Source organism: Alligator mississippiensis, chromosome 7 (genome assembly GCF_030867095.1).
Source record: "Alligator mississippiensis isolate rAllMis1 chromosome 7, rAllMis1, whole genome shotgun sequence".
Lineage (NCBI taxonomy): Eukaryota > Metazoa > Chordata > Crocodylia > Alligatoridae > Alligator > Alligator mississippiensis.
Window position 1 is genome coordinate 71894378 of NC_081830.1, and position 144179 is coordinate 72038556.

The following is a 144179-nucleotide window of genomic DNA, read 5'->3' on the forward strand; positions in this document are numbered from 1 at the left end:
TTTGTGTGTGTGTCTATGTGTGTGCCAGGGAAAGAGAGAGAGAGGGAAAGAGAGACAAGAGTGAGAACATTTGAACAAGACCCTCTTCCTCCCTTCCCTCTTGCAATATCCAGGCACGCAGCAAACTGCACTGGTTGGTTGGTTGGTTGGTTGGTTGGTTTGCTTGTTGGTGGGGGCTTTTTTTGTTGTTTTTTTTTTTTTTTTAAATAAATGTACAGACTCTGTGCCATGGTGGGCAAGGAGAAAGAAAGCCAAAAAAAAAAAAAAAAAAGCCCCTTTCCCTCCCTCCACCCCTCCAAGGAAAACAAACCAAAACAAAACCAAAAAAAAGGAAAGTAAGTTTTCTGCCACGGGAGGAAAAGAAGAAAAAAAAAAATGAGAGAGAGAGAGAGACACAGAGAATTTACTTAATTAGGATCGATACAAAGATCCCCCATCATAATAATTATAATAATTAAGAATAATAATATACCTTAGACATGGCACAGTCAAAGTCTCAGTTTCAGTATAAAAAAATAATGATTGATTAACATCTGCTGGCAAAAGTCTGCGAAGGCACTTCATCGATTAATGATCTGAGATGGCCCTTCCTCCAAACACAGCCTCTGGTGGGGGAGAGCACACAGCTGTATCCTCTAGTATCATCATGCGGTTGGGCTGGGGGCCAGGGGTGGGGGGCGGGGGGGGGGAGAGGAAAGCTACTCGTTTCAGAACCTATAGGTGGTCTTCTCCAGGACTTCGAGGTAATCCGGCTTGGTTTGGAGTTTGGCCCTTAACTCGAGGTATTCGCTTTTGGGGGTTTGGTGGTCAGGGAAGCCCTTTCCAGCCGAGAAGAGAAGGGTTTCCTTGAGCCTGGCGTCCTGCTGCAGGTCCGGGTATTGCATGCCAGGGGGGTGCACGTGCAGCTCCTTTAGCTTGGGCACCGTGCCGTAGAGGCAGTCCACGAAGCCCACGGCGCAGGGCGGCGGCGGCGGGCGCTCGCGGTCCAGCCCGGCGCCGCCCGGCGGGAACAGCACCAGCCCCCCGTTCTTCTCGGCGGGGAAGCCCGACGGCGCCAGCGCCAGCTCCAGCTCCAGGCCGCCGCCCGCCGCGGGGTGGTGGTGGTGGTGGCCGCCGCCGCCGGGCACGATGGTGTTGAGCTGGGAGCTGGACACGGCCAGGCTCCACTCCTGCTCCTTCTCCAGCAAGGTCCGGTAGTTGGTGTGGTTCTCCTGCGCGGGGTCGGCGAAGGGCTCGCCCCCGCCGCCGCCCGGCTCCCCCGCCGCCTCCTCCTCCTCGCGCGGCTTGTAGATGGGGTTGTTGCACATCTGGGTGACGGGGTGCGGGATGTAGTCGTAGACGTGCCCCACGGGGGGCGCCTTCTCCGGGGACGCGCCCCCGCCGCCGCCGCCGCCGCCGCCTCCCCCCCCGCCGCCTCCCCCGCCGCCGCCCGGCCGGCCCCCCTCGTCGAAGATGCGGTGGCACTGCATGGGCAGGTCCGCCGCCTCCGGCCGCTTGCCGCGGAAGGGCAGTTTCTTGCGGCGGCGGCGCAGCACGAAGGCGAAGAGCCCCGCGGCCACGAAGACGGCGGAGAAGAAGAGCACGAGCAGGCTGAGGATGAGCACGGAGAGCGGCACGGCGCCCCCCGCCGCGGGCAGGTCCCGCGCCGCCGCGCTGCTGGGGCTGGGCCGGGCGCCGGGCGGCGCGGGCGAGGCGGCGGCGGCGGCGGGCAGCATGTCGGGGCACAGCGCGTCCAGCTCCACGGAGCGCAGGTCGCGGTGCGTGAGGTTGTCCGGGCTGGCGCACAGCACGTCGCCCACCACGATCACGGAGCTGATGGTCTCGATCCACTGCTTGAGCGGCACCAGGTCGCACGTGCAGTCCCAGGGGTTGAGCTTGAGGTCGATCTGCACGATGGCGTTGAGGTGCTCCAGCACCCCGGCCACGGGCAGGTAGAGGAAGTGGTTGTTGCGCAGGTTGAGCCTGGCCAGCGAGGTGCCCGCGAAGGCGTCGGTGGGCAGCGTGCGCAGCAGGTTGTCGTTGAGGAAGAGCAGCTTGAGGTTGGGCATGAGGCTGAAGGCGGCGGGCTGGATCTCGCGGATCAGGTTGTACTCGAAGTACAGGTAATGCAAGCTCTGCAGGCCCCGGAACATGCCCGGCGTCAGCCTCTCGATGTCGTTGCCGTTCAGGTAGAGGCTCTTCAGGTTGGGCAGGTTGATGAAGGCCCCGTCCTGCACGTAGGAGATCCGGTTGTTCCCCAGGTGCAAGAGATCCAAGGAGGAGAAATTCCAGAAATCCGAGCGGTAGATCTTCTGGATCAGGTTGCCGCTCAGGTACAGCTTCTTGGCGTTCAGGGGCCTGGGCAGCAGCTCGGAGATGTTGTGAAACCCTCGCTCCTTGCAGTTGACCGTCAGGCCCAAATCGGTGATGTGCAAATTGCAGGAGCACCCGGTGGGGCATATGATGGGGATGGGAGGCCTCGTCTGGTAGGCGGCAATGGGAGGCTGGTTGGGCCCGGGGAACAGGCCTCGGGACGTTGGGGGAGGTTTGGGCGGCCGCGGTTGCTTGGTGGGCTTGGGCTGCTTATTGGAGGTTTTGTACTCGACAGAGGAAGCAGTGAAATGGAAGGAGGACAGCATGGAGGAAGGCTTGGTAGGCCATGCGTTCTCCTTGCTGGATGACAACTGAGGAATCCCCAGGCTGGCCTCCACCTCCGAGTCAGACAGCATGGGGCAGAGTTTGCTCCTTTTGATTTCCCTCAGGTCCTTGCCATGGAAGTGGAAGGGGGTCTCGCAGGTGATGTCTCCCACCAGGGCGGTGTAGGGGATGCGCTCGAGCCAGCTCTTCAGCTGCACTATCTCACAAGTACAGTTCCAAGGGTTCTCCTCCAGCTGGATCTCCATGAGGCTCCTGCCAATATGGTCCAACATCCCTCGGTAGGAAAGGACTTTTAACCTGTTTCCCCGCAAGTCCAAGTGGGTTAAGGACACAGACTTGAACAGGTTGGTAGGAAGCATGGGAATAAGGTTGTCGTTTAAGATCAGGACCCTCAGTTTGCTCAGATTTCGAAATGCCCCGCTTTCAATCCGTTTAATGACATTGTAATCTGCCTGCAGATATTCCAGACTTTCCAAACCCAGGAAAGTGTCATTTCTGAAAATGTCTAATTTGTTCTCGTGGAGGTACAACCTCTTCAGGACTCGGAGCCCATTGAAAGCTCCTGTCTGAATGTCCTGCAGTGCATTGTTCCCAAGGTTAATAGACACAGCATTGTTCAAGTGAAGAAAACTGTTGGTGTACAATTTCCTCATGGAATTCCTCTGCAGATAAAGTTTAAAAGGTCTTGACCACGATTCCGTTATCTGACTAATATTTATAAATCCTTTATTGTCGCAATGTATATGGAAAAGGCTCTCTTTCACTTCACAGTAACATGGATCAAAGCAGGGCTCGTCGATCTCCTCCGAGTCCTCTATCAAGGGAATTGGTGTAGTCCATGCTAGAGCAATTGTGCTTAGAAGAATTATCCACAACATCCTTCCCCTATGGAGAGTCTCTGCCGTGGAAGGTTTCATCGTGTGTGGCTGATTACAAAACTGAAACAGAAATAAAAATGCAGATTTTCAGTATTTAGTCACGCTACTCCGTTTAATAAGCCCAGCTAGACTTTTATTAGGCTCCTGGAAAGTTGCTGGGGAGAGGTTCAAAACAAACTCCAGCATGTTTGATGTTCAAGGATTGTCCTGATTTTAGGCTTCAGAGATATTGAAATGTTTAATCATGAGATGCCATTCCCCCCCCACCCCCCTTCCACATGCCACTGGGTAAATGGCACATCTGATGAAAACAGCATACAGGTACCATATAGCAAACGGACCTATGGGCTGACCGTGTCACATATTTTTTTCGACATATGACCAGTATTGGAAACAACACATCTTTAATACTTGTTTGCAGTCTCACCTTTGCACCCCTCACAACCTGCATCGACTATAGGAGAAAACACTGGTGGGCATATTTCACTAGCATCCCTCTGTAACCATCCATCACACACACACATGCACGCAAACTCCCAAAGTTATTAAATGGCAATGGTCAAATATCCGAGGCATCCACTCCGTGTGCTCTGTGTGGAAGTTTGTGGGAATGTGCAAGCTTTGCTGATGTCTCTGACATAACGGTCTCCTTTAGAAATTCTCTCAATGTCTTTAATCATAGGAAATGGTTAACAACCATGATTTAAAAGACAATCTGGCCCTTCCCCCCCCAACCCCAGCAAGCTGATGGATTAATGCAACTGGTATATTATCAGATAAATACATACCACATATTAGTCATTTTAGCTGATTAAAGCATTTAGAGATGATTAATCTTTCTAAAGCACATGCCCATGCGATCAGCAGATCTAAGGGGAAGTGACAGCTGAAGAGGCACCTCGGATTGAAAGGCTCAGCCTGGTTTGGATGATGGTATTTTGTGCCCCCAGGACCAAGCAGGGGACCCTGCTAAAAAGCTGAAAGTGGAAGAAAAATACCTTGACACTTACCAGCTGAGAAATGATCTATCCTACTGTATAGGTTTCCGAAAGAAGACACCATTCTTCTCCAAGCAGATGAAACAAATACTGTACTAATACCATGCAGCTCCCCAAGACAGTTTCCCCCTGCCTCTCTCCAGATATTTCAGGGGGATGGGGATTAATAACTGCTAATGATGGTAATAACAGTGATGGTGATGCAGCCCTCTTCCAGCCACTGAAACAGCTATTACAATTGCTCCGAGGGATTCGTTGCTTTTAGTCCTAGTCTATCAATAGAAAAGGACGATTTTTCTCCTTCCCCCATGCACAATCGGAGAATTTTCTCCCCACCCCCCCTACCCCATGCCCAAACTTAAAAGCAGAAAGACGCATTTAGGGAGAGGAATGGGGAAGGGAAAGCAATCCTCAGGATCAACTTGCACATGAAGCCCCTCCGCTGTAGGAAAAGGGGAGACGGTGGGAAAGAAAAAAAAAATCCCCTCTCTGCAATTCCAACCGTGATCTAATTGGGAAGGAGGGAGAAAGAAAGCGGACAGCTACATTGCAGTATCCGTCTCCCCGTCTCCTTTTGCAAAATATTAGCCACTTACATTCTTTCCCTGCTGCAATACATCCCTATAGAAATAAATAGATACATATCTCCGGTGGTTAGGGGGGGAGGGAGGTCTTTGAGGCGAGGCAGCAAGAAAAGGAGCTGGAAAGCTTGCACTTACCGGTTTGCAGGAGAGATTTTTAGCACATCTTTTAAAAAAGGGGGGGAAAAGCTTGAGTTTAAGGATTGCTGATTTCTCTCTGTCTCTCTCTTCTCTCTCTCTCTTTCGCTGTCTCTCTCTCTCCCTCCCTCTCTACTCCTGCTGAGGCTGAGGCAAAAGGGGGAGAAAAAAAAAAGCAAGCAAGCCTGAGACGTGCTGGGAATGCAATGAGCTCCTCAATGAGCTTCTTTAGGATGCAGAGCTGCTGCTTGGCACACTCAATGGAGGAGGAGGAATAGGGGGGCTGCTGCAGGCTCCCAGCTCCGGTGCTGCTGCTGCTGCTTTCTCTGGGCACCAGCAGCAGGCGAGGGAGGGAGGCTCAATCACGGCGGAGAATCTCGGGCTTCTCTCCCTTTCTCTCCGTGTGTGTGTGTGCGTGTGTGCGTGTGTGTTATTGTTGCCCTGGCTCAGGCTTTTCCACGTCATGAAAATGAGCTTCGAGAAGGGCAACAAATGAAGGGGGCGCGCTTGGCACCAGGTCTCGCATTCGGGAAGCCCTGACTCCACAGATTCCCCCCCCCTTTTTTTTTCTTAAAGAGGGAGGGGAGGGGATGCGGGGGGGGGGGGGGGAGTGGGAGCCGATGAGATCGGGGAAGCCAAGAAGAATGAGAAAGGAAGGAGCAGCCGCCAGAAACGAGCCACAGTTGCCCCCCCCTCCCCCCGCCCCTGCCCACACTCCCCCCTCCCGCCTCTTCTCCCCCCTAAACTCTCAAGGAAAAAGCTGCCCTGATTGCCAACTGCGAGCTGCAGCCAGGCTCCGGCGCTGCGGCTCCAGCCCCGAGCGGGCGCGCGGCTGCCGGCTCGCTCCTAGGGGCGCCGGCAAGTGCAGGCAGCAGGACCGGGGCAGTGGGGCTGGGGGGGCTGCTCCCCGCCTCCACGTCCACCCCGGGATCCGGCCGCTCCCCGCTGCCTTCCAGCTTCCCAGGGCGCCCGAGTCACTCGGGGGCCGAGGGCACCTTGGGCATCGGTCTGCGGGCACGGGGCAGCGCGGGCCGGCGCCGCAGCAGCCTGGGAGGCAGGTGACATCTGTCCGCCAGCGCCCAGGTAACTCGGCAGCGACGCGGCGGGAGCCGGGACACCCCGGGGAGCCCCCGCAGCCCGGCCACATCCCCGCGCTCGGCTCCGACGGGGCGGGCGAGGGCCGCGGGGCGCCCGGGAGCGCGGGGCTCGGACCCCCGCAACCCGCACCGCCTGCCCCGCTCCCACGGGTGGCGGATCCTCCCCGGGAAGCTCCCGTCCCCTCGCCCGCAGCCCCTCTCCCTTCCCCAGCCCTCGGGGGACCGGTTTGACTCGGACCAAGAGTGAGTGCCGGGCGGAGGCGGGGGACACAAACGAGGCACATCCCGGCTCCGCGGCGCGGAGGGGCCGTGCCCGCCCCCAGCGCACGCACCCGGGCATCGCCTGCCCGCGCCCCGGCCCCGCTGCCCGCAGCCCCGCGGCAGCATGGAAGCAACCTCTGCTTTGGGGGCTGGGGTCTCCCAGCAGCACAACGAGGTCCCGGCAGAAATTATACATAAAATATATATATGGGTCACCGCTGCGCCTCTTTCTTCTTGCCACGGGTCCCTGCTTCGCAGCCCCCCCCCCCCCCCCCGAGGGTGGAGTTTTGGGGGTGACGGGGCAGCAAAGCGAGGGCGGTGAATACCTATCCCGCAAGAGCTGCGCGCAAGGGCCTGGGCCGGCCGGGCGACAGGCGACCTCCTCTGGCTCCATCAGGCCCCCGCGTCCCCGGCCGGCAACTTCCCGGGGCGCCGCCCCAGCGCGCGGCGCGGCACGGCACGGCGCGGCGCGGCTCGGCTGGGCTCGGAGGTCCCCTGCCTCCGCGCGGTGCGGGTGGGGGGCAGAGCAATGGTCCTTGAATGCAAATCGCCTCCACCCCCCCCCGCCCGCCCCCGGCGCCTGTCCAAGCCGAGGGGCCAAGGACGCCCTCCCTGCGGGCCCGACAGGCGAGCGCTGCCCGGAGCCCGGGCTGGGAAGGAGGAGGTGGGGAGGGGGGTGAAGGAAGATGCAGCTGCTTAGCCCAGAGCGGGCCGAAGATATTTGGGGGGGGGGGGGGCACGCTTTGCTTTGTGCCAAACTCCCGCGCTCGGCTCGCAGTCACATCGCGCGGTGGCCGGCGACCAGCGCAGGCGGCAGGTAAGGATGCGGGGCTGGGGGACAGGCAGAGGCAGCTCTCCTTCCCCGCCCCGGGGGTGCGAGGGGCGCTGCTGTCTCCCCGCGGCTCTCTCTCGCCAGCCTGCGCCAGCGAGAGGCCATGAAAAGGAGCCTTGTCTGCCAGGGCTGCCCCCGCTCCGACTTACCTCCCACACTCACACACTCACGCCCACCCGGCGAGAGCGACCTCGGTGCTGAACCTGCCAGCCGGGATCGCCCTGAGCCGCCCCCGCAAGGATGTCAGTGCCCCCGTCCTCCCCCCGGAGCCGGGCAGAGGGGAAGCGGCTCGAGCCGAGCTTTTCTGACACGGCTCCCTCCCTCCCAGCCAGGGGCCGGGGGCCGGGGGCTCTGATGTGGCTGCTTGCTCCGGCGACATGGCATCAGCTCAACAAGATCCATGTTCAAAATGACTGGCAGGGGCCCTGGAGAAGGATATGGCAGGCTGATGCTGATGCAGCCTAGATTGGGACGCGGCTATTACTGTTATTATAATTCATTATTATAATCACTGTCATTAGTATTGCTTTTATGATGATCGCCCTCATCATTATTAGTATTATTTTCCTTATTCCTCAAATACACATTTTTTCTTTTCCCCTCCAGCTTTGCCAGCGTATGTGTGTGTGCGTGCACGTGCAAGTGTGTGCTGTGTGCACGTGAAAGAGAGGAGCGATGGACAACTTTTGTGACAAATTAGACAAGGCTACTTGAACAATTATTGCACCTTTCTGGAAGTATTATTACAGCATTGCCTTGCCACTGGAGGCGACTATTCCCCCCGCTGCAGTCATTCTAATGCAGTCATTTAATGCTTCATTCAGTCTGCAGTGTAAACCAACTGGCTTCTTTTCTTTATAGAAGTGCCAAGGGTTGGGGGGAAAGAGGGATGCATGTAGCAAGTGCTTTCCACCTGACTAGAAAGAAATATTCCCAGGTTTAATAGTCTCTTGTATCTCGAGCAAGCTGTGGCAAGAGAGAATGTCATAAATAGTGCAAGGACAAGGGGAACTCAGAGCTGTTGTAATTATTATAGATGGGAGCTGCTTTCTGGCTTTCTCTGTTCGTTCGTAAAACCAACGTGTAGCTGAGGCTTTGCAAGCTTGTTGTTGCTCTGTGTTCAGAAGTGGTTCAGCTACAAGCATAAGGATATGCTGAGTGGCAAGAGTCTATTTCTGTCTAGCCACCTCCACAGAGCCATGCTTCTAGGATGCTTTCCATGTAGGCACAGTCTGCACAGAGAGAAGACAAAGAGTGGGAGCAGCTTTGAGATAAAATTCATCAGTCCAGGTGAACATGTGGTCTCCCAAGTGTGGGTGAGAGAGGGGGTGAAACAGAGATGTGAGTGGGCTGTGAAGCTGATTAATTTGTGAAGCAAATCCCACATGTACAAGTGTTTGGGAAAGATGCCAGATGGATAGCCCTGGAGAACAGGAGTTCTCTGTTTATCTACAGAACAGGTACCACAGAGACAGGACATGTTTCCCTAAGCCATCCGGTGTGTTTCCAAATCTGCTTGGAGGCACTGCCTCTGGGAGCAAGAGAGTGCTTTACATGTCCATTTGGTTTTCTGCTTGTTTTGTTGCGAATGCTAGCAAGAATGTCAATTTGTGACAACTGCCATAGTGATTTTGTGCTCAGGATAGCTCTTCATTAGGAGCTAAGATCTCTTTCTCTCACCAAGTTCAATAGGAGCAGAAGCAGATCCAGAACGGAGACCATCAGCGCTTGCAAAAACTACCAGGCAGTCATCAAATGATAATGTCACTAGTCACTGCTAATCTAGGCTAAATACAAACCAATGGCTAGACGAAAAAAGCTTACAATTTTGTTAGTGGTATAGGGAAATGTTTTTGGGTTTTTTTTTCCTAACTGGATGACCATTTGATTGTTTTAAGATAAAGGTATTTAAAACTGAAATGATCCTGTCTCATTAAAAATGGCTTAAGAGATGCCATTGGGCAATTTGTTGCTGATTACTCAAGTTGCAAACATTCTAGTTTACTTGAAAATGCTGAAAATGAAGAAACACAATTGAGCACTTTCTCCACATGACATGTTAGTCCAACTGTTGATGGCATGAACCTCCTTTTTTAGTATTATTTAGTTCCTTTGTCAAAATGTACCCAATCTGATTTATCTACTCTACTATGTAGAATCTCAGTGACATTGTTCCATTCCTATTTTACCACCCAAGATCTTCACTGGCACTAGATCAACCAATTTAAAGTGGATATAAATTGTGCTACTGGTTTTGGAGCATGTGTGATCAGATGCAAAGGACTGTATCCTATTTCCACTGACGAATTTTTAAAATTCCCTATTGACTTCATTAGAGAGTAGAAATGGACACTAACTCCCGCTGACAGTAATAGGGGGTCTTTGTATTGACCTCAATAGAAGCAGAATAAGGCCCTAAATTAAGATCTTTTTAGTCTGCATGAGTGTTTGCTCAGCTGAAGCTAAATATTCTAGGCAGCACAGATATTTTAGCTGACATTCTGTTTATAGATGACACAGATTATTTGAAATGTATACACATTTGAGAATACCTATGACATGGATGACATATAAAAACTATAAACAGGGATTTTTAAAGGAGTTAAGAGAATTAGGCATCTATCTGAACTAATTTTTTCTAAGACTTGGAAACTTATTTCCCTTAGGCCATTTGAAATTCCCAGCCAATATTTTAACACTATATATTGATACTGCAAGATTGGCAAATAATTACATATTTGCCCTTAGATTGCTGGTCCATACTTTCTGTGATAGATCTATTATAACTGATATAGTAGCATGGCAGATAGCACATATTTGATTAAAATGCTATAAAGGTATCATATTGCATATTGCATATGGCAAATGCAAAATAGTAAACTAATTTATATTCAGCATAAGGACACTTATCATGTGAGCTGCACAACCCCCCCCCTCCCAAACCTTCCCATGCATTAGTGACCCTGAGACAAATTAAATCAGTTTACAAGCATGGGAATTATTTGTTGCTCATCATTTAAAGATAGGTAAAAATATTAAAAGGGAACTATGTTAGAGAAGAAAAAAAAACGTTAGGCTTCAAACAGAACAGCAAACAACTTCAAACTATAAGTGCAAATTGCTCCTTAAGGCAATATACATTTTTAAAGAGAGGGTTACACAAAATTGGGGGGCCCATGTAATGGACACAGTCACTTGATTTATGCCTAATATCCAAAATGCAGACACTTCAAGTTCCGTTTTTGTCTAAAGATAGCGTAATCTTAATAATTTCCTCTAGAGTTGTAGGTACACATATTTTTCTGCCTCAGGCTTATAACCAACCATTTTTTAAGTGCCCATGCATTAATGGTGGCCAGTATCAGAAAACCTCACATACCATTTGTTTCTCATTGGCCTTTATTAGTGTGATACACTGCCATGGATACACATGCATGGCTTACTGTGAAAACAGTGAGAATTTCATATGTGTCTCAAAGGTAGATTAATTCCCTGATGGTAGTAGCTTCCCATCAGAACTGTAGAAATTATGAACTATCTGTTTTAATGCAGAAATGTAGCTTCTTCAGATGTTTCCATGTTTCGACTAGACATTTCTACAGCTCGTCAACCACATTGAACCTGATGCCAATGTAATGTGTCTTTTGTAGCAAAGCCAAAGAGAGGCATTTTTTAATCCCTTGCAGCACAAATATAGATTTTGATGTTGTACATAAAGCTGAAGACTGACCCTGTGAAGGAAGAATGTAGACTTGGAAATATCTTCCACAGTCAGAACAATTAAGCAATGATCCAAGTGGGAGGCTGGAAAGCTTTTAGAATAAGACTTATTGTCGTGTCCAGGTCCTAAGAGTTCTGGCAACATAAAATCTGCATTCTCTGATTACAAGGGATCCCCAAGGTATTTATGTTATGTTGCATTATCTTCCCATAATACGGTCTGTACATATACATTTCTCTTTGCAACTACAAGGGTTTGTTTTGTTTTCCACCAGTGGATCTATAATTTGCACATAGTTCTTTTACTTCATCTGCATACATGAAAATAGAGATTATTCAGAGTGTGCTCTAAAAACAACAGCAGTACAGATTTTCCAGTCATCAGTGTATTGCATTAGAGTTACCAGAATTAGAAACATCATCATGAACAGGTTATGCCAGGGCAATTCACCAACACTGTGACACGGAACTAATCTTTTACACTATATATTGATAGAAGCTCTTCTTGGCCTATTGGATACTGTGTAAACAAGAACATTTGTTGCTCTTGTGGAAAGAAAATCTCAAAGTCCAACTTGTTTTTAAACGATGTTCTGATCCTACTCCCAGTCAAGTCAGTGGCAAAATTTCCATTAATTTCAATGGAAAAAATCATATAAAAGTCGTTTCGAAACTGGTCAAATTTTCAAATGTTCATTAGAGGAAATAGTTTGAAACAGCCAAAATAGCCTTTGTATTTCATAGAGCAGAAGCCTAGTCTAGTTTGCCAGTCAAGTGAATGGCATTCACCATATAGATTATATATTTATAAGTGAATGACATTCACATTATATATTTAAGTGACTAGCATTCATCATATAGATTATATATTTATGAGTTGACCATGAGGGCTCTGAGCCATTTGTTAAAATTATGCAAGTCAATAAATAATCAACCTTTTCAGCTTTGAAGCATCCATTGCTAAACTTGATGCACCCTCATAAAATGATAGCTCTTTGTTTTCACTAGTTTATTGACTATGGGAAGACAATAGAGTGTTTTATTTTTGTTGCAAATAACTCAGACCACAGCAGAGCAGAATCTTTTTAACACTCTGATTTCTATTTGAAACGTCGGTGTGGCACCCCTTAGGCCATGCACCTTAGGCCACAACACCCTTGAAAGATCTTAAGGCATCCTAGGTTGCCTTGGCATCCAGGTTGAGAATCTCTGCCCTATAGTTTCTCCTCCTTTTTCCATGTATTCAATGTGAAACCCTTGTCTCAATGATGTCAGTGCGAGCCTTTTCTTTGTTTTCATGCAGGCCAGTTTCACACATAGTGCCCTCCTCCCCTTTCTTTTTCTTCTCTTTCTCTTTTTCTCCTTTCTTCCTTTATCTTTTATTGACTTAGTTACTCTTTGCAATTACTACTGTGGAAATGCTACTGCATAGGGATAGACTTTATCTTTCAATCCAAAGGCAGCGTGATGTCTAGTCATTTTAATCTCTTACAGAAGGTAGTTCAAAAGTCATGGGCTAAATGACAAGAATGATTTATCCTCTGTTTCTTTAAGTCTCACCTGCCTCTCTGGTTCCTGATGACACAGTTGTTACAGTAGGTCTTGATAATGAAGAGAGAGACAGTGTCTGATTTGCAATGGAGGCACCTATGAAGCCATCAAACAAACCAACTGATTTGTACCAATCTTATATTACTGCGATTCTAGTCAATGGACTTATGTTAGCATGGAACTGGTGCCAGAGTGTGGAAAATCAAGCCTTAGGACCTTGAGTTTGATTTAATAGTTGACCATACACAACAATGTTTAGATTTCTAGCAGGTAATGGATAACATTTTAAAACTCAGTACATTCATTTCCTACTTTCTTGTCTCAAAACTGGCAATAAAATTTTATGCAAGTTGGAGGATTCTGGAGAAAAGCTGTTTTTCACTTTTTTCCCCAAGTACTCACATTAATTGCTTACTAGTTTATTTGGACTTTTGCCCTTTTGTATAAAATAACTGGAAATTATTTTAGAAGCACTGGTGTTGGCAACCATTTTTTTGATCACAGATCCATGAACTTCTCAAAAAGGACCTGTTCACTAAAATAAACCCCTAAGAAAAGAAGGCTGAGGGAAAGCTAAAGTAAATCAAAATGAGATAACTTTTAACTGAAGTACTGCAAATCCACACTTTTATACCTTTACCAGAGACAACCCAAAATGCATTCTTTCGAGATTTTTTTTACCTTTTTTAAGCCTCACTAAGTCTTGGATATAGAATATGAGCTATGTAACTGAACTATCAATAAGCAAACTGATCAATCATACTGCATCTTCCTCTAATCTCTGATAGCTTTTTCTTTCAACCTGTTCTTTTTAATCCCCAAATCATCATTGACTTAAAAGTGTTATTTAGTGTTAAGGACTGGAGGGTCAGGCCCTGTTTGTCATTCTAAAAAATGGTATTAAGGAATGAAATATACATTTACTATAATCTATCCTTGCAAAAACAAAATTGCCATTGAAGTTTTTGGTAGTTTTATATGAAAAATAGGTAGAGAATTATGTAGATACAATGGCATTAAAAATAATGGACCTTAAAAGAAAACATGAGTTCGCCTTCCCTCCATCTGCCTAGAACAGTTTGCATAGCTATCATAACATACCGATAAGTTATTGTCTACCCCTAGCTTTAAAAATTCAGGGCTTAAAAATCATGAGGTGGGCTTAACATCATTGTATTTAAAATAAACTAATTTTGGAATTTTTAATCTTCTTTTGGGTTTAAAGATTCCAAGAGCTGCGACTTTAAGAAAAGTCCCAAATATCACATTACACTTGCAATACAATTTTAAGAGCTGGTAACCCTGAAGATAGAAAAATATTCCATACTAGTAATATAGGGGGAAAAGTGGCATTTTAAAAGTTGCGAAATGCTGAGTTTGTCACAAGTACCTTTATTGCATCCAATATTAGGTATTCTAAAAGAACAGTGAAGCTTCCTGTCATCTGTTAATTTAACTGAGCTTAACATCCAATGAATAAATTGTAAATAGTTTCTCAGCTTGTGGGGTATACAGTGCCCAAGCATCAAATAACAAGCTACGCCTTCTACTATGAAAGGTTTATAGCTGAGCAACTGCAGGAACACTGCTGAGGAACAGCTGAAATAAAATATTTAATAATCATAAATGAAATGACCAGATATTGTTTGAGAATCCAAGAGCATAAATATGTGTCATGCCTATCTTCTGAACTCTCAGCAAAAATCACAATCTATTATATTTAGAAAGAACTCTAGAGCTGATTCCTGTAGCCCTTGTTCTGTGAATAGTTTCATAGATGAAAATGAGACAACTCACTGATTACCTTTCCACAGAATATAAGGGTGGCTCAGTCTGACCCTACATAATAGTCAGTGCATCACCAGAAGTTCACTTTTATGTTTGTGGGGGCTATCACTAGCACTGGATTGTGCCAAAAGCATATTATACCAGGCATGTTAAGGTAAATTAGTGATATTTAAACAGTGTTAAGAGGGAAGAGCCCCTAAATTCCGTCAATCTCCCCTTTCCAGTCCAGTAACAGGCCTAAATGTGCAAAATGATGGAGAAACCTATCATCAGAAAGACAATCCTGGCACTCAAAATGTTTTAATCTATGTAAATATGTATGTGAATGCATGTATACTTATCCTCTTTCATGCTTGAAATTATGGTACTGTGCAAAATAATGTGACTCTGAGACTTGTATTACATAATTTTTTCAGCCCCCCCACCTCCAGCCTGAGCTTTTTAGTTTCAATAGCTGCTTTTTGTCATTAATTTCTAAACCCATTGTAAGAGAGGATTTAACAATAGCAAAAGGCCATGTGACTATGTATCCATCAGGATATCTTTCAAAGTTACATCCATTCTTCCTTTTTGGCATTCTTTCAGTGCTCCTCTGTCTAGAGTTGTCTCTGCTCGGGTACAGTTGCTCCAGCCCGTGACAGCTGCTTAGGTGAGTCAGCTGGTTTCAATCTTTTGTTATCATTTTTCATCACTATAATCCTTTTTATTAGTAATTAACCATTATGATTAAAATGGCATCCAGAAGTCCTTAGTTGAAATGGGGTCCCAAATGTGCTAGGCATTGTGCAAACACATTGTAAGAGATGCCCCCCCCCCCCACCTTGAAGACTTTATTATAATAAATAGACAAGATATGAAGGGTGGGAAGGGAAATGGATGCACTGTGAGTTGCACAGACTTGCCCAACATGCTCATTGTTAGGCCTGGGGATAGAACACACATCTTGTGTGCCCCTTCCACTACACTATTCAGGAACTTCGTTTTCACTTTCCCAATAGAAACTTTTTGTTAATTAGTTTAAAAAGATGATAGTTTTAAAGACATCCAGTTGTGCACGTCACAGGTAAGGAACTGTGCAACCTCTCCCACCCCAGTTTTACATCAGAAGCTTGCCATTCTATGTCCTTAGACCAACATGGCTACAACCAACAACCCAACATTAGGACCTTGGCATCAGTAGCATTACTCCTGCTTTCCAGTGGGGCAAGGTCCCTGTCCTGACATAAATTACATCAGCAGCAGGGATCTGGGTTTTCTGATCATGACAAAAAAACACAGTACAACCCGGATTTTCTCATTTTAAGGAGAAAATCCCAGGAAACAGCGGGTTTCCTCTTGCAAGCTGGCAGCGCTCCTGCAAGGGGCTGGGGGGAGAGAGGAGGGCAGTGAGGCGGGGGGTGCCGTCTGCATGTGTGCATGTACACATGCACATGGCCACCAGGCAGCCTGAAAAGCAGCTTCTGCAGGTGAGTCTGGTGGGGGGGTTTGAGGCCCCCAGAGGGAGGGAGTTGGGCAGGGCTGGGGATGCTGCCTAGCTAGGGCAGTGTGTGGAGCCCACAGCCAGAATGCAAGGCTGCAGGGCCTGGGTAGGGAATGGGATGAGGCTTTGGGTGGCTTGTCTGGGGGGAGGCTGGCTCCTTGTCAGTGCATGCACTCCTGTGGGGGGTGGAGAGGTATAGGGGCACATGCCCCCCCAGATTTGTTCATGGGGCAGGTGTGGGCCAGGCTCAGGCTCAGGCTCCTTGCCTTCTTGCCTGCTCCCTATAGAGGTATAGCCCAGTGGGCAGGACCTGGCATGGCAGGGCAGAGCAGGGCCAGGTGGGTAAGCTTGATGCTGCTGCAGCAAACCCCACACTGCAATGGCAAAGCATCCCTTGCCCACGCAGCAGCTGCAAGGGACACAACTCTGTGCTGCCACTCCCACTGCTTCCGGGCAGGCAGGGAGCACCTCACCATGGTGGGGCAGGGCTCACAGCCTCTTCATGCCGCTCTTCCCTGCCATGCTGGGTTCTGCTGCAGAGGGGGGAAGGCAGCAGGGCGGGGAGCCAGAGCCTGCAGCGGGCAGCCTGCATCTATTCTCCCTCAGTGGGCTCTGCTCAGGCTGTGTCAGCCCTGTGGGACGGAGAGCCGGGCACTGTGCTCTCCTCTGCTGCAGTAGCTACTGCCTCCCACATGAGGCAGCCAGGGCTTGGGCACTGCTGTGGGGGTTAAAGGGCTGCAGACCAGAGTAGTCCTGGCAGCTGGGGGCCCCCTCCAGCAGGGCTGGGGGGGTGGGGAGTGAGAGGCACTACCAGAACTGGGGTCCTGTGGGTCAGGAATGAGGGACAATAGCATGGGCAGGGCACCAGCATATCAGGGCTGCTCAGAACCACAAAACAGTGGAGGTGGGCAGGGACAGCCACAGCTGGACCCACATCCTGATGAGCAAAGGGAGCAGGGTGAGCTCTGATTTTCCATGATAAAAAACCTCCAAAATTAAATGCCAACATGTACAGGTATTTAGAATGTATTTTATTATAGTGATTGGTGGCCTTCCAAATTGCTTTAAAATTGAAATACAGCAATAAAACATTGTGTTCAACTGATACCTATCCTTTTATTGGTGTTTCATTTTAACTGCGGAAAAACGTGGATTTAGGGGTCTTTTAATCAGAGAATTTGGGGGGAGGGGGTTATGAGAGAATTTTTAGTTTTCAAACAAACCAGGATCCCTGATCATTAGTGATATCTATTTTAAAAAATACTTTAACATGTACTTGAAAAACTCACATAAAACATATTTTACATTCCAGTTAGGCAAACTGGAAAGCAGGAGAGCTGCAGAAAGTTTATGGCAACATGTTTCTGGCTTGATTTTTGCCTGTCTTATATGGGGGCAAAGGAGGTTTCAAACACTAGAAGGCCAAAATGGGAATGTGTGATACCCAGTCTGTACAATCTTAAAAAAACTATACAAGATGCAAGCCAGCAGAGAACAAGGTTCACTGGATTCACTTAAAAAGGAAGTAAAAATGATGAAGTACTTTTGCTTCTGGTTCTTCCATTACATGTTAAAAAGTTTTGTTTTAATTTACCCTCATTCTAAATATCATTTAATAACATTCAAAATGGATGTTAGCTTAGATTTATACAAAACAATGCAACTGTATTTTTATAGCAATAATTAATGTTTTATCTCATGCAGTTTCATGAATTATCCATATAAAGCACATTTAACAGAAAGCTGCTTAGAGAGATTTCAGGGGACACTAATCCACAGGACTTCCATTGAAATACTAAACACAATGTCATGTGACAACCTTATCATGGCAAACCTAATTGAAACAGATTTGCAATAATATAGTCCCAAACTACAGAGATCTCAAACATACCAGATAGGTTTGGGGTTATGGATTTGTTATTTAGATTTGTTGGAAGATCCTCTTTATTACTCGGCAAGTTGTTAAGTTATATAGTGGCATACATTACCCATTAAAATATGCATGTAAACACACAATTTAAGCATAAACATTGTGATAATCTTAGTATTTCCCCTACTGTCCCTGTCATCGAGCTGCAGCCGCTGGGGCCCAGGTTGGCCCCTCCATGCAGCTGCCTTACTGTCTGCTATTGCAAAAATAATTAACAACATTAATACTATCAAATAGTCGTTTTCTTCAATCCTAGCTTTATGGGTGACTGTTTATCTTGTAGGTCCCTAAGCAGAAATCTGTGAGGAAAGAACTCAGATATGCGAAGGCATCGTAAGGCTGCTCTGCATAGGTTGATTGTAATGTGAAGTGTGTACTTGGGTTTTTCACTCTCTAAAAACACTGCTGAATATCACACTGCATCATAATAACCATGCTGGGTGGGTTTTGTTTGCAGATGCCTGCAGGCTCCCCCAGATGGCGCTCGGTATAGCCTTTTCTCCCACTGCTAAGGTTTGTTCCTTTACCAGCTAAAGGTTGGAGCTAAAAGAGGAATTTGGGTTTGGGAGCTCCGAAGGCTGATCCTAGAGCTGAGGCATCACCAGTAGCAGCAGCAGCTTTTCAGAATTAGTCACACGCTTTTCCCAGCCTTGGGAGGAGGAGAAAGCAACAGCTGGAGTGTGAGCTAAGCTCAGAGTATTAGCAGGCAATTGCTCTGTTTCTTAAATGCAAGCTCAATCTTTAGAAAATCCTGAAGGGAATCAAGTAGGTATTCGCAAAACCAAATTCTATTTTTTTCCTGTATCACACTGAATGCTTGTGTATGCACTTCATGCAGGTGTGCTATTTTGCAGTAATAATACTATACTTTTCTACGAAGTTTCAGGGTGGCTGGATCATTAATACATGTTTTATTTTCTACCAAAATTAAAAAAAAAAAAGAAAAACCTTTGTATCTAGCTTCAGGTTTTCAGTGTCTGTTAGTGGGTGTGAAACTGAGACAATGCCAAGTCATAATTATCGCTGTACATATAAATATGCAGAGGCAAATGTAATATAAATGGATCATGCACTGATAGATGAATAAAGAATTTTCACTTCATTATTGCCATAGATGACTTATGTCTCCACTTCACCTGTCCTTTCTGAATTATTTGGCCCCTTGCTCATGTATTTGAACAGATTTTATTTCTTTGATAGGCTATTACCTATACACATATTTCTTTTGCAGCTTGTGTAGCATGTGGATTGAGATAGATAAAAACAGATTATAAACGCCCCTCTATAGTTCTGTAGGAGTGGAGGGAACTCTGGATCTGTACTTGCAGGGGCTGGAGCTGGGCTGCTTCTAGTCCCAAGTACCCAGCCCTCAGAAATGGCTTCACAGAAACCTCAGATCTCTAGATCCAGGATGATGGAAGTGGAAGTTGGTAGGAAAGAAGAGCAGTGAGCACTCCAGCAGTGGGTTAGGGATGACATATATCAACCTGCCACTGCAACTACAGGCTGTGTAGTCCATATTAATTTTTCCATGGATTTCCTCGATGGTACTTAACATACCTGAGCTGGCAGGAGCTGGAAGTGCTGTTTAGATAGACACATAACACTCAGGAATATGAATAAGGACTTCAAAATGTTGGCCCTATGCACTGCATGAAGAAGATAAAGAATAGTCACAGCTTAAAGTAGGCCAACTGCAGTTGGAAATGAGAAAACACAAGAACATCGTCTCTACCGACTGACACCTTGTGCAGTCAGTTACAGCTGTGTGCTGTGGGTGTAAAATGCTAGCATTTTGATTTTGCGCCATTTTACATCAACTTGGCACAGACATCAATTAGTCCACGCCATGCAGGAGAGTGGGGAAATAGGCCTTCAGTGTTGCCATCTGTCCTGTTTTGGTGGAACTGTCCTGATTTCCATTTGTTTGCATACTCCCATTAACCTCACTTCATTACACCCCAACACTACTGTGGTTTTGTACAACTATCAAGGTGTCATACTGCAGTAAGTTTGTGGTGCAGAAGATATTGTTTAAAGGAACAGTTCCTTATAAAGGGGAAGGAATTAGATGCGTGTTTTCCAACCCTTTCCTCATTGAATTCCTCATACAGTATTTAAAGGATTATCAAGGAGACAAGGAGATTCCTCTTCTTTCTGTGTAACATTGGCCAATAACTGAGGTAAAGATTATTTCAGCATGGAGCCTTCAAAAATCCATCCTTGTTGTTATTTTATTTAGTGAGTTATAGCCAAAGAAACCTTACATTTCTTAGCTGGTTTTAAAAATGCAAAATCAAACTACATGTATTTGGAAGTAAATAATGAGTAACTTTTTTTGAATCAAAGAAATTTCTCTCATTGCACCAGTGTAAATGAGGGAAGAATTTGGCTTTAATAGAAGAGATAAAAATAAAACCAGCACTAGGCAAAGCCAATTATGTTCCCCATTGCCTAGGGATGGGCAACCTAATTTACAATTGACATTGATTTGATGGACTGAATCATCTTTTTTCTGACCTAGCTTTTGAAGTAATTTTTATTGTAAACCAATCATTACAATGTAGGACTTTCAGTACCATCAGTGTCACCATGACAAATTTTTACATCAGCATTAGCCTTGCTGCTAGGGTTTTTCTTCCCATTCTTCATTACTTGACATGCTCTAGGAGGTAACTGGACATATTGTACCTAGTTTCTATCCTCAGTACGAGCCTTGGGCATGGAGCTAATGGATTGTGTGAGGGATGCTGTGCCAAACATTACAGTATTGACAATGGGGGAGATGTTACTAGGAAAAAAAAAACTATAGCAGAGGAACTGGTAACATTACATTTACTTCGTGTTTTTGTCTACATATGAAGAAAATTAATCAGGGGGCTAGGAAAACATTTTTTCTCCTCCTTTTACCTCCTTTCTAACTCTGCTCATCAACGTGGTTTTATAGTTGGATGGATTAAATGGACTTTTCCCTACATGCTTGGAACTACATAACCTATAGTTTAGGGCAGGGCAAGCTGTGCTGTGTAAAGACATGTATTGGGCCCCACCTATGCTCCACCCCTGTTCAGGAGGATAAGTAATTGGGTGCTTGGCTACCCCAGTTGCTTACATTATGGTTGTGCCTCTGCTCTGTGACGGGGCAGACTGGAATACTGAAACAGAGGCCTGCCCCTTCCTTACTCATCTACAGGAGGGAGCAGGTGCCATGTGCCCCTTAGCCTTGCATACAGATATCTAAGGTCTAGGACAGGTGGTCATTATACTGAGTCTTAAAGTGGCATATTGTTCCTTTCAATTCCCCTACCTAGACAGTCTAGGATTCTCTCTCATCTTTTATAAACAGAGCATGAAATCCCATTTATTTTCACCCAGTATTTTAAAGATTCCATACCTAAAAGTTCAGTTCCCATTATTTCTAAGCTCTTGGTGCTTGCTAATCACAGGAAGAATCCTGTGTTCATTTGATAACATTTGAAACAAAAATAATAAACGCTTGGAGGGATTAAAGGTGTGCAAAAAAGCAACCTGTCCTTCAACATGATGGCTAGGGACATACATTTGAAAAGACCAAACCTGAATTGATTCAATCTTTGCAGGTTAGTCTAACCTGCAGAAATTGAACATATTTTCAAGTGAATAGACATACACTTTTGATTCCAGAAATGTAGGCATATGCCTGCAATGGCTCAGGCCCAAAGCCCGGGGGTGCTAGAGGAGCCCTCCCTTCCTTTCCACAGGGAAGCTGAGCTGATGGCGGGGTATGGCCAGGCCCTGGCAGATCTGAGCATGACTGAGGAGGGGTTTAAACCCCCACCTTGGCCTGCAGGTTCAGAGGTAGGGGAAGAGGGAGTGTGGCTAGCTCCTGTGGCGGAGGAGGAGCGGGACTGCAAGCCCATAGTAGTGGCTCCCTGACAGCCAGGAGCAATGCAGGCACACAGGTCCACTTCCCAGCCCTGGAAGGGGACTCTTCCCCCTCCTCTTTTCTCCCTCTCCCCTGCCACCGTGGGGCAGGAGAGGGGGCTCTGTGTGGCACTGCTCGGCCTGTGCCAGCCTGGGCACGGGGAGCGGCTGCCACTGAGCCGCAGCTGCTGGAAAGGGCCTTGCTCCTGCAGCCTGTACCAACCCCGCTCAGCCCTGGCTGACGCAGCTGTATGGTAGGGCCAGCCTGGGCCCCAGCAGCTGTAGCTTGGTGATAGGGAGCTGAGTTCTGTCAATGAGAGCAGCCTGGGTGGTTGCTAGTCAGACAGCGGGCTACCCAGGCCGGCTTGGAGGTGCCAGTGGGCCTGAAGCCCAGCATCTGCCTGCCGTGGGGGCTCGCTGTGGACACATGAGGCACCGTGGCACCTCCAAGTCAGCCCAGGTAGCCTGTGCATGGCCAGCCACCCCCCATGTGTACCAGTCCAGGCTGCTCTTACTGACAGGGCACAGCTTCCCAACAGCTGCAGCTCAATGACAAGGAAGCTGAGCCCTGTCAGCTTTCCTATGTCAGTGCATATATACCCTACAAAAAACTATGTTGAAGGACTATTTTAAAGATTGTAACGTGAAGTTCTAGGAACTATCTTAAATATGGTTGCCAATTCAACCTTAATTCTGCCTGTTATATTTTCTGCTTTTCATAAAGATATTATTTCATAGTTTCATAGTTGGTACGGTCAGAAGGGACCTGAGCAGATCATCAAGTCTGACCCCCTGCCATGGCAGGAAAGAGTACTGGGGTCAAATGACCCTGGCAAAGTGTTCATCCAGCCTCCTCTTAAAGACCCCCAGGGTAGGAGCCAGCACCACTTCTCTTGGAAGTTGGTTCCAGGTCCTAGCTGCCCTGACAGTGAAGTAGCACCTCCTGCTGTCCAGCCTGAATCTACCCTCTGCCAGCTTGTGACCGTTATTTCTAGTCACTCCGGGTAGCGCTCAGGGGAACAGGGACTCCCCCAATGCCTGCTGGTCCCCCCTGACTAGTTTGTAAATGGCCACTAGATCCCCCCTCAGCCTTCTCTTGTGGAGGCTGAAGAGGTTCAGGTCCCATAGCCTCTCCTCATAAGGCCTGCCCTGCTGACCCCTGATCATGCGGGTGGCCCTCCTCTGGACCCTCTCCATGTTGTCCACATCCCTTCTGAAGTGTGGCACCCAGAACTGGATGCAGTACTCCAACTGCGGCCTGACCAGTGTTGGATAGAGGGGGAGGATCACCTCCTTGGACCTGTTCGAGATGCATCTGTGGATGCATGACAAGGTACGGTTGGCCTTCCTGACCGCTTCCCCACACTGTTGGCCCATGTTCATTTTGGCATCAATAATGACTCCAAGATCCTTTTCTGCCTCTGTACTGATGAGAAGGGAGTTCCCCAGCCTGTAGGTTTGCTGCTGGTTCCTCCTCCCCAGGTACAGTACCTTGCACTTGTCAGTGTTGAAACCCATCCTGTTCTCATCTGCCCACCCCTGTAACCTGTCTAGGTGCAATTGCAGCCTATTCCTCCCTTCTAGCGTGCCCACTTCTCTCCACATCTTAGTGTCGTCTGTGAATTTGAACGGGGTGCTTTTTACCCCCTTGTCCAAGTCGCTAATGAAGATGTTGAACAGTTCAGGCCCGAGGACTGAGCCCTGGGGGACCCCACTGCCCACATCCCTCCAGGTCGAAGAAGACCCATCCACCACCGCTCTCTGGGTGCGGCCCTCCAGCCAGTTAGTGACCCATTTGACTGTGTAGGTGTTGACACCACAGTCTCCTAAATTTTTAAATGAAAATGGGGTGAGAGACAGTGTCAAAGGCCTTCCTAAAATCCAGAAAGACTACATCCACTGCTACACCTGTGTCTATGTATTTTGTGACCTGGTCATAGAAGGCTACCAGGTTGGTCTGACAGGACCTGCCTCTAATGAACATATGTTGGTTGCCCCTCAGCATAATCTCCCCTGCTGGCCCCTCACGGACATGCACCAGGATAATTCTCTCAAAAAGCTTACCTAGGATTGAGGTAAGACTGGCCTATATTTTCCTGGGTCCTCCTTCCTCCCCTTTTGAAAATGGGAATGACATTGGCCCTTTTCCAGCCCTCTGGCACTACACCAGAGCACCACGAGTGCTTGTAAAGCCTTGCCAGGGGTCCCACAATGACTTCTGCTAATTCCCTCAGCACTCTGGGGTCAAGATCATCAGGACCAGCTGATTTAGATACTTCCAGTCCCTTCAGAAGTTCCCTGACTAGGTTGTCATTGACCCTAGGCCTGGGTGCGCCTCCCCTGGGTCCTATGGTGGTCCTGATGGGGGGGTGTGACCCGGTCCCTGCTCAGAAAAATGGAGGCAAATAAATTGTTAAATAGGTTAGCTTTGCTGTCTGGTACATCGACCAGATTTCCTAGCATGTCTTGCAGAGGCCCCACGTTACCCAGTACCTTCTTTTTACCCTCTATGTATTTAAAAAAGGACTTCTTGTCCTTGATCCGGGTAGCTAGTCCCAGTTCCATCTCCACCTTGGCCTTCCCGACCGCCCTGAGCAACCGAGGTATAGTCCTCCCTGGTGGTGGCCCCTCCCTTCCATTGGGTGTATTCCTCCTTTTTAGCTAGGAGACATTCCCGTATGCTTTTGTTGAGCCATGGGGGCTTTTGCGCTCTCTTTCTTCCTTTGATTCATGTTGGGATTACCTCCCTTTGGGCTTGGAGGTTCGTCTCCTTAAGGAACGACCATTCTTCTTGGACACCCGACTCGTCTCCCCCCCAGGACCTCAGTGCCTCTCTGACTATTCTCCTTACCTCATTGAAATCTGCCCTCCTGAAGTCCAGGGCTGCTGCCTTGCTGCAGGCCTTTGCCACTTTGCACTGGAGAGTGAATTCCAGCAGGCAATGATCACTGTTGCCTAGGTGGCCAAGCACCCACAGACCCTTCACCAGGTCATCGCCTGTGGCCAGGACCAGATCCAACAAGGCGTCTCCTCTGGTGAGGCTGTGCACCTTCTGGGTTAGATGGAAGTCCTGTATCATGGCTAGGAACCTATGTGAGCGATCAGACTTGGCTGACTGCTCTTCCCAGCAGATGTCTGGAAAGTTCAGGTCACCCATGATGACCATGTCATGATTTGCATGATCATACTTGTGTTTTTGTCCTCCAGGATACAATGAGGAAGAAAAATGAATGTTCATTGCAATATGCACTAGATAGCTATACATATCCAAAGTTTTGTTGATTGTTTTTATAAGCCTGGGTGGTAAACCCGGTGTAAATCACCCCTTACTCTCATTGTTTCCTTGGGTAACTGATGATCCAATTTTAGTGTCTGCTTTAGGAAAATCCCAAATAGACCAAATGAAACTGAATTATGGGCAGAGAGCTTTCACTAGGGCCTTGGTGGCCTGAACTAAATGAGGTAAGTGGGGTGGGTGTCTATATAGAGTTTGCACCCATTTCTGTGCCATCTTGAAATGCACTTAGAGAAGAGGGTAGGCTAGAGCCCCACAAACATGGGATGAACAACCAGAAATTTCCTCACTGAGGGTTCAAGAAGGAAGCGGGTGCTAGTCCCGATGCTGGAGTTTCGAAGCAACTGACATTAACTCTGTGAGCTGCCTTTTGCATGTGGATATATGCATGTTAGGAATGGCTTAAATGGTGAAGTTCACCCTAATGTTCAGAAATTAGAGCTGTGAGGGGAATGGATGGCAGAAAACAGGCAAATTAGCTGTTCAGAACTGTAACACTTAGGACAGCTCTTAGACACATCTGAGATCAGCATTTTGCCCTACAAGGACCCTCGAATGACTACAACTCCAATGACAAATAGTTCTGGTGTGCTTGTTTCAAGAACAAACCTGCCAAAGGAACAGATTGCCTCGGGGTCTTACCCTTCTTGTTTATAAGAACAAGTTCATATTCCAAAAGAAATAATTCCCTTTCCAAAGCAGCAGAGCATGCTGCTCAGGCAGGAAGATGTTCAGCCGGAAAGTGTTACATTAACTTTGGAGTTGTTTGCATAGGATGGCTTCCTCCCAGAGGGGAAATTCGTGTCAATGGCCTATGTCTTTCTAGGGGTGGGAGACAAAGAGCTGGCTACATAATGTGGGGGCTGAGGGGGATCTGGGAAAGGGTTGGCTGGGTTGTGGTCACAAACCCGGCACGTACAGATGGGTACTTTCGACCGCTGGAGTAGAAGTAGGCACAAACACGTACTGGTTCAAACAAAGATGGCTTTACTTACACTGTTGAGATGTACAGCGTAGGAAGAAAGTTAACTTCAAACTTCAGTTACAGTTTAACCGAGGAGCTCTGATAAGATGAGATATCTTTCTAAACACGAGCATGCAGGACACGGGGGTACGTTGGGGTCGGTCAGTGATGGGGAGTTGTCAGCGGTTGATCAGTCCACCACGTTCACTCCGAGATGGGCACGGAGTTCTCCAACTTGGGCGGAAACTGCTCCAACCTTTTATACGGCTAGCGAGCCAATTGCTAGTTGCCACATAGGAATAATTTAGAACCGGCCAATAGTAATGTGTGAATTTGCATATGAGTGGCGGGAACCTTTCCACGCCGAGGTTCTCCACCGTGCCGAGAAATTCCCTCGTACAAAATCTCATCAGGCCTTGTGCTAGAAAGTTCCACTGTGCCGAGGCACTCAACCACTAAGCTCTGCTCTGACACATAACAAAAAGAGGACTCAGCACTAATGTGTTTCAGCCCGTGCTCAGGTTAGATATACTGCTGTCCAGTTTATGCACATTATGGGCCTAGTCTTTCTCCCACCGGCTTCAAGAGAGTTTGAAGCTGACGTCAATGGGACCAGAAGCTAGTACATTGTGTTCATACAGTTGATGAACTTCATATTTAGATTCCAGGAGCAGTTAAAGATACCTATAAATCCCACTAAAACCCTTAAGACATACACTGAGTGAGTTTTAGCTCTGCTGGACTGGCTTAGATGTGTGTACAGTGGATATGTCAGCAGTGTCTGCATTTATCAGCCTGAAGCCTAAGCATATTATTTCATAACAGCCAAAGGGGCACAGTCAAACACCCTGGAGGAGATTGTGCTCTTTAGCTCTGCGATTTTCAGGTAGCACTAAGTATGCAGGAAGCATTTGCTGATCTCCTGTTGGAGATATAGTTCCTCAGTGAACACGCTGCAGACTCCTATATGACTCCTTCCTTGCAGCACAGGTAGAAGGGGCTGGAAAGGCATGTTAAAGAGTAAAGAGAGGAGTGGGTAGAGCACTACCTATTTGGTTAGGACAGTGAATTACAGAGCTATACTCTTTGCTGTCTCCAGCTTATCCTCTGCTACTCCCTTCCATCCTGCTCTGAGCAATTATGGTGGGCAGGATAGCCATGATTTTCAGACCCTGTCATGGCTCAGCTGGTTTCTTAGTCTGTTTTCCTTGGGGCTCCACAGCCTAGCAAGAATGCAGATGGTGGAGCAGTGACAGATTATTTTCTCTTTCCTCCCTAGTGAAGCAGCCCAGCCAGCAGGGGAGCCAATGAGTAGCTGCAATGAGTCAAGGCCAGCAGTTGATCATATCACTGGTGCACCTAGGGCTATAGGGAGAGTTGAGCGAGGCAGCTGGGAAGACGGTTACCATAGCAACAGGGCTGATTCAGACACTTCCATTTCAAGACCCCAGGTGTTGACACAGAGAACACGTTTCCATTGATAACCAAGTGCAAGATGATGCCCCAATTTAGAGACACAAAGCCCCAGATTGGACAACTCTGATATATGTTGCATGAATAATATTGTATAAACACCTCTATTTCACACAGCATGGCATACATGTGGAATCATTTCATTGAATGACTTTCTGCTGCGTAAGTGGACATCATGAAATCCCGGCCATCTCCGTGGTGTTATTTTTTTCCATAGCAACTAACATACTGCAGTAAAAAAGCAAACCTCAGATGATTGAGCAGCAGGATGAATGCCAAAGAATGGAAGAAAAAATACAGTTTCACACGGCACATGTGCGGCAGAAACAACTTCTATGGAGGCACATGTTCAGAACCATTCTGTGGTTAGTAAAAGCTCATGGCTGTGCCACTCATCAACAGAATGATAATCCTAATTTCACAACAATAAAATATTATAGGCATATATTCTACAATACATAGATTATCCTTTCCTTTCCATATCCTTCTTCCTCATGCAATTACCTCTTCTTTTTCTTTCTCAAGAAAGAAGGAACTTGTTCTGACATGGTAGTAATTTCTATTTAACTTTGATTAGAGAAATTTATTCTTAAAATGGTCAGAAAAATTGTGATGGGATCATTTTCTGCAACCAAATGCAATTCTATGGAAAGTGAACCATAGTGTCAGTTCATATCAATGTCACTGAAATTGCATTTGGATTAAAACATAGGAAAAGAGTCCTGGCACTAATGAACAGAAAATTTTGACATTTATTTCATGTTTCGTTTCATGTTTTCATTTTGAAATTACCTTTCTTTTTTAATATATTAGAATGTGTAATAAAAATAAATCCAAACGAGCTGTTTTGATCCATTCAACATGAGTTTCCCTGAATTTTCCTTCACATAGAAATTTAGAACTTTGTTTCAATTTCATTAGAACTGAGAATAGAGCCAAATTTAGAAATCTTTTGCAAAACAGAATTCCTGTTTTTGTACACCTCTCTCGTTCATGTTGGTTTTGACCCATATTTTCAAAGTCACAATATAGGTTTCTACAATCATATTTAGGCACTTGGAGGAAAATAAACAGGCATTTTAGTTAAGTCATGAATATTTGCCAATGTCTTTAATAGACTTTTACCTCAGTTCACTCAGGTCATGTCATCAATAGCCACACCATAGATTTAGTACTCTATATTTAGGCACTCATTTTTGAAGTTTTTATTTTTTAAACTTAATCCTATTTCATTATAAAAAGAAAGAAACATGTTCAACAAAGCTTAGCTGATGGCACAGTTTTCTTAATACTTTTACCAGGTCTTGAAATATAGAAAACAATTTAATAGAACTATAGATTTTAAAGCTAGAAAGGATCATTTAGTCTGACCTTCTGCAAGACAGAAGTCATGGAACACCACCCATTGATTTCTTCATCAAGTCTATAACTTGTTTCAGCTGGAGCGTTTGTTTTTTTTTTTAGGAAGACATTCAATCTGGGGAAATTTCTGCTCTGTGGTCTTACCCAATGCATCACTGGAAAAAAATACCAGTTACTGCATATTAATTTTACTTCCTAGTAGTGCTGTTGTGGTAGGCAGCAAGTTATTTCCTCAATGTAAATTACCCACTCTAGTTAACTACTTTGGTGAAACATACACTAATATGTTGGTTTTTAAGTATAAATACTGGTAACTAATTTCATGAGACTATTGCTTGATAGTAAATCTAGTGGAATTTGATCTCATTTTGATTGATGTATAAATTGGTTAGTAATTATTTTTACATGACTAGCTTTCCATAAGACCTGTCTTCTAGCTAAATTTTAATAGGCCTATATACCTTAACATTGTTTTTTAAAGAGGGGAAAAAAACCTTTATATAACTCATTTTGGGAATTATAAAAGCAGTAATTTTCTTGAAATTGGTCCTTGATAGAGCTAATAGCTCTTGGCTTCACCTCAAGATGGTTAACTGTGGTTAATGAAAAAATAATTTTTATCTAAGTAATACAGGATGAAAAATCATTATAAATCATACCCTTGGTTATTCATGTCAATAATATGAACAAATGAGTTTGAAAGTTCATACATGTATAAATACACAGTATTATAAGTAGAGACAGAGTGTGTTTTACAAGTTGTTACTAAGTATTCTGTCAGTTTGTCTTAACAACTGCGTCCTAAAATTTTCAAAATGTTGCTTCAACCTTTTCTAAACTATTGTATGTAGAAATGGAGCATGGTGAATAATTTAGGGCATAATTTATGAAGATTTAGTAAAATGAAGCTTTTGACCTAAACATGGAATACTCACCTTCAGTAATATTATCTACACCAAACAGGAAGGTACTAAGACAAAATTGTGATGCTAAAAAAATAGCAGAAGCATTAGACTGGATCACAAGATATGATTATATGATGCATCACAAAATTATGCAGTAGAATTTTTAACTTGTATACGCTATTGATAAAAAGCACCCACTGGAACTTGTGAAATTGGTCTAGTTTAATTTTACTGAAAACAACGCTAAAAAAAGATTATAAGAGTGATCAATAATTGACTTAGTCTTAAAGCTTGTTATAAAATAATTGCAAGAGGGATTTTTTTTTTGTTGCATGGGAGGTAGGGAATGAAGCATTCGCCACCTTTAAAATATATTTATGCCATGAGCTGATCAATGAAATGATATGCCCTAATTTTTCCCCTTCAAAAAAGAAAGAATAATTGAATAATTACAGAACCTTATTACAGATCTCTAGAACATTAGGATAATTTGGTTGATTTAAAGGAATATATAATAGTCATCACAGTTGCCACAAGCATCTTCTCACCATGGTTAAGCATTTTTGGCATTCGTCCTTTGCCTTCTAGTTTCTCCCACACACCATTGCGATGCCTTCTAAACAGTAGCTTAGCTTAAAGATGAAGCTTTGTCAATACTAGTGCAATCAATATTGCTTTATTACCACAGAAAAGGGTAGAATTTATACAAATGTTCTCCTATCCGTACTGAAGCCCCTCGATGTGAATAATATACATCTACATTTCTACAGGTCTAAGATGGTTTAGTTGAATGGTGGGAAGGGCAAACCTACACAGTATGTCTGCTAAGCAAAGCATACAAGATGATGCCTAAAAGCTTAGTGAAACAATAGTTATGAATTGTGTCTTTTCTCCATCTCCAGGGGTGCTGAAGTGAAGTTTAGCAGTGTTCAAGGTCAGTATTGTTCAAGGTCAATCTGAAATTCTGAGTTTCCAATTGGCTGTGGGTCTCCACTATCTATACGAATGAGAAGCCATGCACATTTTTCCCTTTGCACATACAGGATTTTCACTTATTTTTTCCTCCTCTGAATATTTTCTTACAGAAGGGAACAATTGAGATGTTTATTTCTAGCTCTTCTCCCTTATATTTGGAAGATGGAAACAACCATCCAAAAATTTGATTCATTACTCTCCTGTTTAGTAACAGTCAGTTATCCAATCTACAACCAAAGGTACCAGGTAATTTAGGCACAATAATAATGCATATTCAAAATACTGACTTTCTACAACTACATATATTATGAGTATTTAGAGGTCCCATGCTAGATTTGTATTGTACAAGCACACAGCGAGAGGCACTGGTCTCCAAGGCTTGTGGTTTAAAAAAAAACAAGACAAACAAAGGATGAAGGGGACAAAAAGCTGAAGTAACTTGTCCAGGTCATCAAACTGCATAGAAAACAGAACTCCTTTCCATAATGCCCTGCCCATTAGCTCACACTACCTTCTATGGGATCATTGGCATGATTGATTTGTATGACGACTCCTTTTACTAAAGACAAGGAGTAATTTTCTTGACAGCTCCTTTTGCTCTCTGCTTAATGTACCCACTTTCCTTTTTCAAATATTCTTTCAACCAAACTCTTCTTTTAGGGTCAGAGAATGTGTCCTCTATTTTTTTTTCTCCTCCTTATTTCCTTTGTTCCCCTTTCCATAAGACAAGAACGTGTTCTTTTAGGGGTATGCATCACCTTCACTTTTGCTACCTGACTCACCATTTGATTCCATCTTTCTTATATATCTTGTTGCAGGGATTGCAGTATCTGAGCCTGAATATCCAGTACAGCAGTAGATAAATCTATCTCTACATACAGCACAGGGCAAATGAGTTACTTCTTGACATATCTGCAATTTGGATTTATAAAACATGACTGGATTTTGTCATTCTCTGCCTTTTAGTATAAGAAGAGTTGCAGAAAAGGGCTGAGGAGGATTTAAATATATATATATTTTTAATGTATTTCCAAAACAACAGTTCTCAGTTTGGCTGCAGAAATCAACAGTTTAGTCTTCTTGAGGAAACAAATGGAAAAAAAAGATGGGAGGGTGGGGGCACTGGATCAGATCACAGAAAGGAATAACTACAAATTATCCTTCATTGGATGCACTTATGACTAGAAGAGAAAATAATATAGTTCTTAAATCTGGTTTCTGTTATAATAGTATGAATCAGAAATTACTTTATTGTCAACGAAGTAACACCAAAGTGAAACTGGCCTGTGTTAGACTCAAGCCTAGATGTCAGCCTCTTTTTTGACTCCTTTGTATTTTGTGAAAGTCCTTTAGCTAGACTGCATTAATGCTTAAGATGAAAGCAGTTGCCTTCAGTGCAACTACACAAATAGTTTAAGTTAGCATTATGCTTGCTTTATTAGACTGGGATCCAAATTCTCAGCTATTACTTATTCTCTACCCTAAATCCCTCACACAGGAGGGGAAAACATCTCTTTATGATTTTGTCTTAAATTGTGGAATTAGTACATTAAATATAAAATAATTGTATGTACTATGTAAATGAACAACATAATACAAGATATATCTGCGTAGGGTGGAAAGGTGATGCTGTATAGAAAACATCTGAGCTTCAGATGTGTCTTCAGAAGGACACTTAAAACATCTCCTGAGTTCTCAGTTTTGGTAGGTAGCAACATATATTTTATACCCTGTAATATTTTTTTTGGAATTGTAAGGAAATATCTTGTAGCCACCTGTTCTACAACTGAAAACAAGAGTCAGAAAAACTCAGGCAGTGAACAAACTTTATCGGTCATATGCAGAGCTTTTAAAAATGCAGGACTCCCTGGGCATTAGGGCTGTGTGAAACACCATTGTTTTGTTTCGATGTCCATTTTGCCATTTTGGAGTGACAGTGTTTTGCTTCATCATTTTGTTTAATTTTGAAGCACTGTTCCATTTCATCGAAACTGCTTCACTGTTTCAATGCATTTCAACATTTTACCCATAGGCTATAATGGGGGATCATGAAAATGCCTAATCCTTTGTCATTTTGTGCCTGATTCTGATGAAAATTGCAGGGTTGGTATCCCCTTCTAAGGGCATGAAGCCTGCCAAGTTTCAAGGAGATAGGTATACAGGTTTCTGGGAAACTCTTCCTCAAACTATTCAAAGCAAAACTGATGACACTTGCCGGCAGCCTCCGGTCACCTGGAGTGCAGATCCGGGGGCCTGCATTAAGTTGGGGCTGTGCCAGATTCCTCCTGGGGTTGCAGGTCCCCAGATCTGTGCCGGATGAAGGGAGGCAGCCTCTGCCGCCTGGGATTGGCACTGAGCACAGCCCGTGCCCAGCGCCGGGGAAGACTGATGTTGCAGCTGGCCTCAGGCAGCAGCGGCAGCCTCCTGTCATCCAGTGCACAGATCTGGGGACCCGCACCCCCAGGAGGAGTCTGGCAGCACTGAGAGGGCAGGGTGAGATCTGTGGAGCTGGTGGAGCCGGAGTGCAGACCTGGCTCTCCCCACCTCCCGCTGCCTGGCTGAGCTCCGAGTGACTCCGCCAGCCCTATGGAGCTCAGCCCAGTGGCGGGAGGTGGGGAGAGCTAGGGCTGCACTTTGCCTCCTGCCATTGGGCTGAGCTCCATAGGGCTGCGGAGCTGCTTGGAACACAGCCCTGGCTCTCCCCTGCCTCCCACCACTGGGCTGCTTTGAAACTTGAAACATTTTGAAACTTTCAAAATGTTTCAAGTGCCTTCATTGCATTTCAAAGCTATTTTAAAACTTCGTTTCATTTTGATTTCACTGTTTTGAGCTTGACTTTCAAACAGCTTCGAAACGAAACACTTGGCGAAATTTCTTACAGCCCTAATGGGCATGTCTACACATGCATTAATGTGCCTTTGCTACTGCCCATTAAGTTTAGTACCACTAACATGATGTCCTACATAAATGTGCAGTAGCTCACACTACTGCACAGTAGCAAGGGCGCATAGCTTTTTTGTGACTCTTAATGTGCAGTAGATTAATTCTTTGCGTTAGCATGGTTTTTGCTGTGATGCACTAATGCACAGTAGAATTAGTCTTCTGTGCATTAAGTGCCTCGAGTAGATGTGCTCCATAGCTAACTTAGAAGCATTTAAACAGAACTTCAAAGTCTGTGTATAACACCATTGTGTATTGCATCCCAATCAAATTACAGCTGAATATTTTAATGAGTTATTGTAACTACACCACTGTTATTAGTGAAGTGCCCAGAATATACAGGACAACATTTAGAGCACTGAAGCAGCTGCTTTTTTCTGAATTTTTATCTACACTGTCAAATCATGCTGTTCTTGATTCTCTGCTAGGAACTTAACAGCTGTGAACTGGGCAGAAGGTATGTTTATGTTATTTTGATTTTGTCACATTTTTCTGAGATGGCCAGTTTTCTATATTTCCCAAGTTATCAATCATATGCTTCAGGGCTTAAGAGAGGCCCAGAATTCACTAAATATGTGGGAATTGAGGTTATTCAACATAATTTAGGAAGTTCTCAATTTTTTCTGATTTTAAGGCTTTGATTTTCCAATGAAAAACCAACCTTTTTCAAGGAAGGTAAATACTGTTCAGTATAATGTCATTTAGTTAAAAAGCATTTTTTTTTTTTTGCGGGGGAGAGCGGGGAGAAGGAAATTAGATCAGCTCTAGTTTCTATGTATCCTCAAAATATAATTAATTTAGATACATATACCCTCCATGATACAAATCCTGAGTTATAAATGTACACCCCGGGTTATAAATGTACTATATTCACCCCTAATATATACACTACCACTTATTGCATTAATTAAGTTACTTATTCACATGAGTAGTTTTCAAATCTTATTGAATTTGATACCTTGTTAGAGACTTTTTTGCAGTGCAGAATATTGTACCAGCAACATAATACAAAAAACGCTTCTAGCATGTGAAATGTGCAATTATAATAAGCAAATATTTAACTCATACTGTCCTCTTGGGATCCCAATCACAATAAGAGACTTAGAAGAATTAATTGTTTCATCAGTGGGAAGCAGATGAGAAAGGTCCATAGTCAAGGTGGACTGTTAGTTATCTCTAGCACACACTGGGACTGGCAGCAAGACTTATTTTCTGGAAAAGGTTTATGCTCGTGCCATAAATGCAGGTTGAAATTTATTTTGTGATCAAACTACTGAACACACAATTCATTTGTGTGTCCAGTCATAACAAAATTAAATGTCAAAATGTCAACTACTGGGAGTTTCAAAAGAGAAAATTAAAACAGAAAACACACACACATATGCACACACCGTCACCTCTCTCCCTCCCACCCTACACGTGTATTTTTTGTGGGATTGTACGAAGCTGCACCTTTTTAAGGCATTTTTTCACAGAGTCTGTACCTAAAGGCCCTGCTACACATTCAAATTAAAGCTGGATAGAAACCAACTATAAAGATGTTACACATTTTCAAGCACTAACTTTATAGCTGGTGGGCTCCATTCAGGGGTTACTGGTGCCTCCTGAGTCTGGGGGGGGAGGGGGGGCACAATTTGTGGGTGGGCCTGAGGGCAGGCCAAAAGCCCCATATCCTCTCCTATATTTCTGTGCCGTGGCTTAGTGCCTCCCCAACAAACCGATGGCCCACGTGGCAAAAATACTGCCCTGTTCTGAGCGGTGCTGAGTTGGGGGCCAATCTCAGGGGGTCACGTGCCCCCCCATGTCCCTCCCTTCCAGTTACCTGTGGGTCTTTTTATAACTGGATAGTCATTTTTCCTGTGTGGTAATTACTTTGGGCTGGTCTAAACGTATTGTGTGATTATCCAGTTAACTATGTGATAATGACTTTACACTTGTGGATGGTCTTATTTTGCACATGTAGCTGTCTACATTTATTGTGAGATTAACCAGTTAATTGCATAATATATACAATGTGTAGCAGGGGCCTTAAGGATATCCCTTTGATACACAGAGGAACCTCTCCACTCATCAAGGTACAGGAGTTATAAATGGACCTGGTTGTTGAATAGCAAGGGGAGAAAGTCTCTTTGTGACTTCTCCCTTGATGTTTCTGGAAGGATTTTGGACAATTTAGCCCTAAGGAAACACCTAGTACAAAATTTAAATGAAAATCCCATTTCTGTTTCTTCAGAGCCTTCTACCTTTCACACAGAGCTGGAATAGCTCTTTGCTTTCTTACTGACTGGTGCTGCGACATGTCATTATTCATGAGTATTTTCAGCAGGAGACAGATGTATGAACTCTCATTTTCTATGGAAGATTTCTTATGGAGCCAGCATTAACAAGCAATGATTAGATAAGATGACACCACAGGAAATTCAAGATGGAAAAGGGCCAGAACCAGTATACTGCAGAGCTTAAAAGTCTGTCAATCTCCTTTTAAGAAGCCCTCATTTAAGACAGTTTTTTTCTATTCAGAAAAATTCTTTTAAAGGCACCAACTCTTTAATGAGGCTTAATAATCTTTGATTTGAAAATAACTAGAAGCAGAAGCCAAAAACATGCTTAATAATATTGCAGCCACATTCTGTCAGCCATTTGTATTTGCAGCAGGAGACAAATGCATGGATTCTTCTATTTAAAAAACTATCAATGGTTTTTTTTCTTAGAGCCAGCATTGCAAGGATAAGAGTAGTTCAAAACCACAGGAAATTGAGAATGGACCAGTGCTGGTTAACAGAGGAGTTGACACTTTGCCAGCCTCAGCTTAAAAAGTATTATCTTTTAAGGAAATCAGGTACCTGTCACAATCATCATCTTAGGAGATCCATTATAGAATTATCCCAGTATTCACTTAGCAGCATGAAAGTCTCATGATTCGGAGTACCGCATATAAAAAATGTATAAATTTTTAGTTTGATGTTGGACTTTCACAAAAGAAAAAGAACTGATAATAGGATAAAGTTAACACAAAACAAAGCATAAAGACTTGGCTCTCTTATCCTTAATTAGTCCTGATTCTCTGTCCACCATGAAGGAAGCAGCGGAAAGATAGAGAAGAAATATTTTGAAAAAAAAAGAAGGCTTTATCTAATACCTTCCTTTCTTTTGCTATGTGCAGAATTAGCACTGTGCAGAAGCCTTGCTTTCAGAATTTCATACTGAAACCTACAGGAGGTTTTCCTGGGCCTGGTCCTGTTCAATATGTTTATTAATAATCTGGATGCTGGTATAGAAAGCTTCTTGAAAAAGTTTGCAGGCAAAATAAAATTGGAAAGGGCTGTGAAGCTATTGGAGGCTGTGAGCACATTTCAGAAGGTTCAAATTGGAAATTTGGGCTAAAGCTAATAGGGTGAAGCTCAGTGCAGACAAATGCAAGGCGCTACACGTCAGACGGAATAACAATAACAAAATACAAAATGGGGGACACCTGGATGGATGTCAGGTTCATGGAAAAGGACTTGAGAGTTTTGGTAGACTACAGATTCAGGGTGAGTCTGTAGTATGATGCAGCTGCAAAAAAGTCAAATGTGGTTTTGAGATGCTTCAATAGAAGCATTAGATGCAAGACATGGGAGGTGATAGTGCCTCTATACTTGGCACTGGCTAGACCTCATCTGGAGTACTGTGTGCAATTCTGAACTCCACATTTTAAAAAGGATGTGCAGAAGTTAGAAGGTGTCCAGAGGTGGGTAACAATGATGATCAAGGCCTTGGCAGGCAAGTCATATGAGGAGAGGCTGAAGGAGCTAGTCACGTTCAATTTGCGGCAAAAGCACTTAAGAGGGCACACAATAGGTGTCTTCAAATACTTGAAGGGCTGCCATAAAGAAGAGAGAAAGCACCTTTTCTCTCTTGCTGCAGAAAAGAGGACACAAACCAATGATTTGAAGTTGCAGCAAAGTAAATTTAGATTGAGTATCCAGAAAACATTCTTCTTCACTATGGACGCATCTACACAAGACGCTTTACTTTGTAGTAGAGCTACTTATTGCACAGTAGGCATCTGCCTCTACACATGCAGATGCTTAATACACAGTAATTGTCTCTAATTGTGAGTAAATTTGCCACCTGCAAATGCTAGTAGCAAATTTACTTTAGATTAGTAACTGTGTAATAGTGCACATGTAGCCCACCCTATTTGTGGGGCCAGATACAATACAAATGTATTCCTGGTCAGAGGCAGCAGGTGGGTGGGAGATTGTTTCTTTGCCCTTGGGAGCTGCCTGCTGCCAGGGCAGGTTCCACCACTGTTGCCTGGGCAGAGACAATGTCCTCCTGCCCCAGGAGCATGATTGCAGGGCTGGGGCTGCAAGATCCATGTCTCCCAGTCCAGGTTCCATGGGGTACGGGGCCAGGGCTAGGAGGTCATCTCCCATCCTGAGCCCCACCATCATTGGGTCAGTAGTGGGAGTTACTCATCTCCCAGCCTAAGCCCTGTGGTCACAGGACCCAGGCTGGGAGATCCTTATCTCCCAGAACCAGCTCCAGGGGTCACTGGGCTGGCAGTGGGAGATCCTTCTTATCCATCTCCCAGTGCTGAAAGATCCTTCTAGACCAAGGATTTCCCACCACCAGCCCAGTGACCATGGAGCTGGTGCTGGGAGATAAGGATCTCCGAGCCCCAGCCTTGTGATCACAGTGTGGGGGCTGGGAACTCCCTGCTGCTGGTGCAGGGGGACAATGACCCTGCCCAGGCTCCAATGGCAGAACCCAACCTGACAGCAGGCAACTCCCAGGGGCAGGGAGCAATCTTCCAGCCCCTGCTGTCTTCTGTCTCCCAGGCTAGTACCCAGGGGGAGCTGAGAAACCCCCTTGGCTGCTGCAGGGGCCAGTTGCAGGGCTGCAGGGAGTGGGAGCAGTCTGCTGCTAGGACAAGGACGGGCAATTATTTTGGCAGGAGGGCTGCTTACCAAGTTCTGGCAAGCCATTGAGGGCTGTGTGGGTAGCCCCACCCCTTGACAGGTGCCCCACCCCTGGTCACCATTTTGGGACCTGAAGTCCTGCCTCCTAACCCCTGACTTTTGGCATCAGAAGTCTTTTCCCTTGTCCACTGGAATTATTCCTTTCAGCAAGGGGGGTTGCCATCTCTGAACCAGAAAAATACCAAATTATATTCTAAAAATCAAACATGTATTACAACATTCATGAATTTCATTAAAAAAAATTCTGTCCTGATTTTCTTGTGTTTGTGTAGTGTACAAATGGTGATAGTATAATAGCTTAAAATGAAGTCTTACTCTTGTATATTGTGAGAGGGTTTGGGTGGGAGGGTAGGTTTGTGGGTATATGAGTGTGGGGAAGGGTGTGGCTGGAGAGGGTTGTGGCTTATGTAGAGAGGGAGGTTTGCTCACAGCCTTCCCCCCACTGACTCCTGCAGCAGGCAGAGCCCTCACCAGCACTCCTGCAAGTCCGGGCTCTGAACTCCTGCTGCTCCTGGACCTGGAGCATGGGCCCTGTGCTCCCACTTGCTGCCACTTGCCCCCCATCTGCCACTGCTGCCCTTCTTATTCCACTTCTGCATCTTCCCCCAGCCTCCCTCTTTGCACCCCCCAGACTAGCCATTCCAACACCATGTCCCAGCTGCTTCTGCAGTCCTGGCACTGCAGTTTGGAGCTATGTGGTGCCAGAGAGGCTGGCCAGCAGGTGGATGGGCAGGCATGAGGGAGTGGGGAAAGGGCTGCATCAGGTGGGGTGAAGGAGGCAGCGAGTGGGTGCATGGAGTGACAACTGGGCAGGAGTGAGTGGCCCACATTGGTGTACCAGGGCCAGCACCATTGGGACCCAGAGCGGAGCAGTAGGAGCATGAAGTTTGGGCTGCCGGTCCCTGTCACCCCACTTATTTTCTGCTATATTTGTCAGGGTGTTTTTGAACTTCCCCAGAGGCATTGGGTGTTGCCTACTGCTAAGGTTGGGAACTTCAACTGGGGTGTGCCAATTCTTCTGCTAGGAGCCAAGCTGGAAGTCCCTGGCTAGAAGGTCTTGCCCCTTTGCCCAGAGTCAGACTGATTACCATATTTGGGGTCAGGAAGGAATTTTACCTGGTGGTCAGATTGGTATGGACTGTGGGGCTTTTTCTTTTCTCCATAGTGGGGGGCATGGCCTTCTACCTAAGACCTCCTGACTTTATATTGACAACTTTTTATAGAAGTAGAACATGATTCCCTTGCTTTACCTGTTTCAAGTTAGGGTGTTAGGTCTATGCTGGGTCTGGGTTGATGGTCATCTTATGTAGAGTTCAGATGATGGTTTGTATGGGATGGCTTAGATAGGGATGATCCTGCCTCAGGCAGGAGGTTGGACTAGAGGACCTCTGGAGGTCCATTCCAGCTCTCCTTCTCTATGACTCTATGGCACTTTCACCAAACTTTGGGTTTTAGTTGCTAATTAACCACAGAATGAATTGCAGACAATATTTAGTTACAAAGCTCGTAATACATTCAGGAATAATTTCAAGTTCATGCAAGTTAATGAAATGAGCATAAATGAAAAAATATAGCAATGTAGGAAATAAAGTGTCCTCTTCTTAGTTAAAGTGTCCTCTCCCTAGTTAAAATGAACAATTGATCAAAACAAATGCTGAAAATTCAATCAATGTTGACTACAAAGAGAGATCAAAATGAACTGGAGGAGGCTCAGTCTGTATGCCTGACACCCTTTGATTTGTAATAGGCATGATTTTTTAAGCATGGAAAGGTGAATGTCTTTCTGAAACACTGTGCAGAAGCCTTGCTATCAGGCTCTCATACTGAAAGTAAAAAAAAACCAGGATTAAATGACAGAAAGGACAGTAAAGCCCCCTGAGGTCAACTGTATACATACCAAGTAACAGCCGCATGATTTCTCAGAGCTATTTACCAAAGCATCCAACTGAAGTGTGTGGTCGCTCTAATAACTACTACATCATGCAATATTCTCTCTGTTCCAAAGAGTAGTTCTTTCTGTGGAAGTACAGATATCAATATTTCATATAAACTTTCTACAAATGCTATTTAATTTGTTGTACGGGGCAAAAGATATCCCAGATGAATAAGGAAATCATTTTCCTAGTGAAGCTCATTTAACAGATCAATAAAACCTGGGAATATGGAAAATGAGAGCAAGGACAGCTGTCGTGTATGCACCAATCTTGTTCAAACCTATATTTTATTTTTACAAAGGGACTACAAAAATGGCTGCTATAAACATTTTATCTGAGAAGACTTTGAATGAATACTAGTTTTAAATCCATGGAGGCTAAAAGAAAAATAAAACTTTAAATAACTGTATAATGCATTTGGAAAAGTATTGGCAAATATACGACTTGCTAACTCAACAGATTTGTCCCCTTGAGCATGTATTGAGAGTTAAGTCTCATAACTTGACTTAAGCTTTTACTAGTTTGAACTCACGTTAGCACCACAGAGAGATTTAAGTAAGTAAGATTTAATTTAAGTAAGTGTTGGAACAGGCCCTAGAAGAGACAGTGCATACCTCATCAATAGAATTGCCAATCAGATTCTTCCAGAATCCACTGCTAGTGATGCTTGAGACAGAAAGAATATGGTTTGGCTTTCAGATCTCAGGCTGAGTTTGCAGGGCAGATAGATAAAAATACCTCCACCATACGTGAGCATTCCTTCCCCCAAATGTATTTGTAACCTGAGCACATTTTACCTGCATGAAACTAAATGAAAGTAAACTTGGAACCCCACAATGTCTTGTTTGCTGAGTCGCTTCTGAGGGTGATATTAACCATTACCCTTAGACCCTACTAAGAACACTTAAAATGCAAGTGTCCACAAGTTAAAACTCATTAATTAGTGCTAAGTGCCTTCTGAGCATCTCAAGCAACTTTAGGCAAGGGTTAACTCTGAAGCATATTACTTGGATCTTGTTAGGGTAATTTCTGTCTTCTCCATGGAGATAAAATGAGCAACTTGCAGTCCTCCAGCATCCCAGGATGCACCACTTTGAGCCCCTTCTACTGCTCCCTCCCCCCTAAGCAGAGACAGAGCCCAAGTATCCTGGCTCCTAGCCATACCCCTACTCACCAACCCTATAGTGGCAAGTCAGAGCTGTGCAGGCAAAACATGGCACTAACTCTTAATAGACAACTGCTTACAGAACGCTCTACCTGTAGCACCACTTAACATTTCACAGATTTAGTATGGTAAGTATGTAAGTATGACATGCAGTTTCATTCTCAGGTGGAAACCATTATTAAGAAACACAGTTTCAAAGAGGTCCTATAACCATGTTGCAGAGTGCATGCATTGGTATGCACATGGCACCTCGCATTTAACTATGAAAAGAAGCGTTTCTCACCTACATCAGTCCCTCTTTATTTGTACTAACAATAATCCAGTCATTATGCTCATTGACAATATGGGGATTCTAGGAGGGGTTCTTTTGACTCTTGGCCTTATGACGTCGGAGTTTGAGAGAGAGAAAAATAACTCAGCAGAACTGACGGGTCAAAGTGTGCTTAGAGCTGATTTATACCAAGAGCTGAACATAAAAATCAAACTGTAGCTGACTGGGGCAGACCTTCAGGAGTCTTTGTGGGCCCCTAAGGATGTGACTTAAATGCACAAAAGCAAGGTCATTTTCTGTTAATGAGGCATCTCTGTCTCCATCTATAAATCACCCTAATGTGCCTGCATATTGCGGTTTATATTATAAAATAACCAGTATGCTGAGAAACTAATAGAGAAGAATAATGCTGCAGTAAGCACTATAGGTTAAGCTGTAATTAAATACAATGCCCTCCCTGGCCAATGCCACTTTAAGGGCCCAATCTCCCAAGTGCTGAGTATCTTCTGGCAGATATTGATTTCCTTGAGGTCCCATGGGTATTGAGCATCTTCTAAGAGTTGCTCAACTTCTTAAATAATCAGGTCTTGTAAAAGAAACTAGATTTTTGTTATCATGCTAAATAGAAGCAGATTTTTTTCTGGACACTATCTGCCTGATGTTCAGTGAAAAGCAAGGGAGAAGCTATGCAATATCTCCATGGCTGGATGGTCTGCTTGGTTAAGTGAGTAGCTGATTCTGCTGGCCTTGAAATAGGGGACATGACAGGATATGGAAGAGCATGGAAGAAAAGAAAGGACTAGGTAAAAGATATTGGCTAGAAATATCTACACACCTCAGTGTGCCTTGGAGGTTTTGGGACTTTGCCTTGGATGCTTTGCCTTGGAGCTGTTCTGCTTTGTCCATAGGCTAACCTGTAGTGACCATAGGAGTAGTGGTATACAAGTAATTTAACTGATTTGGCTGCCTTGGCTGGTAGAAGTAGATAATATAACCTATAATATATATTTATCCTGAATATAGACCACTAGTAGAGAACCAATATCTGACTCTAGATATCATTGAGACACTGCAATACACTATTTAAAAATACTCATATTGACAGAATGTGCTGTACCATGTTTTGGTATCTAGTAGGCAGATGCATGTTCTCCAGGCATATTCCAGGTGTAAACTTCTAAACAGAATGGGCAACTCAAAGTAATCAAAATAAAATTACTTAACTGATGTGCTTTATTTAAAATTGATTTTTTCTGGAAAAAGGCTGAAGAGAGGTTGTTAGGTAGCTATACCCCCACAGGATTAGAAGTATGAGTATAATATATACAAGGCCCCAAGGGTAAGATTATTTTAGGATAATACACCCTTTAGGATTTTAAATTGTATCCAAAGCAATCAAACCTGTTACCATAGCATTTATTTTAATGCACAGATAAATTTGTAGCTCTTGTTTATACGGCTCATCCTCTGGAGGCACTAATATGATTCCCTTTAAAACTCCAGTTAATGAGAAAATAATGGAGAATTGTAGATATAAGCAAATTTTTTTCACTGTCACTGTCATCATCTTTTATACAGCCAGAGGGCTCTCTGAAAGTATAAGTTGGATTTATTTTATGTACCACAAAACCTTTAACAATCTTTCTTTACACTGAGCTTTCTCTGATGCCAGCCTAAAGCCAAAAAACTTACCGTCTAAACACATTTCTAAATCAGTACATCATCCATAAATCTTAACTTATCCCTAATAGGAAATTTAAAATGGTAACTCTTAAAACTTCACCTTGGCAACATACATTCTCATTTTATTGGCTTTCTTGGGCTGAAGTCTCTGATGAGATACTGTATGTGGCCAGGGAATAGGGATTGCATATCAGTTGCTGAGTGTAGTGAACTGTGTAATGAAGCCATGTTTGTTTACTTTCCTTTGTATATAGCACTGCAGTGAATCTCCAGGCATTTTCAGCTGTTTGATGATTTCTTTTTAGCTCATCACTTATCCTAATCCTTTTGGAACAATCTGTGAACTTCTGTCAGTCTCATGGAATTCCACGAGGCTCTTACTAATGTAATGGTGAGCTGTTGACATAAGCAACTCTGATAGAAGTTGGCATTAAGCAACAGTGATGCAGTGCACCTGGGAAATGATATATACGTACCATTATATGCATATAAAACATTATAGGGATTGGATATTGCATTACTAACTCCACTAGCATTGGACTTCTCTGTCTGTACCATGAATGGATGGGACATATAAAACAGGAGACGAGTGTTCAGTGCATTCCTACTGGATTGCAATAGGCACTGAAATAACTCCTATCCTTGGGGCACACAGCTATTTAGTCTTGCCTGGGGAATATCACAGAGCTGTATCCTTTGAGTGTCTCCCTTTTGGAGTGATCTCACTGACAGGGGAGTACACAAACTGCTCTGTCTCTTTCTGGGGATAGCATCCACTCTTCCTAGAAGCCTTGTATCTACAGAAGGTGGGGAGTAAAGGGCAGAGCAATTGCCTTGCCTAGACTTTTCCCTTCACCATTCCCTCTAAGACAGCATGCACTTCCACGCATTAATGATTGATTAATTACTTTCAGAACAGTAAGAGTACTTCTGCCCATCTCTTACATGGTCATAGAAAGGTTTTCCTTTTCTGGTTCACTGTGTAGTTATTTGAAGGCCAAATAGAAACTACTTCCTGTGTTAGGAGGTAGGTCCATAGCGGGTGCCTGTACACAAGCGAAGAAGCTTCTCCATCACTCTGTAATTACAGCACATTGGAGCAGACTCAATCAAGTCTGTTGGAGTGTGGTAATTACTACATTCCAGCCAGCCTGTGCTTCTTATGTATCACCATCCCTATGCTTCAAAATGGCCACAGGGGCACTTTATCTAAAGCTTGTTGAATGAGCTTTAGATAAAGCACTCCCGTGGCCATTTTGAAGTGTGAGGGTGCTGATACACAAGATGCCCTGGGCCTCTCAGGATCCCCTGGGAATCCAGTCTGAAGGGGAAAGAAGTCCAAGAGAGCTAGTTGTATTTTAAAGAAACCTTATGGAGGGCACAAGAACAAACCATCCCAATGTGTAGAAAAAATAGCAAATGTGGCAAGCGACCAGCTTGGCTTAGCAGAGAACTCTTTGGTGAGCTGAAACACAGAAAGGAAGCTTACAAGGAGTGAACAAACAACTTGGGAGAAGTATAAGAATATTGTATAGGCATGCAGGGATGACCTCAGACAGGTCAAAGTGCAATTGGAGTTGCAGCTAGCAAGGAATATGAAGGGTAACAAGAAGGGTTTCTACTAGGGCTGTGTGAAGCGTCAGTCGGTGATTAATTCAGATGAGATTCAGGCCGTTTCAGCGGCTGAATCTCCGAATCTGCATTCAAACCAGAAGACCCATTAATCTCTCTGAATTGAATCAGATTCATAGAGATTCGGAGAGATTCGATGATTTGGCCATAGAAACAGCTTTATATGTTTTTTCTATGTACCTTGAGGTACCAGGTGCAGCTCATGAATGCTGAGATGGTGGAGTGGATGGAGCATCCCACGGGAACACAGTGGGGTCCCCTGTATGCTCAGCAGTGGACCTGGAAGTGGACCAGAAGTACTTCTGATCCACTTCTGGGTCAGCCACGGAGCATGTGGAGGACCCCACCCCCCGGCTTCACGATTGGTGCCTCCTGGGTCTGGGGGGCACCCAGGTCTCCCCCCATGGCCAATCACCGAGCTGGGGGAGGGGCACAAGGAGGGTACTTCCAGTCCACTTCTGGGTCTACTGCTGAGCATATGGGGGAACTCCCTCATGCTCCCATGGGATGTTCCATCCACCCCACCATCTCAGTGTTCATGAGCTGCACCTGGTACCTTGAGGTACGTAGAAAAAACATATAAAGCTGTGTCTATGACTGAATCGCTGATTCTTCAAATCAGAATCAAATCTTCAGATTCAGATGTGACCGACTCAAATCAGGACAGTGATCTGAATCAGCTAATCAAATCACTGTCCACCAAATCAGGCTGAATCTGAATCCGAATCAAATACAGTCCACTTTGCAGACCCCTAGTTTCGACAAGTCTGTTAGCAACAAGAGGGAGGTAAAGGAAAGAATGGGAGAGGCAACCTAGTGACAGATGATGAGGAAAAAGCTGAAGTACTCAATGCCTTTTTTATCTCAGTCTTCACAGGCAAGGTCAGCTCCCAGATTACTGCACTGGGCAGCACAGTTTGGAGAGAAAGTGACTGATGGAAGAATAGGTTAGGGACTATTTAGAAAAGCTGGATGTGTACAGGTCTATGAGGCCAGATGCAATGCATCCAAGGGTGCTGGGGGAGTTGCCTGATGTGATTGCAGAGCTGCTGGCCATTATCTTTGAAAACTTGTGGCAATCAAGGGAGGTCCCAAATGATTGGATAAGGACAAATATAGCGCCCATCTTTAAGAAAGGGAAGAACCACAGAGCAGTCGGTCTCATTTCAGTCCCCAGAAAAATCATGGACCAGGTCCTCAAAGAATCCATTTCTAAGTTTTTGGAAAAGAAGTGATTGATCACAAACAGTCAGAATAGATTTACAAAGGGCAAGTCATGCCAGACCAAAGTGATTGCCTTCTATGACAATATTGTTCTGTGGATGTGGGGAAAGCAGTAGGCGTAATGACTTTAGCAAGGTTTTTGATACAGTCTCCCACAGCATTCTTGCAAGCAAGCTAAGGTGGCATGGGTTGGATGAAGGGACTGTAAGGTATATAGAAAGCTGGCTGGAGTATTGGGTTCAATGGGTAGTAATCAATGGCTCAATGTTTTGGCGGAAGCCAGTATCAAGTGGAGTGCCCCGAGGTCAGTCCTGGGGCCAGTTTTGTTCAATATCTTCATTAATGATCTGGAAGCTGGGATCCTTCAGCAAGTGTGCGGATCACACCAAGCTGGGGGATGTAGTAGATATATGGGAGGATAGGGCTAGGATTCAGAGTGACCTAGACAAATTGGAGAATTGGGCCAAAAGAAATCTCATGAAGTCCAGTGAAGACAAGTGCAAAGTCCTGCACTTAGGATGGAACAATCCCATGCACTGCTATAGCCTGGGATCTGACTGGCTAAGCAGCAGCTCTGCAGAAAAGGACCTAGGGGTTACAGTAGACAATAAGGTAGCTATGAGCCAGTAATGTGCCCTTGTTGTCAAGAAGGCTAACAGCATACTGGGCTGCATTAGTAGAAGCACTGCCAGCAGATCGAGGGAAGTAATTATTCGTCTCTATTCTGCACTGGTGAGGCCACATCTGGAGTACTATAGAAAGGATGTGGACAAGTTGGAGAGAGTCCAGAAGACAGCAATGAAAATGGTTTGGGGGCTGGGGCCCATGACTTCTGAGGAGAGGCTGAGGGAACTGAGTTTTATTTAGTCTGCAGAAGAGAAGGCTGAAGGGTGATACGATAGCAGCCTGTAACTACCTGAATGGTGGTTCTAAAGAGGATGGAGCTAGACTGTTTTCAGTGGTGACAGATGCCAAAACAAGGAGTAACGGTCTAAGTTGCAGCAAGGGAGGTTTAAGTTGGATATTAGGAAAAACTTTCTTACTAGGAGGGTGGAACAGGTTACCTAGAGAGGTAGTAGAATTTTTGGAGGTTTTGGAAGCCTTTGGAGGTTTTTAAGGCCCGGCTTGACAAAGCCTTGGCTGGGATGATCTAGTTGGGGATGGTCCGGCTTGAGCAGGGGGTTGGACTAGATGACCTTCTGAGGCCGCGTCCAACCATAATTTTCTATGATTCTATATTAGATTTCCTCTGTTCAGCCCCTGGAGCATGTATATAGATGCCCAGTAATATTAATGTAAATTGTTGGAATGGTTGGACTAATCCTAGCAGTAAAAATGTTGCCACTGACTTCACCTAGGGCAGCATCAAAGACAAAACATGATTTTTTTTAGGGTACTTTCTTCTCAAATAGTTGAGTTCCACTATATTTTAAGAAAGTGGCATAGATTACAATTTGCATATTACAAACAACTTCAGCAGGTTGCTACTGGAAAAAAAGAAAGCCATTCAAGAAGCTAACCAAAATGTTGATCTTCTCTGTTAAAAGTTCATTCTCAAAGAAACAAAGAAACAGTGTTATATTCCTTCTGGACTCATTCCTACTTAGAGACACGCAGAATAGAGTGGTGCTGAAAAACCCTGTCTTTCATTTTCAGCTTATGGTAAGACTGTGACCATTTCTCCCAGATGAAGACTTTGCCACTACATTTCACATTTGTATCTCTTCCAAAATCTATCATTTCTTCTCACTCAAACTGAGTATATGTAAGAGCTACTAGTTTAGGTTCTAGTCAATATAACACTTACCACCTCTCAGTTGTTCAGCTTGCTTTCAGATAGTTTTGTCTCAGTCTTGACCCTTCTGCTTATGGGCTTCCAGTCCTCTCTCACACTGCTCCTTTTGTCTTGTGCTTCACTCCTCCTTTCGTCTCATTTGCAGACTTCCTATTCTCCTTTTCCTCATGTCTCATTTCCCCCTGTTTCCTCCATTGTTCATCTCATGGAGGGTTCCTCTGAATTTTGCTGGGTCCATACTGAAGTTCACTGTTCTACTCAAGTTGGAGTGTAAACTCCTAGGGCCACTGGCCTATTTGATGTGCCAGGGGTCATGTCATGGGCCCATCACAAAAAAAACCCGGTAAGCCTTCCTTAATAGGGGAGACCACTGGGGACACATCAACTGATTTTTTGGAATAACTAAAAAGAAAACAGGAATGGGAGTGAAGTCATAAGTTAATATAACAAGGGATCTGGAAGGAGACACCAAGCAGAGCACACTGGCCAATGCCCACTACCCCCTGAATAAGACAAGAGGTGCCAAGCAGTGAAACTCTTCCCAGAGACATGAGCAGAGGAGTGACAGGAAGACAGCCCAACATTTGCCTGGGTTTCCCCCTGCAAGAGCCTCCTTCCCAGTCATATAGATGGCCGGCTTGGCCAGATCCAGGAGGAGCTTTACCAAGAGGCCCCAGGGCTTGGTAGAGCCACGGACAAGAAGTGCATAATAAAAAGGTGTGGGGAGAAGTGCATCCAGAAGATCAGCAGGAGGTTCTGGAGGAGGCAGAAGAGGGGCTGCAACCTAGTGCCCTTGAGGCAAGCATGCGCCAGGGTCTCCCTCTGTTGGCAAAAGGAGCAGGTTTTGGGGGTGCCTGTAAAGTGCTCCAGACACACCTGTGGTGATGGCTGTGTGGAAGAGTTACCATTTGAGGTCCCTGGTGGCTTGTGGGATCAAGGTGGAATACAGACTTGTCTACCCCCTCTCATAGGGTGGCCCGCCACTTGATGTCGGGGTGGGATTAAAGGATGGGAGAATGTATGGTACAGAGCATGTGTGTGTAGACCTGGCAGCATTGGGCTGTTTGGAGGTGGACCAAAGTGGTCCTAGAGCCACAGGATTTGCCTTTTTTGTGGTTGTAAAGTATAAAGTTCACTCGAGACACTCTATAAATAAATGACAGTGAGGATAACGAACAGGTGTAGCACTCAAGGTTTTCTAGAGAGCATAGTTAGCTGTCAGTTCCAATCACTTGAGACACTCAGTCTTAACCCACGTTTAAGTATTTATTCTGCTTTGTTATTATAATTGTCCTTTGTACTTAATAGACACAGGAGAACATGGCTGCAGCTATCTGGTAGTCTATCAGAATGTTAATGTTCTTATTCAGATAGTTAATCTATGGGTAAGGATGTGTGTGATGGCAGTCTTCCTATTCCTTGCATGGTTTATGGACCAGGCAAACCTTGTTCCCTTAGTACTTCCAGGCAAGAGCCAGAGTTATCTCTCCCCACCTTCGTGCATCAACCAGCATAAGTGGGTAGTTACAGGGCCTGGAGTTGAAAGGATGTACAAGTAGGCACTTTGCTTCTGCCTCCCGGAGCTCCAGGGTCACGTGCTAGAGTGCTACGAATGCCTTAGTACTTCCCTTGGACTAGTGCAGTTCCTCATTAGTCCCAGTACAGGGCTGCGAATGGCAGGACCTCTGACTACCATTAAGCTCTTGTTCCCATTGATATATCTCCCATAGACTTCAATAGGCACAGTGCTGCAGCAAGAAACCATTTATGAAACAAGTCAAGAAAGAGTACATCAGAGACAATATTTCGTTTTTAAAGTCACTGAGACATGTAAGTGGAATTGTCTCTAATGCCAAGAGAAACAAGACTGCAAGTCTGCAATCATGAGTGTTTAAAACATAAATATGATGTGACTGAGCTAACCAAGATTTAGATAATCTAGGAAACAGGCAGCACATATTAAAGGGCCAGTGGAGAGGATTTAATAAAAGGTTGAATTTAATGACTTATCTAATTCCCAATGAACCTAGCAGTGTGAGCTTCCCTGGTCACCTAACAACCACCAGATTGCTGTGCTGCTGCTAACCCATACAGCACTAAACCTCCTGTTTTGCAGCAGTATTTTCATTCATTCCGTATGTTTGACACAGTTGGAATCAGACATAGTACATACCTCTGGGATCTGTTTGGGAAACCCATTCAACTTTTTCTTCAGACAGTTTTATTTTGAATTACTTTATATTTCAAATGGCTTTTGGATAAGATTTATATTTGAAGGAATCTCAAGGGATTATGCAGTTTTAACCATAATGCTGGACTCCTAGAAAAGAGCAGCTCTTGAGTAACTTGCATATAAAGAGAATCCAAATTTAGTCATGATTTTTTACCTAATATGCATATCCACTTGGTCTAATATGTACATACATTGGGTTAGATTCTCTTCCGCTAATTAGATGCATCAGTAGATTTAAGATACCTAAGTGTGAGTCTGTTGCACTCAGCTTGAGTCCCTGAAAAACTGTTAATACGAATGGTAGGTTTCTTCTCTTTTCTTTTGTCTTATTTGTCCAAAGAATATGGCAGAGGCATAGTGATCTCTTTCAGCACCTATGCATGGGGGAAAGGGGTTATGATAGCCAAAGAAGAGTGGAGGAGGGGATGTAGTAAGTAGGTAAGTAGTCTTACCTAATGGGGCTCTGCTGATGTCTCGACTGGGAATAATTCACCCTTAATATTCAACTGCATTTTCCCTTGAATCCCATTCATCTTAGTTATGTCTATGTCTATGTCCTTCCCCAAAGCATTCTTTACTTCCTTGGTGCATCCTCTCAAATACTTATAAATAATTAAGAACTATTATCTCCTCACTATAATCTAGGCAAACTAGATATTTGACATGTTTCTTGACTCTTTTGTTTGTATATCATAAATGATGTGATTCAAGCATCTGAATCAATGTACTGAGCTTCCTATTATCTGTCTATATCTGATTCTGTCTTATGCATGGTATGCAGAATTTGGATGCAAATATGGTCTCACCATTATAAAACAAAAATTGCTATTGTTGCATAATTGTGTTTTTTGACTTTTCCTTCAAATCTTTCTTCGGTTAAGGTTTACATGGGGATCATAGGCCCTATATTTTGCTTAAATGTTAGTATCTAACAACTGAGCTGAAGTTCACTAAAGTAAATGGTGTCTTTCAGTTGACCAATGGCTTCTAGGCTGTGCTCTTAAGCTCAAAATCTGCATTTGACTATATATAGACAGGCTCCTGCACTGACATGGATCTATGAAGATTTCTATACAGGTTCCTTTGAACTAAGTCAGTTGACAAAATTGAGGCTTTAATAAATAAGATCAAGGAAATGAAACTTAAACACATGCCTAAGACCTTGCTAAATTGCAGGCTGTAACAGAAGACCCTAGCCCTGTTACTGAGATGAGGGAGCCAGGTAAGGAAAGGCAGCAGGGTCCCTTTAAGCCCCGAACCTTTGTAGCCCAAAGAAGCCGAGAATCACCTGCTGTAAGGAGAGATGCTGCCTGCATGGCCAGGGCAGAAGAGATCCCTGCTGCCAGTGGAAGCTCCTAGATGGACAGGAGGAGGTATAGGAACCCCAGAGGAGAGATGCCAGATCTTGGGCTGTGGGGCACACATTTGCAAAGCTCAGCTAATGGTTGGCCAGCTGCAGAATCAAGCAGAGGAAAGAGAGAAAGAGATTGACTATGCCTGTGTCCAAAAAACCCAGTCAGCTGACCAAGTGCGCATGGCTGACTGAGATAGCAACTCTCCCCAGGCCAGAGGGAGGGTGTTAGCCACCGTGGTAGTGGGGGGCAGAACTGTACAGGTGACCTGACCACCCAGGAGAGCTGCTGCCTAAGAGGAGGCACTTCCATCAACCAAGAATGAAAGAGTGAGCGCTTAGAAAGTACTGAGGTTCTTCTTTTTTTTCCTTTCTCTCTTTCTCTTTTTTAATTTTTTTTTTTGTGTGTGCCTCGGAGGGTCCTGGGAAGGGGATACAAAGAATTGAGCATGGTTATGTTCAGTCCAGAGGAGCATGAGGGAGAGACAGGAGGCTAAGCTTAGGCTGGTGTGAAGCAGCTAGTATTTGTTTTGAATTTGGCCGATTTGGGGGGCATTAATTTGATTCAGCAATTCAAATCACTGACCTGAATCGATTCAGCTGAATCTGATTCAGAGATTTGGCCATTGCTGAATCTCCAAATCAAACAGGCCACACACTCCGTCCACTCTCCCAGCCCCATCAATGGCTGCCCACCCAGCCCCAGCATCCCAGTACTTTTTTTTTTAAGCCCTGCACTCACCAGCTGCTGCTAGGTGTAGAGGGGGAAGGGGGCAATCCCTGCTGCCCCCCACTGCCCCACGCTGCATGGGGAGCTCTGCCATGGGCCCACATACCCCACCCGCTCTCCCAGCCGCAGCATCCTGGCTCTTTAAAAAAAAAACAAACAAACCCCACACTCCCTGGCTACTGCCAGGCTTGGGGGCAATCCCTGCTGCCCCCCACTGCCCTGTGATGTGTGGGGGTGCTCTTCCACAAGCCCCCAGAAGCCATGATGGCCACTGCAGCAGTCAGTGAGTGCAGGGAATTTTTATTTTTATTTTTTTAACAGCCAGGATGCTGGGGCTGGGTGGGGCAACCATTGATGGGTGTGGGAAAGTGGGAGGGGATCGGGGTGCTCAGTAGGGCTGGAGGAGCAGGCAGGGGGTGGGTCCAGCTGGAGGTCCCTTCCCTCTTCCTTCAGCATGCCCCGCCCCCCCCCCCGCCGCAGCCCCCAACTTATCGGCACGGAGTCCAGGTCCAGCTCCCTGTGGTGGTGAGCGGGGACTGCCCCAGAGATCTCGGCATCTCTCTGAAGTTCTCCAAAGGTCTCCAAATCTTTCTTGAATCAATTCAGAGAGCTTTGAATCAATTCAGACCTTTTTATTGGTCTCCTGATTCGATTCAGATTTGGAGATTTGGCCGCCAAATTGGGCCGAATATTCTCTGAATCAAATCAGCACCCGAAGCTTTGTACAGGCCTACTAAGTATGCCCAAGAACTGTTTGTGATAACACCAGAAAGGTCTGGTAGAGTGACGCATTCTGAGGACCATAGATTGGGTATGAGAGCCCAGTACGTGCTGGGTTTCAGGGGTTTTTTTTTTTCATTTTTCTGCTCATGACAGTAGTAACACTTGGTGAACTGGGGCAGATGTGAGGGGAAGCAAGGAGGCTACAGAGTGGAGTGCCCAGTGCATTCTGATCTTTTCCTGTTTTTTTTTCTTTTTGGACTTATTTTGAAGGTTTTGGGGTGAGAGATCTGGGAGGGGACCAGAGCCCAGACTGGCTAAAGCTCAGACAAAATGGAGAACTAAGATGGACAGGAGTGTGGCAGGGTTGGGCATTCACCCACTGACAGGAAAGTGGAGTGGGTGGGGGCAGGAGAAAAACAGAGGGAGCATCACCCCACACTGCCCAGTCAAACTTGGGGCCAGGGACAGGATAGGGAGACAAGACGCTTACGGCTTAGGCTTAGGTTTCCTAAAGGCAGCCTGTCAAGGAAGCAGCTCAAACAACACTAAGACATGGCAGACAAGAGAGACAGAGAAAGGGGCTAGGCTAGGGGATCAGAGTAGGTAGTTACCATCCCATCACAAAGGGGACACCCTGGAGGACCACCCCATTACACAGACATGTATATGCCATTCTGTGGTTCAACATTAGAATATGGAAACCATTCTGTAAATTTCTTTTGATAGGAAAAGCTCATGTGACTGTCAGACTGATCACAAAGAAAGAAGTTGATATTTAATTTGCAAGTTCATAGAAAAACTAAGTCAGACTGTCTTAATCTTTTCTAATCATAGACATTTTATTTGAAATGAAAAAGTGTCTGCTTTACATTTACTATAAAGGCAAGAAAACAAACAGTAATCACAGGAATATATATATATAAGGCCTATGTATAAGTTATATTGTGTCTTTTGGGTGGATGACAGAGAACATTTGATGTTGGAGAGTAATGAGAGTGAAGAGAAGGAGTGAGGTGTTTTGGGTTTTTTTTTTTTAATAAGATCTTCAATGTCTTGTACTCTCTCATAGTGCCTTGCATAACCCCATTTATGGTGGCAAGACATGGGCTGGGAAGCATTGTACAAAATAAATCGAATCTTGCATTTGTTTGAAGAATTTTCTCCAAGAGAGAAAGTTTTTTCATCTTTAATCTTGGTGAGACACTTTTCATGGAGCAAAACAATATGGAATAGACATATATCAGTGATAGAATAGACATATGTTGAAATCTGGCCCCTTGAAAATCAATAGGAGATTTGTCATCAATTTGGATGGGGCCAGGTTGTCACCCCTGTGTGATTGTTTACATGGCTATACTTGTATAATAATCTGTTCAGTGACAATGCAATACGTTTCATTTACAATAAGATCCTGAATGAATCACCTTGTTCTGCCCACTAATACCTTTCCATTACAACTACCTTCCAAATCTGGGAACAGGTCTCAGAGATTTTCCATTTCTTTAAATTACCTCCCACATATTTGAATCTCTTTTCTCACAAACTATGGGACTTCCCTTTCAAATTATAATGATTTGTCTTATAATAGGAAATAAGTAGGACCAGCCACAGAGGTAAAGTCAAATAGCTCTTGATATGTATGCTTTATGCCACATAAAAGAAGACAATAATAGCATTTATCCCATGGCTTAACAGTGGTCATTTTTTCCTTCTAAATGTCATGAAATACAGAGACCTAACTTCATGACTTGATTCTCTATAGGGAAGTTATTTTAGATTACCTGTAGAGGTTTCTAAAATATGTTTGATTTTTTTCTTTTCTCCAAGGCCCACAGAGTCGGATTTATGGTTCAAAGACACATTACAACAAAAGAGATCCAAGGCACATGGGATTTGGATAGCAAGGCAGCTCTGCACTGGGCAGACATGACATAGGAAGCAGTGTTCATGCAGTGGTGAAACCAGTCACCTCAGAAGTTGTGGTGATGTGATCAGCTGTCACTGTTGTGGCAACAATTTTTCCATCCCCTCACAAAGGTGGTACCTGGGGCTGTTGCCCCAATCAATGACAATCATAACCCCCCTCAGTTATGCCACTGAAGGAGATCAAAAAATAGACAAATACCATTTAAAAAAAATATTGTTGACATTGTAATACATACAGCATACACCAAACTCCTTCACTGTATGAAATAGAGGCATCACTTGTTCCTGTTTACGATCACATCAATAACTCATTTATGGCTTCCCAGCTCATGAGTAATGCAGCGGTCGTGCTGGTAACATTACATCACACTGCAACATATTTTAAAAGCACACGTGCACACATGCATGTGCACACATGCAAACACACAAACACATAGTACTTCCAAAATGACAGCACAGAGAGCAACATTTTTGAACGGAGGGCTAGCAAATAATGAGGAAGTGTGCAGCTGGATACAGAAAGATTTGAGTTATATAAATACACGGGCAAATGCATGTTGATTGCTGCTCCATGCTGATAAATGTAGCCTATTGAAATCTTGGAGAAGAGAAAATGTCTGCTAAATGGAATGGTGCTGCAGAATACTAACCAGGAAAGAGATTTCAACATTATTGTAAGGAAATCCCCAAAGCCTTTACTGTGCTGCTTCAATATGCAGCTGTAGCGTGCACAGGACAAACAGAATGCTGTGTAGAGAAATAAATATAATTCAAAGGAGATGGTTGCAAAGGCTAATAGATTTTTTAGACCCAATTACCTATGGTATAACTTTGCCAATATAATTGGTATTATCTCAGTGATGACTTCGATGCATAGCACACAGCATTACCGTTACAGCTGGGTAAATGGTATTCATCTAATACAAAATAAGGTGAATTTGATGTGGGGGGTTGTTTTGCTAATGTTTTGGAAATACCTTTATGTTTGTAAATATATTTGCGCTGCAAAAATATTCAGAGAAAGTCTGAATGGGCATTTGATAATCTATAAATTAACAGCAAAGCATCTTTGGCTGATATTAGAGAGTAGGTTTTCAAATACAGAAAATAGTCATCCAAATCACATTACTTTGTTTCTCTTCTATGACTCGATGAATAAACTTTTGAAAATACCAATGCTGAGTAACCTACTTCCAGTAGAAATAACAAATTTTAAACAAACATTGCTTTGCAGTAATCCAAACGTTTGCCAGCAACAAACATGATTATAACTTTGTAGTCTAAATTTTTCTTAAGTTAATATTATAACTTAATGTTTTCCTTACAAAGGAACTTTTTAGCTCTAAATGTAAATATATCTCCTCACAGCATATTAAAAATATTAACAAAATCATTAATATTCCCCTTTGAAATGTTTTCTAAGTGCTTGGCATTTTAAAAAATTATGTTAAAGAGGGAGACTGATATTCAGCATCTCTTTAATGAGGACCCTTATACAGTAATGACAATGGCTTTGGGAGACCGGGGTTCACTTTCCTGCTTTGACCTGTGTCACTCTTCCTATATGACTCTAGACAAGCAATGTTATACAGGATGTTTAACACAAACAGGGGAAGTACTTTTTTACCAGGCATAGTTAATTTGTGGAACTCACTGACACAACATATTGCAGAGGTAGATAGTATAATCAAATTCAAAGAGATTAGACAAATTCATGAAGGGTAGGGCCATTCAGAGCTATTAAACAAAACAGTCAGAGATGTATCCTCTGACATCCCTAAACAAATCATGGCAGATGAAAAAAGGGTATGATATGGGATGGGCTATACTAAACATTGACATGTTCATAAACTTTCCCTCTAATGCATCTATTCCTTGCTACTATTACAGACAAATACTAAATTAGATGCCCTGAGTTGGTATGGCACATCTTATGTTATGTTCTCTCTGCCCCTCAATTTTCTGTCTAGAAAGTAGGGGCAGCAACATTTCAGGGTTGCTCTGAGGATTAATACATTAGGAACTGTTAAGTCCTCAGATATCAGAATAATGGTGGTCCTATAAGTAGGTAAGATATATGTCTGTTTAGTTGCAAAGCTCTGTGTAGATAAAAATCTGAATATGAACCTGGACCCAAATTTTGCAGCTGGTTCACTCTGTACCACAGTTCCCTATGTTCCAACCTTGCCTGCAGCAAAAGCAGACCCTGATTTTAACAAGTTTGCTATTTATAATGAAATGCATAAATATTTAAAAATCACAAATAGCGTATGTTTTTCTGTGATATTTCTAACCTTATTATTTTTTTTTCAGCAATTTTAAATGACAGCATCATGAAAATAGAAGGAAGGACCAGACCAGAAAGCTCTTACCATCAACAGTAGTTTGCATAGGCCTGTGGGACTCAGGGAACTTCTGCGTTTATAAAAGCAGTTGCAGCACCTAAACAAGGTTATGGAATGGAGCGTCAAAAAGTCACATGAAGAAAGAGGATATAAATATCGTAAGTGATAACAGGTTTCTTAATCAAAGTTAAGATAAAGAAGTGGATTTTGCTTGTGTTTTAACTGCACTCAGTGTTAGGGTGTGCGTGTAACACCACGCTCCCATGGTTCTATACTGATTGAATTTGTGATTTGTCTTCTTTGTTTACCAGGAGACCATACGCTTCCTGAAGTTACACATGCATCATATTAAATCTGTGGAGTGTTAAGTGGTGTTAAAGTTAGAAAGTGCTGTGAGTTGTTACATTTAAAGGTTAATACCATTTCTTGCCTACACAGCTCTGACTTGCCACTAGGGCTAGGGCCAGAAATCACACACAAACTAGTATAAGTGATCAGAAACCAGCTCAAATCTGTAACACAACAGAAGTTCAGTGCACATAAACTGTTTTCAAAATGGCCAAAACCAGTTTAAGATGAACCTGGATGGCTGTAGTATCAGACTTAACTGATTTTAGTTAAATTGGTTTAATGAAATTCTGTCCCAGATCCCCTCCAGATTCAAGTTAACTCATGTTTTCTCAGCATCCCAGGATGCTTTACACCTACCCTGCAGCCCCCTCGCAGGGTGGTGGGCTAGCCTTGGCCCAAGATGTCTGCCCCAGCTAGGCAGGGAAACATGCTTTAGCACCCCCTGGCTTTTGACCTGGGCCACTGCAGGCATGTGCCTGCATTTCTGGAATCAAAAATGAATGTCTGTTCACTTGCTTATTGGTTCAATCTGTACAGTTTAGATTAACATACAAAGATTGAATCAATTCAGCCTCATGTATTTTGACTGTCTGTACTTAGCCTAGAGGGGCAGCAAGTAGGGACATGGCTATAAGCCAAGATACCTGGGCTCTATCCCTGCGGTGGCAGAGGGGGTGAAAAGTCTGGAAGCTTTGCGTGTCGGGATGCTAGAGACCTATAAAGTCCTCATTTTATCTCCATGAGGCAGACTGAAGTTACCCTAACACAACCTAAGTAGCATGGTCAAAGTTAACCCTTGTCTGAAGTGGTCTAATTTTGAGACTCTCAGAGGGGACTTAACATGAATGAATGAGCTTTGACATGTGGACACTCGTCTTTCCAGTGCCTTTAGCATGGTTCAAGTATCAAGTGGAACTACGGCCTAAGAAACATAAAGACATGTAATAACTTTATAATACATTGCAAGTATGTTACTTAACTATGTTATTACTGACAGATTTGTTTTTAAGGATAAATAAACATTAAGGTTACATCTTTGGGTTTTTGAGGGTTTTATCTTATGCTTCTGAGAAATTGTGAAGAAAAAGAACTATTCTTCTAAGGAAAAAAGCTGAAGTGTGTTGGAGCACTGGAGAGAAATGAAGACATTTATGAACTTATCCATTTAAACACCATTATTCCCTGTGATAACAAGTAGCAGAGATGCTAATACACTGTCAAATATTTTCCAAGGTTCACAGTTCAGGGACACATTGCTTTTGCAAGTTGTCTGAAAGATTAATTTGGTATGTTTGAGGAAATGAGGATGGGAATTTTTTTTTTTCCCCTGCAACTGTTACCATATGGGCAACCCCTACTAACATTGGCTTCAGCGTTTTTCAATGAATATTCTCACATGTGTAAGAATTACACAAGCGGGACAAGGGAGGTGTACTTGGGGGCAAAGGAAACAAGAGAGATAGAGGGATGGAAACTGTTGCATAATATTTCTCACATATCATTTTATTACCATTGTAAGTGCAAAATAGACTACATGCAAACCCAGCACTATCTGACAGAGGCATAACAAAAGGAGTTGGTGTCCTGGGCAAACCCTGCAGGAGAGCAAAGGGCTGTGGTTCCAAGGGAGGGTGCACACTGGTCCTGAGAGCAACGGGCGGGTCCCAGTGCTGAGAGCAGGGAGGGGTCGGTCTTACCCTTGCTGAGAACTGCTAAATAGTCCCGGGGGTTTTCTGCTGCATGCTATGCCCATTCTGGCTGCTGCTCTAAAAGCAGCAGCAGCCAGGGACTGTTTTGAAGTTCCCTGACAAAGGTCAGTTGTGGGGCTGCTCTTGCTGCCAGGGCACAGACTTTGCAGAGGTGCGGTTGATTCTCCTGACTACACTCACTTCCAAAGTTATGCTACAGCTGTCTAAGGCTGCTGGATAATAGAAGCGCAGTGTAGGGCACTTTAGCCATGAACAGCTTAGAGAAACACTCTCTTGAGAGGACATTGAGAGATCCTGTAAAGCAGGCAAGTTCAGATGTGCATTTAAAAGGTATACTTTGGTGTGTTGGAGCAGATATTCTCTTAACAATAGATCTCTCTTCACAAGAGATTTCTTTACAAGGGAAAACTTGGAACATTGTCGCTTTGTCCCTGTAAATCTTTCTGCTGTAGCTTATAGCACTCATCATGATACCAAAGCAGCCACCACAGCTCTGGATGCTCTCCTGCTAAGGCTTTCTAGGGCCATAGTACTGCTGCAGATACCATCTTTTATACATAACCCCTGCTCATTTTCAAGCTGGTATGCAACACACTAGAAGGAATAATTGAGGTTTGTGTTCTCTTCCCTAATTAGTCCTTTGGGGTTAGATCTAGTAGTCTGAGCACAAGCCTAATATCTCTCAGATACAGAGTTCTAAAACTCTAGGAGTGCATGCCTCTGTAACCACATGTGACTCATTTCCCTCTCTGCCTCAGTTTCCTCAGCTGTAAAACATAGATAATACTTCCATGCTTCACTGTGGATTAAACCATTAAAGCTTGCACAGTGCTTTGAAGATTGCAAAGCTCTCTATAAATGCTAATCTTTATTATTATCTGATTCTTTTTGTCTTTCCAGCTACTACTGCACCTTAAAGCTGTATCATTCCATTCTGAAAGGAAAACCAGCAGGCCAAACTCATAAAAATCAGAGATGGTTTGTGAAATTGAGTTATAAAGATCCCGAGAGCCATAAATATTAAAGGTATTGAATAAAAAATCCCCAGCACTTTAATCAAGGCACAATTGAAATATATATGTTTTTAATCTGACATTATTTTTAATCTCTTTTTAAATCCTAGTCCTTAATGAGGGATAATACTGGATTGAAGAGGACCAACGAGATTTATTGATACAAACTCAGAGAGATCACTGTAAATCAGGACAGTGGAGAAGTATGCCACTGCTGGCTTATGTTCCTTTCCTGCAAAAAGACAGGGATGAATGAATGAGTATCTGAATGAATGACTGAACAGATGAATGAATGAAAGAATGAATGCATAATCAAATAAATACATTAAAATACGTTGCCAACTTGTGGGGCGCACCCTTCAGGGCCTTGCTATTAAAAAGAGTCAACAATGTCCCCATTTTTAATATAAATTAAAATCCTCTTTGCCCAATCCCTCTGGGTGTTTAATTTCAGTTGAAGGTCAAAAAGGAGTTTTGCATTTGGAAAGACTGCAGGATCTGGCCTACTGTGCTATCAAATGTACAATACTTTATAACTTAATAATAAAGACACTGTCCCTCCTCCTCCTCACTCCAGATGATCTGAATGCCTCTTTTCTGAACCAGAACATTTTGTTCATTAAAAGTTGTATTATTTTCAGGGCAGCTTCCGACAGGCTGGTGAAACAGCAAATACAAGTGGCCCTAAACTGGAGTATGTGTGTGGTAGGATGGTGCCCCATTAGGGACAGCTTTTATTGCTAGTGTGATGTTTATTGTACAGGCCTCAGTACGGCATGGTGTGCTTTTCCAGCTGCTGTGAGCTAACTGAAAGCTTGGTGGTAAAAATAGTTTATGCCTCTTGGGAAATCAGGATGTCTTCGTCTTCCCATTTATCGCTAGCCTGAGGCACACGGAAGGTTCCCTTTCTTTCAATCTAACAGGATCCCATGTCTGTACCTGATACATATGCTAGCTTTGGGCATATTTCCTGGGCTGTTTCCCTGGCTCCTCTCCTTCCTTCATAGGTCTGACCCTAGCATGACAGAACAGTTTGCAGCAAATAGGGCAGAGAATTTGAACAGTGAAGTCCTACTGAAAAACTTTGCAGAGGCCTCAGATGTATTCAATCCAGACTTTGTTTCCTTTTACATACTATAAATGCATTACCCCTAGGAGTAACTAGGAATAATGTGTACAAACAAGTGGATAGTAGATTTAGGTTAGACATTAGGAAGAAATTTTTCACAGTAAGGGTAGCCAGAATCTGGAACAGGCTGCCAAGAGAGGTGGTGCTATCATCTAACTTGGAGGTCTTCAAGAGGAGGCTAGATAGGCACCTGGCTGGAGTTGTCTGACCGCAGTCCTCTTTCCTGCCTGGGGTAAGGGGTCAAACACGATGATACTTTGTGTCAACGAGGAGACAGTGGTGTTGATGCCTACACAGTCAGATGGGTCACTAACTGGCTGGAGGGCCACACCCAGAGGGTGGTGGTGGATGGGTCTTATTTGACCTGGAGGGATGTGGGCAGTGGGGTTCCCCAGGGCTCAGTCCTCGGCCCCGCACTATTCAACATCTTCATCAGTGACTTGAGCGAGGGGGTAGAAAGCACCCTGTTCAAGTTTGCAGATGACACTAAGATGTGGGGTGAAGTGAGTAGTAGGAATGAACAGGCTGCAAGTGGATCTAGACAGGTTACAGGGGTGGGCCGAAGAGAACAGGATGGGGTTGAACCCTGACAAGTGCAGGGTACTGCACCTGGGGAGGAAGAACCAGTGGCACACCTACAGGCTGGGGAACTCCCTTCTTGCCAGTGTTGAGACAGAAAAGGATCTTGGAGTCATCATTGATGCCACAAGGAACATGGGCCGACAGTGTGGGAACGCGGTCAGGAAGGCCAACCATACCTTGTCATGAATCCAGAGATGCATCTCAGGCAGGTCCAAGGAGGTGATCCTCCCCCTCTATGCGATACTGGTCAGGCCGCAGTTGGAGTACTGCATCCAGTTCTGGGTGCCGTACTTCAGGAGGGATGTGGCCAATATGGAAAGGGTCCAAAGGAGGGCCACCTGCATGATCAGGGGTCAGCAGGGCAGGCCCTACGAGGAGAGGCTGAGGGACCTGAACCTGTTCAGCCTCCAAAAGAGAAGGCTGAGAGGGGATCTAGTGGCAGTCTACAAACTAGTCAAGGGGGACCAGCAGATATTGGGGGAGTCCCTGTTTCCTGGAGCAATCCCAGGACTTACAAGAAACAATGGACACAAGCTAGTGGAGGGTAGTTTCAGGCTAGACATTAGGAAATGCTATTTCACTGTCAGGGCAGCTAGGACCTGGAACCGACTTCCAAAAGAAGTGGTGCTGGCTCCTACTCTGGGGGTCTTTAAAAGGAGGCTGGACGAACATCTGGCTGGGGTCATTTGACCCCAGTATTCTTTCCTGCCATGGCAGGGGGTTGGACTAGATGATCTCCTCGGGTCCCTTCCGACCCTACCAACTATGAAACTATGAAACATGTACTAAACTGCTTGAACATGCATTTGCTTGCATTTTAACTTCACTTAGTCATTGTTAAGTTGCCTACAGGTGCAGGCAGAAGTGACATTTTTTGTGAGACTTGGGCCCTAAAAGCACTCTGCAGCCATGTCATAACACATGTGCACAGCTACAGAGCACTTTTAAAATATCAGATCATGCAAAAAATGTAACCTTTGTTAAATCAGGTAGTAAATGAAAGCACGCTAAATTAGCATGTCTTTGGGAACTTGTATACAGTTCCCTATGAAGGTTATGTGTCACGCCTCTGGTCTGCCACAGGGAGGAGGTAGAGGGTCTCCTCCCTGTGCATCCAGATGGCAGGTGGGGTAGGGAGAGCAGCTGGGTAGCATTTGGGGGTGGAGATGTCCCATATGGGACCCCCTCAGTAGGAAAAGGTCCTCAGTGCCCCATGCTCCCAGTGGGGAGGGGACACAATCCCTCAAGCTGCCCTCACACTGCCCTCCCAACCCCCCCACACTGAGGAATGAGTCCCGGCTGGCTCTTTTCAGCCAGCTGGCAGGCAGGGAAGGGGTAGCAGCTTGGCAGTGATTGGGCTGGCTGGCTTCCACAACAGGCTACAGTGCCCCCTGCCGCCTGGCCTCAGCTAGTACATGGAGGAACCTAGCCCCCACCATCAAACACTGAACATCTGTTAGTTGCAATGAAGCTGTGACTTTAAGTGCTTATAAATGCAAAAAGTTACAGCATAATTGAGGTGCCCTTCTGTAACTTCTGTAAGCACCTTATTTGAGACTACCCTGAGACACAGTAGCAGAGATGAGAACTGAAACTAGGAGTTCTGACTTTCCACATCATAGCATGGGACTAATTCTCCTGTTACTGTTATAAAAGAGGAAGAATTCCACCGAAGAAGATGAAAAAAGAATTAGACCCTATGGGCCAAACTTTCTCTTAGCTTAAATGAGTGCAGTGGAATTTGGTTCTATACCTCTCGATTTTTATGTATATTTTCAAAATAATTTTGCAAGGCTGCTCTACATACATATATGTGCTATCTGAAAATATATTATTTTGATTTGACCATTGTCCTACACTGATAAATCAATACATCTGCATGGATCCTATTGAAGGATTGGGCAGCTGTTGCAAAATACACATTTTTACATTAAAATTAGAAGACAACATAACACAATTGTGATATCCACAGTTGAGGAAGGACCAAGGTATACTGGGATTTCAAATCTTATTTTCAGACACTGTAGTTCAAGGGGTTTAGGAAGTTTAGAAACACACCAAATGCCCTTTTGCTTGATACTACCTATGGAAATGCCTTTCTGCTTTTTCAACATTTTTTTTCATTTTCAAAGAGAACAAGGTGCACTGAACTCAGGTTTTTCTGAAAACCATCTCCTGAGGAACTGCCTGATCCTGATCAAAGGCTACCAACACACCCATTTGATTCTCCTGGAGTCAACCCCCTACCCTGCGCTGCTACCTTGCAGCATAGGGAACACCTGAATGTGAAGTGTGTGATGCCACAGACGGGTATGCAGCACCATATATCGCATGGCTGCTCTCATCTGGACGCAGCCAGAGATTTCAAGTCAGCATCCATAGTGGCAAAACCATTCTGACCTGCTGTGATCTTTCAGAGTTCTTTGCAAACTATTATTTTCTATTATTTTTCTGCAGGGTAAATTTCCCATTCCTTTGAGTGAAGGCAGTAGCACTAGCAAGTTGTTTTAAACATGTCTTTAAACAACCTGTTTGGGACCAGCTGACTAAGCTCAGCTCTTCTCAAGCAGTGGGAAATCACACATGAGTTGTATTGTCTGTTGTGATTAAAACAGGGTTAGTTTTTTTTAATTAATAAAATACAGTTCTTTTTCCATTTTGTTTGAAAAACATATTTCCAGTCATACAATTTTTATGAACTGTATGAAATAAATTAGTTTTTGAAACGGGGTGAGTTGGAGAAAAGGTACAGAGACTCTCAACTTTGAGTCCAAAAACTTGAGAGTAACTGGATTAGTACTATAGTTTCTTAATATATCAATTCCTATCTCCTTTTAGGAATACATATTTTGCTGCCTAGTTTTTACTGATATAATTCAGGTTCAATTTTAGAGGTATTTTTCTCTATTTTTAATCACGCCAGCGGGTAACTGTATTACTTACTGTCACGCCTTTTCATTAGACTGTGCTAGCTTTTTTCATGCGTTTCCACCTGCATTTCTGATGAGTTATGTTTTGTTCTGTTAATGCACAAACAGTTCCCTCTAGGAAAAGAATACAAAGGAGAGAGGGTTTGTGAAATAAAAATGGAAAAAAATAAAGTGTGTTGTGGAACATGCTGGAGATCAACGTTTAGGAAACCACAGTGTACTCTGTTGGTTTTCATGCTACACATCTTACATAACTGTTTCCAGCAAACTGTTAAAAGCAGGTGTTTATTCCGAAAGTTCAGCAATGTTTTCCTGTCATGTTGCATTAAGTCTCCAATGACGCATCATGTTATGTTATACCACATCATGTTAGTACATATGGTGAAGAAGCCAAAACAGAATAACTTGATGTGACAGACAACATTTAGTAAAAATATTCACTTATTTGGCTCAGATATGTGCTATCAGTTTGAATCAGGCATATTGTCCATATAAAGCTGACAGGTGGAGGTGAATGGTTAAGTGTCTATGGTTCAATGAGCAACTGTACCCAATGAAAATTTGGAAATTTCTTGGATGTGTCTGATATTCATTCTACTGTTGATCATTGCATATCGTTGATTCTATTTCTTTTCTACCAGCTTAACCCTTCTTGAACTTTTCCCGCTCTTTGGTATTTGAAGTGATCTGATCATGTATTCTCGAATACATTTTACTAGGTTGACATTACCCACATTCCTAAAAGGGTTGGAGACTATGTTTTATCTCTTCTCTAGAATATATATATTACAAAGCACTGACTAATCTACCAACTTCATATGCAAGTTTTAAGGATGCAGTAGAAGTGTGGTTTAATTGTAAGTCTGCCAGATTCTAAGGTTTTGTTTAAACTCTTTATTTTGATAGAATTGCCATAGGTGGTTTTTTATATGAGTGAAGTTATTGTGAGCTACACAAAAAGAGCGCTTGGGAGCTGTGTGTTTATATATTCAGAAGCACTATTTTAGGCAACAACAAGTTTAGCCTTCGAGGCACTTGTATTTTAAAGAGTAAAAAAGTGTTTTTTGCTGAACTAAAAGATATATTGAAACTGTTTTATTGCTACTGAGGTTTTTTGGAGGTATTTTATAATACTTAGAAAAAAAAGACTAGGAGTGAATTGAGGGCTCATGGAAATGAGGGGGTAAGAGAGCTTGCTTTGGTCAAATGTAGTGTAGGTAAGTATTGTGCAGGTCTTGTCAAAACAGTCAAAACATCCGAGTTCTATTCTGGAAGATGTTTGCTAGCTCAAGACTAGGTATCTCAAACATAAACGGACAACTGTACCGAATTATGCAATAGCTTTCGAATGAGAACATCATGCTCATTAACATATGGACTCCAGCAATGTTTTTAACTCGGGTCTGCAAGCTAGTGGACTAATCCACTGAAGAGCCTAATTACTGATTTTAGTGATAACGCTAGGTGCAAGGAAAAATTAAACATTTCAGATTTAGATACAAAAAAAATGAGTCATTTTATGTCCGTCAAAAAACAAACTCACAAAACCCCCCATAAGAACACCAACATATTTTTTTTCCAGCGAATGCAAAGACCAGCTTCATAGAGTAGTATGCATTTGTTCAAATCAGTCTATCTACCAATGAGGATAGAATGGTTCTTGCCCTCCAAGAGCTGAAATCCTGCCTCAAGTCAGGCCATGGGATTAGAATATATTTATATTTTCACAGGATCAGAATCAGAGTGCTCTGTGGCAAAGATTCAGCCTGTGGAGGGCACAGAGAGAGAAAAAAGAGTCCAACAGCAAGAAATGCTGGCTATTCAACTACAAAATAGTTGTACAGAATTGAAGACCATCCTGTCGAGGAGCTGAGAGAATGAAAGCAGGTATGCCAAGCTGCATGGTACAATAGAATATTTATATGTAATTTCCTTCTGTGCTTATACTGTTTTTCTTATTTGGGTTTTAATGATCAATAGATAAATGCAACTATAAAAGGACAGAATTAAATCAAATCATACTGAAAATGGCCAGGATTAAAAACATGTTTTAATTCTACTTTTTTTTAGGATTAATTATATTTTTATTGTAGTAGTTCTAAGCAGACCCAGTCACGGGCCATGACCCCAGTATGGTAAGTTCTATACAAATGTAGAACAGACAGATAGTCCCCTCCCACAAAAGAGCTTTAAGTCTAACTAGCAATGATTTTTGGTTGCTAACCTGATATACCTTAAAAGGGCCAGATTTTCAAACAAAGAACACTCAGTACTTTCTGAAAATAATGGTTCTCTCTCAAGGTGGACATCCAAAAAAAAGTAACACATAATCTCTAATACCTTTTGAAAATGTTGGCCTATCACCATAGCAGTGCTGTCAGAGACAGTATATACTTTCTGAAACTGGAGAGGATATCAGTGACTATGCAGTCAGTCTATACTGTTGTTCCTGAGTGACACTTAATAGTGGGCGGTGGGCTGGGAGCCTCATTCTGAAAGGTGCTGAGAATCCTCTACTCAGACATTAAGTCCTTAATTTACTACTGCTGCCTTTGACATTTAGGTGTGCACCTCAACTATATGTTAAAGTTAGGGTTGAAGAGAAATACAAAGGCAGAGGACTTTAGAGACATCACAGAAGTTACTTAAAGCTGTTTTGGTGATTTGAAATGTTTGACTAAACATCTACATCTTGGGATGTTTATTTGTGCCTGATATGAATGGACCTGAGGCTCTTTGGCAAATAAATCAACCTGGAAATCTTACAAGCAGGTTTTTTCCTGAGATATGTGGTACTCCTGATTTCAATCAGGTCAGAAATACTGAGAAGAAAAATATTTCATATGATAATACACATTTCTTCTCCTGATCCTAGCTGCAAGTGAGAAATGCATAAGCAGTATAAAAAAAACTGAAGCAAAGGAAGAGGAATTCATTGAAATTTTCTGAATCTCCAAAATAGTTTCAAGTTAAAAATTATAGATTCATAGGTTTATAGATGGTTAGGGGCTGGAAGGGACTTCACAAGATCATCAAGTCCAGCCCATCCTGCACTAGGCAGAAAAGACAACTGGGGTCAGGTGACCCCAGCAAGGTGACTGTCCAGTCTCCTCTTGAAGATTTCCAGGGAGGTGATTGCACCACCTCTGGAGGGAGCCTGTTGCACAGTCTGGACACCCTGACTGTGAAGAAGTTTTCCTAGAGGTGAGCCTGAAGCGGTCTTTCAGGAGTTTGTGGCCATTACTCCCGGTTTTCCCCAAGGGTGTCCTGGTGAACAGTTGTGCCGAGTGGTAAGCTGCTACCAAGTCCCCTCTTAGCCTTTTCTTTTTTAGGCTGAAGAGGCCCAAGTCCCTCAGCCTCTTCTCGTATGGTCTGCCTTACAAGTCTCTGACGATAAGTTTTGAATGATGATTTGACTTAATTCCTATTGCACATTCATACAGAAGCTACACTTTGAATACTTTATTAAGAAGACCTTAATTGGATGCTGACAGGTTCTTAGACATACAGTCCCACTGTCCCAAATTCAGTCAGACTCAGAAAGAGCATTTACTTTACACTAAAAGAGGATGTTTTTCCTGGTTCCTATGCTTCGGTTTCTAATTGAGATAACAGTGAAAGTGGTGGACATATTACAGAAATAATTGAAAGATGTTGTTTATTTTCATAGGCTTAATTTCATAGGGATAAACAGCCTTTATTCTCTATTGAGTGATTAAGGTGGGTAATAGAAAAGTGTTCAAGGAAAAGAAGAGAGAGGGGAGAGATTGGGTAGAAGCAGAGACAGAACTAGCAATTTTGGTGCCTTGGAAAGAGATGCTACTGAACGCTACAAAGGAAGGTAGGGTTTGGGGGTGGGAGGGACCAAGTACCAGAGCAGAGGATGCGGAGCACTGGGGGATGCTGTTGGCATCTCTCGAACCAGTGTCCAGTTCCATGCCTGCCCTATTATGCTGCTGGGAAAGATGGGAGATGAAAAGGAAATATACATCTCTTTTCTTTCTTCCTGCCTTACTCTTCCCCTCATTAAGCCTCCCTACCTACAGGGATATGTTTTTTTGCTTTCTAAATCAGTGAGGCATATAGCTGTTAGGTCTTGATGTGCCATTTGCAGTGTTTGCCCAGATGCATACAATAAAATAAGTAATAAATAGTAATGATAGCACTAATCATTAAATGGTGAGGTATATAAACACACTATAAACTGAAGGATTACTTTGGCTTCATAATATGCCGCATGTTTTCCTTTTAATCCTCTCCCCTCTCCTTTACTAAGCATCATTAGTAACTGACAAAGAACAGGCTGCCTGCTCCAGCAGGGATGTCCTCATTTCTCCTTGGATCAGGTCAGCACTGAAAAACCATTCTTTTCCAGGCAATGATGCTAATGTGATGCCCTAGCAGGGTGATATTCCCAACCGTCTGACGGAAACCAGGTATCATCACAACTGTCACGTTCTCCTTTTTCTTCCTTTCCGGGCTTCATACCCTGTTGTAGTAGCCCCTGGCTTTGAAAGCAAAGGGCTGAAGATGCGTATCAGTTTTGTGCATGCTAACATGACGAGATGCCTACATTTATGTTAACAACATTGCGATGTACATGTGCACGTACATGGCCATGAAAACACACTTCACTCCACAACCCCATGAGACAGAATCTGTAAGAAGCAAATGAGTAGGAAAACGTTATAAACAGCAATAGGACAATGCAGGTCAAAAGAAGCCTAACATATATAACTATAATCGATTTATATTTGGTTTGAGGATTTTATTCATTCCAGTCACATTGATTTGGCAAACAAAGCTGGTAGCAAGTTTGCATAGATCTGTAAATGCCAAGCAAAATTACAACCGGCGCTTCCAAAAATTGTTTTGCATGAAACTGCTCAGAATTGCCATCTCTTCAGTCTGATATTGCTCACTGTTCCTGCTAGACCATCAGAGTCTACTTTACATAGAAGAGTCTTTTGTAAATGTGCTGGTGGATAGACACTCTGTATCATTACCAGAGCAAGAGATCTGTTCAAGATAAGGGGGTTCTAGAGCCCATTAGGGATTAGCACATCAGTATATTATGGAGATTTTGCACGGTGAGATTCTCTTGCAACCTGGCCCTGATGAGGATGGCCCAGAGGTGTGCCTAATGCTTCTCACCACAGAGGAACAGGGCTAACATGGGGGGGAGGCACATTCATTCTCTGAAGAGCTTCCAGGCATAATTATAGAGAGGCCCAGAATAGTTCAAGGTGTCTCAACTCCCTTTTCAAAAGCTACTGTCAACAAATAGTCTCAGTTTCATGACTCATAAGTGACTAAGGCACTTTAGAAAATCACGTATGTGCTTTTGAAAATGTTACCCTACAAATTTAAGCGATCAGAAAATATTAGGGTGGACAATAGCAACAAGAAAAGGGGATAACGGGAGGAATACACCACATAAAGTAGGATTATTTGGGTGATATAGCTTACACTCACTTAATAAGAAATTCTTCAATTGTTTAGAGGGTCATGGCCTTCTTGCTTTGTGGAGGTTATGAGCTTTCCCCTGCACAAACACGGACTCTTTCCCAAGCACACTCTGGTTATCTCCTATACACAGATATAACACTAGATTCTCAGGTCATTTTCTTGCATCCTCACTTCCCTCTTATTGTTCTGCCCAGAACTAGTCTCAAGTCTGGTTTGTAACTGAGCACTTAATGAAGTATCAAAATGTATATTCCCTCCCCTCATTATCCTCAATTACATCACTCACTACAATTGCTTGTGTGAAAATATTTTTGCTTCTCTGTTTCCAGTTATAGTGCACCTCACTGCTCACTGTATAAACTTAGCCCCCTTCCCCCAGCCTCCCTGTATGAATATTTTGCCAAATGATCCAGAGTGAAAAGATGATCTTCTCTTCTTAGTCACTTGATTGAAAATAACCAAAAATAATTAAATAATTAATAGTGAGTGTAGCTGAGCACTTGCTTAGTGTTTTATTTTAAAAATTTCTGTAGCTTTTTCCTATTTTAAGAACAAAGCAGGCATAATTGGACATGTTGTTCTCAAGCAGCAAACACCTCTGTGAAGAGAATTGAAGGAAACACATTTCTTTGATTAGAATATTTTTCTCATTAACTGAATGTTCCAAATAAAGCAAAAATATTTGATGCATGCAGCCTCTGGCTACATCAGGTTAACACTGGCATGCTCTCACACTTTACTTCATGTTTACCAATCAAGCAGAAACACATTTGCGGGTAAAAAAGGGCACGTCTTTAATCATGAAACGACAGTTTTTTGACAGCAAACAGTTAGGGTATCCCTGAATTAAACCAAACGTGGATCTCACTTGTGAAAGTTTAATACTCAAGGTTCTGAAGAGGATAAATGTATCATGATGCTGACTAGAGAGAGAGAGAAAGAGTGTGGGCATTGACAAAGGGTCAAATTATAATGAGTTGGAAGGGGTGAGAACTTAGTGTGGAGCAGATGACACACGGTCACTGTCCATCTGCCCATTCTTGCCCCTTGGTAAGTGAAAGTTAAACTGGAGCAATTTAGCTGGTTTGTTCAGGGGTAAACTGCTTTAGGTTAAGATAGTTACCATGCATCAGCCGCTTTGAGATAAGTTTTTAGCTTCTAATTACTTGTTGCATCTGATTGTTTGTTCATAGTTTGTTTCTGAAAGTAATCCTGAGTTCTAAGTTACAGTATAATGTCTCATTCTGTCAAGCTTGAGATCATAATATTATGTCTGTCTTTAACACCTGTATGTTGAACCAAAGTCAAGTAACTTTGTGAAGAGGACCATGAAATAAAAGTTAGTTTATAGGTGGTCAGTGACTTTTTTAGCTCGGGGCCAAAGTCAATTTGCTAGCCACAGTGCTATAAAGAGGCCCCTAATTCCTTTTGGTCACTGAAAATGACTTTGTCTTTCTGAACAAGGCCATTATGCCTTTACTAAATTACAGTTCAGAAATTGTATCTGTATGTTTCTAATGTGGACTTTGATTCCTCTCCTCCCAAAAACACTACTGAGTGACCTTTGTGTCTACAGTGGTGATATCTTATACTAGTGGATGAAGGGAACCTGTACATACACTGTTTGGAATTAAAAAGTTGATAACATTTGTTCACAACCCTTTTGATATATTCTTGAGACCTGCTTTTGGGTCAGGGCCCACGGCTTGAGAAACAGTGGGCTAAACGCAAGGCTCTTCTAGCTTGTGTCTGGGTTGAGGGAGGCAGAGAGAAAGGGAACAATCATTGACTTTGATATGGCTTCCTCCTCTCTGCTGTGTTGAGCAGATCTTAGCCACCTTAGAAAATTGGGCTCCTTCTTTTGGATGCCAGTGTGGTCAATAGTATTACTTCTGCAGGGCCAGGATTTCACCCTCAGTCTCTTGCAGGAATCACTTGTATGGAAAGATGCATGCATTGCCTGTAGCGATACCACATATTTCATGGGCTGACACACAAACATGTCTGAACTCAAGGCATCATAACCTCAATTAAAAAAACTGTTTTTAAATCTTTTTATTCAACCTACAGGCCAATGGGGGAGTGGGAGTCATAAGAAAGAAACTAGTTCCCTTGTTAAAAATTAATTCCCTACACTAAAAATATAATCCAGTGATGCCTAAAGTGTAGAAGAATGCTGAAAGCAATGCGTAATTTGCATTTTGTTCGTTTTTCGGTGTTTTTTCCATGCCCTTGCTTTCTGTATGCTTGTTAAACAAATGCACTGATAGAATCCTCACCTTGTAAAATTGGTTTAGGTTCTTTTCACAAAACAGCTGAAAGGGAACTAATCACAGCCATGGATGCTGCTTGTACAGCTTCAATCACACAAAACTGTTGTTAGCATGGATTTAACTGTATTGTGGGCAGAGCCTTATGTATCATCATCTTACACATTATTTTCAAACTTACAACTGAAGAGCTTTTTTCTTTCAGCTCCATTTCAAAGATTAGATGCTCCTTTATGAAACAGGGACATGGAAAGACCTATGTTCAGTTGTCACTCTCTTTTTCTCTCACATGCTGGCAGCAGAGGCCAGTAGAGTGATGTGGATGCTGTGCTCCAGTGCAGTGAAAGGGGAACCAGAGCATCACATCACTTTGCAACTTCTGCAGGTTGTTAGGAGACCAAACAGCAAATTAGCAGACCCAGGGAGTTCTGTAATTTTTGACCTCAGGACAGCTGTGTTTTGTTAACAGTTTGCATACATCACTGAATTCATTGGCTGAATGCTGTACTGTGTTTTGGATAAACCCGTGTGTTACCAGGGGCCTGAAAGCCTTAGTCATGTAAGTAATATTATATGCCTAAATAGAATAATCCCACCAATTCATATGAATAAAGATTACTCATGTGAGTAAAAATTGCAAGTGTTAATGGATTCTATTTTCCTTTCAGTACTTGTATTTAAATCTCAGTTGTGCTAATGGGAGCTATAAGTATATATCAAGGGGAGAATGAATTCTCTTGTTGAAATGCAAGGAGTCCTAATTTTATGATTTGTTACTGTATCTAGCTTGTGCTATAATGGTGAATTTATACACTTGAATCACTTCTTTTACTGTTTATGAATTTTCCAGGAAGAGATCATAAATTTTACAAATTTGTTCCTTGTTCAAAATCTAACAATGACTATTTTATATGGACAAATTTCAGTCGGGGAATTGTTTGTGAACTTTTTGTTATGACTTCTTTTAGTAACCAGAAATTGAAGAACTGCTATAGTAAGTCCACATACCGTAGAAGTTCATTAACCTGAATTGGCCCCATAACTTCAGGTTTATGATATAGTAAATTCACTGAGTAGAAATGCAACAATGTAAAACTGAAGCAGTGTAGTTATGGATCTGGTTGGGAAGTATCCCACTGTATATACAAGAAACGATAGATGTACTAATTGTGTTCACTGAATTTTTAAGTCCCCATACTAGTAGTCATTTGATTAATCAGACATGAAGTTCAATGGGTTTAATGGAAATATTTGCAAAGTCCATGTCTAACATTTCTAGAACAAGAAAATTGGTGGGGCTGTCTCTCAAAAATAATGGATGCTTTGACAGGTAACCACCAACTTGAAAATGCATTAAATCTTTGTATTATGGTCATAAGTGTGTTCCTGAGGTTCAAAAGTTCTTCCTGTTAAAGAGATGGACAGGGAGGGAGACATTAAGTTTCTGTGAATAAAATCTAATATTTGATACAATGGCAGCCATGGCTTAATGCTACTAATAGCATCATGATCAAAAGCAAGGGATATACTACATGAAGGGAAGTGCCATTGTTTCACAACTGGGCACACAACACTTCAGAGATAGAAATGGCCCTCTGGGACACCTTACATAACCTTATCTGCATAGCCGTATCATAATTGTTTGACTAGGTTTCAGAAAGAGTCACTTGACACACAGGCCAAACACATGATAAACTATAATTGTGGCCTCTGACATGACTGCCTGCTAGTCCAGGATGTTGTATCAGTCCTTTATTCACACAATAATTGTACAATAACAAATATTTAGTTGCTTATTTTGAGTGACTTCTTAGCATGGAAAGAACCAGGGTCATTATCTGGCATGCTTGATCTCTACAGAGACCAGGTTGAGGGACAAACACAGTGGCTGCATGACACTTCCATTGCACATACAAAATCTGTGATGTTCTAACGCCTACATACACTGTTGGAATCAACAGTTAGCTTACATATGCTTGAAAAAAGTGAAAAAAAAGGGCTAGTGAATGCTCTTGCAGTATAATTCCAATTAGAATTATTTATGAATAATTTTCCTTATTATTTGTTGAGCAGTAGCATGCAGTACACTCTGCCTTGTGCCACACTGGCTCCAGGAAACAATATGAAACATGAAAATGAAAAAAAAAAAAGGATGACTTATTTACAACCTTGACTTCCTTTGGAATTAAGCCCTGCATTTCTCTGGTATTCTGTAACATTTAACTGGTAATTATGCTTATTTAATTGATTTTTGTTTATCTAACACTTCAATAAGATCAAAACAAAAAAGCCAACGGAATGCAAAGTGCATGCTGCGATTTCAAATTGTAAATGTCATTTTTAAGCTTTTATTACCAAAATGTAGTATTTTGTACCATTTCATTAAAAATGTATCTGGCTATGCTCCAATACTATTTAACTATAAACAGGAAGAGCCTTGGAGGACAAGTAATCATGCTTAAATGACATAAAGATCATTAAAATAATGTTCCAAAAGCCTTGCAAAATTAGACATTGCAAGAGAGTGTTCTTTTTTTGCCAGATGGAGAAATGTGCTGAAATGGTAGCTGTGTGTGGGAAGGGAGACTGTTTGTACAATCTTTTCATCATACTAGAGTCATATAGTGTGCATAAGCGTAATGTGGGCTTGTCAAAATGGTACCTCACACCTTATTTTTATCAAATGTGTTTGCCTTCATGATATCTCCCACTCTGCAGTGTCCTAGTGAAGCTTATGCAGAATCTGAGCTTGGGAATTCCCTGCAATATTTCCTTAGACTTGTCAACTAGATTTATTCATAGATGAGAACAAATGAGCGTTTCAGCATAAGTTATCGTGGTAATTTGTGAAACTGTTAATGAGATATTTTCAGAGCTCATAAAAAGGAAGAACTGTGTCATTAAATTACTGCACAATAATTTTATTTTGATACAGGGAGAGAGCCAATATTTTATCAAAAATGACACCCTGATGCATCAGTGAACTGAAGATGTGTGGTTAAATATTTAAATGAAAGAATATCTAACAGCTCTCTTAGAACTTAGTGCTTACTCATGCAAATGTAGAAAAGAAAAAAAAAAAGTGTTAATTGCAAGGAAGCGTGAAATGACCACAAAGAGAATCTGCATGTCTCAAGGTAATATACTTGCTTGTTTGAAGAACTTTGCAAAGTTGGCTTCTATAGCATTTGTAGACACATGTGAATGGGAAGTGTGATAACCATGATGAGAGACAAAAAAGCAATAATAATTTAAGAAACTTAATTTTTAGCTTAGAATAAATATTTGCTGGGGAGAAGTTCTCAAGGGCAGAGAACACAGCATGGGAGGGATTTTTAAATGCTCACAGCATTTGCCTAACTGCTTTTATTGATTCCAATGCAAGTGTTGACACTGGTTCTGCGAGACCAAGGCAAAGTCAACAGCAAGTTCCTCTGCTGGCCGGTTTCTTTAAATGTCACAATTTCCACGTTTTGTTACAGTACTGCTCAGCCTTCTGGTCCATATCAGTGATGTGGACTGAATTTTACTTTACATTCACCTGGGCTGAATTTAACTTCACACATCTGGATTGGGGCCTGTGTAGCTTCGCTACCTCTTCTTCCCCCCCCCCCCCCCTTGGATCAGGCACCCCCACATGCTGGGATTGGGCCCCAGAGCCCTGTGCTGGCACAGTTCAGTCCAGCATCCTGGAATCAGGCCCCTGGGCCCCAAACTGCCTCTGCTCAAGGAGAAATCGGATAAAATAAACTAGACATATGGAGAACTTGAGGCTATGGAGAGTACTAATGCCATCAGTAGGGTTAGCCTATGCTATATTTCCAAGCCATACAACTGACCAAAGACTATCTGTTGTCTTTTCATTATCCAGGGCCTTTCCCTCAAGTAGCATTCACTAGGAGATATTCTATTATGAACAAAGACAAGCCACTTAATTCCATTAAGCCTTTATGTACTGCATAAGAAGACAGCGACTGAGATTCCATTACAACATAACCATTTTGTGTTTTATGTGATATTTAATACATAATCATAATGACTCCATGGCATCAGAAAGATATGTATATTGTATATGACATTTAATTCTAGTGTTTAACTTGATTTGCATAACTAGTAACTTATATGAATTCTTACATATTCTTAATAGATCCACACTAAAGTGGGATTAGAAACTAGGGCTGTGGGAGTTAGTACTGTCAGAATATAGCTTTTTGTGTCTAATTTAGCAGTCCAGATTCTGTTAATATCATTAATGACCAAGAACCTGAGACCTGATGGCTGTTCTATAGCTTATCTGACATGAACTGCTGATTTTAATCCAGTTTCTTGCAGTCTGATATAGTCGTCATGTAAACTAATGGTTCCCTCAGTTTTCACCCTTATTATCAATCAGTCTTAGAATTGTGAGTTGGCCTGGAATGGCACTCTTTTGAATCCTAAAATGTGTCTCTCCTCAGAGTTTAACATGCATAGTCATTTTCCTTAGGGTAGGAAGGTGGGATGATAAAGCTGGTTCTTAGTGTTATTTCGCTGTGACTTAGAAAACCATTTTTCTGATGTTTCATAAACTTCTTATCTGATCTTGGGTAAATCACCTAGTCATTCTGTGCCTCAGATCTTGGTCTGTAAAAGTGGGACAATGGTATTTCTGTATTTATGCAGGTGTTCAGAGGCCTCAGATAGTAAGTTAATGGAAGTCCTGGGAACACCTAAGGTAGACAGACAGGTAGACTGATCCATTCTGTAGACAAAAAGAGAATAATCTTCACTGCCAATTTTGTCCTATCCATCCAGAACAGTATACTAATTTAAAAGCCAATAAAGAAAACAAACAACAAAGGTAGTTGGTTCTGTTTAGCTGGTCTGAAATCTTTGATTTGAATATTCTTGTTCATGATTTATAATCTCTTAATAATAAACATTGAGAAACCAGGATGCATTTGTCCTGTAGCACAAGATACAAGGACTTTATGATTATACTTCTTTTGATACAATATAACACTGTGAACATTACAGAAGCCATTAAAAAAAAAAAACTATTAAAGAACAGTAGACCAAACAGCCATTGCAAGGAGTGCGTGTGTGTGTTTGGGCGTGTGCACACATACCTGCCTAAATTTCAGTTTCTTGTATTTAGTATAAATTATTCTTGGGGAGAAGCAGAAACTAGAATTAGTACAGGCTCTGTCTCAACAACAGACATATTGTAATCATGTTTCACCATGGTGAAGTACTAGGAAAAGAGAAAGTTAGGAACTCAGCATTGATCTACCAGCAGAGGTTGCTCTTATGTTAATGATTAACCTAGGAGCTTATAACCAGTTAAAAATATGAAGGAAATTAAACAAGATGATTCTAATGATTAAATTATCTAAATGCTGGAATTTCATAAAATAAATTTTATTGTGTCAGGTATGTGGTAATTTCTGAGAGCTACATTCTGCCATACTTCATCTGGTGTGGCAGAACAGTTTTATCTTCAGGCATCTCTATTGATTTCAGTTAGACACCTTGAGTAGAAATATGTTGTTCATTGCAAATAAGTATATAAGAATTTGGCATTAGTTACCAAAAATGATGTTTTTTTCCCCCAGTTATTAATTTCCTTGAATGCAAGGTGACATCCCTGAAATGAAAGCAGTTTATTGCTTGCTAGGAGCAAACCTGTGCTAATTTAAGAAAATCAGAATTAAAGCTTTTGAAGCATAGCCAGGCATGTTTATAAGGCCATTATTGTTCCAAACAGTAGCTTTCCTAAATATTCTCCTTCTAGTTTGCCACCATCCTAAAATGTTCAACTGACTAATATTAGGTCATGTGATTTTAGGCCTCCAACTTCCACCTTAAAAATCTAAGCAAACCACAAACAACTGCAATGTATTTAGTCTGAAAACTTCTTAGAGGGCTCATTACTCATAACCAATAGTAAGTAAAGGAGTGAAATGACCTGGACAATGGAACATTTAAATCTTTGCACAAGATGCTCTGCTGGTGCTAGAGTGATTTCACAAATAACAGCTGTGGAGTTTGTTAACATATGAATCCCCTTGAGATAATTTGGAGAAACCAAATGTGCTAAACTAAACACCTCATTAAAGCAGTACTTAGAAAAAAAGCACAACTAATTTCAAATTCCACTTAAAAAAATTAAGATGTAGTAAGAGATATTCTGTCATATAGAATGCATTTTTCTGTATTGTTGGAAACCACCTTTTTAAAAATCTGTAACATTATGGCTTTTATGCTAAAATGCACTTGAGACTGAAGTGCTTTTGAAGTGCATTCTTTTACAAAAACCAATTAAATGAAGGTAATAATGTTCTTCACCCTAAACTCATGACTAACCTAAATGCACCAGCCCCAAGACTGTCATCAGGTATACAGGTCACAGCTTCTATTGAATTTTGTGGTTTGATGAACCAAAACAGAAGCTCATGGAAGTCAATGGAAAATTTTCTCTTCTTTCAATGGGCTTTGGACCAGGCCCAATGGGGGCTGTGTTGACATGTTTGGGGGACAGTTTAGGCCCACAGTGGGAAAGCTGTAATGTAGAAGCACTGAATAAAGGATAAGGAAGTGGGAAAGATCTCTATACTAATTCCACAGAAAGACACCTTCCTTCTGGTTTAAGTTAACCCATGTTATTGGGTAACTGGGTGACATGTTATGGCTATTTTATATAGAAGATGAGTCTAGATGTACATACAGATGTTGAGGAAGGTTATGGGGAGGTTAGATCACATTAAAAGTGGCCACCTGATCTAACTTTGTTCGCCCAGGTGTAGACCCCCCTCCCCCCCCCCCCAAGTTAGGTCAATCTAAGTGCTAACTGTACAGAAATTCAAGAAGGTTAGAACAATCTACATATAGTCAACTCAACCTAAGTTAATGTGCCTCAGAGGTACTCTAATTTAGATCCGGTCCAATGACACCAATCTAATTAAACTTCTGTATAATTAGCATGCAGCCCTGGAGCTGGGAAAGCTGACCCCAGCCTTGGGGCTGCACTTTTTCTCCCCCTGCCCTGGCACCAAGCTATTTTTAGCCCTACTTGCTCCACCCTCAAATGGGCAACCTCTCCCTGCAGACCAGTGACCCCCACATTGAGCCTGCCAATCCCCCTTGCATCCTGCAAGCCACTCCAAGTGATGATTTTATCAGTGCTGAGAGCCAAGGAAGTATGTTCGGATGAAGGGGAAGTAAGATGGGGTGGAGGGTGGGCCAGGTAGGATTGTGGGGAGTTGTTCATCTGGGGGTGGGGGAGTCAGGGGATTAAAAATAGCCCTGGGGGGGACAAAGTCCTCACTATTCCTAAAGCCACCCTGTTGACCCAGCTAGCCTTCCCTAATCCCACCAAACCTTCCCAGACCCCACCAACCCCCTACAAATCTCCCTAGCCCCCCCTACACCCCACTTGCCCCCTGATCCTGCCCAACACTCTTGGACCCTACCAGCCCTGCCGTCAGACCCCACTAGCCCCTGATCTCCCCAAGTCCCTCTGTAGACCCTGCTTGCCCCGCAAGGCTCCCTGATGGCCCTAAGGCCCCTGTTAGCCCTCCATCCTGCTGACTTACATGAGATCAGATAGCCATTTTAAATTCAACCTAACCTCCCTCTAACCTCCCTGAATGTCTGTGCATACTTTATATAATCTAATGGTCCATCTTTTGACTACATTTTTATTCTGCTTTACACCTCCTTTTTCATTATGTTTGACTGTTGTCTAGCCTATGCATAAAATTTGTGGCTTTTATGTTTTGGATTTTTCATTATTTGGTGTTTTCTTTTGGTGTTTTGGGGGAGATTAGTCTCAGGAAACAAAATCTGGTGTGTAGATGATGCCTTAAACATATTGCTATTAAAGTCTTGAGAGTTTGGGGGTTAAGGTTTTAGACTTGCATGCCAACAGAAAGCTTGTGAGGCAATGCAGCAGGGTTCTCCCATCATACTTTGTCTACTGTCCATGTTCACATGTGTACAAAAAGCTTTGCCAAGCCATTTGATACTGGGCAATAAGTAGTCAACTGAATATGTTTTATTAAATTTTGCTGTAGAAATGCCTGGGAACTCAGAAATAAAATTGCTATTGTTATCTCAAGCCAGCACCTCAGGCAATATATAAGTGGCAAACAGATTATGAAGCACTTTGTTTTTACAACAGAGGTAGTTGTGCTTCACTTCTGGCTATCAAGAATATGCATCACGGAATTCATTGGCTTATCCGTTTCTGCAAAATCAGGGCTTTTCCAGGGCATCATAGCTTTCTATGCTGTATCGTTCATGTTCTGATGGTTATTACAGAAATCACACTGACAGCAAAAAGTCTTGATCTAAAGCTGGCCACCAAAAATAACTTCTGGCTATCCCATTATTTTTTCTTACCCCTCATTGCTGCTCGTGTTGTTGGCACTGGATTTATGACCCAGATACCTTGTTCCAGGCAGATCTGAACCCTCAGACCAACCACGACTTCTCCATTTGATAATAAGTGAATTTTATTGATACACAGTGACAGCAGATAAGAATAATGCAAATAATTCTTTATCTACCAGTCCCAGAGTTCGCAGAGTTAAGGTTTGTCTGGTCAGTACACAAGCTTCACTATGAGAGTCTCTCTTGAATGTCAGATGTCAGCAGCCTGGAGGTTGGAGGCTGATGCCCACCTACCCAGTGCCCTCTGTCAATGGTGGCCTCGGGTTCCCCCCTGAAGAACCCTTTGCTACTCGGAAATCCCTCCTTTTGTAGCCTCTCTCTTTTCTGATGACTCCTCATCTTTGGGCATCACTGATTGGTCTGTCTGTGGTCGTCATACTGTCTATGTTCTGTCCTGTCAGCATTTTCCTTTGTTTCACAAACCCATCACATGCACCCATCCTAATTTGGGTTTTACTGGTCTTCTTCTAAATGTGGTCGGTTCTCCAAAACTGGAAATCCCAAGGGCTCTGCAATTGAGCACTGTGACTGGGTGCTCCCTTATCTCACATTATAGAATAGTGTGGTGAATGTCTTCAGTTTTCCAGTCTGTGTGTCTGCTTCAAGGCAGATACAGTGGGCCTTGAAGAAACTGTCACAAACAGGCTTTTAGAAATCAATTAACCCTTGCCATTCTCCTGGACCATTGTTCTAATGCAATATTTATTTTACCTATAAGCCAATTCCCAAAAGCAAACCTCTAAATACTTTTTTCTAGCCATCAGTGTCATTCCACTAGTATACTTTTCCCATGTCTTTTCACCAGTAACAAATGACTGTTCTGCCCATAGAACTCTAGTTTCTTGAAATAGTATTGGTTGCTTTTAATATATGTAATATGGATAGGTGAAAGTATATAGCACATTACCTTAACTATAATGGGGATGCTTTTTGTTTTTAGAGCAGATTCCCTAGATGCATCAGGGAAATCAACTAGGTAAAAAAGGGTTCTATGGCACAGAATTTCACTTTATGTTGTTCACTCCACACAGGAACTGCTAGACCACGACATCATCATTAATATGGCTATCCAATGGTCTATACTAGTATGATAATAGTTGTAGTTTTTCAAATGAGTTTTTCAAATCCCATGATAATTTTTTGCAAGAAATTGCTTTGAGTTTTTTACTTCCTTCTTTATAAATGTGTGAAACAACAACGTCAACTCTTACAGCAGTGATATCACAGTATAGTGTCATGGCTGATTTTGGATTAATGTGCATCCATATGCTGAACTATTCTTTTGTTTGTTTGTTTGTTTCCTCAAAAGTCTTATTTGCTTTTTCTCTCTAAATGCATTTGTATTTTTCTGTAACAAGACATATATTCGACTGATTAAGTTTGGAATGAATGTTCCCTATTAGCTTCCCATACTCAGACTTGATTTAAGCTCCAAAACTTTCTGTGGAAGTACTACATTCTCAAAAACTTGCCTTTTTAATGGGCAAGTTCTTTGTGGACATATACAATGTTTTAAGATACCAGTTTTGAAAAGAGTACACTTATTCTGGGTTAACTTTGAAATCATATCTTTGTGATTTCTTTAGAACCACCTCAAGGTTTTATAAATACTTCTCAGAACTCATGATAGAGGTGATATCTTTTATTAGACCAACTAGATATTTGTAAAAAAAAAAAAAATCTCTATAAGAAAAGATTGTAAAAGTTCTCTTAAGTAGAAATGAAAGTTTATAATTCATAGGAGAGTTGAAGGTGTGGTAAAACCTCCCATTTGGAACAGTTCATTTTACATACAGATTAGGCTCAGAGAAAAGTTGGAATAGTCTGTTTACTTCCAAGTTCTTTGGTGGTAAGCAGGATGTAGGGATATTTCCTGCTGGTTATGATGTTTCATATTTCATAGAAAAGTAAAAAGATGGAATGCTCTTCTGGGCAGGGATTTCTTATGCAGTAAGGTATTTCTGGGTTGTGTGATAATGCAAATTACCTTGAACAAAGGCAGGAGCAAAGTCTCAGGTGGTACAACTTGCTTTCTCCTTGTAAAATTATGAAGATTTATTTTTTTAAAAATCTACTAAAATTCGATATCCCATGGAAGATTGCAAATAAAGACTTTTTTTGCAAACATCTTTGAGGTGCTCCAACCTGCTATCATCATCTTCACTCCTTGCTGAGATCCCATTTTCCATGTCTAGCATGATTAAGACAGATTTTTTTCAAATATTAGCACATTTTAATTGTGGCTTCAAAAAATAGAGCTGTCTCAACAGTTCCTCCTGGCGGTTCCTTCTTAATGTCTCACAGCCTCTCTCATAGTCCTGGGTGTTTTACTTTAAAGATAAATTGATGTATGAAAGATCTTGCAAAAAATTACCAAAACAACAAGTAGCAGTGGCAGACTTGCCAAAAATTCAGAGGGGCTTTCTCCTTCTAATTGGATTCTGAAATGAACATTTTACTGTTTTTTTAAGAACATATGCACACAACTATGGTAGGCATACATGAATTTTTAGAAGCTCATCTTATGAGGGACTTGTGCAAACATACATTTTAAAGCACATACATTGTTTTTTTCCAAACAATTGTTAGGAAAATAGCCCTTTGCTTAACAGTTTCTTCCACAGTACCTGCATAAACACACATTTGAAGCTTCTGAAAATATGTTGCAACATTTTCCTCTTTTTCATTCTATTTTCATTACATGGTCCATACTTGGATATGTAGATGTTTTAACTTTGTTCTGTTTCTTTTCTCCTATACTTCTTTGTTGATCGTTTTCTTAGTTGCCTTTGTGATATGAAGGGAGGGAAGTTTAAAAAAAACAATAATTTTCTTCTTGAAGAAGCAGCTACAGAAAAGTATTCAGAACAATAACTTCCAATATTTCTTCAAAGAAATAAAGAGGAAACCCCCCCCAAAAAAGTAATAAACAAAATGAACCTCCTTGTTACTAGAAGCTTACGTTATATCCGAGACTGAAAATAAGGTCCTGGATAACAGGCTTTTGAAAGCCCTGTATTCTACTAACAGAGAACAGACAACCCATAACATTTAAAGTGATATCCTAGGCTTCCTAAGCAGTACTACACAGATGTCTTTCTCTACTGTCCTAATGTTGCATGTAGAAAATGATCTCAAAGGAAGACAGTTATAGAGGCCTACTTCTGTTGCATTGATTATATGCTAGGGCTGCATAAACATGTGCAAATTATCTTGGAGAATTCTCTCAAGTTCATTCTCCTGGTTGAAAAAAAAAAATTTAGCCAGAGATGCCTGAATGCTGACAATTGAATGCTAAGCCCCTGAAGGGCAAAGAGCTGGCAGTGCTGACACTGCACCCTGTGCACCTATCTCAGACTGGCAGCAGGCCTCATTGGTTGACCCGGATTGTTCAGTCAGCCTGTGTCTCCTTGCAGCACAATGTGGAAGTGTGGTGGGGTGGTGTTCTGTTCCCTGCTTGGCTAGAGTCCAATGAATAACACACAGGGGAGAGGGGAAGGGAACCGAAACAAAGTACCCTGGGATACTAGAGGACTGTGTCCTGCCTTCCTTCAGAAGAGACCATGTGCAGGGGTGCAGCTGGAAGTGCAGCTCCCAGCTGTAACATATAACAATTTCTGCAAAGTAGTGTGAGTTACAACATAACCCCAGACCAGACAGAAGTTCACTGCTGGTTCTAGGGAGGAGGAGAATCTAGCTGCAGACTGGGAGCCTGTAACTAGGTTCCCACGGCAACAGCCACAGCTGTCTGCCAATGCTCGCTGTTTTCAGAATGGGGAGGGAGGGGGAAGGCATCAGAGGGAGCTTGTTCTTGGGGCTCCCCAAACAGTGCTGAAAAGTGGGGTGCATGAATTGGAGCCCCACCCCCCTCCACCCTCCAGTGGGGGATGAAAAAACCCCAGATTTAACTCTCTCCAATCCCTTTCCCTCCTCCCATTCTGAAAACAGCAACAGGCTGGGAGCTTCACAGATACAAGTTACAGAAGATGCTACATTTTGAAATGTCTTCATCTGATCCCTCATGCAATGAGCAATCCGATTTTCACCCTATCTGCCATTTTTGAAGCTGTCTGCAGCCATGTACTTGTGTTTGGTCACAGCTATAAATTGCTTTCTGTGGCCAGATCAGGCAAAAATTGCCACTTCTGTCTGTGTCTCAGATGTCTGCTCTCTTAGGAGAAACTTTCCTGGGAATGATTTAACCCTGGCTGTACCAGGTTTGTTTGTTTTTTCTCCTGGAGTGGCCATTTTTACTCTGGAAGTAATGTCTGTACATTTGTGGTTTCTCCTGGGAGAACATTGACTATTCCAGGAGAAACTGAATGTCTGTACACAGCCTAGGATAACTACATTAGCTTCAGTGGAATTACTCCTTATTTACACTGGAAAAAGTGAAAGAAGCACTGAACCCAGTGGATGCATACATTTGGATACCCATCTAAATAGAAGTATGCTAACACCAAATGTGTCAGGGTTTCAACAGGCTTTTGCAGTTGTAGAGCCCTGGCAGGGTACCTATGAGTTCTGTGCTTTAGGTAAAAAAAAAACTAGGTCAAGTGTTCAGAACATAATTTTGAAAATGAGATAATGTGTGCATTTCCTTTTGCTTTTGAAGTGTAACTTCTTTAAGGATCCAATTTATTCCCAAATATATCAGACTTTCTGACTGCAAAGTCTGTGCTGTACTACAGAAGTGGCACAAATTGATTTTGTGTTACTTCCATTGTCTTATAGTAGAGTAAGGAAGTATGAACACTATTTTCTAACCAGATTGTTGCCTTACTTTCTCATGTTTGTTTCTGCCTGTGCTTCAAAATGGTTGCATAAGACAGTCACATGACTTGCAGGTATAAATCCAGCTCTCAGGTCCACCATGTCTGACTGAAAATTTAAATTCAATTTTAAGAGCTTATAACATTTTCTAAACTTAAAATATGTTTCTGAATTAGACATCAGGACAAGGAGCATGTCAGACAAAAATTCTTAAATGAAGATTTATATATAGACACAGGCTTAAGCTTACCAATGACTAAGATACATTTGTGGAAACCCTGGAAATCCAAAGGGATCAATGAAATATAGCTTTTACCATCTTCAGAGCTCCACAAAGCTATTTTGTATATTTACTTTAAGGGGCCAGAATTTCATCTTCTAAGATCTGGTAAATTTTCTTGAGCAAAGATAATAAAGATCCTCTACTAATATTAGAACCAAGGTCAGTACAGAATAGAAGTTAAAATTATAAATAAGCAATAATACAATTAATGGCTATTGTTCTGTACCATGTCAAACAAATAAGAAATCATTGTAGCCTTTTACTTCCTAGAATAAATTTAATTTAAAAATAGATATACAATCCCTAATTTTCACACTGTTTTTAAACATTTAGCAGGCAATTTAATGGCTTTTACTAGCATAGATCTCTTTCCTGTGAAGTAAACAAGTAAAATGTTTTTAAGTAGGAGAAAGAGGAAATTAGCCATGTTCATCTGAAGTCAGGCAGAAGGCAACTCAGGGTAAAGACAAAGTAGGGGAAACATAAACAAGTTAATTCCATATTATAGGCTGAAAATGTATATACATAGTAGAACAATAAATAAGGAAAGGATTAATAGTTTGCAAGTTGTTAAATGATGAAGTAAATTAATGGATCAACTGCAAGGTTCCACTGGTCTTTTCTATTTAAGATTTACACCACTGATCAACCAATTTTCAAATCCTTAGTGTAGTAAAGTATTTGCCTTTAAGGCAGTAATAATTCAAGGTTGCTATCAAAACAAATGTTTTTTCCATTAGGAAAAATAATTATACCATATATTCTAATGCTGTCTTTGGATTTAAATCTTTTCACTGAAGAAAAACTGTCAGTCAAACATAATTTGATAGAGAACTCTGATCAAAACCAAGTCCTGAAGTGAGGATGAAGATAAAATAAGAAGTGACTTCTCTACTTCTGACACTAACTCAAGGCCATTCAAAAATTATCATCTAAATGAAAGGTGATGTGTCATTGCGTAGCTCTGGATCATTTTGAGAAAGCCAGTTGACTTGTTTATTTACATGTTTTGGTCCAACGTGTTAGTAGTTGTGCACAAATGTAGATTCTCCCCAAATGTATTCATCAGAACTTAAACCAAAATCTATGAGGTTATAAGATTATAATTACAAACATAATACATCTTTGCAGCCTGGCAATTTAAAGAATTGTCCAGTAATGAATGAGACACGTTATGCAATACAGCCTTTTTCATTTGCAGAACAAACCTTGAGCATTTATAGCTTGTGATGTGTTTTAAAAATTCCCTTTAATGGAAGAAAATGGAACCAGGTAAACAGCTTTGTTTATAAAAGGGTTGACAGTCTGAAGGAACAGTGGATGGCATGGAAAGACACAGTACGCTTCACTTAACAGAAAATAGGACACAATTAGCATAAAGTCTTATGCTTTAGAATCATATCATTGATCCACACAGCAGGAGGCTAGGAGCCCAAATCCTTTTTCTGTCTGTAACTGGCAGTATGACCTTAGGCAAATATTTTAAACAACTTTGACTCATTTTGTGTGTCTCTTTGCTCATGGGGACGGGGGAGGGAGGGAGGTGCAGGATGCAACTCCAGGGCCATTGCCTTGAAGTTCCATGATTTTTGCTCCAGTTATAATCACTGAACCCTCAAAGCCACATGTTCAGAGGTCCCACTGTCTCCAGTGCCCCTGTAGCCACCCTAAGATATACAATGATTAATATGCATGTGCGCATACTATACATGAAGCCTAAGACCTGTTTCTTTGGCCTGGCCATCTGGACTCACTCTGCTGCTCTTATAAAAAGCCTCATGGGATTTTTGACAAGCATAAATAGTCAGAAGTCACCTCTAGCAGCTTCAGCTGACCCTGAATACTTTGCTTGGATACCTGCTGTATTTTTGGAACAAAATAACTGGATTGTACTCCAGTACAATCAGGCAGAACTTCAGGTGTGTGGAAGGGTTGATGTAAAAGTCGTAAGAGAAACAGAACCACTAATTAGTCATTTATATGTTTTCATGATACTTAATTAGGTAATGGGTCGTTACCTTTTGAATTCTGACAGAGTAAGAGACTGTGATAAATGCAGTCACACAAAGTACTTATTTATTGCTGACCCACTGAATGCAGGGGGGTAATAAAGCATGCATTCCCAAATGTCAGTGTAATCATAAATGCTTTTATAACACCAAAACCCACAAATTTCTGGTAGGACCACAGTGTTTTATTCACAAAGCAAAGACAGCAAATATCAACTGCTCTTTGTTCTCACCCATACCTCTCAACTCATTTTCCTATCGTGTCCCAGGTGACACTTTGATTATTAGTTCTCTGGGGCAGGGACTGTCTTCTTAGGGTATGTCTACTTATCAAAACCAGGCAGACATACTAATGCTACTGCTAGCTAGCACAACTAACAATGTTAGTGAGGATGTGATGGCCCGGGTTTCAGCTGGACTAACAACCTTGGTACAAACCTTCTGGAAACTCTAGATGCACACTGGAGTTGCTGGGCTGTGTAAAATCCCCTGATGCTGTGTCTTTATTACTCTTATTCCTTATGATAGCTAAATTATAATATTAGCATGCATATTTTCTATCCCTGGTACATGCACAAATTCATTTTGCTCCATACACATGCACTTAGCTACTCATTTATCCAGTGCATAAATGAGGTCCTAGAACTCTTACTGTGGGTCCTAGGCCCTATCATAATGGGCATAATAACAGTTATAAAGGATTTTCTCCCTGAAGTTATTGCATCTTTTTCAACAAACTAAGAGCAAAACTCTAAAAATCCTGTTCAGCTACAAAATATCTGGATGTATGTAAAGTAGATAAATTGGAAAATGATCTTCTATTAAGTTGAGGAGTGCACTAAAATTCAGCTTCTAATAGGTATTTTGATCAAGTGATAGAAAAGAAATAGTCAGGAGTCATCCCTAGATCTAATAGTGCCTTGAACTTTGTGTCATGCCTTGATTATGATGCCTGTGGCTTGGCTGGCGTGGCCTCTTCTGCCAGGCTGTCATAACTAATCCTGATGGAGATTCAGCAAAAGGAGAAAATATGGCACAGGAAGGAAGTTGCTGTGATTTGTTGTCCCGTGATTCCTTTGAGTAGCATATAATTGGAGACCCACTCAATTTGTGACTGCAGATTTTGCGGAAACCATGAAATTGGACATTGTCTGGGAAATCTGCAAAATTAAAAAACTTAATATACTACAAATAAAATGCTGGCTCCCCAGTGGGAGCCAGTGGTCCTCATGGCCATTGCAGCACAGCCTCACAGTCCATGCGGGATGTGGGGGAGCTGCCAGTGAGAAGGGGAGCAGCCAAGATGGTGACCACCCCCCCACCTCTTGCTGCTGATTCGCTCAGAGGCCCATCTATTTCATGGCCCCACCCCATAGCCAATCAGCAGCAAGGGATGGGGCTGCATGATAGACAGCTCTCTTGGCCAATCAGCAGCAAGGGGTGGGGCCACACAATTGGCAGTCCTCTTGACGAATCAGTGGTAAGAGACAGGGCCACTGGGGCCTCTCAGCCAGAAGTATTGGGGGTATGGGGTACAGCAATACACCCACAGTGCCGATCCCCACAATCGGCCTCCAAAATCAGCCTCCTGGCTACTCGATTTCGTTAGGTTCCTATACATAATGTTTCTTCACTCTTTCTTCCTGACCATTTTACCATCTCCTAATATTGCTCATGTAGTCTTACTTGTTCCTTCAACTATCTACAAGCCTAATTTTAGAGATGCTGAGTTATCTAAACTGAAAGTCAGCTACCCTGAAAATTAAGCCCAAGCACAGAAACATTTTAAAGAAAGTCTTTAATGTTCTTATGAAATATTTGTCTATTCCTCCAGCTTTTAATTCAAACATGAACGTAAGCAATTGGGGGCGGGGGGGGGGGGGGGGGAGTTTAACACAGGGAAAAGTAGGTCTTTTTTGAACATTTTTTTTGTCCAAACAAGTGATATGAATAACAAACTTCAGGTTTGATGAGTTGGTAGATAATGAAATTCCCATGCACCTGTTTAATCAAAAACAGATGTTCTATTTGCAGTGCTTCTTTCATAATTTGTGATAATGATGATAGCAATTTATTAGCCAAACGTAAAGGAAAAGGAATATCTAATTAGTACACTGATTTTTTTTTTTTAAGTTAAGGCAGCTACCTATTTGTTTTGTGGGTGTGTGTGTATACAACCCCCCCCCACCCTCCACACACACACCCACCCACACATGAATCCTCTTCAATAAGTAATCAAAATAAAAATGCTTGTACCATTAATTCCCCTGTCCATTATTCAACAGCTAATTCATGTTTAACCAAATATTACTGATAAGCCTATAAATTAAACAAAGAGAAAGGAAGCTTTTCTGTGGCCTTTCTTAGTGAGTCTAGTCAACTTTGCTGATTAGCTTACCCTGGACAGCGAATGTCTATTTGCAAGGCAATTCTGAAGAAGTGTTGAGCAGTGTCCTTCCCTCCATCCTTATTAAACTATGTTGTGGCCATGTAGCCCCTTAAGGCACTGTGCTTTATTAGAGGGAGTGCCAATCCACACCTTGAGGGAGCTCCCTGCTCACTACTGTGTCAAATAGACAAATTTCCCCTTGAAGCTGCATGGCATGTTTCAGAGGTGGCAACTTGTGCTTCCTATTAGAAGCAACCAGCTCCATTGGCAAAAGGGTAGTGAGAAGCAATGATTTCATTGCCCTACAGTGATTTCAATGCCCTACTTCTTTTCAACCCTACTTTCCTTGGGGAACTATTTTACTTTCCCAACTGTGTGCAAAGGGAGTAATTTCTGTGTTCTACAAACCACAAGGTTTGCGGTTATACTTTAACTGCTGCATCAGGGAAAGAAAAGGAACCCAGTTCATTTGCAGATTGGTGACAATCTAGGTCTAGTGTCACTGCTACCAGGAGTCTGAGATGACTTTCTGAAGGTGTCTGTTCAAAACTAAAATGGTAGGAAGTTGAATGGCTTTACAAGGACAACAACAATTCTGGCGGAGTACTTTTCATCTGTATGTTTCTACAGATATAAAGGAGAGTATCATTAGCTCTATTACATAAATGGGAACATTCAGGCACAAGCAGCAGTATGAGGTGGCTTCCATTTCAGACCTCACAAATGAGGATGACAACTCCACCAATGCTGCCTTAGCAAAAATGGTACGCAAAGTACTGTTAGCAGTTGATCTGGGTAAACACATATTTGGGATGAGTCTGCTTTGCTTTCCTTGGAGGACAACACCAAAGCATATACAATTTTCTCTTGCTCTCATCATATTCTAAAATATTTTATGATGAATGAAGAAGTAAGGCATTGTATATCTGACACGTTATCAGACTGTGAGGAACAAATCCTGCCAGAATCTCTGCCTACATGTGCAGAGATCTACACATGCGGATTTAATTATGAGATTGGGTAAAGTGTAGATATTCAATCTTTTGATTACACTCAGGAGTGGTGCAGTCTGTGGCTTTACTTTCATGAGCACCAACCATTTTCTTTCTGAGAAACCTATTAAAAACTAGAGATGATTCCCAATGTCCTACCTAATGATGCCCATTTTGAGAATGAGCAGTACTCTTGACTTATCAGCAGGGATCCTGGTTTTCTCTAATAAAAAAAATTGCAAAATCTCTGATAAAAGCCCCCAAATCTGTTATTGAAATTAAAGACCACCCACAGCCCTTCTGGTACCCCTCATTCCCCCCCCCCCGCCAAGCCTCCTCAGCCCTTCTGATACCCCTTGCACCCCACCCACAGCCCCTGCCCCCCAGCTCTGCCAGAGGGGCCTCCAGCTGCCACGGCGAGGGGGCCAGAGACCTGGGTCCACAAAGAAAGGCAGTTGCTGCTGCAGCAGAGCAGAACATGGAGCTGCCTCTCCCCCTCCTCCCTTCCCCCCTGCTGCCTGCTTGCTGAGGGCTCAGGCAGGGTAGGGCCAGCTCCCCACCACAGCACACACTCCTGGGGAGCAGGGGAGACCCATGCCCCCCAGATCCGTGCATGTGGCAGAGGTAGATATGTGCTGAGGGCTTGGGCTCATGCCCTGCTGCCCTCCCCCAGCTCCTTTGCAGCCCACGGGTGCAACCCAGCACTGTGGGGTACAGTGCAGCTGTGCAGGAAAGCTGCTTGCCACTGCAAGCTCCACGCATCCCTGGCAATCCAGCTCCCAAACAGGGGGCTGCAGTGAAGGCCACAACCCTGCGCTGCCACCCCTGCTGCCCCGTGTGCGCAGGGAACACATTGTCAGAGCAGCGCAAAGCTTGCAGCTACAAGCAGCTTTCCTGCGAGGCTGTGATGTGTTCTGCCCTGCAGCACCAGGTCACACCTGCTGGGCTGTGGATGCCCTGGGGGAGGGCAGCAGGGTGGGACCATGAGCCCGCAGCGTGCACCTGCCTCCACCGCTGCCCTGTGCACAGATCTGGGTGGCACAGCTCCCCCCTGCCTCCCTGGGAGCGGTGGGTAGCTGCCTCTCCTGCCCCCAGACAAGCCACCTGTGGCCCTGCTCCGCTTCCTGCCGGGGCCCTGCAGCTGTGCATTGTGGCTCTGAGACCCAAGCCCCACAAACTGCCTGGCAGGGCAGCAGCTCCAGCCCCAGCTCTGCCCAACTTCCTCCCGATAGAGGGGCCTCAATCCTTCCTTCCCACTTACCTACAGGAGCTGCTCTCCAGGCTGCCTGGGGCCATGTGCATATATATGCACATGGCATCTACTACCCCACTACCCTCCTCCCACTCCCTCCCTGCAGGCTGCAACTCTGCCAGCCTGCAGACAGCTCACTGCAAAATGGCAAAATTTGTGCATTTCTCTGCTAAAAAGAGAAATCTGCATTTTACTTCAGTCGGGGGCAGGGGAGAGGTGGAGGAAATCCACATTTTACTGTTTTCCATGGGAAATGGAAAGACCAAATCCCTGCTTATCAGGACTGGATGGGATTCCCTTCTCAGCAAGGGTGCTTAATGATAGATGGCACTTCTCCCATCAGAATACAGCACACTGCTCCTACAGCTGTCCCAGCCTAGGGACATTCATGCAGAGAAGGCCTGCTGGCCCTAAACCAGGTTTTGGCACCCAGTGAATCATAAAAATGTTAAATGCAAATGCTGTTCCTCTGATTTGCCATCTAGTGGCCAAAATCTCTTCTATACCAAAAGTGTGAGGAGGTGAGTCAAGCTATCCATATGTGTATGAACATTGCTGAAGGACACATGTTATCTCTTTTAAAATGCTTTAATAAGCTTACTAACCCATATAGAAGAAAACAAAAAAAATCTAAGAATAAGATAAGGAGAAGGCATGAAAATGTTTGCATACTTAACTTTCAAGCAAGGTTTACAAAAATCAAAAAAACAGTCTTGCCATTTGCCAACCACATGTTTTACCTTAGTGTCTTTGAGAAAATCTTCATTTAGAAGAATGAATTGTTGCAGAATTAGAAACACACATTCTGTAAACTATCTCAAGTACAATTATAATATATGGGCTTTATAATTGATTATTATTATTAGGGGTAATCTTTGCAATAAAATAAGTATATTTTACTATAAATAGTAAAACATTCCAAAGCAACCTCTGACGGAGTGAAAAATATCTACATTTATTCTGAATAACGAGGTTTAGCTGAAGAATAATGAGGCTTTTGTTTGTTAATCTTAGGTTCTTCCTTTACTGTGAGCAAATTATATATGTGCTTAAAAAGCTTTTAATGAAGGAATAGATTTTAAAGTGCAGTGACAATCTTTGACTGAAGATGTTAATTTATGGAGCTTTAGAACATTTTCCTTTCCTTTTTTTTTTGTGTGTGCAGTACTGGGTTGAAATCAATGCTCTCTCTTTTACAGAAGCTGTTTTAAAGCTTCCCCCCCACCCCCCCCAAAATAAAAAAAAAAAGCATCAATGCCTCTTGGTGTACATGCACACTTTTTTCTTGATATATCCACAAATAAAATTTGATAAATCCAAAACTAAAATTTGTATTAGTTATCTGCCCCCTGCTACACACAGCCTAATACCTTGTCATGTCTCATAACTATATGCACACTGGACAACTGATGTCCTCTTAAAGACATCCCTTGGTCGCTGTATGTTTATGCTGATACCTGTATTGTAGTTATATTCATATAATTCTTAGTAGATACATGTGCCTCACGTCTGGAAATCATTTCTGTCTGTTTACCAGGGCACAGTTTGAACTTCGCTGAGCTCCTGAATTGATCTCCATCTGAAATGATACTTGGTGGATATTTTCCATTTAGTTAGTCTGCTGGGTCTACAGAGAGTCAAATTAAGAACTATGTGGTGAGGCAAACCAGCAAAGTGTTCATGCTGAGGATATCCTTAAGTGTTCTGCATTCCTCAGAGAAGCAGGATATGGCAAGAGCTGCCTTTGTTTAAAAAAAGAATCCTAGTTAAATCCCAGACTTAATAATTCTCTCTCTAAAATAAAATATCTTAGCTTCTGTCCCCTGAGTTCTCACTCTAGAGTAAAGAAAATAATCATTTTGTTTATAAATCACCTTCCCTCATAGACACATTGAAATAATGACTAAACAGTTGATATGGAACAAAATAGTCATCATAACAAGACATGGGAGCAATAATATATTAAGAAGCCAAAACCTGATCCTCAAGAAGAAGTTTGCTTCCTTATATAAGCGGTTGATTCCAGTACAGGTAAAAACACTACACTGAGAAAAGAGTGGACTTGGAATAAGAAACCTTTTTTTTTCTGACTCTTTTAAGAGAAAAGCAAGCAAAAATTCAGGAGGTGGAGTGTTATCAGAGATGCTTCCATTTATTTGTCATGTAAAATTATAGCTTTTTATAGACAACTCCCTATGAACAATTAGGCTCTAGAAAACCACCTATCTAAAACCATCCTTTACAAAAACTGGGTAGGTCCTAGTCTAATTTTTAATTAGTCCATATCCCTTGTGTATTCATCAATTTATTTTTTTTTCTTCTGTGTTATACCAGCCATTATTGCCAAAAGCTCTCAGGATGGGACCAGCAACTTCCTATTTTCTTCATTTTGAGCTCCCAAGGAAAATCATCTGTGCCCAATGGGGAAATGTTCCTAGCAAGGATCCCACCTAACTGGCACACCAACTTTCAAATACCTTCTTTACCCCCAGAAACCTGCTTTTATTCTCTATGCCTCCTCATCAAAAAGCTGGTTTCCAATTTATAACATATGTTGTAAATTCAAACCACCTGAGCCACCCACAGTAAATCCCTCTTGCAAACTTAACCCAATAATCACAAATCATCCTGTTCTCCTGTTGCTTAAAAACTTTCAAGCATTTTTTTTTTCATTAAATGGGTAGTGCTTAACTAACTCCAATGAAACAATTAAGCTTCATTAAATGTTGCATCCTGAAACACAGGGGACAAAGTAATGAAAGTCCTTCTATTCAGGGTTAAAGCCTTAATGGGAACATGATACTGTTTGTAGTTAGTAGTTGTGTTAGGTGTTCTGATTATTGCAATACTCTGCTGAATGATGGGAAAACCAGCAGTGAAGGCAGAAGTAAATGAAAAAGAGTTTTGTTGTCTCTCCCACTGCAAAGCAGAAAACACAGAAATATAAAATACACACTAATGATGAACATCTGACCTCAGATGGCATAAATTAAAATAATCAGAAGACTGCTCCTCATGAATCTGTAGAAGCATCTAAAAATCCAGAGAATTCTTAGGACAGCATTTAAAGGGAACACAGTCAACCTAACAAAATCATACATTTAAACAATAGTGAAAATATCCACCTTTAGTACTAGAATTTCTTGAATTTATTGAAAAGGTGAAGTGACACATAAAACCTGATTAGCAGTTATTTCGGTTTTTAATTGCCTTTAATTTTTTTTCTCAGCTTGGATGATGTGACATAGCTTCTTTTGGAGTAGTTTACATTTGTTTCTGTCAGAATGGACTCGGCCCCCCTGCCATTGCAATTAAACTGAACATGGCATAACGTGGTTAGGAACAGTGTTTGCTTTATTTTGGGCTTCCTGTAGTATGCCCTCTTTAACATTATGAAATTAGGCAGCAACTGAAGTGAATTCTGCTATAAATACCCAGGCTACCTTACTGGAGTCTCTCAGCATTTTTGAAAAACCGTGGTAGAACAAGAGCAGCATATACTGTGGACATACTCCCTCCCCCCCACCTCCAAATTCAAAAGTGGGCTGTAACTTTTAAACTATAGTATTTGTTTGCTGTAGTAACCCAAAGAATAATGATCTGCTAATGTACAGCATTTTAGGTACAAGTATGTTTATTTTATTGCTATGGTTTTGGATGTAACAGAGTGATTGTGGAAGTTCCCTACTTCCATAGGCAAAATCTTTGTCACATCAAATGTTAAACACCAGAAATGTCACATCCCATCTAGAAAAGTATTGGGAATCCAAATTAAGGCACATACACAGGAAGCATCTCAAATAGAAAATTCAAAACATTGAAACACCCTAAATGAATGAACACTTGAAAACCTTCTTGGCCATTGACTGCATCCCAGGAGACTGGAATGGAGAGAAGTACTAAAATAACAAGTTCCTAACACTGAGAGGCCAACTAGCAGCAAGGAAGACTTATGGACTGGATTCTATTCTACCTATTAGGCATATAACCATGTTCAGGTACCCAAGTGCAATTCTATTTCACTCTGCATGAGTCCCTGAAAAGTTGTTCATAAGAGAGATACGTGACCGTTTTTTTCCTCTGCTTTCTTTTGATTCAGTTTTAAGGGTAAGATGATGCTTGTTGCAAAAATAGATGCATTAATCGGTTTTCAGGGAGTCAACTAGGGTGGAATTAGAATCATGGACTTAGAAATCAAGTTTCTAAGTCATAGTTTCATAGTTTCATAGTAGCTAGGGTCAGGAGGGACCTGAACAGATCATCTAGCCTGACCCCCTGCCACAGGCAGGAATGAATGCTGGGTTCACAAGACCCCAGACAGGTGATCATCCAACCTCCTCTTGAATTTGCCCAAGGTAGGGGCGAGGACCACTTCCCTGGGAAGTTGGTTCCAGATTTTGGTCACCCTAACTGTAAAATATTGCCTTCTGATCTCTAACCTAAACCTATTCTCCATCAGCGTATTACCATTGTTCCTTGTCACCCCAGGTGGTGCTGGGGAGAAAAGAGCTCTGCCTATTTGCTGTTGATCTCCCCTGATGAGTTTGTAGGCAGCCACCAGGTCCCCCCTCAGCCTTCTCTTGCTGAGGCTGAACAGGTTCAGGTCCTTCAGTCTCTCCTCGTAGGGCCTGTCCTGCTGCCCTCTCACCAAGTGGGTGGCCCTCCTCTGAACCCTCTCCAAGCTGGCCACATCCCTTTTGAAGTGCGATGCCCAGTACTGGACGCAGTACTCCAACTGCGGCCTGACCAAAGTCACATAGAGGGGGAGGATCACCTCTCTGGACCGGCTTGAGATGCATCTTTGGATGCATGACAAGGTATGGCTGGCCTTGCTGGCTGCGGTCTGGCATTGGCAGCTCATGTTCATCTTGGAGTCAATAATGACTCCAAGATCCCTTTCCACCTCTGTGCTTTCAAGAGGGGAACTCCCCAGCCTGTATGTATGCTGTGGATTCCTTTTCCCAAGTCCATGTACCTAATAGGACCAGTGTGTCTGTAACATCAGACAGTCCTTTCAATTGGGTGTTAAGATTATATGCAAAGCAGCCCCTGGGGTATGCTGGAGTAAGACAGAGATGATTATCCAAAAAGCAGCCTGAAATGTGTTGCTTAGCTGTTGACATTTACCTAGAGCCCATCTGTAAATTGTGCATTTGTAAAAGGAAAGATTTAGGAGGGACATTGTGAACTAGAGTAAACTTGTTCATAAGAATGTACCATTAAAATAAAGGCAACTACTCAATTAACTAAGCCATGATTGTCAGCAGCCCATCTTTCTCCTCAAGAAAAAAATAATCATTTACTCTAACATTGTAGTGAGGTGCTAATAATATATGGTTTATTATAAGCTTGATTAGCTTGTAGCAGAGCTAGTCTACATAACTTTTACAATGGATGCTTCATAGGTTTTCAGTAGGATTTACAGTTTTTGTTGGCTTTAAGATGAGCAGCTCTATGATTCTTTCCCAGTGAACTGTTAAGCCCTTTACTGTGGACAATCCTGATAGCAAGATGGGATTGCTACAGGGTAATCCTAAACTCATTGAAGTCAATGGAAAGATTCCTACTAACTTCAGTCATCTTCCAATTAGACATTTAAAACACATCTAGTGCCTACATGTGTAGCAGAAAATATTCTTATCCAAGCATCTTCTTTGTACTTGAACATAATTTTCTCTGGTAGTAATTTTTCTTTGACCCTTTGCACATTTCTAAAACCTGGAACCATGGATTGAAAATGAAAGTTTGCTCTTTGTTTGTCCAATCAAATAGATCCCCGAAATTTTACAGAAAATATTGTGACCTAGCCATGCTAGATCAGTACTGTTTGTCTACATTTTTATATTGATATTGTCTCTTCCATTTTGCTGGGCTGTCAGTCATTTCCTAGATATGCTTTCTATATATATGACAGGTAGTGGGGTTGTCTGATTTCAGCCATTTCCTATGTACTTTTTTAGGTCCTGGGGCCAAGGTATACCAGCTAGAGGCAGGACCTATGGGCAGTGCTGCTGCTCAAAAAGTGCCTTGCAGTTATGGGTCTCATCATTTCCATAAATTCTTAAAATTGGAGGGGCTTTACCACTAATTAAGAAATATTCCCTTAATCCATCTGACCTATTTTGTTTTGTTTTTTAGTTGCTGGGGAAGTTGGTGGCTGAATAGCCTCATGCTCACCTCCATCAAATTCATTTATTTAAGGAATTTAACTCACTGAATGGAAACCTTGCAAATGAAAGCATCATATGGTCTTCCTATGGCTACAGTGATCCCACCTCATTGTTTTGTGATGTCCAACTTGAATTATGAGCTCCATGCTGGTGATCATTGGCTCCTATTTTCTAGGGTTCCCAGAGTGCAGCAGCATCAGTAAGGAATAATCCATGACAAATTATTTTGTCTAAATATACTTCAAAATTGATATCCTTTATCTGTCTATGTGTGGTCTGACAACATAAAAAGTCATAACTTTTGCCGGGCCAGAGGACATCAATAAAACTCCTGTTGTCTTTCTAATCTATCCAATGACTTCTTTCTCTCATTCAGCTAGAAAAATTATTAACTTATGTATTTATGGAATCATTTGGATTTGCAACATAACAAAAAAGACTCCCATTCATAAACCCTGGGCACTGTGCCCTGACAAACACGCACACATAATACAAATGCTCCAAATATCTAAAGTGATATCCAATCATATTCCATTCATTCATAGCAAGCTACTCAGTGTGGGAAACATGGTACAAATGCTGGTCTTTTTGGAAACTGCACTTATTACTGACCAGATTTGTCTTTGCCTTAGTGTCTCTTACTCTCTCTGTCTGATTTATTTTTTAGGTGCAGCAGATGCTTACAGGTTGTATCTACATGAGCAAATAAGACATGACATGATGCCAAACCATTACAATATACTGCTGTTCGCGTTATTAAATATTCATGAGTAAAACACAGCCATCTTCTTTCTAACTATGGTACAAACTTTTTCTTCATTACAACTGACAGCAAATTGGCATTTTGCTGTCAGCACTAGAAAGAAAAATGAAAAAAAAAAATAAAGCAAACAGTGACTCTATGAAAATGGGTAATATTTTGAAATGATTTGTTTTCATACTACAAATTCTTTTCAGTGGGTGCATCTACATGACATGCTGACTGTGCAGTAGCCAAATAATCCTGTGCAATAGTATGCCACAGCATTAACAGTGCTAATACACTGCTGTGAAGTATTGTTAGGCTTATAGTTGCATCACTTAAAAGGTGTTCGTCGGTACTACTGCACAGTAACTCTGGCTACTCTGTATTTATTTAGTACTTGATTATACAAGTACTAAATAAATGCTCAGTAACCACTGTGCAGTAGTGTCTTGTGTAGATGTACCCTTTTTATTTTAACAACTGAATGCATTAAATCCTTTGTTCCTTCCTCTTAGGACTCAGTTAAACAAAAAGTCTTCGTCAACCACAGGACTATTGCTTAACAATTCTTTCAGGCATTCTGATTTACCTTTCTGCAGAAGGGAATTCTCTCATTTTACCAGGTATACTCAGGGAACATAATTTAGGCATTTTATTATAAGGATGTATTCTTCCATACCCATCATAAGTAACTGAGATAAGATACATCTATAGAAGATCTCTGGATATTTTAGCTGGAATCAGCTGAGAAAAACTGGTAAATATTAATATCAGTACCTATTTAACACTATTTACTCCTCAGCCATTTTCTCCTTGTTAGTCAAAGAAGGGTTAATATCCCCCCCTCTTCCCCCTCCCCCCCCCCCCCGTCCCCAATAACTAGGAATCTGACTATTTCCAGACCAATTGTAAGGGGAATAGGTGCACGTATAGGTATGTACTGTTTTCTTAAGTGATTTCAAGACTACCAACAAAATCCAGCATATAACTCTTTCATAACCAAGGTCATTTTCCTTGTAAAGACCTACCGAGACTAGTCAGGGATAACTGTAACTAAAGACTTTAAATCATTAACTTTAAATAACCAGTCTAGCTGTTTAGAGCATTAACTAGACTAGTCATTCTCTCTTTCACCATGAAATTGTCAAGTTACTCTAATCTACAGCTTTAATAACATCCATAAACATCATGGCACAGACTGGGCATGTCTCTGCATGCATATTAATACAATGCAATAAACTCTGGTGCTCATCACACTGGAGTGCATTGCTCCCTGGCGCACTGTTTACATGTGCACTAGGGACCACAATACATTGAGCTGGGTCAGAGCAGCCCCGGCTCACAGGGGGTATGGGGGGTCAGCCTGCCAACCCAGGGCAGCTCTCCACAACATGCTGTAGAGGGGCTGGCGGGGACAGAGGGTCCTTCAGTGTGAGGCTAGCCAGCAGGCAGCCCGCACACTTAAGCACCTTTGTGCCCCAGCCAGCTGGATCAGCATCTACATGTGTGTGTTGCTGTGGAGTAAAAAAACCTACAACAGGATAGTAATTGTATTTACAGCAGGATGGTACTTGTAGATGTGCAGTGTTTACTACGCAGCTAATGAATCTACTCTGCAGTACACATTTCATGTAGATGTGCCTACTGAGGTGGTAATGGCAAAATACCCCATGAGCACTACACTGCAAAATCATCCCAGCATTACAAACATTTTTAGACATTATATTTATATACTTCACCAGACAAACATGCTTTCTTAGAATGCATTTCCAGTATCAGACAATGTTAATTGCTTTGTGGAGCGTATGGGGACTATTCTACCTGAAAATGTTTGGGTCTTTGATGAAAACACATATAATGCAGACCGCAGCTGGAAAAACAAACGTTTTCCTCATTTACTTACTGGATTGCAAAATTAAACCCAAGAAAAGGAAAAATCCTGCATGTATTTAAAAGAAATGAACATCTGTGAACAAAAGCCCATTTTTTAAATCCTATCTTTTGTTTGGTTGCCTTCTAAAACCAGAAAGCTTTCCTATTGAATAAAATGGGATGGTATCTCTTGAAGCCAGGATCCATTTTTTTTAGAGAACTATATATTTTCCCTATCCAGCTCCCAGCTTGCTTAAAAGGAGCTTTGGCAACTCTGTCCAGATGTTAAAATAAAAAAATAAAATTGTGGTGACTGGTACTAGTATGGTGCTTTTCAAATCCCGAAGAGCAGAAACAAGAAAATGTCTGTATAGAATAGTGATCACCTTACACAGGAGAACCTCTTCTTGTGGGCCTCACTTTAAAAGACAAGTAAACAAAATTATATGATCACAATTGTGTGTCTATTTTTTGGAGGCATATTGTATTGTGTACAAATTAGTTTTGCACAAGGTGGCCAGGTACATTCTTAACTATCTTGTCTATATCCAATGAGGCAGATTACAATGCTTCACAAATGTGATGTATAGCCACATACCCAAGATTTAAATTCTAGCCCTTATTTATCTTTCTGAGACACAGAGAAATCTTTGCTACTGTTTGCAATGAAGAGTTAATATGGCTATGGAAAACAGAACAGAATTCTGTATCGTCTCATGCATCATTATCAAAGCTTTCAGCATTTCTGTGGTACTACCTTCACCCCATGAGGCAAGAGATGTTGTGTGCAAGAGCATAAGATAGTGAAACTTTCAGGTTCTTTTCCTTCCTCCATATATACTGGGCTCTTTCATCAATTATTTCCTGAGAGCAATTTTTGAAGTACCTGTACACAGTCATACTAGCGCACTTTCTAGGAGAGTCTCTGCTCATTGTAACAAGGAGGGCGATAGAAAGTTTCTAATTCCAACATCCAACATCCTTTAATTAAGATATAGGTAGCTAGACCTGAGGCAATTCCTGCTAAATTCTTCCCATTAAGAAACAGGAATTAAGAGGAAGTATACTGTGACAAAGACGGCTGACTTTCTGCACTATTATAACAGAATGGTAGGATCCCATGGGTGAAGGGACTTATGTATTCACAGATTTCAGGAGATTTATGTTCCATCTTTTGGTAAACAGTTAGAGATCCCACTGGATTCAACATAAATTATACCCAAGCCAGAGCTTAGTGAAAATAAGAAAGGTCTTCAGGTTTTGGTCTCTGATCACAGAATTTTTATTGATGAGGCCAAAAGAAAATTACTTGACCCTTCTCCTATTAAGGAAGTGGGAAAGCTCCCATTGATTCAACCGGGAACAGGATCTATATCTGGCCTTGCTGTTGTTTTACAGTCACTTTTTATTTTCTGGAAAGGCCATCTATTTAATCAATTTTTCAGACAAAGTCAAGTAAAGTGAAGACTACTTTACTTTAATATGGGATTATCTAGCAAAAGTTGAGGCCAAGATTATCAGTGCTCAATTTGAAGAGAAAAAAAAAAACCCCAACTACAATTGTTTCACAAATGTTAACAACCTATGAAGTTCATTATAAACAAAAAAGAAGTAATATGCATACAACATAAACAAAGGTTCAAAATAACAATTTAGGAATTTTCTTACATGTTAGAATGAATGCTTTCAGCCTAAGGAAAACAAGGACATATGGTTAGAGAAAAGACTCCAAAGAAAAACATGTTTAGTTTAACAGAAGTTACATCTGGTCTCTCTTAGTGTGTGTGTATGTGTGTTAATCTGTTTAATGTACATATTTTATTCATGTTGACTCACATTGGGAATTATACATATGTGTTCTAGGTCTAATCTTCAAATACTGTAATTCTGATCAAAAGAAAAGAAAAGTACAAATCTCACATTAGCTAATGGCATGCAAGGTTAGCAACACACCCAACCTGACTCTGCAACCTGAGTGACCAGGTACTCATGTGTAGCTGAGTCAACTGGATGAGGCTTACAGCCTGAGCCCAGAGTGAAGCACCCACTTATGTCTCTCCAGCCACGTGAACCACCCTAATGATTCTGCTACCATGCCCCAACCCTATGGCTCCCTATGTGGAATCTTGTTAAATACTTGTCACAAAATGCCCACGCATGCCCAGTTATTATTATTGTGAATACAGATGTGACACCATGAGTAAGAAAGGGGCTGATATTTATTTCCTGTCTCTAGTAACATGACAGTAGCCAAAATACCATTTCATTCTTGTCCTGTGACTGCTGTAAGAAGTCAATATAGTTTGACATTGATGCCTTGCAGTACAGTGTAGAATACCTCCCAGGGAACAGACCATACTCGGTAGGGTCAGGCTCTTCAGAGAAAGGGCAACCTATGAGAAAGTACAAGAATATACTGAATTTACTAAAACACTGGCATCTTTAGTTGCATGGGATTTTTAGTTTCATATTTTATTCTGTTAAATGTAACGAAAAGGTCTGACATCTTTCTCAGATGTGTCAAAGAACATTTATTCACATACAGAGACTAGATTACTTTGGGTCATCTGTATAATCTTTTACAACATGTGTATACATTAGTAAAGTAACTGCATTTTTAGAATAAACTAGAATGGACACGTCTACATGTGTCCCCATGGCACCTTTGTTACTGTGCCTTCATTTAGTACTTCCTTTTGGATGTACTAAATGATGATGTGGTAACAGCCCATACTGCACCACGCACACCACATATGGTTACTTTTAGCTGCTATGTCACCATAGCACTGCATTATTAGTAGGGAGTGCATTGCTATCGTGACATAGCTGCGGGGTCAAGGTTTGTGACTGCTGATGCTAGAGGGTTGCTACGGCGACATAGCATCACATGTAGACATGCCCAATCCAAGAACAAAATGACGTCACCCATTTCTTTCATGATTGCTCCAACTCCTGATCTTGGCAAACAATGAAAGGTGATACAGTAAAACTGCAAATTAATTAACAATAAGGTCTTTACTGATGTATTTTGGTAATGAAGGGCTGTGACCAAAGTGGACAAAACAGGTCTAATAATCACACTCTATCACTATGGGCTCATTCAGTTAATTATGAAAGACTGATGTGGGTAGATATATAGACACTGTGCATTTTAAGGATCCCCTTTCAAAAGACACATTCTTTTTTTTTAATTAATAATGACAAAGTGGGCACCATTTCCCAAGAAAGTGCAAAATTACTTGAAAATAATATAGTTTCCATATTCGATTTACAATGTTACTTTCCTCCTCCAAGGTTTTCAGTGCAATTATATGTTCATTACTCTGGAAGAGTCAGAAAACAAGCAAGCTGCAGCTTCTAATGATGCTTTCATAGCAGCAAGAAGAACTATGAAAAAAAGCATTTAACACATTTCATCTCTTCCTCTATTCAGGCTCTCTTTCATTTCCAGAGGCTGTTGTGATGAGAATTTGGATGCTATCCAGTTTGGATTTATATAAGAAGCAGTAAAGGAGATAATGGCAGAAGTATATACTTTCTCTACATATGAATTCAGATCATCCCTAATGCTTGGTCATTTTTTGACGGACACGAGACAAAGCAAAAGTAGACATTCTCAGTCATATTTTATGACATTCAATGAAGCCCTGCTGAGTCTCCTTATATCCAGCTTAGCTGTTTCAGATTTTCCTTTTATTATTATTTGGCCATTTTCCCTGCTCTGCTATCTGGCTACAAAATCCTGACTCAGAGTATCTAAAAGCGATTCTTTCTATGTTTGAACAGAAATGTATACCATTCCTTTGTACTGTCATGTTGCCACCTTAACAAGCTGAAAATATGTATGTGAGAACTGAAGATGTTTCAGGATCAGAGGAAAAGTCGGTTACCAATTTATTACTGAGACCAACTTCCTTGACAACTCATAAAAGCTAAATGTGACCCCACTGGGGTTACTTTTACTAGGTAGAAGTCGTTTTCCTTCCCCTTTATGACACTGCCTTTATTACTAGTATTATTCTCAAATCCCTAATTAGAGAGCATAACATCATTACATAAGACTTTTATTTTTAGACTCAGATGCACAGATATATATACTATGGTTTGCCTCTGAGCAGGTGTGTTAAAGTGATAAGACAGAGCAATGATTCGATTCCCTGCCCATTTCCAATGGAGTAGTATTTTACCAACTGGCAGGCCAACATTTTCCCCCTTAGCCTTTGAGATTTCCTTGCACCTTATGTGTTCAGTTGAAGAGAAGAGGATAAAGCATCTTCTGTTGCTTTCCTCATTAAGCAATGCTGATCTCTTTTTTTATCATAGTCAAAGGAGTGAGGAACATGATCTGGGAAATGAGCTCATATCAAACTTCAGTTTCTAAAAAAAAAAATACCCTTTCCCATTGAAAGATATAAGAGTAAAGTGGATTTAGGCAAAAAATTAAAATGTGGAAGCTTAAAGTTACGGTAGTGTTAGAGTGATGTAGCCATAATGTCCAGGAAACATGTGAGATGCAAGTACCGACTTAGACAAGTTTTTGAATGCAGCGCATAAGAGGTAAATGTTTTTAGAAAGTGAAGCTTAATATGAGCTCATTTCCCATGGTGTGTTACTCACTTCCTTGATTACGATGAAGAGGCATCAGCCCTGTTTAATGAGGAAAACAAGAGACCTGAAGAACAATGTGTTGCATTGGAAAACTTGTCTCACATCTATCCAAACCATGAGGTTGAGTCAATAAAAAAATATCACCTACAAAAATCCTCGTCTCTCGCAAGCTTACAGTTAGGAGGAAGGGATCAGAACTTGTGGTAGGGGTGATATCTTTTATTAGACCAACTAGAATATATATATTCTAGTTGGTCTAATATATATATTCTCTCTCTCTCTCTCTCTCTCTCTATATATATATGGTCTAGTTATATATATATATAAATTGCAAGCTTTCAGACACAAGCACCATTCATCAAGCATAGGAGAAATTATTGTAAAGTTCTCCCAGATAAAAATGAAAGTTCATATTTCATAGGAGAGTTAAAGGTGTGGTAAAACCTCCTGTTTAGCACAGTTCATTTTATGCAGGTTAGGCTCAGAGAAAAAGTTGGAATAGTCTGTTTACTGTGAAGTTGTTTGCTGGCAAACAGGACGTAGTCATATTCCCTTCTGGTTATGATGTTTTGTATTTCACAGAAAAGTAAAAAGATGGAATGCTTTTCTGGGGAGGGATGTCTTAATGTAATGGGGAGGTATCTCTGTGCTCTGTGATGATGCAAATTACCTTGACCAAAGGCAGGAGCAGGATACCTAAGCTTAAAGTTAGACATTTATATCCATATTTTAGTTACCTAAATAGGTTATTTGTTTTTTTCAGAACTGTATCAAAGGCTCTTTTAAAGTTTAAAAAATATGGTTCTTGACAAATCTGAATAACTGAAATAAGTTTAATCTTGACTATAACAAAAAGTAAGTACTTTATACTATAACCAGTACAACCTGCACCCTCCCCTTATTCAAGGCAGAGGCTAGAGAGACATAATTTTGAGGGGCTGGAGAGGTCTGTATTTCAGTGAAACTGGGTTTTACTTTTAAGGCACAATCTGGCCTTATATATGAACAATTTAGAAAAGATTCCTGTTTGTTTTTTTTCATTTGCAGTCTATATTTCACAGCTCTGAAGTCAATGAACAAGTTTTATGGCAGCTCTGGTAAAGTGAAGCTCTCCAATTAGAACATAGTTGTAAAACATACAGTAATATTTCCCCCCTGCTTCCAGGCAGTGACTTTTGGCCATGTCAGTTATAACTAGCTCAAAAAAAAAAAAAAAAGATTGTTTAACAAATCCAAAGAGAGTTATAAAGCTATACAATCCCAGAAGGATTTCAGACAAGTTTATTCTGTTCAGATCAGTTTGCATTTATACCAAGTCTTTGGTGACCTGAATTTGGCTCAGCTATGTGAAAGGTAGAGGAAAGGAATGCTGGTATATTTAAGGGATCTTGTTGCAGCATGACTGAGAGAGAAATAATTCCATGATGGCTGCACAGAGGATTAATGCTACCAGTTTATATTCCTGTAAGCATCTTAGGGCAAGTTTTGAACAAATAAGTAAATAAATAAGAGAAGTAGAAGCAAGTAATAATATTAGTCAGAAGCTTTTTTTTTTTTAACTAAGTACTCCCAGGTAAATCTAATTAATTGTGCAATTAACTGGTGGTTTAATTTTGATTGGAAAAGAAGCAGCCATCTGGAAGTTAGTTCTCTAGTTTATTTGACAACTCTACATTAGGACAAGGAGAACTTCCTGAACCAAGAAAGAAATATAATTCTCCAATGGTAGTCTTTTATATTGATTTTGATACTGGAATATATTCAAGATATCAAGAAACCTCCCTGGAACTGGTTCTACATTGTCAGAGCAGGGCCATCCAACGTATGGGCAACTGGGGGCCACAGAGGCTGTAGTCCCAGGCCTGTGCATGGCATGAGCTGCAGACCGAGGGCCACTCGCTGCATGGACAGTCTCCTCCTGTGCTGTCTCCTACCATGTGGACAGCTTAGCATGCCTCTCCCTCCCCCAGTGCTCACACGAGATGCAGCTTAACTCCCACCTCCCTTTCTGGCTGTGTGTGCCATGTGGGAACCCCACTTCACCCCTGCAGCACAGGCAGCCCTGCTATCCTATGCCATATGTTAACCACCTCCTCCCCCAGCCCACCTGCAGTGCAGGCACCCTGGTTCCTTACTTTCCCTCCAGCCCCCTCCCCTGCCAACCACATAGCATAGGCACCCTGGCACTCTCACTGCACCACCTCATGCCACCCCACAGCAGTAGGGGCAGGAAGAAGAAGCTGAAGGAGGGTAAAGGAGCCCGAAGAACCTGGTTTGCAGTGGTGAGGGTGGAGGGAATGGCACCCATGCCAGGAGCACATGGACAGCATGACAACCTAAATAATATGAAATACTATACTATGCCCCAGATATGCAGAGAATGAGATGAGTAACCTGAATATCTTCCTGACAAGATATTTCATCCTTACTGGACAGTCTGCTTTGCTATATACCCAGAATACTATATTGCATTCATACATGTTCAGAACAGCTGAATTGACTGTCTTCAAGCCTAGCTTTATGCTGCTAAACTCAGGAAATAAGCTGTCCATGACTCCAGCAAATGTTTGTACTTTTTTTTATTACCCTGGGATTAATTGAAGTGCAAAGGTTTGGCTAGAAATGTAAGAAGTAGTTTGTAAATTCCTCAAAGAGGAAAAATGGTATATAGCTGCTGCTTAAAAATATAATTAGTGCCATAGTGTAACAAAATATGAGCTAGTCATTATCTTACTGAGATCCCAATGAATTCAAGATGAAATATTCTCAGCTCATTTTCCACAAAGATGGTGGTGTTGGTATATCAAAAGCAATATACATGAAAAATGAATTCTAAGATAAGGCAGAACTAAAATAGTGATTCTGAAAATATCCATGTTTTAAAAGCCTTCAACTCTGACACTCCACAACCACAACTTGGTTTCAGGAGCAGATCCAAAACTGAAAGGGACCAATTGTCCAGTTCCAACTTTACATGGCTAATATCTTATACGAACAATGGTGAAAATCACAATCGGGTAACTGATCATGAAAAGGATGCAAGGAACTTGTGAGGTCAGTTTCTCTCATTAGATTTCCACCATACATTTCTCCAGGCTCTTGAGAAGAGATCACAGATTCAGTACCTCTGAATTTAAATCCAATCCAACACCTTAATCAAATCTAAGCTGCAAATAAGTTGTGTTGGCAATGTGAGCCAGCTTCTAGTCCACCGATTAGGTGTGTAAGTGGACTTTGCCACCGAAGTGTGATACTATTCTCCCCTTCTCCAGTCCTTGGATATCCAATAATGCACCTATTTTTGTAACAACCACTGTTTTATCCTTAAGACTAAGTCATAGAAAGCAGTTAGGAGGAGGAGTATTCACCTGTCTTTTGTATTAACAATTTTTCATGGACCTGAGCAGAGGGAATAGAAATACTCTTAGGTGCGTAAGCCTACTTACATACCTGTAGGAGGTTGCCACCTCACATCTTCTTGACCAGGCTTTGTCCATTCCCTAAGCATCTCTCAGCTAGCCTTAGAGATGTTTTTCACCCTGCTGGCCCTTGCTGCCTAGAGTACCTTCCAGCCTGCTCCGGTTATAGACTAAACCGTCCTTCACCAAACAAAGTGAGCAAACAAAGGAACCTTATTATCCTGGACCTTGAGAAGGGTCTGCTGTGGCTTCTAGTTTCCTTTCATAGGTTTGTTCTTCTAGCACAGAAGATTCCTACCTCTGGTGCTTTTCCTTCACTCTCCTCCTGTGGTTCTGCCTACTGGGCTTTTTAATTCCTAGCGCCACATCCTCATTAACCTTCCCGCAGTTGCAGCCCTTTAGTTTAACTAGCTGCCTTCTCTTAAGGCAACAGGCCACCCTGTTACATACCTCCCCCCTCAAGGGTGAAGTCAGAGACTCATGTCTTTCAAATTTAACCCCCCTCCTTCATGGGAAAAGAAGTCTGCATTCAAATATGCGGTCCCAGGTTGCTGGCATATCTTGAATGCATATGGCTACAAAGCCAGGTACCAATGCACGAACTTGAAGTTGGTATCCTGAATTGCCTTCAACCAGGTTAGAGGTGCATGGTCCATCAGGACACCAGTGTGAAGATGACTCTTAGGATGTAACAGCATACAGCATTGACTGCCCACTTTATAGTGAGGTATTCTTTTCAATGACTGAATACTTCTGCTCTTGGAGTACTTTGTATTTACAGGATTAAGGTGTTCAGCATCCTCAAAGTTCTGCGAAAGAACAGCTCCAAGGCCCCTCTCTGTCTATAAAATGAACTGGCATTCACAATCTGGGCTGAGAAATACAGCCAGGTATTGTGCATAATATCCTTTTAATGTCTCCAAATGCATATTAATCTGTTGGGGTCCACTGTACTACCTGTGGTACCATGTTGTGTAGCTAGTCAGGGGGGCAGTTGTAGTAGAAAAGTGTAGAATAAATCATTGATAATAACTAGCTAGTACAAGAAGAATTTCAATTACATTTTTGTTTTGGGCACTGGGGTTTCTATTTAAGACCTCTCTTTGTCAGTAAGGGCCTTTATCTCCCTGTTACCCAAATGTAGCCTAAATATTTTCCCTTCACACAGCCGAATCTACATTTTGTTGAGCTGGCTGCAAGACCTGTGGTTTGAAGTGTCTGTAGTAGGGGTGCACCGATCAAGATTTTTTTCTCCGATACGGATGGCTGATTATTAACCATCCATATCACCCAATAGGATCCAATTGCCGATATGCAGCATGGCAGCTGGAGTGCAGCCTGGCCAGTAAGTCTGTGGGAGGGAAGGGACATGGGGGGCTGATTGAGGCCCCCATGGGGAGGGAGGGAATGGGGCTTAGGATAGGGAAGGGGCAGGTGCTGCCCAGCCAGGGCAGGGTGGGACAAGGGACAGAGTCACAGGTGGCTCATCCAGGGGGCATGGAGGTGGGGAGGGGCGTGGCACTTCTATATGGACCCCTCTCCCACCTACCCTGAGCACAGCCCCAGCCAAGCCTTCCTGCTGGGAAGAGGCTGGCACAGCTCCTGTCCCCAAACTTGCAGTGGGCAGCCTGCCCTTGCCCCACGCACATATCTGGAGGGGGCACAAGCTCCCCTGTGCCTCCCCTGGGGGTGCATGCAGAGTCACCTCAGCCCCTTGCAGCCCCCGGATGAGCTGTCCACAGCTCCATCTTGCACCCTACCCCACCTGGCAGGGTAGTGCCTGCACCTGTGTCTGCCCTTGCCTCAGCCCCATCTCTCACTGTGGGAGGGCCTCAATCTTCCCTCCCCACCCCCTTTCCCTCCCCCACAAACTTACTGGCCAGACACTGCTCTCCAAGCTGCCGGGCTGCACTCCTGGTAGCATGCATGCTGCGGCTGCGTGCATGCACACAGCATTTATTGGTGACATTATCGGCTACACCAGCCAAAAAAGGCTGATTGACGATAGTGTCAATTTTCCTTTTATCAGTGCCAATCCAATATGGACCAATGCACCTCTAGACTATAGTATTGACTTTTTGGAAATGTTCTCCCCAGGTGCTCATGAATATAACTACTTTATCCAAATATGCAGTGGCATATTCACAATGTGGTTGTAGTACTTTATCAGTTAGCCATTAAATCTGAAAGGGAGGATCTGGAACTGAGACAACCTCCATGGTGTTGCAAATGCCTTAAGCTCTTGGGATTCTGGGGTTAGGGAAATCTGCCAGTATGCCTTTGTTAAATCTAATATAGGTATATACTTAGCCTTCCCAAGCCACTGCAGTAATTTACCAATTTGAGGCACAGGATAAGCAGCAATTGTGACACCACATTTAGTTGTCAAAAGTCCATATGGAATTGGATTGTCCTGTCCAGTTTGGACACTAGGATGATTGGGCTACTCCGCTCACTGGAGGGTTCTTCAATTACCTGCCATGTCCAGCATGCTTTGTATGTCCTTTCTTACAGTCTCCTGCAAGCGCTCAGGAACCCTGAAGAGCCTCTTCTGTATTGGGCATCCAGGCTTTAACACAAAGTGGTGAGCAATTAAAGTGGTACATTCCAGGTTTATCAATGAAGACATCTGGGAAGTCCTTCACCAAACAATGGAACCTTATCAGCCTGGACCCTGAGATGGGTCTGCTGTGGCATCCAGCTTCCTTTCCCAGGTTTGTCCTCATTCTAGCTCAGACAATTCCTACCTCTAGTGCTTCTTCTTCACTCCTCCCCTGTGGTTTTGCCTACTGGGCTTTTTGATTCTTAGGGCCACACCGTAATTAGCCTTCCCATAGCTATAGCCCTTTGGTTTAACTTGCTGCCTTCCCTAAAGGGTACTGGCCACCCTGTTACAATGTCTAACAGGTCAAAGTGAATCTCAGTTGATTCACTCTACACTTGATATTCAGTGCCAAAGATAGATCCTGCCTAAACCTCCCACTAGAACAAAGGAGCAAGATTTGACCATTTGTACTGACAAGGATCAAACATGTTCAATGCTTACAATAGTATGAGTGAATCCTTTGCCCTGGGATGGTTTACATCAGATGGAGAAAGGAAAATACACATAGAAGGTCAAGTCACTATTTGACGTTAGTGTCAAGCTTATTTTTCAATGTGGACAGTGCAGGACAAAGAATGTCCACATTTAAGGCCTTTTTTGAAATATCCATCACATACACCAAATAGCTATATTTAAAAGTGGTACCAGATGTCTTTGTAATAGGAAGCGCACAACTCCCCTGCTAAATTTTCACTGAAGTCATTGGCTAAAAGAACTAAAGATGGCTTACTGAAGAAAAATAGAGGCTTTTGTCATGCATTCACATTACTGTTTACAACAAAAAATACATTGTAAATCCTTCAGGCTAATATTCTCATATTCCTATATATTGTTTTAATACCTCACTAGACTAATGATCCTAATTTTTTCTGCCATGCAAATTTAAATCTATTCAAATGAATAGATAGTAGATACTGTACACGTTTTATAGATTTAGATCTGGTAAGAACTGCTATTTTATTGCAAGGTTGTTAGATATACTTTGCTGCACAATTTTAATGCTACTGGGTTTATAAAGGCACTTTTTCTATTAATAGTATTACCACTGCATACAAGAACTATTCAATTGATTTTAAATATAATCCATTTCCCTACTAAATAGTTCATGTTCAGAATTTGGCTAGTTAAATTGGTAGATGAAGAAAAGGTAACTGGCATTTTGGGATTATTTGGGGGTTCTAGTTTTTTACCTTTTAAATAAAGTAAGCAAGAGCAATGAATACATTGTTGATAACAAGATAATGTTTAAAAAATTATGTGGAGTTAGCAATTGTGAGACAAGTTCTGCTCAGAGCTATATTGCTCTAAATCTAAAATAGCTCAATTGACCTTAATAGATTTTACTGACTTCCAGATTCACACAAATCTAAAAGATAGCTAATTTTGGGCTTGCATCTATATTTATACTTGTTAATGTAGGCCAGGTTATGAGATTACTAGCTGTGGCAGCATCCTTTTGAAAAAAGTAGACAAGATAGATAATTTATTGGGCCAGTAAGTAATTTGTATATATGTGTTCAGGGTGCCTGGTGTTTCTCTACAATCTAAAAGTTCTTTGTGGTTTTCAAGAAGCAGAATTTGAAGTGGGCTATTCCTTTATCTACCTCCAAATTATTTATTTCCCTACACCATAGTGACAGCATAAAAGCCTACAGCAAAATGGTGTCTTCAGTCATGGATGCATATAGGGAGAAAAATGGGATATTTACTTACAGTTGTGGCTTTGTCGTCTGTGTAGTGAAGCTTTGCTGACCAGGCCAGCTGGCCTCAAGAATTTATTTTCTTTCTCATACCAAATAGGCTTAGCCTTATACACATGTGCTTACTTTTAAAGTAAAGAATATAATTTAATAAAATGTACGTTACCTTTCTTAGTCAGTTGTGCAATGAACAAGATCAGTCACAAGCATTGGTGTTGTGTGCAATAACATTCAATCCTGTTTGTCAGCTGGGAAAAAATACATAGACCAGTTGGAGGTCTCAAAAAACCTGGTCTGAAACTGTGCTCACAGCTGTATACATCGGAAAGAAAGCTATCCCTTAGGAAGAAAAGGTAATTGTATGGTTAAGTTACCCAACTGGGTCTCTGGAGTTCTCATTTTAGTTCCCAGCTTTCTTAAAGTAAGATATTGGGAAAATTACTTAAATTACATGATAGCAGTTCCTTATTTTTCCCATTTAAGATCTATGAAGAAAGGAGCGTTCCCTTTCCATATCTGAACAGTGTTCAGTCTTGGTTCAGGCTTATAGGTTGTGCTGTGACCTAGGCAAGAAATAATAATATAGCATTTTTAAGTATCTTTTTTTGTCCAAAACCAGCTTCCTTCATAGTTCTAAAGAAGAATTTGAAGTGGGCTGTTCCTGTATCTACCTGCAAATTATTTTCTCTGCCTCCACAATGACAACTCTTACATGAAACTTTAATGAATTCAACCTAGAAAGGTTACCTGGAGGTAAAGACTGTGGGTTCAGTCTTGCAAAGAGGTTGAATATCTTCTGGGAATTTACAGTTCTCAATATCTGTGAGGTAGCACTTAGTGGAGGTAGTAATAACTACTTCCTCAAGACTGAACTCCATCACTTAGCTGCTGCCAGTACCTAAATTAGCTAGTTTAAACCTAACTTGGGTATGACTACACCATCCTGTAATCACAATAATGACCATAAGACAGACATGACTATAGTCAGATAAGAGTATTTGATACCTGAAACAATGTAAGCAATGTAATCTGAAAATAGTTGTATGGCTATAGAGCTGGTGGCTTTTACAATTAGAAAGCAAATAGAATGTGCAGAGGAGAGGACCTGCTGCAAAATAGCCTTGCTAGGAATGGGATCCATTCCAAGTTTTGCTTTTTGGCCTTTGGGTTTTAATCTACCTGTTGACTTTCTCACTTACTGTTTCTGTGGAGAAGTGGTAACCAGGTTAGGATACAGTATTCAGTCCTTCTGTCCATTTATTCCTTTTCTAGCTAACAACTAGCTACTTTTGTAATACAGATTTCCTGGGCCCAAGACTTAGAAGTAGACCCAACCTCTGTTGTGTTTTTAAACACATGATCAAGTCAAATAAGTCTTAGGAACTTGAAAGGACTCTGTATGTTTGTGTGATTCCCTGATTTGCTCATTTCATTTTGCTTTTTTCCATTTCATTTCTAATTAACGTCAAATATCTCCTCCTCCTCTTTATTAAATGTTATTTGTGTACAATATTCTCCCATTAAGAACAACAATGCGTTATCATGGCACGACAGAATCTGCCTATAGTAGAATTCTCTTGAAACCATTGATGAGTCCAGAAATAATATATGAATCGTTACTTTATCAGGTTTCATGTGTTTTTTTATCTTTGTATGAAGCAAGTTTTATCTAACAGGGTTTTTGTTTTGCTTTATTTTGTTTATCCCTTAATATGTAATTCTTTGGAGAACGTTATGTCCAATAAAATCTTTTAGTTCAAAGACGAAATTCATTGGATCAATTTGCCAATCCCCCTGATCTTCAAGAAATCTTTTTAATTCAATAAAAAAATCTCATTTTTCTTCCTCATTTAAGTTTTTGAGTCTCATTATTTGTCTCTTCTCCAATGCTTTGCCTAAAAACAACTCTTCAGAGTGCTATGCAGCACTGAAAGCAACAATCTAAACTATTTAATGCAACAGTGTTTCTGTCTTCTTTGATCCATATTGCTTTTTCTGAGCAATCGTAATCTATGATGTTTCCAGTTTCACATCTTTATTGAAGCTGCACATTAATCCAAAGGCTTCAGGGATTTTGGGGCTTTAATAATTCCTTAATCTCCTTGGGTCAGATTCCGATGACTGCGTAAATCTGATGTAATTTTATTGGACTCAGTGGAGTTATTTTAATGAATGCATTATTGTATCTGAAATCAGAATTGGTAAAGAAAGAGCAATTGTTCATTGTTCATTAAATTCCACCTTGTGATGAATCTGTTGGAGCTGAACTCCTCTGAGATCTGCTTCCTAATAATCTATTTAACTGACAAAAAAGGCCCATTTTCCAATCAGCTCAGTGGAATACAGACCAACAATGCACAACCGACACTTCACAAAAAGGAAAATGAAAAAAATGTATTCACGTATGGTAACAAACTACTGCCCCGTTAAGATTTATGTTTGTCTTTATGCCACATACTGTTGAAAATTGAAATTTTCTGTTTAAATTTAACAATTTAACTTAATTCTTTCAGGAAAAAGTCCCTGATTTGGAATGATCAGAATTGTCTCCTCCTGACTATGTTTGGGACAACAAAGAAGAAATGGGCCCTGGATAACTGAGCCAAGGTTTACATTGAGCCAAGCATATGCCCAGACAGAACTTTAAAGAACCAAAAAATGCATGAATGTGCTCTATGGGTGATCTCATATAATAATCAATAAAGTTCAGTATACCGCATAACTGTAGTCATTTTCAGTATCCTCATTTTTATTCTGACAAATTATTTGGTCCACTAAGTTTGCAGTAGCAATATTTCCAACATAGCAATATATTCCAATGTATCAATCACTATTCCAAAATACCAATTTACTCTACATAGCCACAAGAGACACTAGGCGTGTCTACATAGCAGACTTCAGTGTAGTGCAGAGATACCCAAGCTAATTTTAAATGCATTTGTTTGGGTATTCCTAGAAGTTTAGCTTCGGTAGGATAGAGCTCAGTGGGCGCATCTGCACATCAAATTAATATGGCTGGATAAACTCTGGCACAATTGGTGCCAGAGTTTATTGCTGCTAGGTGCAGTGTTACATATGCACCTGGGACAGCAGCATGTTGAGCTGGGGCAAAGCAGTCTCAGCTGGTAGGAGGCCCCAGGGGTGAGCCTGCCAGCCCAGGACTACTCCAACTCACCTCAGGGTGCTGTGGAGGGGCTGGCTGGGGCATGAGGGTGCTCTAGTGAGGGAATGGCCAGTGGCCAGCCCCCCACAATGAAGCACCCTTGCGCCCCAGCCAGCCCCCATCAGCATCTGTGGTGGAGTAAGTAACTCTGCCATAGGATAGTACTTGTGTCTGGCAGTACCATCCTATGGCAGAGTTAATTAACTTACTCTGTCCTAATAGCACCACATGTGTAGACAGTGATGTTTTACTGCACAGCTAATTAGTCAAATCCACAGTAAATATGTCATGTAGATGCTTCCAGTGTGAACTTATTTATTTTGTTTCTCAGGTAAATTGCCCCTCGTGGAGCTCTGTGCTTTTGCAGTTAGACTGTTGCCAAAACCCAAGGTAACTCAGTTAAAGCTAACTTGAGTGTCTCCATACAAAACTGGAATCTGCAGTATAGACAGACGCACAGAGACAAGTGAGAGCTGCCTTTAATAGTTAAGAGTACAATCTTGCAAAAACGTACTATTGAGCAGAGTGATTACTGCCATGAATAGTCCCACTGCTATCAAGCTGTTTGCACAGCTTCTCCTATGTCACCGAGTTTGTTCTGGAGAAGAAAAGCCCATTCCCTTATTGGAAAAACACCTTAAGTATTCAAAACAATGTTTATAATAAAGGTTAAGGCAGATCATGGGAAAATACACAAAGGATAATAAACTACAACATGAATATGTGATGAATATTTTTTTGAAATTACTGCCTTCATAGATTGATATCTTTGAAATTTGCAAGTTATATTTAGTCTGTTAAATTGCATTATAGCCATCTTTTACAATAAATATGTCTCAAGTAAACTTTGCAGTGGCCTTTAATAGAATGTTAAAACATTAGGATGCAGAAGAAACGTTTCTATATAAAGTGGCATTGTTATACCTAAAGTGGAGACTGACTCCGAACTGATTTTTGACTTCAGCTACAAAGATTGGAAAATACCTGTCTGTTATCTAACATCCCTTAAAAAGATGGAGAAGAAAGACTGATTAGCTTACAAGTTGAGGAAGAGCTTAAAGGAAAATTACAGTGATTAGCTGTATTACCCGATGCCACATTTTGGGGTTCATGCTTGTAATTTGCAACAGACTGTACAAACTACAGTAATATATATATTTACTGTAGTTAATACAGTATATATATATATATATATATATATTATAAAGTACACTTGGAACTAGCCAGAATTCCCTTCTCAAGACCCATGCATCTTCTCTATGCCTATGACTTTTGTACCATAGTCGTCTCCAGATTTTTAAGATGTAGATCAGATGAAGCAACCGTTCAGATCTGACTCTGGCAATTAACATGCAGACAGGACTAGGAAAGTTAGTCCATAGGTCTGTAGTAAGGAGGCTCTTTTCCACCCTCACAACTCTCAGAGTGCTTTCTGTATCATGACTTTGAGTTCTAGACAAACCTTTAACATAGATCTTTTTTGGAAACGAAAAATGGTTGTGACATTTCCCACTGTGAAGTGGTGGCAGCCATTACTTTCAAGTAGCTCTTGTCCTTTGCAGGGGAGAAGGGAAATGATCAAGGATCAGGGTATTTGTTCAGGAAGTATTCAGTAATCATACAATGCCATTTTCAAATCTGCTGATTGCCCTGGGGAAAGGTATGAAGGGTCATGATGGGTATTAACCTTGTATGCTTTGGACATTACTGCTACTGTTGTTGCTGATCATCACATGGAGATGCACTGCCATGCTGTACAGCTGTAAGATAACTACTTTCTTGTGAGCCAGGTTACTGCCCACTGTTCCAGAGATTCAATAGGTTCATGGATTTCAGCAGGCAGTCAATAAAAGTGAAGCCATCCTGTCACAGGGAAGAAAAAATGTGTTACAGACCAGGGCAACCAGTCACAAAGCAGGAAAAGTATTTGCAATGGTAATATGAACTCTATATACCTTGAGAACTGAATGGTTCACAAGTAAACCAGAACCCTGAATGGGTTTGCTAAACAGTTCTTTTGAATAATGACAAATAGCACAGATCGGGAAAAAATATAAAATTTTGAGTACAGGCACCTTATAAACAGGCAGTGAATCTCTAAATTCAAATAACTATTTATCCAGCTCAGTGATTCTCAGCCTTTGAGACTCAAGACACCCCTCTAAAACTTTTCATAATTTATCAACATCGAATTAAGAAAACTAATATAAATATATTATAAATATTAGAACATAAGTATTACAATACCATTAATAATTAATATGCTAGTAATTGATTAGATAATTATAATTATATTCAGTCCTTCAGGCCACTACTGGGGAATGCTTCCGTAGTTCTGCCTGGCCCAGTACATGTTTGTTCCTAGTGCAGCAGTACACTGCCCAGACATGACTCCAGGATGTTGGTGGGGATAGGGAACCACCAGGCCTTAGTTACCTCCAGGGCAAACCCCCCTGTACTCTGGGCCTGGGGCCCTAATGGCCCTAATGGACAGAGTCCAGAGTCCTGGGGTACCTAACTGGCAGAGGCGAAGTGCTGTGCTTCACGCTCAACATGTGGGGAGTATTGAGGATATGGGAAGGACAGAAGATATATTGGGCCTACAGAGAGGGGAAGGGGGATGGAAAAGTTAGAACCATAGTGTGGTCACCACTGCCACTGTTGTAGGTAGAAACTCCATCACTCGTGACTTTCAGGAGGCATGTCAGAGCTGAACTGAGAAAAGCCCTACATTATGAAAGCAGACACACCACATCTGCTGCAGCCTTTCTTGGTTTATCTTTGATGTGTTTTCTGAAAATCAACTGGTATGCTAGAGCTTCTCTTGCAGACACAGCAGCCTGTATCTCCAGGCTGCTGCCATGAGGTAGAATTGCATTGTCTGCCTCAGTTTTTAGGAGGTACTTTGGGCCAAACCAGAAAAGCTGCAGTAGAAGTGGAGTGCCTGACTGCAAAAAATAATTCAGGCAGGAATGCCTTTCTGCTGAGGCTGCTTCTCAGTTCATTTCCATGGGCCTCCTGAACACTGAGGTCTGATGTGAAGTGGCAGCGTTGTGGCACCCTTGGCTGGTCCTTGTTGCACACCAGTTGAGAACCACTGATGTAGCTGTTGATAGCGAACCACAGTAAACTGCAGAATTTTTGTTTCCTTAAAAATAAAGTGATTTTGCTGACCTGTAATATTGCATTCTTCTTTTTTTTTCCCCCCCAGAGGGATGAGGAGTTTTGAGGTTCTAGTTTTTGTTTGTTTGATATTCTTCTCTCTCTATTTTACTTTATTTTATTTTTATTTTTGATTTAGTCATTCTCCCTAGAGAAATTATGGTCATCATCTCTTCAGATCTCAAGCAGGAGGCACTATGTTATTGATTGTTAGCCCTCACAATAAAGCTATAATTAAAAATAAGTATTAAAGCTGGTTAAAATATAACCTGGCACTCCAGGGCTGGCTGTGCACAATAAAAAGTACATTATGTTCCTCTGGTCAGAAAAGCCATCACCGATCCAATTTCAAAGTTTTGCAGTGGTAATTGAAGGCTGCAGGTGGCTGTTCAGCAAAATTTAAGATTAGGACTTAGTTCAGAACATGTCAGCACGCAGCAACACTTCAAGTAGATCTTTTACAAATACTGGGCAGAAAGTGCAGCATACTAGGACTTAAATATCAGTAGTAACAAAAAATCCTATCCAACTTGTTTCCCAGAAAATGAAGAGATTTTGGATTATACTTTACCATAAGTGCAAATTTTATTTTATTTTTAAATTCATTAAGGCATTCTTTCTACACGTCTGTCCAGTTGCCAGGTTTCTCCTTCCATGCTGTTTGGGCTTGATTGCGTTCTTAGCATGAGCAATTTTAGCCGTAGACAGACAGGCTGTCTGTAGTTCTCCAAGTGCCTTTGAAGCACTCCAAACAATGAGGGTGCAGAAGAAGAGGTGGACATTAGGGCTGTGCGAAGCTTTGGTCACCAATTCAATTCAGAGGAGATTCGGCCCAATTTGGTGGCTGAATCTCTGAATCCGAATTGAATCAGGAGACCTTTTAATGTCTCTGAATTGAATTGGAACCCTCCAAATCGATTCAGAGAGATTCAGAAAGATTTGGAGATTTGGACAATTAAATGTTTTTTCTACATACCTCAAGGTACCAGTGGGCTTGTGAATGCTGTGATGGTGGGGCAGATGGAGCATCCCACTGGAGGGCGGGGTGCTCCCCAGTGCACTTGGCAGCAGACCCAGAAGTGGACCAGAAGCACTTACAGTCCACTTCCGGGTCCACCAGGGAGCATGCAGGGGAGCTCCCCCATGGCCCCATGGCTCAATGACTGGTGCCTCCTGGGCCTGGGGGGCACCCAGGGTGCCCCCACAGGTGATCACCATGCTGGGGGGGGCATGGAGAGACCACCTGTGTGCTCTCCAGCAGACCCAGAAGTAGACCAGAAGTACACTCCTGTGGGATGCTCTATCCACCCCAGCATTGCAGCGTTCACAAGCCGCACCTGGTATTCGAGGTATGTAGAGAAAACATTTAAAGCTGTGTCTATGGCCGAATCTCTGATTCTCCAAATCACCATCGAATCTTCAGATTTGGATTTGGCCAAATCAAATCAGGCACAGCGATCCAAATCAACTAATCGAATCACTGTTCCCAATTTGGGCTGAATCCGAATCGAATACGATCTTTTTTACACACCCCTAGTAGACAGCCAGTGAGTGCTCTACTATAGACTTTGATTCTCTCTGGAACCTTTGGAAGTTGAAGGCTGGGTGGGATTCCTGTTCTCCAACCCCCTGGCTAGATTGCAGAGCTGCTGCATGCCTTAGCCATTTTGCAATGGCTCAAGAGTAGGGGATACATGTCTTCAAGGGCTTGAAACATGCCACATTTGAAGCATTCCTGAATTTAGAAACCTCCAAATGCATGTGTGTCCATGCCTTTTATTATCATTTAGGAGATCACTTATTGAATATGTGGACTGTATCGGGTTTGCTGAAAAAACATGTTATGAATATATTCTAGTATAATGCAAACTCTAATGTTTGGATGTCTTATCAGAAAAAAATGGGCCCAAACTTCATGTACCACTTTATAAAAGATACATGCCCAATTTCTTACTTCCCACTGTGAACATTTACCCACTGGTAACTTAGATTGTTCCAGTAACTGGAACTAAGTAATTTTTTAAAGGCAAGTCCATCCTAATGATTTTATCTCTTTGTTTATGAGCCCTGCCAAAGTTTTCTTACAGTACATGAGAGCAGCCAGTGTAAATACTGTATATACAACTCAAATTTTAACACAGACTTCCAGAAAGAAATTAGCTACAAGTTAGCTCCTTCAGAACTATTTCTTTTTTTTTACTTTAATCACCATAGCAAGAATAGCTCATATCTGTTAGAAAGCAACTGACAGAGGCTGGGGTACTTTCAAAATATTTCTGATTGAAGGGAGTGGCAAAGATTTTTCCACAAAGACAGGTAAGGGTAAGGAGAAGGGTAAGGAGAAGCAATCTTGAAATATGAAAGAATAATACAGAGGAAGCTTCCAGTGGAATGGAAGTCTCAACCAGAGTTCTCAACTTAGCATTTGCAAGATCCAGTCATTGCTAAATACTGTCTACATTCACTGACTGTTCCACAAGGGAAACAACTGATTAAAGAAAAAGGAAGGAAAAATGCTTAATGGGGTACAGATTTACTGACCCCACTCTCCTTAAAGGCACCAAAGGCCTTTGGACTAGATATGGGAAACTTATGCCACGGTTGGAATTAGGCTCCAGAACATCACTCTTACTAGAGACTGGCTGTTCCTGAGAGATCTTTGCACCTCTTGAAGGCTCTCCCACATCCATCATTGTTGTTCCCAACCAAAGGCAATGGAATTTGTCACTGTGAAGTTAGTTGTTTAGTGTACACTTAAAAAAAAAAAGTGAATGTTCTGTGGACCTAAATTACAACTAATATGCTTTGGCTCTTAATCTTAGATGCATAGGAGTATGATGGTCTATTCAATGAATACATGTGAAGCTGGGGGAGATTAACCTGTAACATTTCTATTTTTTTTCCTCTTGAGTTATTTAGCTATTTTTTTGAAGTTTCCCCTTATCAGTTTATTTTCCCTTGTTTATTTAAAAGAAACATTGAGGGTCACCTTCCACCACTTCTGTATTTACCTGTCCTCTTGAGTATATTTTATTGACTCCTGTATTGTAAACACTGTCCCTATTACTTTATGTAATTTACTGGGGATCTCTCGTTAGTTTCCTGGAGAGATAAAGCCTCTTGTCCTGGACAGTATTTCCCCAGTGGAAACACCCTTCATGTTTCAATTTGCTGCTGGATGGAGCTCCATTTTTTCTTATTCTGAATGTAGTAATGCCTAGTTGCCCAAGATAAAATTGGGGTCCCAACGTGCTACGTGATATACAGACATATAGACATTCACTGCTCACAAAATCTTATATTCTAAATAGACAAGACAGAGTCAATATCTTCATCATCCTCTGCTTGTTATAGATTTCAAATGGAGTCACAAATTTGCTGAGAGACACACAAGAACTATGTGGAAGGGGCAGGAACAGGAACAAGGGCTTTGGGGGCCTTAAGGAGAAGATCATCTTTCCTCACCTCCAAAGCCCTCCACCAAAAAGCCAGTGGCACCACTCTTCTGGTTTAAAATCTGCCAAAAAAAAATATTTGGAATAACTCTGAGAAAGCTGGTACAACTATAGAAATGTAATTATATTGTTGATCTGTCTTCCTTTCTCCAAATACAAAATATAATATTTGACTGAATTGTGATTCAAAAGTATTTGATAAAGATGTATAATTTCAAATTGTGTCTGTCATTTTTGGTTGTTTAAAACAGCCAGCAAGGAATTGATAGCTAACACAAATCCAGACATAGTAGGGCTCACTGAAACATGGTGGGATTCAACCCATGACTGGGCGGTAAACATCAAGGGCTACCGACTGTACAGGCGGGATAGAACAGGGAGGAAAGGTAGGGGTATGGCACTCTACATCAAAGAACAATACACGTCCTCAACAAACAGCACAGGCTAGAGGAGGGGCAGACTGAAGTGCTCTGGTTTAGCATACAAGGGGGTCAGGGGGAAAGGGACCACCCAACCAGGGGGAAGAGCTGGACTGGGAATTCTCAGGTCAGCTCGCAGAGGCAGTTAAGTCAACGGATATGGTCATCATGGGTGAACTAAACTATCCAGACATGTGCTGGGAGGAGCAGTCAGCTAGGTCTTACCGCTCACGTAGGCTCCTAGCTGAGATACAGGACCTCCACCTAACCTAGGAGATGCACGGTCCCACCAGGGGGAATGCCTTGCTGGATCTGTTCCTGGCCACAGGCGATGACCTGGTGAGGAGACTGTGGGTTCTCGATCACCTGGGTGATAGTGATCATCGCCTACTGAAATTCATCATCCAGTGCAGGGTGTCAAAGGCCTGAAGCAAGGCAGCAACCCTTGACTTCAGGAGGGCAGATTTCAGTGAGTTAAGGAGATTAGTTGCGGAGGCACTGAGGTCCCGGAGGGGAGGGGAGTTGGGAGTCCAAGATGAGTGGTCGTTCCTTAAGGAGACAATCCTCTGAGCCCAAAGAGTGACAGTCCCAATGCAAGTCAAAGGGGGCAAGAGTGCTCAAAAGCCCCCATGGCTCACCAAAGGCATTCAGGATTGTCTGCAAGCTAAAAAGGAGACATACACCGAATGGAAGGGAGGGGCCATCACCAGGGAGGATTATACCTCCATTGCTCGAGACTGTAGGGGGAGCTGTTAGGAAGGCTAAGGTGGAGACAGAACTGGGACTAGTGACCTGGATCAAAGACAACAAGAAGTCCTTTTTTAAATGCATAGGGAGCAAAAAGAAGGCACAAGGTAACATGGGGCCCCTGCAGGACATGTTTGGCAATCTGGTGGTTGCACCAGATGATAAAGCTGACCTCTTTAACAAATTCTTTACCTCCATATATCTGAGCAGGGACCAGGACATCCCCCTCACCAGGATCCCGGATAAACTCAAGAGAGGCACAGCCAGGCCCAGGGTCAGAGAACTTCTGATGGGACTGGACATCTTCAAATCAGCAGGTCCAGATGATCTCCACCCAAGGGTGCTGAGGGAATTGGCAAAGGCCATTGTGGGACCCCTGGCACAACTCTATGAGCACTCATGGTGCTCTGGCAAGGTGCCAGAGGATTGGAAAAGGGCCAATGTGGTCCCATTTTCAAAAAAGGGAGGAAGGAGGACCCAGGAAACTATAGGCCTGTTAGTCTTAGCTTGGTCCTAGGGAAGGTCTTTGAGAAAATTATCCAAAAATACATCTGTGAGGGACCAGCAGGGGAGATTATGCTTGGGGCAACCAACATGGGATCATTAGAGGCAGGTCCTGCCAGATCAACTTGGTTGCCTTCTACAACCAGGTCACAAAATCCTTGGATGCAGGTGCCATGGTGGATGTAGTCTTTCTGGACTTTAGGAAGGCCTTCGACACTCTCACCCCATTCTCATCAAAAAATTAGGTGACTGTGGCATCGATGCCTACACAGTGAGATGGGTTGCAAATTGGGCACATTAGAAGGGAGGGACAGGCTACAACTAGATCTGGACAGTTTACAAGGGTGGGTGGATGAGAATAGGATGGGTTGCAATACTGACAGGTGTAAGGTACTACACCTGGGGAGGAAGAACCAGCAGCACACCTACAGGCTGGGGAACTCCCTTCTCATCAGCACAGAGGCAGAAGAGGATCTTGGAGTCATTATTGATTCCAAGATGAACATGGGCCACCAATGTGATGAGACGGTCAGTAAGGCTAACCGCAACTTGTCATGCATCCACAGATGCATCACGACCAGGTCCAAGGAGGTTATCCTCCACCTCTATGTAACATTGGTCAGGCTGCAGTTGGAGTACTGCACCCAGTTCTGGGAGCTGCAATTCAGGAGGGATGTGGACAACATTGAGAGGGTCCAAAGGAGAGCCACTTGTATGATCCAGGGCAGAAAGGCAGGCCCTATGGGGGGAGGCTACAGGACCTGAACCTGTTCAGCCTCCACAAGAGAAGGCTGAGAGGGGATCTGGTGGCTGTCTATAAACTTACCAAGGGGGACCAGCGGGGAACATGAGAGACCCTGTTCCCCCGAGCACTACCAGGAGCAACTAGGAATAACGGCCAGAAGTTGACTGAGAGTAGGTTCAGGCTGGACATCAGGAAGCACTACTTCACATTCAGGGTGGTTGGGACCTGGAACCAACTTCCAAGGGAAGTGGTGCTTTCTCCTACCCTGTGGGTCTTCAAAAAGAGGCTAGATAGTCACCTTGCTGGGGTCATTTGATCCCAGCATTCTTTCCTGCCCATGGCAGGGGGTCAGACTTGATGATTTATCTGCTCAGGTCCCTTCTGACCCTACCAACTATAAAACAATGATGATTTCACAACATACAGGCCTAATTACTTAACAATGATGATAAACCTGTGATTCTTGATAAACGTGCTCTAGTATTTTTCTTTATTAAAAAAAAACACGTGAAAATAAAGAGCTGGCATTTTCCAAGGTGTACCTTAAATCTAAAGAGTGGTGCCTTAGGTCCAAAAAGGTTGAGAATTACTACCATACTAAAGTTTATTCTGTGTTTCTTTATTCCAAGTTGATAATAAGTTTTAGCTAACATTTTTAAAAAATCACTAAAGTCTCTGTTAGTTTTGCTACTTTCTGCAGTTATTTTCTAGTAGTTATAATGTACCAGATAAAAAATAACATTTGACAGTCACTGCAGTAACAACACTTATAATTAATTAATTTGTTACTGTTATTAATGGCATGTATGTTTCTATAGAAATGTCAGTGTTGTTTTTCATATCAGCTTCATAGGAATGAAAAGAAATGTCCCCTGATTTACTCCAACCCTATTCCGGTAGAGTCCCCTGATTTACTCCATCGAGGAGTTGGGCCTAAGTATGCATAATTTGCATGTGCTAGACAATATATACTGTTTATATCAGTGACACAAAGACAGCTGCATTTATTTAAGCCACTTCACTGTAGATAAATCATCATTTAAATTATTTTATTTGCTCCCTAGCTTCCAACACATACTATTATTTACAGTAATTTATATAATAAGATAAAATCCATGGATAAAACTGATGGTTTAAATTCTTAAATATAATGATTAAGTGAGCTTACTGTAACTGGTTTAGTTTGGGGAAAGCTGTGCTTAGAATTCATGAATAGAATTAGCAATCATGCACCAAATGGAACGAAGCATGGTGTTTTCTGTGCTAGCCAAACTAGGCTGTGATGCTCTTCATGGTTTTTGAATAAATTCTGTTATCAACATTTCCCTGTGAATGCTACAAGAAGATTTATTTCAGTGATCAGCAAAGCCAAATGTTCAAGTGACTTATTTACGAGGGCATTGGTTTGATTTCACTTCACATCAATGGAAACTTTTCCTGTGTAAAGAATTCAAAATTTAGCCATAAATGACAAAGGACAATAAATTAAGTTGGAGGACAATACATTTTCTGAATCTGGAGTGCAGTCTTATCAAATCACATGGCATGGCCACTACTTTGCTTTCAACAGACTTCTGCTGCAGTTCATGCCTTAGCCTATACGCAAAAAAATTAGGAAGAAAACAGTGTCCTGATCAAGAAATGACAATAAACAAGGATTTATTTATTGTCCTTAACCCAAATGATACATGACAAAGAAAAGATTTTTTATCTGGCTAAATAAGACTGTAGGCCCACTCTTTCCCTGATAAGTTTTAGGTCTAAGGCATCAACAAATCTTTTTATTAGAATTTAAGAAAGGAATTCCAGACCTGGAAGAAGAATAAATATTTAACAGACCAGAGACAGTATCCTTATTTCTTTAGGCACTAATCTTGCTGTTATTGGTATGCTTTTTTGTGTCAGCTTCAGTACATCCAAAAGGAGAGCAGACTGATAAAGTGATACAACATGTGTGGCTAATATCTGGGCTGTTTTCTGTTTGTTTGTTCTTTACCAGTCACATTTAGGCTGCCTTTTTTATCTAGTCAGAAGAGACTAGGATTTCATACTCAAACACAGAGGTTTATTCACCCATGTGGAAACTCATAATTTTCAGAAAAGTTATGCTACCAGTTGAAGCCTTTCTGCTTTATTCTTTCATAATGGTAGGCTCTTTTGAGTTTCTGAACTCAAACATTCCTTACTTTCAGTAAAATATGTAAAATAATTAACCACTGCCTCATACAAGAAAAGAGAGGAAAAATAGGATAATGTGATGATGGAATAAAAGACTCAAAGGAAAATCTCTGAGACACGAATGTGAACTGATTTTTCAGTTAGCTGGTAATTGCTTTGGTTTGAACCTAAGCAAAACATTATTTACATGTCTGGTGATCTAAAAACAAATAAGCAAACTATGTCAACCAGAAATGAACTGTTTTATGTTGTTGTTTTTTTTAATGATTATTTAGTTAGCTTTGGAGCTTTTAAAAACTTTTTATTTTTTTTAAATAAAATTGAAAAATATTTTGGAAAAAAGTGACACTTGAAAGCTGCCCTTTGAAACTGTTGAAATTAGTTATTCTGATTTTTCTTGGGGTTTTATGGCTTATAATTTCCTATTTTTAAAAAAAATGGTAAAGGTGACAAATTCAGGAAAGGTTTCCATCAATCTGAAGCTGAAATTTTGGTTCAGCCAAAACTTTCCTCTTAGCTCTCCTTATGAGTTTAGATTCCAACTTTGACTCAGCATGCTTCTTCGGCCATCTAGTCTGTCACTCAAAGAAAAACACATTCTTTTAATTATTGCTTCAGATTAGTACAGAAAAAAACAGGGCTTAATTATAATACTTACAAATTTGCTTGATTTTGTGGGTGTAAATCTTCATAAGTGAAAAAAACCCCAGGGATAATCCCTTCCCTTTTTATGTGGAGGAGGAGCACACAGTCTACCTCATCTTTTTATGGTTGCATTGAGTAGCAGTTAGTAGATTACTGTCTGTTATCACTGGAAGAAGCAATAATCACAGGAAGTAATTTTAATGATTACCCTGGGTAAAATATTTTTTTTACAAGAAAAAAAAAAAGCAGCCTCAAACAAGACTTCAAGATACAATTCCTAGCATAGAATGTGTCTTTTGAATTCTTTGCTTTAATGCGTGGCTGAATTTGTGTGTTGTAACCTGTTAAACTGACACACTGCATTTTACAATATAATAGAATGTGAAGCATCATCTGCCCTCTGATATTCAAAAGGGATCAGTTTGCTGGAAAACAGAAAGAAAAGGTCTTTCGCTTTACTTTAAAATATTTTTAACATTTATTTATGTATTTATAAAAGCTCATTAACTTAAACATGCAAGGAAAATATCCCAACAGGGAAGAACTGGTGAAGGATGTGAAGGTGATGGGTAATTTGGAAGGAAGTGATCACGATAAAATAGAATATTCCAGATCCTGAGACAGGGAAATCATGAGGTCAGCAAAATTAGGAATCCAGATTTCAAAAAGGCAGATTTCATCCAACTCGAGGCATTAACAGGGATGGTGTCATGGGAGGATAGACTGAAGGAAGGGTGGGAGCTTCTAAACACATGGCATTGGAAGTGCAGCAAGAAACTGTCCCAACACATTTGACGTGCAAGAAGAATGGCAAGTGTGGCGGGCCAGTAGGGGGCGCTTCTGCATTGAGCCACCCACCTCCCTGTGCCCGACCACCTTCCAGGCTCCGAGTGCCTCCCTGGGGGTGCCTCACGTCTGGCCGACCCCCTTCCTGGAGCACACCCACTAGCTAGGGGGTTCCACTGCCACCACCCAGGGCTGGGCTTGATTCTGGCTCTGTGCACCCTGGGAAACACAGGCCTAGTAGCCCTCGAGGGTACTTGATTCACTTCAAGACCTTGGGGTGCCTCTCTCAGTCAGAAGCACAAGTAGTGGTCTCCCTTAGTCAGCCGAACCAAGGGGACCCCAAGGCATAATCTAGACCCACTCCCAATAAGTCTCCCACACTAGGTACAAAGGAGAACTTTATTGGTTACAAAGGGAAGGGTTAGAATAGGGTACAGGGTAGAGCAATATCAGAGAAATCCCATGGAGCAAACTCCCCTGGCTGGGGTAGCCTTTTGATCACGTATCTGAGTTACTGCAAGCTATATATCTAGTTAGATCTCAGGTAGCTTACTCACAACTATCATCCAGAGGCTGTTGGAGATTCCCTCTGGAGGCAGGCAGTTCCTTGATCATGAGTTTTGAGAGAGAGAGAGCAAGTTTCAGATGGTTCAGCTCTTCTCTCTCTCCGTGTCTCCCTCATGGCTGCTGCCCCCACCTCCTGGGCAGCCCTTAACTTATATAGCCCTTGTGACCTCATTCACCTGGTCCAATGGAGGCCAGCACCTGTTGGCTGTCAGCCAACCAATTTGAAATACATCACTAGTTGCCAGGTAGACTAGCCCACCAGCAAGGAACCCCCTCACCCAGGTATGTGATACTAGTCACGTAGGCAGAGGAAGCAGGTTTCCCCCCCTCCCTCAGGAATGTACCCAGCTCAGGTTACCTAAAAAGATAGGGTAAAGGTGTGTGTCCTCTGCTGGGCCCATCCTAATCAAATTGTCACAGAGCAGAATTGTTGGGGGAGAAAGAAAGGTGGCTTTCTGCCACAGCAAGAGATCAATGTGGCTGATCAAGGAGCTTCTAAAATGCCTCAGATTCAACAGAGAGCATTCAGGCAAAGGGCAACTCACCAAAAAAGTGGTCCATGAAATAGCAAAAACCTGCAGGGATTAAAATCAGGAAGGCAAAAATAAAGAACAACTGCACCTGGTGAAGGAGGTTAAAGACAACAAGAAGAGGTCCTATAAATAAGTTGTCCAGAAGAAGGACCAAAGAAAGCTATGGGTCTTCTGTTAACAAGCCATGGGAAACTCCTAACCAAAGATGCAAAGAAGGCAGAGCTATTCAACAGCTACTTTGCCTCAGTCTTCACCAAAAAAATTAAGCCGTAGCCAGACACTTAAAAAGTACTATCTGGATAATGAAGGGGACAAGTTGAGGGAGGAGAAAACAAAAGAGATGGTTGGAGGGCTTTTGTTGTGTCTGAATTAATTCAAGCCAGCAGACCTGAATGAACTTCATCCAAGGGTCCTGAAGGAACTGGCAGAGGGGATCTTGGAGACCTTAGCAATGATCTTCAGGAAGTTGTGCAAGACAGGCCAGGTATCAGAGGACTGGAAAAGGGCCAACTTCGTACCCCTCTTTAAAAAAGGCAAAAAGGAGGACCTAGGGAACTACAGACCAGTTTGCCTCATCTCAATACCTGGGACATTACTAGAGTATGTCCTAAGGAAGTCCATTTGTAAACATCTGGAAGAGGAAAAGCTGATCACAAGCAGCCAGCATGGATTAATGAAAAACAAATTGTGTTAAACAAACCTGATCTCCTTCTTTGAGAAAGTAACTACTTGCAGATGTAGGGAATGCTGAGGATATAGTGTATCTGGACTTCAGCAAAGCTTTTGACAAGGTCCCACACAACCTTCTCATAAACAAATTAGAGAAACATGGACTGGAGAAAACTACTACAAAGTGGCTAGATATCTGGCTTAATAGCCATAAACAAAGTGTAATTATTAACAGGTCCATGGCAGGAGGTTGCAAGTGGAGTCTACTGGAGTCTGCCCTGGTCTCTCCTGTTCAATGTATTTATTAACAATTCAAATGCTGGCATAGAAAGCCTTATGCAGATGACATGAAACTTGGGAAGGACTGCAAAAACACTGCAGTTCAGAAGGGTCTCAAAAGATTGGAAAGTTGGGCTAGCGTTAAAAGAATGAAGTTCAATGCAGACATATGCAAGGTGCTATGCTTCAGGAGGAATAATCAAAAACAAATATAAAATGTGTGACACCTGGCTGGCTGGCAGCACTATGGAAAAGAACTTGGAGTCTTGGTAGACCACAGACTCAATATGTGTCTGCAGTGTTATGCAAATGCACAAAAAGTGAATGCAGATTTGGGGTGCATGAATAGAAGCATTAGGTATAAGACAAGGAGGTGATGATAGTGCCTCCCTGCTCAGCACTGGTTAGGCCTGAGGTACTGTATGCAGTTCTGAGCTTCACATTTTAAAAAGGGTGTGAAAAGTTAGAGAAGGTCCAGAGCCAGGCAACAAAGATAATAAAGGGCTTGGAGGGCAAGTCATATAAGGAGAAGCTGAAGGAGCAAGGCATGTTCAGTTTGCAGGAAAGGAGCTTAAGAAGGCACCTGATAGCAGCATTCAAATACTTGAAGAGCTGCCATAAAGAAAAGAAGAAGTACCTTTTCTCCCTCTTGCTACAGAAAGAAGGGTGTGGACCAATGGCTTCAAGTTACAACAAAGTAAGTTTAGAAAAAACTCTTCTTTACTATGAGAATAGTGAGGCAGTGGAATAGACTGCCTAGGGAAGTTGTGGACTCTGTCATTGGAGGTGTTCAAGCAAAGGTTGCACAGCCACTGGTTAGGGGATGATCTAGGCATGTCTATGCATATGTTCTACTATCATTAATTCCGATGCTTCTGCTGGTTCCCCCCTTCCCCCTCTCCACTTCTGCTATATGTCAGGGTGATTTTAAGCATTCCTCAGAGGCACTGGGTGTTGGCTACAGCCAAGGCTGAGGACTTTGACTGGGGTGTGCTAATGCTCCTTTTGGGACCAAAACCAGAGGCTCCTGGCTAGAGGGTCTTGTGCCTCTGCTAAGGGCTAGACAAATCACTATAATTGGGGTCAGGAAGGAATATTACCCCATGGTCAGATTGGAATATATTGTAGGAATTTCTGCTTTTCTCTGTAGTGGGGGCATGGCCTTCTACCTAGGATCTCTTGAGCACATGTTGACAAGAGCACCTCTTGGGATAACAAGAATCAATGGTCACAAACTGACAGAGAGCAGATTTAGGTTAGATATCAGGAAAGACTTCTTCATGGTAAGGGTTGCCAAAATTTGGAATGGGCTTCCAAGGGAGGTGGTGCTCTCCCCTTCCTTGGGGGTCTTTAAGAGAAGGCTGGATAGGCATCTGGCTGGGGTCATCTGACCCCAACACTCTTTCCTGCCCAGGCAGGGGGGTCGGACTCGATGATCTGTTGAGGTCTCTTCCGACCCTAGCATCTATGAATCTATGAATCTATGAAACATTTCATAGAAGCATGACATTGGCTGTGGTGGTTCCCTGCTTTACCAGTGGCAGGTTAGGGTGGTGGGTCTGTGTTGTGTCACGGTTGATGGTAGTTTTATATAGATTTCAGGTTATGGTTTATATAGGGTAGTTTAGATAAGGATGATCCTGTCTCAGGCAGAAAGCTGGGTAAGATGACCTCTGGAGGTCCATTGCAGCCCTACTTGTCTATGGTTTTATGATTCTAGCATTATTATACAAATTCCTCAGACCTCATACATCTCTATTTACATGTAATTTGTGGCTGAGATCATTCAGCACACCTATATTTTACTTGGAGCAGATAGATAAAAAATCACCTTGAAATATAATTTGGACAAAATGTTCAGCCATGATTCATTGTATGACGTTTATTAGCCAAAATCATAATATTTTTAATGATAGTCTAAATATTTCTGAAGTAGTATAAACTACTTGGTGGTAGCTGAGGTTGTGCTGCATTTCTCCTTTTACAGTTGCACAATAGACCAACTATTGCACTTACTTGACATTTTAAAGCTCAATAACTCATGTTAATTGATACATAATCTGATTCTCCCTTTACATTTTTCATCTATTGAAAACTTTGCAATCTATGTCCTTTACTGTCAAGCCACATGTAACTGAACCACAACAGGTTTTTTTCTAAAACATCCTTATGTTATATTTACTGTTGTAACAATTCCAGAAATAGTCTCTCCCCATTCACAATACAATGCTGTCTGTAGTAACACAAGGCTGGGATTATTTATGGCAATTTTCTGCTTCTCTTTCTCATCCTAAAAAGCGCATTATGCCTTGGGAAACCTTTGTGATGTCAATGCAACTTGATCACAGAACAAGGTGCTATTTCATGAAAAGAGGATAAAAGAATCTGACCTTTGACATTTTATAATATATGGGTAATTGTGTGGGACATCCAAGAAAAGTATAATTCATAAAAGCTAACATAAAATCCTGGCTCTAGTGAAGAAACTAAGACCATTGCTCTTAACTTTACAGAAAAAATAATTTCACTTAGTGCTTCCAGATAAAGTTAACATCAGTGACCTACCCTCTAAAAATGTCCAGCCGATAAGAATATATTTATTGAGTCATTTTTTTAAGTTGAGTTTTACTGAGTATTTTGTTACTTGATAGTTTTCCAGACATCTAATGTTTATGTAATTTATCTAGCATTCCTAAGGAATGGATTTGGAATTGGCCCTTGCTATTGCAATTTCATTAAGCGTATCTGAATTACAAATCTAGACCCCATGGTTGGTACCATGAAAGGACATATTAATAGCTCTACATAATCATTTTTAATAAACTCCATTATTGTTTTATTAATAATTGCACCTGGACTATTTACTAATACTATTACAAGCATAATGGTAATACTATATTTACTCAAATACAAGGTTATTTCCCCAATCAGCATGGGGGGGAAAGTCTATCATCTTGCATTTACTTACAAGGAAACATCATTAAATATACTGCCCATCATTAAAATGCTGCCAAAAGCAGCATATGCTCAGTAATGAAAACCAACTATGAAGCTGATTAAATGCAGCTAACACTCAGCATGCTTATAAAACACATGGCCCATATTGGGCAATCACAGAGATGGGAATCTTTTTTTTTTGGTGTGACCCTTAAAAATAACAGGTAGTTGTTCCCCCAGGAGGGAACGAGTACTGGGCCTGGAAATACTGCAATACCAGGCTGGCACTTGGAGAGGCTAAACAAAGCTCCAACACCATTCCCTGGCGCCAAAAATGCCAATGGGAACCTACCACGAGCATAGGTTAGTGCTGACCTTGAAAATTATAACAAATGTATATATTTTCCATACATAGAATCTAATTATTGGGGGAATTGGCTTATATTCCAGTAAATACAGTAATAAATATATCTGTTGATTTACAGTTCTCTTTAAATAAGGTATTGATTTTAACCTTACAATATTTTGGCTTCAAGTACTTCTCAGATTTTTAGCAGGAATATATTAGAGATATAATCTTTTAATATTCCTTGAGGACGTTCATTTATTCTTTGGAGAACTTATTATTGGCTGCTTATGCCCAGGGCAAGCTAAAAACACTAGCATGAAAAAAATGTGCTCTAAGTACAAAATCAATGTTTGAATTTAAAATAATCAAATTTCTAATGCCTTTCACTGTAAAAATACCCTTAAATTAATGTTTTGTGAGACAAACTTAAAGAAAAGTATCGGGAGTCAGCATTATCAGTAGAAATGGAAGTCCATCTTAGGTTCATTTCACTTAGGGGTTTGAATTCATAACCTGGTTAAGATCATTTAAATGCCAATATTAGTATGTGATCATTACTAACAGCAATGCTCAAGTCACGTTTTTTTGTCAAGTTTGTCTTCACAGTTCAAACAGTAAAAGCCAGAATAGCATGTACTGTTTTATGCTAAAGCCTTTTCACACTGGGTTGGATAAGATGCAGGATCAGGATAGCCAGTGCCTTCTGAACAATATGCACACTATTATAGATTAACAAAAGAACAAAAAGTATAACTTAACCAGGGGCAGATACAGAGGGGGTGCACCTGGTATAAATCAGTGTTGTGGGTGCAGCCCCCTTTCAGATTGCACTGTACCATGGGAGCCCCTGGGGACTTTTTGAATTCCCTAAAATATGTGAAAGTCTCACTTCCTCTTCTAGCTCAAAGGTATGTTCTCTCTCTGCCCCTTGTCTGTGCCCCCATATACTTTCCCATTGTCCTGGGGGTAGGGAAGCACCACAGCTGTTCCTGCCCACTGCATGGGGGTTGGGCTCAGTTGGGGATGGGGACAACAGCAACAGGGATAGACGGGGGGTTAGTCTCCCCCATGCCTGCTCCAGAAAGGGTGGGGGGAACTAGTCTCCCACCATGCTGTTCCAATTGCCCCCACCCAGCTGAGCCCAACCTGCACTCAGCCTGGCTAGACCTGGAGTTTCTCAGCCCCCAAGCAGTGGACAATGCCAGCAGTACAGGCAGGGAAGTTGAGGGGCAGGGGGGTTGAAGAAGAGGGGAGGGGTTGTGCCTCTGAGCAGGAAAGGGAAGGAAGGGGGGATTTTCACTTGCTTTAGGGGCTTAAAAAAGTCTGCCAGCACTGGTGGGGGCAGAGGAAGCTGGGATCATGGGTTGCAGCCACACCTGCAGTAGTAGTTGCTACTCCTTCACCCTACCTTGGAAATCCTGGCTTTTCCCCTGTATTTGGCATTCCCATCCCTCTGCTTTACTTACATTGGTTTTGGACTACAGAGAAAATGTGAAAGCATTCTTATGGATAGTCAGAACAGAAGAAATCTTGCCATTGCATCTATTTATATTTCTAAGGATAGAGATTAATATAGTAGAACCTCTAGACCATGGACTACTTGGGTGCTGCAAAGAAAATATCTCCAATGCAAGAGGCATGTTAAAGTTTCAGTTAATGCCTTGGTGTGTTTCTTTTTCTCGAATACAATTCCAGGATCATCCCATCTTGCCCAGATTGAATTGAACCTGGCTGTATTTCATACTTGATTTTATTGCACCTAATTTTGGGGACCTATGAGTGAACATTCTTGCGGAGTCAGTGGTGGTGGCACAATTCTTTGCCTCTGGCATAGTGTTAAAGATGGGGCCCATGAGACTTCACATGCTCTATTAGATGTCTTGCTTATATGTTAAAGAATATATGAGAAAGGGTTATATCATGTACAGTTTTAAAATTGGAGTGTCTTCTTGAAAGAAGCAGTTTCCTAGCACTTCCTTAGTTTTTACCAGTAGAAATTACTACATTTTAGGTCTGTGCTACCTACTACTCTAGCTCTTTCATTAGTGATATCTTGGGATTAGCAATGGAAGTTTGCTGAGAAATGCTAAGATATGATAACGAACGTATAGAGTGCACACAGTGTGGAAGGTTCACCTCTATGTATTGAAGCCCTGGCTAACGATGAGAGAATTCGCCCCACTTCAGAGCAGACAGAAGATTGGGTACAGATACTCAGGCTGTCTCTGGAAGTAGCTGGGCAGAAAAAAAGAATGACAACAATTAGATATGTTGTTGTTGTTTAAGGGAATAGTCTGACTTTGGGGAAGAAAGTTGGTCCAAGGAAGAAGGCAAAAAGAAAATCAACATCAAATTATTCCTGCCCAGCACAGAGACTATGGAGATGAAAAGATTGGGTCAGATTAATTCTAGTTTGGATTATCATCAATCTTAGTGACCAGTGCAAGAGGCCAGAGAAACTCCATTGAGGATTAAGATGCTGAAAGTAGATGGGCCCTAGGACTAACCAAGTGCACTTGCACATAAAAATAATTGAATACTATTTATAGTGAATGTGGAATGATTCTGCATGAATTCCTGGATACGTACAGAAATATGCTGTAGAAAGGTTCTCTGCTCCAAGGCCAGGGAAGGGAGTTAAGAACTGTCAGGGATGTGGTCAGTACCATCACTGACAGCTGTAAGGCAAATACAATTAAAGCACGTCCTTTGTCATGTCCTGATCAGAATCCTCAACAAAAAGGGCGCCTATACACATGCTGGACGCCTGCTCCAATACCTCCTAATTAGCATGCTCCAGCAACCATTGTATCACATGTGTTCAGCATCCCTGTGCTTGAAAATGGTGGTGAGGGCACTTTAACGAAAGCTTGTCAAATGAGCTTTAGTTAAAGTGCCCCCACTGCCATTTTGAAGTGTGGGACACTGAATACACAAGACACTATGGGTGCTTTAATTAGTGTGGCTCCCAAGAGTGGCTCCCCTCCCCCAACCCTGGAGCATATGCAAGCATTGCCAACTCTCATGATTTTTGGCATTGTTCTTAAAGTCTACGCTTTGGGAATGTGAAAAAACAAACAAACCATAGCTCCCTTTTTTTGTATTTAAGCTTTAAATATATATAACAGCTAAGTTTATATATGAAAAGCTTTATATATATATATATATATATATATATATATATATATATATATAAGCTTTATATATAAGTAAGTGTATATATTTATAAGTTTATAAGTATATATAAATAAGCTTATATATAAATAAGCTTTATACACACACACACACACACACACACACACACACACACATATATATATAAAACAGCTAAGTTTAGCTTTATATATATATATAAAAGTTTTTCATATTCCCGAAGTGTAGACTTTAAGAACAATGCCAAAAATCATGACAGTTGGCAATACTGCATATGTAAAGATGCCCACCGAGTCTACAGACTTGACAGAAACCATATGCTTCTAGAATTTGCTTGGCATTGCATTTTAATGGTTTTGTCCAGGAGATGGCAATTGAAGGTGAGGCAGTAGCTGTCAAGATTGTGAAAGCAAACGATAGCTTTCAATAGAAAAGTGATCACTTTCTGGACTTCTAACCTCTTTGGTGTTTCTGGAAGTTTGTTTTCTTTATAGAAAATGCTGAGGACTTCTTTAAGTCTTGGGTTACAGGGTCTGCCCTGACTTTTCTCAGCAAAAGTAGGGATGGAGCCCAGATATCTCTCAGAGACAGATTGATCAGACTTTCTACCTCTAGCCTGATTCTGTATTTTTTTCCAGCAACAAGCCTATCTTGAATTTGATTGATGATATTCTGCACTCAGATACAAACACATATAATGCCCATTGACTTCACTTTGGCCCAGAATGTTTATAATTCAAAGGGCAGCTTATATTGAAAAGTTTCATGTGTTTAATTAAATTAAATCTAGACATGCAGAGAGTATTTAAACTTTAGAGCAGCAGAGACAATTTGTAAATAGAAACAATCAAGGCAGACAGTGCCTAGGCAATAGTGGAGACAGCAAGGGACAGCTTGTAAGATAACGTATTAGAATTATACAGCATTCCCGTCATCAGTGACCCCTCAATGTCTATAAGAGCTTGGTGCTGAAACTTTTTTTTGAATTTATGTGCTGTTGTCCCTTGTAATGCAAATGAATAATGGTTTATCATTAATAAAAAAATACAAAAGGGAAATCAGTTCTGTGTTAAATTACATGGGTTTTTTTTATTATTTAAGGAGCAATAAAACAAAAAATGGGATTCTAGTCCATTTATGTCTTTATTATTTATGTTACATTTTCCCTTGAGTGGTTTTAGGAGAGTCATAATGAGGTTATAATCTGATAGCTCTGAAAATTGCAGACCAGGCCTTCACCTGGTGTAAATCAGTCTGGCCCTATTATTGTCAACAGAGTTAGGTGATTTATACTATCTTAAGACTGGTCTCCAAAAGTGGAAATTTTCTATATTCAGGATCCATGAATTACCTGCTGGTATATTTTCAATGGAAGTCCATTAGGACAGGGAAGAGGGATGAAAATGGAGGTAAAAAATGCTCTAATATTGTTATTGACATGTTTTTTTCTGTGTGAAAATACTGTTTAAATGCAATTAGGGCTTATGGCAAAATTGTATTAAGTTTTGATGAATCCTTCAACAACTTTCCAAACATTTTTTATCACATGGGAAAAAATGAATTTTGTTTCAAAATTAAATATTCATTCAAAATGTTACTTTGTTGTTTCATCATTTTTATATTGGTCCTATTATTTTACTTCATGACCTGTCACTATGTAGTAGTTCATAATGACATGCCAAGGCTTGTGGCACATAGAAAAGGAGAAAGCTAATAAAGTCTGCAGAGCAAATTTGGGAGGCAATCTCAATACAGGGAAGAGCTGGGATATCATACAGGAAAAAATCTATAACCTCCAATACTCAAGTAACAGACATGAAATATAAAGCCCAATTTTATATGCTTATAATTAATAACAAGCACTTTTGCCACAAACGAGACACAAATTAGTTCTAACTGACAGAGAAAATCTAGGTTCGTTAGGATTAGGAACCACTACAGTGATGTGGCCAAGACAAAGGTAATCTTAAAACATATTGGGAGAAATTCCCATACAAATAGGGAAATATTAATAATATTGTACAAGTCTTTATCTCAAGTACCGTGTGCAGTTTTGGTTACCAACATTTAAGAAAGATAAATCCTTAGGATCATAGAAATATAGGGCCACAATGAACCTAATAAGGTCATGTAGTTCAACCCACTGCTCAAGGCAGACTCATCCCTGACTAAATCATTCCAGCCAAGCAGGGCCATCCTTATGGGTGGGTGATGTGGGTGACCACCTAGGGTATCATGGTCAGGGTGGCACCACACACACACACACACACGCACATGTGTGTGCATGAGTAGTCTGCATTCACAGCAGTGCTCTCTCCCTGCTGCACCACACCTTGCCCCAGCCAATCCCCACCCGAGGCAGGAGAAGTGGTGTTCAACCCAACCTGCCCCCCACCTCTAGCTGCTGCTCAGGAGAATCCAGGCATGTGGATGGGGTGGCATCTGCTCCAGTCCACCTGACTTGCTCCCGCATAGAAGTAGTGGTGCTTACCCACCTGCCTGCCTGGTGCACCATGCCACTCTGCCTTGTTCCATTAAGGTTCCATTTTCCCTATGGCCAACCCTGCAGCCAAGTTGCTGTCCAACCTGCTGTTGAAAATTTCCAAGGATGGAAATGCCACAATTTGTCTGGGTAGTCTGTTCTAGTGCTTGACCAGATTAGAGATAAAGAGAAAGTGCCTCCTAATCTGCAACCTAAATTTCCTCTGCTGCTGCTTGAGCCCATGGCTCCTAGTCCTATCCCCTATGGTGACAGAGAAAAGTCCATCTTCATCCTCTCTATGATCGCCTTTCATGTATTGGAAGATTTATCAAATCCCACCTCAGTCTTCTATTCTCCAAACTAAATAACTCTAGTTCCTTCAGCCTTTCCTGGCTGAAATCATGCTTCTCAGGCCTCCAATCATTTATGTGGCTCTTCACTGGACTCTTTCCTGTCTGTCCATATCCTTCTTAAAGTTCAGGGTCCAAAACTGGGCATGCTACTCTAGGTGAGGCCTTACTAGTGCTGAAGAGAGAAGAAGAATCACTTCCCTTCATTTGCAATTACATTCCCATTAATACAATTCAGTATACTGCTGGCCTTCTTTGCAAAAAGAGTGCACTGTTTGCTCATACACATTTTATGGTCCACTGTAACCTCCAAGTCTTTCCCTGTAGTACTGCAGTTTATCCAGCCATTCCCCAATCTGTACCTGTGCAGATTCATAATGTAAGTCAGACTGAAAGAGGCACAGATAAGGAATATGAGGACAGTTAGGAAGCTAGCCTTTCATACAGGAAGATAGTAAAGAGCTTGATTTATTTTGTCTAACAAAATGTACGTAAATAGGTGATGTAATTACTATATATATGTTGCAGTCTTGCTGGTTGCAGCTTGGCTTGCCGGTTTGAGCTGGAGGACTCAGATTGATTGGTGGGGGCTGGAAAGGGAGGTAGGAAAGAGGATTGCCCCACCCTGACCTAGGGGTGAGGCAAAGTAGAGGACCTGAGGGGGAACTAATCCCTCAGGCTTTCTTATCAGTCCACACCCAATCCGGGGTGGAGCCTCCAGAAGGAATAAAAAGCCAGCGTGCCCAGCACATGGGGAGCTTTTGGCAAGGGACAACGAAGATGAGGGCTGTAGAAGAGCTAGTTGAGCTGACCAGTAGGGGCAGAGCAGTTGCCCCAGAGGCACCCTGAAGATGCTTCCAGTGGGGAGAAGCAGCAGGAAGCTACATCCCAACCGCCACATGAAGAGCATGGCGATGGTGCACGGGTCAGTGCATGGAGGGTCTGGAGGGTGGATGGGACCTCAGCAGCTACACAAAGCAGCACAGGTCCCCAACCCTGAATGAGACACAAATCCAGCCCCCTTGGTGCACAAAGGTTGGTAGAGAGCTGAAGGTACCAAGCACCTGCACAAGGCAGAATGGGTCCCCAACCCTGCATGAAGCAGGAGCCCTCAGTGCACAGGTTGATGCACAGGACTGGTGGGGGCCTGGGAGTGGATGGGACCTCAGCAGCTGCATGAAACAGTGCCAGTCCCCAACCCGGCATAAGGCAGGAGCTCATCCTCTTTGGTGCACAGAGCAGTGCATGGGGCTGATGGAAAGCTAAAAGGGACCCAGCAGCTTAACAAAGTAGCGCTGGTTTTCCACCCTGCCTGAGGCAGGAGCCGAGGCCCCCTTCAGCTCACAGAGTGGTGCATGGGGCTGCATGGGGCTAACAGAGCTGAAAGGGACCCAGTGGCTGCAAGAGGCAACACAGGTCTCCAACACTGCAAATGGCAGAGGCCCCCACGGTGCACGGATTGGTGCACGGGGCTGGAAAGTTGACAGGACTCTGGAACTGCCTGAGGCAGCTCAGGTCTCCAACACTGCAAATGGCAGAGGTCCCCATGGTGCATGGATCAGTGCACGGGGCTGGTAGGGTGAAAGAGGCCACAGCGGCTGTACAAGCCAGTGCAGGTACTCCACCCTGCATGAGGCGGGAGCCCTCGGTGCACAGACCGATGCATGGGGCTGAGAGAGGGCTGATAGGCCCCAGTGGCTGCACGAGGCAGCTTGGACCTTCCTGCCATGTACAACATTTGAATGGATCAAGCCCCACTGCATAGGAGTTGTGAGTTTCCCAGGGAAGGGGATTCCTTCAGGGGAGGAGGGACCTTCCTCACCATAGTGATCCAGGAGAAGCCCTTGAGGAGAGAGTGGTTTCAAAGTTATGGGCTCCTCCTAGTTGAGTGACCTGGGAGAGGGTAATGAGGTACTATTAGGTAACAGGATCCTTCCCTGGGTTGTCATTTCTTCTTTGGGCACAGTTGCTGTGCCATTGTGGTGTTCTGGTTTCTTATGTTGTAGAGGTTCTTGATGTAAACCGCGTCCTTATTGATGTATTAGGAAAGGATTGGTTATCTGTATGCTTGTGACTCTTCTGATGTAACCTGATTATGTATGTTCAATTATTGTCCCATCACTGCCAGCTAGTCCTGTTGTTGATTTGTTAATTAATCTGTGTTTTGTCCTAAAGTGTTCCTTTGCCTGTTGCCTAGAGGGCCCAGTACAAATTAATCAGAAGGCCACAGAGGATAGGCCTGTGCCTGGGTTCAGGGTTGAGAAGCACTATTGCCTGTGTAAACCTACATTTATAAATAACACCTGTATATGTGTATATATACATATCTATATATGTATATATATAGATATATGTATGTAAGTTTATGGTTATAAGTTTTATATTATTTGTATTCATTACATTTGTACATAGTTAAATGTCACTGAGTGTCCTGGATCTCTGCTCTGCTCTGCTCTGTAGGGAAAGGGAGGTGAGCAGGCCTACAACTATTCAGCCATGCTCCCCTCCCCACCCCACCAGCATACACACACCTGCTGACATCCCTTCTATTGGAGAGCGGGTACCTTCCATGTGCCACCCAGGTCACATATAAATACTCCATGGGGATAAACACCAGTAAGAAAGAAAAACTGACAGTAATGGTGGGCACAATGATACAAATGGGC

The 144179-nt window shown here is 42.1% G+C and overlaps 1 protein-coding gene and 1 long non-coding RNA gene across 11 annotated transcripts; one reads left to right on the forward strand and one right to left on the reverse strand.

The window, feature by feature from the left end:
* Positions 1-387: 387 nt before the first annotated feature.
* Positions 388-5813, reverse strand: SLITRK3 (SLIT and NTRK like family member 3). 2 transcript variants are annotated; one of them, XM_059731107.1, is made up of 3 exons: positions 5233-5813; positions 4526-4785; positions 388-3575 (listed from the first exon to the last, which is right to left on the reverse strand). In XM_059731107.1, the coding sequence occupies exon 3, from the start codon at positions 3552-3554 to the stop codon at positions 708-710; it is 2847 nt and encodes a 948-aa protein (XP_059587090.1). In that variant the 5' UTR covers positions 3555-3575; positions 4526-4785; positions 5233-5813; the 3' UTR covers positions 388-707. The 2 variants fall into 2 exon arrangements, with proteins under 2 accessions (XP_059587090.1, XP_059587089.1); XM_059731106.1 differs by lacking the exon at positions 4526-4785.
* Positions 5814-5983: 170 nt separating this feature from the next.
* LOC132251443 (uncharacterized) lies at positions 5984-117117 on the forward strand. Of its 9 annotated transcripts, none has more exons than XR_009463511.1 (9): positions 5984-6315; positions 15067-15130; positions 57656-57845; positions 60648-60773; positions 60871-60963; positions 67132-67288; positions 69777-75366; positions 76076-76277; positions 99410-99791. It is a non-coding gene; the product is annotated as an uncharacterized LOC132251443 (long non-coding RNA). The 9 variants fall into 9 exon arrangements; XR_009463512.1 differs by lacking the exon at positions 69777-75366 and adding an exon at positions 100109-100988 and having other exon boundaries at positions 5989-6315; positions 99410-99640; XR_009463506.1 differs by lacking the exons at positions 69777-75366; positions 76076-76277; positions 99410-99791 and adding exons at positions 112600-112799; positions 116904-117117 and having other exon boundaries at positions 5990-6315.
* Positions 117118-144179: the final 27062 nt, after the last annotated feature.

Bases quoted from the DNA above. Each gene is read 5' to 3' on its own strand.
- SLITRK3 (XM_059731106.1), bottom strand. From the start codon at position 3,554: ATGAAACCTTCCACGGCAGAGACTCTCCATAGGGGAAGGATGTTGTGG.